Below are 144,179 nucleotides of genomic sequence, written 5' to 3'. Positions count from 1 at the left end.
AATACATATGCGACATAATCAAATAATAAAATCAAGTCACCGAAATTACAATTATCTAAATGTTATTCTAAACATTCTTACAACATACAAATGGCTAATGGCACTTTCGTGTTGAAACCTAAAGATTATTATTACAAGCATTTTAACTGGAAATTAAGTTTATTCTAAAAGCAAATGACATTCAAAGGCAAACGCCCCGCTGCAAAGTTCTAGATTTATAGTATTAAATAAATAATTAACGCATTACTACTCAAATCAAAGGGATCATTCCGACTTACAATATTATTTTAACATTATTTCAAGTCTCCAGTGATGTATTTGCAATCGCTTGCCGCACAGGGGCGAATCGAAAGCTCAAGAGCACCAGTATAAAAGCTCTCTAAAATTACACATAATTATAAAGGATCTCAAGGTCAGGTTAGACTAGTTCTATAAGAACTAGAGTTCTCGCGTTCACGCAAGCTATGTGAATGCTCAGGCAAAACAGCTGTTTTCTCTCTAGACGAGTAAATGTCATATGTCACTCCGGTACGCGCATACGCTGTATAATGTCATAAAAATTATTTATGACCACGAATTGAAACTGTAGAAGCTTGTGAATGGGTATTTGATAGCTTCGCGCTGGATTTATTTTTGGTGGTGCGAGTCTTGTTTATTTTATTGTGAAATTACTGCTGTACTATTTAGGTAGTTGATCCGTAATGTATGTAGGGTTTTGTTCAGTGCGTACGTTTTCAAATCGAGAACAAATAAAACGCATACTCATACGTGCACAATACTCATACTTTTTGTATTAAGAAATATAATCTAAACTTCTTCCTTCAAGCCTTCAAGAAAAGAGCGTACTCCCATCTAAGCCGGCAACGCACTTTCAACCCCTCTGGTGTTGCGGGTGTCCATGGGCGGCGGTAATTGCTTACCATTATTACCATACTACTGCTACCATGAAGTAACGTCACGTTCGAAACGTTCAAATTACATTGTTTGTTCATTGAACTCACCATTATGTCTAGCACATTAACCCCGTCTAAAATCTAGTTACTGTATTTACGTATTGATATTTAATACCATATTGTTCGAGTTCATGGCTCAAAATAACGTTAGACGGCAAAGCCCGTCAGATTGACAGTTTGACGCGAGGACAATAACCTGATTATTATTAAACATATTTCAAAAGATCGTCAATTATGTATATTCGTTGAACATTTCTCCGAAAATGGAAATGCTACTGGCAACAGAAGAACAGACTGTCGAAAACTTATAGTAAACTTAGCAATAGTTGCCGTTCAAGTCAAATGAAGTGTTGTCGTCTTATTATACAAATCACATAATTATTTTTAGACAGTCGATTAAGTGGTTACTTCGGCCTTCCGTTTAAAGTCACCTGCCTGAATGCCCTGAATCACTCTGCGGCTTCTTATGGCCGACATTGGCATTCGTGCAACTACGCAAACCCTCATACTCGTATCTAATTGTCTAAGACTACACTCGTGGATAGTTACTGCTTTTTTAAGGTTTTTGACGCCCATCAAATGACGCGAAACTCGAACGTTCATAATCAATAATCATATAGCCTCCTGCACATTCACACAATCATACAGCAACTGTCAAAAAATCATTCGCGAACCCTCCCTGCGTTCTAATTCGCGAAGAGATATCTGACTGACATGCAAATTTTCATGTCCCGAGCCCGAGTTATCTTGTCACTTTGCAGTCATCCAAAAAGAGCTTAGTTCGACCCGTTTGTGATTTTTCCGTACACACGAAACACATCAAAGCGTTTCCATGGACACACAGTACCATCGACTTGTTAAATGACATCATTTGAATCTTATTGCAAACACGTAAGGTCCACCGACGAACAGTTAGTGTTAGTACAGTGTCCACTCAAAGGCGTTAGACGTATAAACGAATAAATCAACCGGCTGACAGCACAGCACGACAGCTATGAGTGATGGAGCGTCGTTTGCGCGGGTTAGAGACAAACAACGTAGGACTATGTGAAAGGTTGCAACTGGATACTAAACTGTACCTATCGTTATCTGGAATGCATAGAGATAGACCATCTTTCGATTCAATTGAGTGATCGGGTTGTCGCCTTCTTGAATACCTATTACTTACTTATTTACTATTTATATTGTTACCTTAGTCGTAATTATGTTACTAAGTTAATTAGTATTTTAGATACTTCCACATTATCCTTATTAGGTATCATTTGTGTTCGCTTTGTTCACATATGTTTTGCGATAGTGCGTAACCTTAGTTTAGTATGTCACTGCCTGTGATGTCAGTTCCTATAATTGGCTTCCTGTATCTACTATATGTTTTATGTTAACAGCTGTTGGATCTCCAAAAAAATAAAATAAAAAATAAATTGCGCTGCCCTAGGCTGAGCGTCTAAAAAAGTGGCTGTGACATAATCGGACAGACAGACGGACATGACGAATCCATAAGGGTTCTATTTTTTGCCATTTGGCTACGGAACCCTAAAAATACTTTGTTTACAGCGTGCGTCTATCTATAAGATTTGCTTTTGAGCGTTTGTAGGCACACAACAACGCCCAATACAAATGCAATAAAAAACACTGATATTGATATCAAAGCTTTATCCTTTATCGTGCAGCTATTATAATTAACATCATGATAAAACCTGAAATACCACTTCACTAGTGCGAGTAGTAACTTCACCTTTTAATAAGGGCTCTGCACACTTTCCCTGCTTTTACTTTCCCTATATCGGGTTACTACACCCGACGCGGTCGCGACCCGAGCGGCTGACCATGTAGGCATTCCGACCGACATTGCTAACCGTGACAAAAAAGTCATGCTACAGGATCATTTTAATCGGATAATCGCTGCGTATTTGCGAAAGCAACTGATGGAATATAAAAAGGTTTCCTTTTCACAACGCCCCTTACACTTTGCTTAGCCACGGCATGATTGCGGCAACATTTTCTGGGAAGTACCGGCAGGAGAATGGGCAGGAGCAGAGTAACACTCGAGAAACCTTTCAAACCAAACGGCAAACGGCGAGCGTTCAAATTCGAATCCACCAAATTGTCTACTCACACTCACTCACTCCAAATCGGAAAATTACATTTTACCACGTAATATTCTCTCGTTTGTCGCTAAGTACTTCCCTTTCATTAGATTTACTATACATATTATGTTGTACAAATATCTTGTATGTGACGAACTGACGCTCCTGCCAAATTCTAAGTCATCCATCCCACCGCAAATGGGTCAGAATCAAGACTGCCCGGAAAAACATACGAGCGATGCTAGTTTGAAACATTGAAGGGATGTGGATTCAAATTCGTTCTGCCAGATTTCCTTACAGACTGACAGACGGAAGCAGAGTAATTGGAACTAGTAATATGAATTTCATTAGTGTTGTATTTAGAATTAGATAGAGCTGACAGCAGTTTAAAAATCATACTTTGTGATTCACAATTTTTTTTATATAATAAGCGGTCAATCGCTGACTATAGTTGCGAGTCATTATCCGACGTTTCAGTATTGTTACTGTCACATAGTAGTTTTTTTTTTCCTCTAAAAGACACTTACAAGACCGTGTCCTTAACATATGATACGATAGCGTATGGCGGTAAATGGGGACCACTCTGTGAAAAGGTCAACCAATTGGTCATCATGGTTCTTGAGTTTTGAGATACATCCGATGACAGAAGGACGAACCTTAAAAAGTAGTAGTAACATAAACTTGAAAGTACATTTATGGTTAAACGCGATTATCTCATTAAATTATACACACCAGCAAACATCAAAATTACTCCTGCTAATTCTGAACAACAGTTTCAAAACCTAGAATACCTTGTTTCATTTATCTTAATCACATAGCCATTTTACTACTTTTTTCAGATATAGGTTACCGATTCAAGAAAATATAAATCATTTGGAGAAATTATTTCTGGACACAAGTATATTTGGATACTGACAACCGAGAATATGTATATTTATAAATGCGTATAGAATGTGCGGAATGCGTCAATTTCAGATGAAGCTGCTCTATTTTGTTTATGTGTAGTTTGCTGAATAAAATTTTCGTTCACGAAGCGTCTACGTCGTGAAGTGTATCATTTGTATAGATAATCAATTCAACAAGGTTGCTAATTTCAATTGGTCCCTTATAATTGAAATAAGGTTTCGTCCTATATATACTTTTAGGAAACTCATTAGCTGCATTTGTTGTATAACTGGAATACTTATTTGGCTACATCAATAATTCTTCTTTAACAGGAGTTGTGGTTTACAGCACACATACCTGTAACAAAAATAATACCATATAAATATATAAAATAGGCGGACACACTCGCTACTCGCTACTTATGAAACGCGTTTTGTAACACTAGAGTATTCAAAATTTGAAAAATGGGTCACGTCACTGTCTCGCTCGCGGCGTTCCACGGACTATTCGAAATTGTATTATGCAGTTTCTGTGGCTTCTATATGACCATTTTCTTAAAAAGAGTACATGCAATGTACCTCTTAGTCTTAGTCATGTAATAATGAGGGCCCAGTTTCATAAGTTAGAATAATCTAAGACAAAAACGTACATCACGAAACTATTTAAAATGATACTTTGTTATTTTTTATTCAACTGTGTTAAGTATGCAATTCCAAACGATTGTAGATATTGTAAAACAAGAGCTGTTTGTGATCATCCACCCAAACTATCCGGAATATTTATAATTAGAATAATCAATACCAATCAACTTTTTAAGTTATGTGTTTACCCAACAAACTTCGATTAAAGGCCGCAACTGCCTCGTTTGTCTTCGATGTTTGAATACCTAATTAATTTGAATATACCAGTAACTGTTTACACATTTTATTTTGGCGTAGGTATTTCTATAATAAAATACGTCATTTATTACTGAAGCACTAGCTCAGCATCATCATCGCAAATATGTACATATATGACAATAAGGTCAAATGATTACCCAATCACATTAGTAAACAAACCGTTCAATATTTAGGTATATTCTATTTTAAATTATATTTAAAAGTACATCTACGCGTTAAAAAAGAATACAAAAACAAATATTATTTTTAAGGTGATATGTGCTGGGCCTCCTGGGGAACGATTTGACTATATTTATATCGTACTTTTTGTACTTATACGTTTGTTTAACCATAGCAATATAACTGGTTGGATAATTACATATATTCCCAATAATCAAAACGTTTGATGGTCTGATAGTGCAGAACCCTCCGTCCAATCACAGTCCGTACGTGAATCCGGCCAACACTTAGAGGGCCTGCAGCGAATATCGAAAAACGATATTTCGTAATTTGTCTCTCTATCGCTCGAATATTCAAGAGCGAAACGAGCGAACGTGGTTTTTCACGAGACGACAAAATAAGTATGTAATTAGTTCATAAGTTTTCTAACACAATATATTATTGTTAAAGAAAAAAATAATTGAAAGATTGAATAGGTCACAATATAATGTGGGGTTTCCTTTCTATTCTAGACGTCCGTAATCGACATCCCATTTGTAATGTTTTTATTTATCAGCCGATTTATTTCACGTTTACTGGCTCAGTTATGATTAATGATTTTGTTTTCCTTTCATCTAAATAAAAAGGTTTCCGCTCGTTCAAACGAAACAAACGGTAGGTCGGTAATTCACAAATTCAACAAACAAATTCTTATCAGTGTTTATTGATAATATGTATAGCCTAAGAAAAATCGTGGCCACGAAACATAGCCTATGTTTCGTGGTCACTGATATGTCAATCGTCAACTTTTGAAAACTTAAGGCGGGATTTGGAGGTCCGTAGCCACTCAGTGAGCCGGTGTCGGCAGGGAGCCGGTCTAATTCCTTGCCATCAGATATATTGAAGCGTTTTAAGCAATTTATATATTCTAAACAATTAATTATCAAGAAAAAAAAATTATGCGGCACAAGCATATTCAGTACATTGCCGCACACAGGTGGAATCCCACCTTAGGTTATCGCATAATGTTAATGTACACATCTAAGGTATAAAATGTTCCGTCCAATTTGGTTATAATTCTGAGGTCAAAATATAGTAGACGCCAGTTTTCAAGAGAGTATTAAATATTTTGTGAATGTAAAGCCACTTTTCTATTAACGTTCAATGAATTAGCGTTTAAATCATGTAATGTTTGTTTTATGGATACTTTGATGGATTTACTTTATACGGAGCATAATGTTTTGGTAAACAAGCCTGGTTTTGAGTTGAAAAAGATTTCAATTTCAATTACTTAAATGTACTGTTAAAAAAAATCGCAAAAAAACGTTATTTTGCCAAAGGCATCATTCACAAATCAAATATCGACGAAATTCAACTCGGCAAATCGAAAGGACACACACCTGCCCTACTACTTCAATTAAGTTAGGAGAATATTAATTAAAAATAAACAGTTACTTACATTTAGTCTCAATGTCCAATGAGCTTGTAGCCGGTGCGAGTGACGAAGTGATCATTAATAAAATAGACGAGCGAAACAATGACTTTAATCAAAATTAATGAGTCGTATTGTAAGATGAAAGGATTGCTACCGGAAAACCAAGGCAGAATAATTCTGACACTAATCTGTCAAAGGAAGACTTGAGGCTACGGACTGGGCTCACGCGGCGCGTGGGGCGACGGGCGGCGCGGCAAGCGGCCGCCACCACTGTCGTCCAAAACAGATTCATTCAATTCTATACATTTTAATCGTGCCGCGCGAATTACCGCTCGCGCCGCCCGGCTTCGAGCGGCGCCGCGTGCGTTTAGTCTGCGGGCTGACAACTTCGTATATACTTAGTATTTATCGCGGCTGGATATATACAAATTTCTGAAATGAATGTTTCCTAGGCTCGATTTTTTAGAAGTACTACTAAATCAAGTGAAAATTAATCCAAACTTACATGTACGAATTTCAACTTCACAGTACAATATACATACTTAAATAATCGATTTATTTTACTGCATTAATGGTGCGTGATTACCTTTAAGCATACGTTCTGCCACTCTTATACCATGCTCTATCACTGACCACTAAACCACTTAGAATTCGAAAGTAATCCATCGCTTAAATATTGCTCAAGAATTATAAACGATCCAGATATCGATAACTAAAAATACATCCTTTGTAGCTAAGCCATACCATTAATTATAAATATTATAAGATGTACCTTCGACGCTTGATGTAACACAGGCGCGTCTATATCGGTGGGATATTGCTTTTGGCGCGCGTTCGGATTGATACGCATAGCGGAGCCATAATCAATCGTCTGTTATGTGTAATTTAATGTTATTGCTGGATAAGAGATTGAAAGGTACCCATTTCAAAAGATAAACTGCGAAGGAATGTGGAGGATGTTTTATCGCTTAGGTCTAGCTGCCCGAAGCACAACAGGCGGACTATTTAGGTTTAATTCATATTCAATGTTTTATTGAACATAATGGGGAAGGCCGATAAAAACTGGCCAATTCCAACGTACACTGATATGATAATGACATCTAACTGATGTCATTCAGTTATCGTGCATTTCGCTCATACCTACTTGTCCGCAAATGTATTGGCGAGGGCGAGACGCATGACAACTAAATAACAAGGTTCAAATGTCATTCTGATGTCAGTGTACGTTTGGTTTGGCCAGTAAACGTAGGTGACGCTCCCAACGATGGTACACCAAGCTGTGCAAGTGCATGACCTCTTTATTATGAATAATTCCATTCATATCCATGCAATTTTGTAGCTCGCTGTACATTCTTTTACATAGAATTTGTCCGGTCAAAAGCCATTGAAGATGGCGCTTACAATAATTTACTTGTGGAATTCCACAATCAAATCAGTTTCCTTTTCAATTTGGTATTACTACTCCATAATCTACAAACGTGTAAGATACCAAATATCCATCAGTCAATAAAACTGGCACCATTTCTCACAACAAAGATTGTAATTATGTTACTGAAACGTGTAATCCGATTCTGAAAGAGCCACTAATATTTTCATAATACATTAAATCATTAATAATATTAGGCCGAGAGTTGTCGTTTTGTATTAATTGCCATGACAACGCGCTAATATGATTACTCCAATACCCATCGAACAATGAACTAGGGAGAATCAATATCCCATCAAAAACATAAATGTGAAATGAGAGCCCAGTTAAATCAATATTAGGAATATGATCCGTTGTTGACTTTACCGGCAAAAGAATTGAGATCTATATGACTGCCCAGTTCAAATTCACCTGGAATAGTTGGGATGTAATTAAAGTTTAGGATTTGATTTGACTTGGATTTGAATCCACGAATAAACATATACACGATACCTATTTAATTCTTGTTACTTGAAAAAGATCCCTAGAAATTGTACCAATCAAGATAATTATTATAATGAGCCAACTAGGAGTAACGGAGCTCCCGGAATTTATGAAACAAATAATTTTACAAATTTGGGGCACATTCGGGTTAATTAATTACAACAGGGCAAGTGTGAAGCAGTATCACAAGGGGCTTTAGGGAGCTTTCAGATATAAATTAAACGTAATATAAGATAAGTAGTCAAAAAAAACGCGTAGGTGTGACACCTACAGCATCTATTTTTACATATTATTTAAAAATAGATTATGTAAAAATAGATAATGATATTTCAGTTATTCCTACTGATATTCAAAAATATAAAAAATATATATTAATTTAGGCATATTTATATAAACAAATGATCGATGGAGCCACGTAAATAAATGTATTTGTAAGACAAACAGATTAAGATTTATAGTATAACGTGGGAATCTCATGAAATACATGCCAACAATTGTCATTTGACTTTCTTATTCCGGATACAATATACGTGATACGAGTAAAGTATACATACGTCATACCAGTTATACGAGTATAAGTATACGTGATAGTTTTAAGGACTTAAGGATTCCGTATCGTAAGCCGACAAACAGATCCCTATATCGACGCTTCTGCTGTCGTTGAGCAGCTGTATGTATCAGCGGTATGTTTGTCGAATTGTATTTCATGTTCATGAACCACAATAGGTAGACTCTTGAAATCAGAGTGTATTTCTGTTGCCACTATAACCAAAAATAAAAAATACGTGTGTCGCGGCACACTCGGTTAGTTTGGAACGTTAACGAAGGAAGTTGACACATACTGCTTCTCACATCACTTATGAGAAAATCATTTTCATGTTCATGTTCGTGGCCGTGTTCCTCATTCCCATTCTCAATCTCTCATTTTCGTTCTCAATCGTTGCAACGAAGTTAAGAAAAGGTCCTGACGGGCATTCGTGATTCACGAATAGTGACGGTTTTCGTCTAGCCCCCATCCGCCAAGTCTGTGCTGTCCGATAAGGAACTTCGTTCCAATAAGAGTATAATTAAATGAAAAACCCAAAAAAATCCCAGTGAGCTATCCTGTGAACCGAAAACCACTGCTTGCTTCCACAATTCCACTGAGACGCATTCCACAAATCGCAATAATTCCTCGCAATCTAAAGCTCTCAATGAAACTGAAAACCAGGCCAATGGGATCGTAACCCATTCGACGCCATTAAATTTATAATCAAACGTTTACGCATTGATAAATATTGATATTGAACGAGATTGCGTTTCATTATGATGATAACATAGTTGTTGCTTGCGAGATTGTTTAAGCGAGCGTATACGCTGGATTATAATTTAGAGCATCAAATAATACATGTTCCACATATAGGTGAATCTAATTAATAGCTAGGTGTAATTGCGTATATGGCACAACAATACATAGTTGTCAATTGTTCATGTTATAAAGGGTGAAATTACTATGGGTTAAATCCGCCAGCTATAACGTATTTTCACAATCTAAAGGGACTGTAATACTGTATAGCACATAAGATTTATTGAAAAAACGTTATTCTATCTATACACATATTTGACATATTATTTGTAATTAAAACGCAACACACATTACATATAGCATTACAACATTACTCTTTGCGAAACTAGATTTTGCTTGGTGCGCGGGGCCCGTGGGCCCCGCGGTGTGCATGGTGCTGTAGTTGGTATTGTTGTTTTTGTAGTTGGTGCTGTTGTTGATGTTGTTGTTGATGAGTTATTGTTGTAGGTGCCGTTGTTTGAGTGAAAAAGTTTGTTTTCCAAAGGGAAGAAGTGTTGCAGTTGTACTTTTGTTGCGCGTGCGAGCATGCACTCGGCCTTGCGTATGTTGTTATTAATATTGTTGTTTATGTGTTGTTGTTGTAGTGTTTGTTGTTGTTGCTGTTGTTTAGGTGTAAAAGTTTGTGTTTTCCAAAGGGAAAAGGTAAAGCAGTTGTACTTTTGCTTGCAAGGAATGGTCCGCGTGCGAGCACGCACTCCCGCAGCTCGGCCTTCGGCCTCGCGTGCTTGGGCGATCCAATGGGACGCTCCGGGCCTTCGGCCCTACGCGGAGCTCGGCCTTCGGCCTTCGCAATATAGTTACTTTGGGGGTTGAAGGGAAGTTGGAGCGTAAACACGACCCAATAGTAACAGTGTCTTGACAAGCTCACGTCGGGCCTACGGCCTTCGGCCTCCGGCCCGCCGTTTCGCTTGTCTAAGACACTTTTACTTACACTTTTTTCCCCGCTGGCGAGCTTCGAAGGGGACGCTTCGGGCCTTCGGCCCTACGCGGAGCTCGGCCTTCGGCCTTCGCTAGCCTCGACGCTTCGCCGTCGGGCCTTCGGCCCGCCGGCTCCGCTTATTAAGACAGTTGACTTGTTGCCGGTTCGCTTTATAACTTTTCCCGTTATTTTTGTTGTTATTAATATAAAGAAGATTTGTTTTCCAAAGGGGAAAGTTAATGCGGTTGTACTTCCGCTTTGGGCCGCACTCTCGCAGCTCGGCCTTCGGCCTCGCGTGCTTGGGCGATCCAATGGGACGCTCCGTGCCTTCGGCCCTACGCGGAGCTCGGCCTTCGGCCTTCGCTGGGTTTCGAAGCTCAGCGTCGGGCCTTCGGCCCGCCGCTTCGCTTATTAAAACAGTTAACTTGTAACCGGTTCGCTCTATAAGTGCATTTTTCCCGTTATTTTTAGTATAAAGAATATTTGTTTTCCAAAGGTGAAATGTAATGCGGTTGTACTTCCGCTTTGGGCCGCACTCTCGCAGCTCGGCCTTCGGCCTCGCGTGCTTGGCCGAACCCTACGCGGAGCTCGGCCTTCGGCCTTCGCTGGGTTTCGAAGCTCAGCGTCGGGCCTTTGGCCCGCCGCTTCGCTTATTAAGACACTCGGGGAGGGTTGGTTTCGCTTCGGGATTAGTGCGGGAAGTTGGAGCTTAAACACGACCCAATAGTAAAAGTGTCTTGACAAGCTCACGTCGGGCCTACGGCCTTTGGCCTTCGGCCCGCCGTTTCGCTTGTCTAAGGGTCTCCCCAAACCAGTCGACGCGGAGTCGGCTTTCGCCGAGTGTTTTACACCACACTATTCGCATTTAGCCGATCGACCGTCTCCGCGGTCGGACACCTGCGTTTAGCAGTCTCATCCTCCTTGCGGCCGTAGAGACGCCCGATCGCCTGCGACTTGCTATCGCAACAGTTGTAAAGCGACGGTCGGCTCTCCCGTGCTCCGTCCTGCCGTCGAGACGTCAGACAGCACACGTACAGCCGTTGAGTCCGACGAACAGATGTAGGACAGCGGGTGATCGGCAATCGTAAATCTCATTTTTGGAGACTGGTTGTTAGTAACAACCTGAGTTTGAAATTGAACAGACCTGTAAGATTATTTTCCTTGGTAATTGTTACATATTATATAATAACCTGTGATGATGGATATTTTACGTAGACGGGCATGGAAAAAAAGGCTTACCAGCATTTTTACCGTCATCGGCTCTGTTCGGCCGTCGTCAGCTATGTTCGGCCGTCGAAGACGCTGAACGGCTTCCGCCAGCTCTGACCGGTCCATATCGTAGGTACTCGGCCGTGATCGGAGCCGTTCAACTCTTTCCGGCACCGTACGGCGGTATAAGGAGATTTATGAATGCGAACGTGTGCGGTAGGCTGCAAACAGCGTCGTACGAATGCGAACAGCTTTACGGCAAAACGCCGTTTTCCCGTCGAAAGACGTCGTTTCGCGTGGGCCGAGCCGATTTACGACTTATTCGCTCTTATTGCGTTGACATAAAGCTTTTTCCGTACGCGATTTGCCGAAACGGCGTCGACTGGTTTGGGGAGACCCTAAGACACTTTTCCTATTGGGTCGTGTTTAAGCTCCAACTTCCCCCTCTCAGGTGACGCTTCGGGCCTTCGGCCCTACGCGGAGCTCGGCCTTCGGCCTTCGCTGGCCTCGACGCGTCGCCGTCGGGCCTTCGGCCCGCCGGCTCCGCTTATCAAGACAGTCGACTTGGTAGAACGCTTGGGAGCACCGTACGCACGCAGCTCGGCCTTCGGCCTCGCTTTTAGTTACTGGGGGTTGCACGCTTGGGGGTCGGGGTGAAGGCTCCGGGCCTTCGGCCCTCCGCCGGGGTCGGCCTTCGGCCTCCCAGCCTGAAGCTCGCCCTTCGGGCTCGCTTAACCTACTTGGAAATTTTACTTTGCCCCTGTCCACCGCCATTTTGGATTTTTCCAAAAAACTTTTTTTCATATGGTAATCTTGGCCCCCCAGGCTCGCCGCATGCAAAATCTCAGCGCGCTCGGACCAACATTAAAAAAAGAAAAAAAAAAAGTCGGCCATTTTGAATTTTTTTTTGATGCAGTTTTATTTGTCTCGGGGCCCTCTATGACATTTGGTCGAGCACCCCCCACCTATCACGCACCGTTTGAGAGTTGCCATACAAAAGTAAACTGGCCATTTTTCCGCCATCTTGGATTTTTTCCAAAATTTTTTTTTTCCGTACGAGTCATTGGGGCTCCGAGATACCGCTACCAAAATTTCAGAGCGCTCGGACCTTTTTGAAGTTTTAGAAAAAAAAAAAGTCGGCCATTTTGAATTTTTTTTTTCTTATTCAGATTCCACTCGGAGCCCTCTATGACATTTGGTCGAGCTCCCCCGACCTATCTCTCACCGTTTAGCATGTGGGGGATTCGAAAAAAAATCCCATACAAATTTTTTTTCGAGCTAAAAAAAAAAAAAGAAATTTTTTTCGAACGCGGGGGCCCATATGTACCCACATACCGGTTCTCGGCGCTCTCGGACCGTTTTGAAATTTCGGCGCCATTTTGAGTCGGCCATTTTGAATTTTTTTAAATGCCATTACATTCGTCTCGGGGCCCTCTATGACATTTGGTCGAGCACCCCCCACCTATCTGTCACCGTTTAAAAGTTGCCATACAAAATAAAATTGGCCATGGTGTCCGCCATCTTGGATTTTTTCCAAATTTTTTTTTCCATACCGATCTAGAGGGCCCCGAGATTCCGTGACCGAAATTTGAGCGCGCCGGGACCGACTTGAAAATCGGCCGCCATTTTGAATCCGCCATTTTGAAAAAAAAATGGCGGCCTCCGAAACTGCCCGGGGTCCTCTGTGACATTTGGTCGAGCACCCCCCCACTATCTCCCACCGTTTAGCCGGGCCGTCAAACATTTTTCTGTCCCGATCCGGTAGACCGGATGTCGGATTTTTCCGGAGGTCACCGGACCGCCCCCCGTACGACCGTACCAAACTCGAATCCCCCCCGCGCCTCCTTCCGGGAGAACAATTCGTGTCGATTAGTGTTCGGGCTGCAGCTTTATATAATATAGATATACAAAGGTTGAGGACAGAAGAAACTCTCGTTTTCGAAAATCAAAAGTCCGCAGCAAGCTCGGCCGAATGTCATTTTCCCATACAAGCGGAATTTCGTTCTTATTTTAAAAATACGCGTGGGTTTGTAATGAAATTTTGCACATACAGTGACATGAGGTATATCTATGCCTGTAATTAGTTTATAGCTCCAGCTGGTTATACAAACGATATAGAGAAAAACAAGTTTTGTATGAAAAACTGCTGTATTTTTTAATACCATAGTTTAGACCATGCCTGTAATTAGCCTTATTGTAATTATATAACTTATCCTATTATAAGTACAAAATTTCAGAGCAGTCTAGCTAGTCGTTTTAAAATGTCTCTTAAGGGTCTAATATTTTGCTAAAAATTAAAGACCAATTCGCATTATATTGCCTTGTGTTAAAACTATACCTATTTAATGTTCTCGTATCTTAAACTATATGGTACCTATATACATGCAAGACAAATTAGAACCTAAATTTGAAAATGACCCGTATAAATTTGCTGGAGTCGCCAATTTTAACATGCGATGTCGCACCGCTGTTAAATATGCCCGCCATTACTTAGGCTAGCTGTCACTATTTTAGGCTAATATGGAGATGTCATACTATATCATCGAGGAGGTTTTAGTAAGGAAATATTTGGCCTCATACTTGCCATCACTGAGGTTTATTACATTATAATAGACCGCCTATATTTACGCGCCAATCACCAAAACGATCGGTAAGGTCGTATCGTGGACATTTAACTATAAGTTGATTATCTAATTTATTTTAACTATACATAATGTGCACTAATATAAATATTTCTGATTATTCATCGTGTTATTATTATATTTTCTCTATTGACGTGTAAAATGGCTTTACAAATAAAATAAATGAGTTTGAGTATCAAAACCATACGCAGCTTGCGTATATAGCTCGAACAAAAACTAGGATTCTAATTTAACAACTTGTTATGCTTTTGAACTCGTTTTGTACGACTTTAACGATCGTCTAAGTGATTGGCGCGCATCGCACGCATGACCTTCACATCATTTCTCATGCAAATATCAGCGTGAGCGATCTCCAATGTCGTATCAAAATAAGATCAAAATCGTAACACATTATTAAATCTGAATGTCTCAAGATCTAGAATGTCTAGAGCCGTCGTCGCGCTTGATTTTGTCCTGCATATGCAAGCGGTGTGGCATCAGCCTTAACTCTTCCGTTTCTACATGCTATTAGCATTCAATCAGGTCTGAACAAACAGAATCTTCCTTACGCAATCGCCATAGCTTACTGAAAAAACACCCAAAAATAACAGAAAACCGTAAGCGTTAAAGTCACGGCCACATCCGATGCATAAACTACTACGCTGAAGTTCTACAAACATGACCGCCGCGCCGTGTAAACAGGGCTCTACTGTGATTGGTCGGGGTCTTGGGAGAACCAGTGGATTTTGAACTTCAACTTAGCCGACATGATAATCGTTGAGAGAAAATGCCTATCAAAACTTAAATAATGTATGGAAATAATCACGTGCTTTTTCGTAGCATCTGTCATCGTGATACATTAATTTCCTTTCGTTTGGAGATTGTACAATTCTCATTTTGACTAGGCCCCCTGAAGAGCTCATGGAATTTGCACGTATTACAGTATCGGTTGGAGGAGAAGATTTTGATTCCCAAGAATCATTGTCATTTTCTAACAACTGAACAAACTTGTTGATTACCACTTACGAGTAAAACCCGAGCAAGTGGAAGACTCCAAATCCAAAACTATTAAAAGATTCCCAAAAAGTCAAAATTAATGCTATTAAATATTTTATCATTCCATATCGTTTCGAAATCCATCCTGTCTGGTATCGTGAAGGAATAATGCCAGTTCAATGTATTATTTAAAAAGGCCTTTTGGAGCGGGTGTAGTGTAAACTATATTCCTTGAAAGTAGCTATCAAACAACTTGAAGTGACACAAAATAAACCTAACTTCAAGGGCATATTTCCGCTCCTTAAGACTTAAGTGATATGATGTATATTACCCACATGTATACGCCCCTTCGTTTGTTTTTTTTTTTCGACTTTTTAATTATTACAAAAGTTAGGAGCTTTTAAAATTTTGTATGAAACTTGTTTTCGCTTGGGAGGAAAATGGGGACAATGTTTGTATAGAGAAGAGGTTGTCCACTATCATTTTAAGTTATTGCACGCAAAACTATTATAAAACCATAAGGTCTTTCAAAAGATCTCGGTAATCAGAGTGGTACGAGTATGAACCAAATCGATCGACTCGCTCGCGTTTGGAATGACCCAGCATACATTCTGAATTATATTATGCTAAGCGACTGTCTATTGAGCGCGCTAAAAAGACAGATTTAAAGGGAAATTTTAAAGCAGTTAAGTCTTTTTGGCTCCGCGCGGCAAGCACAGCGCAGTGCAGCGGATCCGTTTAAATAAACGCTCGTATAGAATGTTGGTGTTACTCTATCGGTCTTTCCTCATCTTAGAAATACATATCGATATTGAACGCAGAATTCTACATATTTCGAGCGCTGTGTAAACGTAGTATTTCAAATTAGATTTTGCTAACGTCATTGTATACTGGCGTCTTCCAGGTCAGGTCAGGTTTTCGAATAAACACATATATACATGTATATTGGCCATGTTATACATTTTATCTAATTTGTATTAATATTTGCACAAGCCTTCGCAGAATATGGCTAAACGATGGAGGAAGGATGGATGGATGGATCCTTTAGTAGTCTTATATTCAGCAATTGGCATCTTTCAACTGAAATATTATGATAATAATGTTTTAATGACCTTCATGAGAGTTTTCAGAAAATAGTGTACCCAATAAGCGTGTGTTGTTGTAAGTTTTGTAACGACAACTAAGCATAAAAACTTTATGTAAATCACCTTTCTGCCTTTTTTTAAATTGTAATGTCGCTTAGTTTCAATTCAATGCTTAATTATCGTTACAAAACTGACAGCAATTAACTTTTCTTCACAACTCAACACTAATTGGGTTACACTATTTTCTGAAAACTCCCTCATACGTATGAATGAGAAAAGACAATTAACACCAATTTGGACATTGAATTTCATTTGTTTGACGGGAAAGATCACATAACAGTTATACCTAAACAATTAAGTTCAGGCAAAGCAAAGAATTGAAGTTGAATAATAACCAAAATTATAGGACAAAACTAATTTCATCAAGCAAATACGTCTGCGAGCGATAATACAAATTTATATAGTAAAAGAAAAAGGAAAAAAATTACAAGTAGTGAATTTTTACATTTTGCTGACAGAAGTTTCTGCATCTTAGTGCCCAAGGCTATTTGAGAGCAATTTAGTTACTGTGATGTATTTGAGCAATTCTTAACATGAAGCACTAGCTGGTATAATCTGTAAACACTAAACCACGGGTCAAGGATCGCTGAACAGTGATGTAACCATTATGCTGATATTTTATGGGTGACAGAATTGCCTGCATCTTAGTGCAAGGCTATTTGAGAGCATTTCAGTCACTGTTGTACTGTCTGTATTGAGGTTTGTAAAGTGTTATGAATAGGGGAGTCTTTCTGTCTATCGCTCAGAGAGGAAATTTAACGGTAATTTAATTTTCGATGTTCACGATACGACGATATCGATCGATACCATGCTTCGCAGTAACACTAACTAACACCCCTTATTAGGTAAATTATAGGGTAGCCTCGTTCCTAAGAAATCGAGGAATAATAACAGTTCCAAATCTCTCCACAGTGGCACTAGAGTAGCTATGAACTTAGTCGTTATTGACGGAGTGAAATGCACTGACAATTATTTGAATTTTTGTATCAAATATTCTAGGTATTGTGGCGCCACCTATTTAAGGTTTTTTGTCGGACACTTTATCATACACAGAGAGTATTCTCCTTACCTCTACCCTCCATACAATGGCAATAAATATAAAAAAGGTTTTCACACTGATGGGATTTCTGGATTTGGCGCTAGTGTGATTAGCGCTTTATCCACTAATTAACTATTGTTGTAAAGTACTAGCTTCTGCCCGCAAATTAATCTTCGTGGAATGATGATGAGTATGAATAATAAAAACTATCCTATGTCCTCCCACGGGTCTTACAACTATCTCCATACCAAATTTCATCTACTAGACTTAATTCGACCGGGATATGAACCGTGATTACCTTTTGAGCTCCCGATATTTCGACGCAGTTTACATGTATCTTGTTCACGGGTAACTGGAGATAGCGGGTGGATGTCAAAGTTGTGTAGACCGCGCTCGGTTTACCCTCATTCGTGCCCGTCGGCACACGTCGGTCGGTACGTTTGACACCCACACGCTATCTCCAATTTTTCGTGATCCCGTGAACAAGATGCATGTAACTGCGTCGAAATATCGGGAGCTAAAAACAATATAAAAGGTAATCACGGTGCATATCCCGGTAGAATTAAGTCCAGTGAAACTAACCGTGAATCATTAAATACTGTTAAATCTAAATCGGTTCATCTGAGCTAACAACATCATTTCAAAGTAAGCCAATATAGTCAAGCAAACTTATTTTACAACCACTTCATCTTTGAGCGTGTTGTCGGGGTAAATACTTTTTAAATATTCACTATTCAAATTCATAATTTCGTTAGTTGTTTCAGCTTATATTAAAATAGCTTATATTCTGCCCGCAACTTCGTCAGACTTGAAAACTATCTCCTTACCAAATTTAGATGACTAAATCAGTTCAGCGGTTACGCGTAAAGGGTTAAGACAGACAGACGGAGTAACTTTCACATTTATATTATTAGCAGGGATATTAGAGTTATGTAGAAAGCGCAGCTACTACAAAAATACAATATAGGCGTAAATGGTAAAAACGCCGACGCACTTTCTTCACCTCACTAGAAATTCTAACCTAATAATCAATATATTACATGAAAATGCCAAGAATATTTTCCTCGGAACACCTTAGTTCTTGTGTTCTCTAAAACAAAGACTATTTCCCGCGACTTTGCTCACGGAAACTGCGTTGTTTACCGCAATTTATCTCAAGAGAAATTCTAGGAAGTCTACAATAATATTATTCCGCTCTCGTGGACTAAAACGTTTCCAACTGGACTTTATTTATGCACTCGGTAAATTACAAAGTTGGACCAATTAGTTGTAAAATTATAGCCCCTTTGAAACTTGAAACTTGTTTTAGTGGTTGTTATAATAAACAATAAGAAAGTAGATAGTCAGCTGCTTTCAGTGCCAGCGATAAGCAAATGAGCATAATAACATTGGCTCCTGTTTTATTGCCACCTGACCATTGCTGGTCCGACAAGAAAAACAATGATGATGCACGATCGTTACTTACAAACCCAGCAATGTACAGGAAATCAGTGTAAGACGCCTGCTAGTAAGCTGATTCAGAAGTTGCCACTACTGTTCATTGTAAAGTAAACAGAAAGAAGTTAAGACAGAAGGCCATTCAAAGCATTGCCCATGAGCTTCATCATCCGGCCCATGGAGATGATCGGAAAAGCTCTTGAGTAGGCGAAAGGTCATTCTTAAGGTGGTCAAAAGCTTCACAAAAGATACCAATGGGTCGAAGTGTATCCGCAAGGGCTCCCGAAATAATAAGATAAGACAGCTTCAACGCTGGGTTATTTTCTGAGCATCAATTTTCCTACGTACATCGGTTTCCAAACTTTTAAAAATAACTAGTTAAATTTCGCTGTAATTAAATTTACTCATGTGTAGTAGTCTATTTATGTGCCACTCGTGCTTATCAAAGATATAATTAATATGAAAGCCCCTTGGGATCTCTTAATAGTCACTGTAACAAAGTGCAAAAGACACAGTAAATCAAATTTCTTTATGGTACGCCAATATAAGCGGCACTTGCACCATACTAAACCGGGGTTAAGCGGTTAAACCGTTAACCCAGTGTCAAATTGTACTGGTAACCATGGTAGCTCCAGGTTTAACCGGTTAACCCCAGGTTAGTGGGATGATTATGATGCAAGTGGCGCTAAGTGATATTTACATACATACATAAATACATATAATCACGCCTATTTCCCGGAGGGGTAGGCAGAGACCACGGATTTCCACTTGCTACGATCCTGACATACCTCTTTCGCTTCCTTCACTTTCATGACATTCCTCATACACGCTCGTCGGTTTAGGGTGCTCTTGACCTGGCCTTTCTTCAGGATTTCCCCGATTTGATCAGAGAAAGTCCGCCGACGTCTACCCCTTTTGTGATATTTAAAGACGAGTAAAGCCGATAAACTAAATGAAGTAATAAATATTCCATTCAAATTTTTTTGACAAGCTATCGAGTAATTTTTGTATATATAAAAATAGCGGAGACATAAAAAAGGTGTGTGACGAGATTCCCGACGTTCATCTGTCATGAGGTTTCCGAATGAGTCACCGACTCCCGTGCACCGCTCGACTCGCTCGTGCCAAAACTGCCAAAAGGCGTGTTCGCAGACCTGACGTCGGCATTTTTATAGTTCCACGACATTGTTATGTTAAACGTAAGTTAACCATAATTCCTGATTTGAAAAAATTTATTGAAATTCTCATTTTCTTTGACTAGCTATCGAGTGTTTGTGTATGAATAGCGGGGGAAAAAAAGTTGTAACGAGATTCCCGACATTCAGCTGTCATGAGTTTTCCGAGTGAGTCACCGACTCCCGCGCACCGCTCGTGCCAAAAGGCGTCGCAGACCCGACGTCAGCCTTTTTCATAGATTCGCGAAATAAAATAGTTGTTTTATTGGCTTATAGTTTTTTGACCAAACCTATTGGGCATTATATTTAGTTACTTCTAGGAACACGAGTGAATCTGTTTCCCGCGCAAGTTTTTCACGTCTGAGATGACTTCACAGTTTTACAGACTGTGACATACTACTCGTAAAACAGATTCAGATTTATTTATTACACGATATATGATTGCAATCGACGCTTGAATGTTGTTTAATTATATACGAAATAGTATATTGTTGATAATCGAAATAAATGTAGTAAATTTTGAAGACGTCAATGAGGGACAATGAAAGCTTTGTGTCTTAACTCAGTGCAATATAACTAAAATTACTGCTTCCTAAAATTGGTTTTAGAAAAAAAACCCGGTATACCACAGATTATATAATAAGCTAGATTGATGATCCTACACATATACGTATACGTTATACAAAATATACATACGAGTACAGACTTGTATATACCTGGTACCATCCTCATAGTGTTGTGTTCCTGCCGGTGAGTAAGGTTGCCAGAGCTCAACGAGGGTGGGAGGGGGTTAGGGTCGGCATCGGCAACGCGCATGTAACTCCTCTGGAGTTGCAGGCGTACATAGGCTACGGATACTGCTTACCATCAGGCAGGCCGTATGCTTGTTTGCCACCGACGTAGTATAAAAAAAACCTGGTGTGCATTATTAAGAGGACGATGAAGGAATCTTACACATATACGTAAGCTTGTGCAACATAGGTTTGAAAGTGGATCTGAAGTTGATCTGCGCTTGTCTGATAGAGTGAGAGAACGTTCATTAGCATTATTCTGATTGGAAACCCTTTTAAAAGTCATTGATTCGATTTCAATGCCGACGTTTTCGTAGAGCAACGCTCGTAAACAATCCCAGCGGGTTCCCGCTTTGTAGAGGAAAGCGCCTACTAACAAAGGCACTCAATGTGTTAATTGTATAAACGTAATAAATGTAATTACTTCCTTTTTCTTCCATTGGAATACACGGTCTGTACAAAGCTGTAAATGCCCTACACGCTCCCTACGCTCATCTGTCAAGAGTTTTCCGTATGAGTCACTTGCGCCAGCGCAATTCGCGTGCCAAGGGGCGTGTCTTCGTCTATTAATGCCATCGGCTCGGCCAATGGCTGCTGCTGACTGATACGCCTTTGTGTGATCGAGTACCTTCTTTTGGGGAAAAGGGAGTCCCGAAATTAGCTTGTATTTTTAATATATATGTGTGTGTGTGTGTGTGTCGGACAATAGATGCTAAAGTATCTTCTCTTTTTATGGAGCATGCATAAAATTTGAGAAATTTACTTCTAATCTACTTTAAAAGACCCTACTCCTACTTAATCTTTCTGGTTTAGCCCATTGGTTGACTGGTAGAGAATGCCTTAAGGCCGGAGCCTTTGGACTGCCCGCTTTTTTTTTGCAACAGAGTTGATTAAACTCTCGTGTAACTTGCTTGACATTACGCGTGCATAGACGTCGTTAAATAATATTAATAATAATATTTTTATAATAATAGTCGATAATTAGTAAGTATTACCATAGAGAAATAGGAAGTAAGCTCAAGTGCTCACTCCATACATCAGTTTTGGTATCAAATTGCTTATTATTTCCGCAGTCGACATCTAGCATCGAGTAGCGGAACGATCAGTACTGCTACTCGACAATAGATATCGCGGCAAATCCGCTAATATTATAACTAGAGTAACCGGAACTCTATTTTCAACTCCAATGCTTTCTCTGGTTATAATATATTTTATTCAAGTGTGAACTTTACCAAAAAATAATTATGTATTAACCTCTTATATGCTTACACGCGGATCCGTGTGTGGGAATTTAAATGTATTATTTTAATGTCAAGGTCACTTTTCCAATGATCAAATTTGACAGGCAGCTTACGAGGGGTTAAGACCCGAACCCCGTCGCACGGTCCCGCGACTCCCGAGTGATCTATCACCGATACTTGATCTCTCGCCGCCAATCGGACCGTTGCCTAAATGCTAAACATTCTTGTATAAAATTCAAATATGGAACAAAAATAAACAGACATGGTTATTGTTATAAGCATAAGGGAAACGGCCAGAACTGTAGACGTTTTTACATTATGATGTGTTAACGATAATAATGTACTCTGACCGTTTTGAAGCTATTTATGAACCCCTTTACAGCATACGAAGCCATATATGGCGGATCTGATATTCAACTCCATTAAGAGGCTGTCAACACCCAATGTCCTTGAAATTGATGTTACTTAAACAGTTTTTTAAGAAAGACTATTTGTTTTAGTTAAGTAAGAAAAATATATGTTCATATTAATTATATTTCAAAGACCGTGGTTGTACTCGATACATGATTGAACGAAATCGGCTCGATAGAAAATAATTGCAAAGATTGGTCTAAAATCACAATTAAACGGTTTTATGTCTTTATTGTTTTGACTTATGGGTCTGCAATTAAAATCACAATTTCAAAACATTTATATCTAAACCGCTGTTGTGTAAAATATTACACTAATAATCCACTTTTTTTTATTTAAATATTTTTCTTATTATTCCCTTGCCCAGGCCCAGTAACATGCGACAGTGCTATCTCATTTACTCCGATACAAATAGACAGTGTGCGCGCTTTAGGTATTGACAGCCTCTTAAAGTTCAAATTTTAACAAATATTTTTTATTACATGCGGTAAGGGGATAATGTGGGATGTAGAGATATCGACAATAATGATATTTCTTTTCCGTATATTCTTACGAGAGCTATTTATTCATACATATTTTCAATAACATACACATGATGACACTATTCTTCGTGACGAAGTGTATTGAAAAAACATATTGGCGTTCATTTGACGCCAAAATGAAACATGATGTAAATATTGTGAGAAGTAAAACATTTATAGAATGATGAGTTTTGAAAAACATGATCAATAAGTGATAGAAGTAATCCACTAACAACATATTTCCCAGTGATTTATAGCTGTTTATATATCTTGATCGAAACTAAATTTGATTGCTCAATTGGGAATATCTACATCTTCTATCTATGCCCATATACAGCTTTTTAATGGTACGACATTTGAAGTCACTGTAAATCTCTTGATATTTATTTATATGTCGTTTTGTGCATGCACGACTTTAGAAACATGTTGCCTTTTTAAAGGTTTAGTCCTTTTTTCTAGCCTTTGAGTCCCACTGCTGCGCAAAGGCCTCCCCCCTTGATTTCCACGACTCCCGATTGTTAGTCCTAGTGAAGAAAAACAGGATTGGTAGCAGTGGCGACGCATCAAAATTATTCGTAGACAAGCTATAGCTCATTTTACTATGATTTTCTTCACGAGCTCTAGGAAAAGCTATCAGGTCTTGTGGTTGTTTGAAACGAAACCAAATATTTCAAACCCATGCACTTTAACTACGAAATAATGGAGCGTCCATATAATTCTACACACAATTTGTAGGTAACTCTTTAATATCAGTTGCATAAACACAACTTCCAACTAACATTGTTCAGACCTGTTTCTCTAAATAAATTCCACATTTATCATATTCTTGGGAACATATTATAAATATCTACTATGACGTCCTCTTTCAACACCGATGTAACCACAAAATCTCGGGACGATATAAAAAGCCGACATCAAAACACCGTGTAGCTGTCAATCCGCCCGTTTGTTCCATTTGTTCCGTATATATCCAGCGTACACGTGACATATAAACATTTGCGAGAAACGTTACTAATCGGACGATTCGGACGCTATCCCATTCTGATTTCGCCTTCGTCGACCTTGTGTAAATGTGTATTCATTTATTTTCCTTTTATTTTTGGTATCAAGTTTTCCATAACGCAATGGTTGGTTCACGACTTTATTAAACTATTCTAAATGAATATGCCAAATGTGTGTTCAACTTCAAAAATATATGGACTCGATAACGCTCATTGCGTTTAATGTGCGAGTATATTATGAATGATAGTCGATGCCGTAAACTCAAGTCGCGCGTTTTAGATTTTCAACATGTTGGTGCCTTATTGCCACGAAAACTTAAACTCGAGGACGCGTGGGAGATACTTCATATTAAATATGTAATTTACCACACGTCGAGTAAAATAAAAACCCAATAATATAATAATATCCTTTAAACACTCATTGTTGTAAATTTACACGAAGAAAGTAGTATGCCGTTGTGTCACTGATTCTGATGTTATGAGGGTCCCAAGTAGCCCATAATACTATCACTACATTTTATAAAACATAGTCCCCCGCCGCGTCTGTATTTTCGCGATAAATTCAGAAACTACTGAACGGACTTTCATGCGGTTTTCACCTGTCAATAGACTGATTCTTGGGGAGGGTTAAAGTTTTTTTTTTTTTTGTTGGTTTTGTTTAACCCGTGCAAAGCAAGTACTAAATCATTAATGTGCGGAACATTTACTTGAAGAGCACTCTCTAAACCTTGTTCCATATCGCTTTTCCTCATGAATGACGGACCCGACCTCCCAACTCCATTGATCGGTAAAATATAATAATCATAGCCATGCCGTACCAGCGTGGGAGGAAGGTCTGCCAGATGTTTATTTTGCACAGTTTTTGTTAAGAACATCTGCTTTTGTTAAGTTTATTGATTTAGGTGTGAGGTCTTTCAGCTTTTACTCATTGAGGCAATTTGAGTTCGTTCGTTAAATACACATTTTAGGGAGCGTTAAGGAAACCAACTTCCTGTTAAACCAATAGTCCAGTCTATCATTGGTCAATTATGAAAATAACCGAGACGAATATAAATAGTTCATTAGTTAAAAAGCCCACATTATCGCTCACGGCCTCGCTTATATGTTATAATTCGATCCTTATTAAAATGAATATCGATTCTCCGACGGCAAACGCTACCCACACACAAGTATTCAAGTAAGACCACCCAAAATGACCCGTAGTGGGTGGAAACTACAAAATGTACAGTAATTTTTGGCGTATAGTAATGAATAAATTAGATTGCTACTTAATTTTCTAACCATTGACCTCATATATCATATTATATTGTGGTCTGATATTATTTTTGGCGTCACCATAAAAATCTTCTCCTGACGTATCTCATATGGGTTTTCCTTGCTCTATAAGCTAATAGGGAACGTGCATAAACTGTAGGGGGCAGCACAGGAGCCCCCTGTTTATTGGTGCAAAATTAAATGTCAAGTTTGAACTTCCAATGTAGCCCACAAGATGGCAGCAGCACCTAGTGCACCTACAATGCATAAGAAAACGTAAGTAACCTGTAGAGAGCAGCGTAGTAGCTTTGGCGTGAAGTGTCAATGTACAGTTTATGTTTCCGTATCAGGCCACAAGATGGCAGACCCTTCAACGCGCACGGTCCCTTTATAATTTTCTCTATGAAAAGTGAACGTAAAAACTAAATACATTTTATAGACAATTTTAATACTTATTCTACTTTCCTCTCAACCCGCAAGAACAGTTATTGCTAATGCGAGATTCTGTGCTTATCTGTATGAATAGTTTCATAAAATGCGTCATATATATCGCAAATATATAATATTTTACAGTACATATGGGGCTACTTTATAGCACTAGTGCGTGAAGTAGCATATTACGTTACTGTGTCGAACATTTAAAGGGCCATATGTACTGTAAAACGTTGTACGATACATGTGCGAATAGGTAATTCGCAACTCGTGTCGATTTAAAACACTCCCTTCGGTCGTGTTTTAATTTATCGCCACTCGTTTCGAATTTCCTATTTTTCGCACTTGTATCGTAATGTACTAATTGCTGTAAATCTCACAAACTTTGTAGTTTTACAAGAATCTGAATACAATAGTGGATCATCGCACTGCAATACAGTATAATAAAAGGATACAATATAAACACAATATTATTTTGTTAGTTCTACTGTACCTAATTTAATAACTAGACATTAGATTTACTTTTACATCAAATGTTTTTATAATTTTTTACATCTACCCGAAAGCCCATCAAAGAACTCATCTAAAATATGTTGAATAAAATATTCTTGCAAAATAACATGAAAGAAAAGTAAATAATATATTTATCTGCAAGATCTTATTTCGTATTTTTTCGACTAACTATAATTACCTACCTGAATCACAAAATAGTACATTACGATACAAGTGCGAAAAATAGGAAATTCGAAACGAGTGGCGATAAATTAAAACACGACCGAAGGGAGTGTTTTAAATCGACACGAGTTGCGAATTACCTATTCGCACATGTATCGTACAACGTTTTACAGTACATATGGCCCTTTAAATGTTCGACACAGTAACATAATATGCTACTTCTCGCACTAGTGCTATAAAGTAGCCCCATATGTACTGTAAAAATTATTAACGAACTGGCAAAACGACAGCAGCATGTATTACATGAAATTCTAGACGGTACACTAACCTTTTATTTTTATTATACTACGTCGGTGGCAAACAAGCATACGGCCCGCCTGATGGTAAGCAGTATCCGTAGCCTATGTACGCCTGCAACTCCAGAGGAGTTACATGCGCGTTGCCGACCCTAACCCCCTCCCGCCCTCGTTGAGCTCTGGCAACCTTACTCACCGGCAGGAACACAACACTATGAGTAGGGTCTAGTGTTATTTGGCTGCGGTTTTCTGTAAGGTGGAGGTACTTCCCCAGTTGGGCTCTGCTCTGGATCTGGAATGTCATCCGCTGTGCTGTGCCCTACCACACAAAGCGAGATGACATTCACAATGCCCATACCTTTCTTCCCCTATAATTATGCTTTCAGATTTAATAATATAATTCGTATAGTCAGCATCCCTACCCTGAACATTAGTGGCAACATTAGTTCAATGAAATTTCCACCAATTACGTACAAACCGTAATGCAAAATCGATCTCAAGTTTCAACTCATTGCGGTAACAGTTGTCTCGGCGAACGGAGAATTCTCAGTTCTCGTACATTCTCGTTGAATCGCTCCAATGATTAATGGATGGCTAGTCCAGAGTTTTGCTTCTTTGCGAGTAATTGTTGAATTTGACGAGCATCTGTTGGAAGGGTCTGAACGCAATTTGAAAGTGGTTTGGGGTATTGAAACTTATGATCATATTAATAGGCAGCGGCCAAGATTTATTTGACAGTTAAGGTATTTGATCGTGTCAAAAACATGTGTCAGATTATAGTTAAAGTTAAACCTTTATGACGGACCTTTATAAATTGATGAGTTTGATAACTCATTGAAAAGAGCGCAGAGACTATCAATTGAGAAAGGTTATTTAAACTTTTTTTATTAAAATATGTCCTAAAAGTTGAGTTATGCGAAATTTTAAGAGCATATGTAGACCACTGCGTATGCAGCACGGCTTTTTGCGCATTCATTAGTGCCGGGTACGCAACGCAAGGGATATGACATCTGACATATAATTCCATACACTACAAACAGCGAGTAAACACGCATTTCTACGCAAACAGCCGAGAACCTATCTTACTAGACTCTCTTGGCAAGATAAAAACAGTTCTAGATATTACATAATGCGGGGAACCTCAAAAGCATTAGATATTCATCTGAAAAATTCATTTTAAATTAAATAAAACATCAATCATTTCGAATTTGAATCAACAAATAGTTTCATGAACTATGAATGAAATGCATTTACATGACTTCAAATCGTCTTAAAGGAAAATTGTCACGTATGATAGGCAATAGACGAGACATAAGTCTTTCTTCTAAGAATGATCTGTTGAATCATGCTCGCCTACGTAAGTTGTGGATGAAACTATTTTATTTTCATATGTAAATCGCACTGATTAATAGTATTACACTTTGTTATGCTTCAGCATGATGGCATGACGAGATTATGCTCTTGAATACGTGTTTTTTTTAAGTCGTAAATCAAACGTCAAATGTTTTTAATAAAACGTGTAAGCGGATAAGTTTTTCGGAATGATCAAAACGCCACTTTATTGCTAAGAAAATAAGAGCGTGTGCAAGTCATTTTGAACACCTAGCCCGCTTATATACTTCTCCTGCCAACTTTACCTGATACCAGGCAATAGTGAAACCGAAACAGGTCCAATCTGAAAAAAGCAACCAACACTGGGAGTCCAGTAATTAATGAATAACCTTCTAACCACGGGCATCTTAGGCTGGTCCAGAAAATGCACTTATACACCGTGGGCTAGTAAAACCCGACAGATTTTAACCACGCATTCCTGAGGTCATGAGGAGCAAAAAATTTGATATAAGTTTTGGGAAAATTCGGCAAAAAAATTTTTTTGCTTTTTCTTTATACGACACGTTATTTCACCTTACATCTTGTCGAAAAAAAACTAATTAGTTACAACGAATAACTAAAGTTTTTTTTTTATTTACACTAAAAATTGCGAGTTTCTTATAAAACTTTTGTCTGCCAACAGGTATATCTAAACCAAGTCACATAGTGGCAGCGTTTGCTCAGCATGCGTTTTTCAGTAAGTTATTACGGAAACAATTTTTTACAAAAATTGTCATTATCTCTAAAACAAGACCGATTTCAGGAAACTTTGTATCACATTTTAGTCTCTAAATGCGGTCAAGAATACACCTTTAAAATTTGTCGGGTTTTATCAGCCCACGGTGTATATATAGTAAAAGTTTCGTGGTTTTCGACATAATCGAACTTTTTTTTGTAATTTTTTTAACTAACCTTTACCTCGCTTTAATCACATCTGTCATATCTTTGTTTCTAAAGATGAAAATAGTATGTGTTTACCATTTTAGAAATAAATAAACTATTTTGTTCGGAAGTTGGTCACTTTGTTCTCCATACAGTTTTCGTTCACCACAAGCGGTCAAACTTAGTAAAAATTTGATTGAAAACCACCATAAGACCAACACACGTCCATAAACACCAATATTCAGCAAAAAAACAGGACGTTAAATATCTTAATTTGTGGCCTGTCGTCGGCCATAAAGTCACGTTTTTTAAATCGCTTGTGGTGAATAAAAAGTAGTAAAGTAAGGTCGTTTATTAAACATGTCAGTGTCGCAATAATTTTCATTGTTTTTTTTTATAAATTCCGCAACAAGCCTCGTCAAACACATCTATAATCTAACGCCCATTCCCACTCTGCAAAAACAAGTCCGGCCCAAAAGTTCCCATTATGCCGACAGCATTCCCCCGCTGTATGGTGATGGAAACCTGTTGGGCCAGCCAAGACCCAGAGCGGGGATCATTACCCTTCTCCCGTAAACGCCTGCCCAACTCCCTAAAAAAACTCCAGAACCACATTACCCCAGGGTCCAGTAGTCTCCTCGGCGACCAGTACGAAGTCGTACGCCACTTCTAAGGTGGAGTACTTGGCGTGTTTGACCCTTGCAGGTGTTTCTGCCGCCGATCCCGCCAACTTCAGAGTGTGTCTCACTCAAATGAGATGCAGCATAGTCAAAGTCAAAGTCAATAAATATTCATTATTCAAATAGGCCTTAGCAACAAGTACTTTTAAATTGTCATGTTTTACAAATATCATCTTAATCTAAATATCAGAGCAATTTATTGATGCAGTTATTATTGTTCGTAAAAAACATTGAATTAGAAACATTATAGATATGTCAATGTCAAACTTAATAATAAAAATTTCACAAAAGGATCGTCAAACACCAAAATTGTAAAAATACTAGTCTTGAAACTTTCTAGAATAAAATCCAAATGTCAAAAATACGGAATATGCCTATTACCTATAATACCTATTAGTTTGTATACTGGCCTATTAGTATTAGACTTAGTATTTAATTTTGGAACATTTTCTTTTCACACTGCACCCACCTTAGCAAATTTCTGTTTGGCCCAGTGGTTGACTGGTAGAGAATGCCTCAAGGCATTAAGTCCGCCTACTGTACGTTATACTTGTATTTGTGCAATAAAGTTTAAAATAAATAAATATGCATATATTAATTTCATCACTCATCATTCGCTTGCCCTTATCCCATTCATTTGGGGTCGGCGCAGCATGTCTTTTCCTTCCATATCTTTCTGTCACCTGTCATCTCATCGTTCACTCGCGTTCGTTTCATGTCATCACTATTAACTTAATAATAAATTATTCATTATTTACAATCACACTTCGGGTTAAAGATATTTTTTTTTCACACTTAATCGTATGTAGTACTTACACATGTTGCATCTCACAAGAGACAGCGCCCCTTTCGCCAAGGAACCAACGTTAATCCGTCCGTATTCGTGCGTGACAAACCCGGTGACTCCAGAACGAATGGGACATTAGCCGATACCATGGCCCGATGTATTATGTCGTTAATGGAATGATGCCTCGGGTAATGTCTCGTTTCGTTGTTTTAAAGTTATATATTCGGTTTTACACCTTTCGCATGCTCACTAATTTCATAATCTTTACTGCATTTTTTGCGTCAGTTGAGTTGAGTTTGACTAATTCGACCCATTTATTTTTTCATGGGCGAAACACATGTTACTGACTCACATGTCTTAGATCAAAATAGACACCTAGCAACTACAGAACACGTATACAATTACATTGAATAATGAATTACCATTCATGTGATCCCTAGTCGTACTAATTATTCTAAACGACGTAATGTCATACCACAACCGACGGAGCCTACGCCATTTATCCTTTGACGTATGTATAAAATTATCTCTGACACAAATCAAGCGATAATAGACTTTCATATAAAGAAATAAAGTCCTGAATATGTGATAAACGTCACTGAATCTGAAATCAATTTGGCCGACACTTGTCCGATCATAAACAATCGGATTTTAAAGCGCGAGTTTTAAACATGTTTATTGTCTATGCTAAGCCCTCAGTTCGTTAGTGTTGCCATACTTTTGAATTTAGATGCATGATTCGCGGAATTTAAGATGGCTAAGCGATATACTTTATGTTTAAGAACAGATGAGTACATAATTAGGGTCAGGGTCACTACAGGATAAAAAATAATAAGATTAATTTAAGGCCAAATACGTTCACTTCAATTTTAGAAAAGTGTGAAAATGTGAGATGTCCATACGTGGTAAACTGTCAACTGGACACTTCGCTTTTTATATCCATAGAAAGTTACCCATTTTATTGCTATGTAGAGTAAGACGTATAAAAAAACAAATCATTTATAAATTTCCGGCTATTAGCATCTATACTATATTTTGAAACGGCAACCCCGGCAAGCCGAGCATAGACAACGATACATTAATTTTCACCAAGCTTTTCGGCCTCTTGCCTCGTCTAATCAAAGTCTACTTTATCCCGTTAACAACAGAGTCGATATTAATTTATTTCAAAAGGCGTTTGATGCGATGTAAATTATGCAGAGTGTTTTTAGACTTTTTAGTGTCAGCTTTTGATCGAAATTAATAGAGACAGCTGCTCGTCATGCGAGGGCCAAAATCGTCTCGTCTCGACTTCGGAAATAGTTTGTTCCATTAATTGCTATACGGCATTTGACATGCATGTTCTGGCGAAATTACATTACATTACTAAGCACGGTTTTGAGAAATACGAGGGCTGATCCGAAAGTTGTTAGTAGCTACGGCTCTACTCATGCGATTAAAATTTTATTTATACTATTGTGAGGGATTTTTCAGTACTTATTAAAGTGGTGTAAATACATTTTTAGAAAACGCTTATTTGTGTTTTTATTTTATTTCTACTTCAACGCGTCGAAGCCTAACCATCAGTCATGAAAATCGGTAATTGAGACTCCATATGTGCTGTCATTTTATAGACAGTTTTTGTAAAAAAAAAAGTTTTTTAGGTGCTACTAATGACGAATCTCGGCCGTTCTTTTACGTATGAATCGTTTTGATGGAGTAAATATTATTATGATTTAATAGGTGTCAACAATTGGTCCTTTCATTAAAAGTAAAAATTCTGATATTAAAAAAAATATATATATATATGCATATAAGATTATTTATTGATTTATACATTGGAAATAGCAGAAGGAAGATAATAATTAGTCCCGGGTAAATTTAAGTTCGATTTTCAAAGATTTCAATACGAAATTCATTTAATTGTGCCCAAAATTGCCGTTTTTTCTAAGCAATTCGTAACTCCATACAAAACAGCTTTCAGTTAAAAATATATAATAAAAAAGCGGCCAAGTGCGAGTCGGACTCGCGCATGAAGGGTTCCGTACCATTTATGACGTATTAAAAAAAAACTACTTACTAGATGTCGTTCAACATTTTACCACTTTGGACACACATTTTACCACTTTGGAAGTGTCTCTCGCGCAAACTATTCAGTTTAGAAAAAAATGATATTAGAAACCTTAATATCATTTTTGAAGACCTAGCCATAGATATCCCACACGTATGGGTTTGATGAAAAAAGATTTTTTGAGTTTCAGTTCTAAGTATGGAGAACCCCCAAAATTTATTGTTTTTATTCTATTTTTGTGTGAACATCTTAATGCGGTTCATAGAATACATCCACTTACTAAGTTTGAACAGTATAGCTCTTATAGTTTCGAAAAAAAGTGGCTGTGACATAATCGGACAGACAGACGGACATGACGAATCTATAAGGGTTCCGTTTTTTGCCATTTGGCTACGGAACCCTAAAAAACTATTTGCATTAATGAAAAAAAAATTGCTGGCCATAAGTAGCATTGAAATATCCCTCACAATAGTATAATTTTTTTTTTTATCGCATGAGTAGAGCCGGAGCAACTAACAACTTTCGGATCACTATTAATTGAATTGAAAGATGCATCATTTTATGGTCACTACTAATTTGAGTTTTGTCAAAATGGAATAAAAGAATTCGTACTTACAGCAACTATTACAATTTAGATACAATTATAATTTAGTTAATTCGATATTAAGTGGTAACCAAAACCAAAGAAAACACGAAGCGTAGTTCTTTTTTGTTTTGAATTTCCTACGAAGTAAAGCTAAAATGCGTGTAAATATCGGCCAGAAAAAAAGATTACCTACCTCGTTTTGTTAAATAACATCGCTCAGACTCGGCCGTATGTATATACGACAGCCAAATTGCCGATTATATGCGTAACTTCTAGCGTTACGCTCTTTCCAGATATGTTAAATATAGCTACGCCTTTTTTTATGTCTAACTAGGTTGTTCACATTTTTATGACTCATAAAATACGCGTAAATCACCGGACGCCGGCAGCCGAAGTGTTAAAGTGTTTTCAGTTTATTATTTGATGAAACCACTATTTAAGATTTGTTGTTAATCATCTTATTGAATTATACAAACTGAACTGTAAACGGTAGCAAACAAAAAGGTTTTATGATAAATGGACATTATCATAGGTTTTCGGCGCTAGCATACTTATCACTTGTCACATGTGCACTGCCGACCTAAACTAGTAGATATGTTGTATACTCGCTAAGGAATATACAGTGATTTTGTTTTGTCTGAAATGTGTTTTTTAAGGTAAGGTTTACCAGCAGCAAATCGTAACTAAATTAATTGTATTACAATTTTTAGCAACGAGAACTAGTATCAGACATATGTTACGTAAATTTTCATGTAATTTAAGGCTATCGCTTAAAAATTAGAGCGTTAGGGCCTCCGCAAATACATCGGCATGGAATCGGCAAAAGCCGATAGAATAAACCTTTGTCTGATAAGGGCGAAAAAGGCGCCGCGTCCGAAGGCGTCGGCCGATGCGAGCCGAGCCGAATGACGTCTTTTTCGCTCTTATTGCCCAGAAATAAAGGCTTTTGCCGATTCCGCACCGAAATATTTAGGGAGACCCTAACTTCGATGGTATGTGAGCGGCTGTTCGGCGGTAAGTTTAGAAATAAAAGGTCTCTTTATAAAATAATTACTTTCCGTATGTGTAAGTTAAATCTTTTGCATAAATCATGCCATAAAAGTATTAGTTTACTACCATTAGTTCCTCTAGTTCAGTAATAACGATCCGAGTATGTCCAGTATAGTTTTGCCGACAGACAAGTTATTAATATCTTCAAAGGGTCTGGCAACGAGTTCATTTGTCTCCGGCCATTTGTCTCGCTCTGCATAGACATTATATAGACTATATACTATCGGTTGCGGTAAGTTGCGTTTGTTTGTTGTATATTGTTCCATGTTTAAAACATACACATTCGTTACATGAGAATTCATAAAATAATGCTTATAATTTTGCTTAAAATCTCTAACAATTCGTACCAGTCAATTTCAACAACAAAATTAATTAACTAACCTAATTTCATTCCTGATTTTAACGAAATGAAATGTAAAAACCTAGGAAGTAACTGTTGTATATTCAAAAGTTGCTATGTTTTTTTATCATCCTTATAATATACATAATGTTGTCACTGTAAATATTTAATTGGATTGTGAAAGTCATTGATGCCTATGCTACGGAATCTATCGAAAATATGATGAAAAATTGGTTTAGGTTAGGACATAACTTAACGCACACTTTTACACCTTATACCGGGTTTTTCCTGTAACACGACCAAATAATTAAAACATAAACTATACTCCTCAAACGAAGACACTTTTTTTCAATAAATTTCCAAATTATGGCATCTTTAGATTTCCTATTTTTCATCGTTGTGATTGACGTTACTTATTGTCACGCTTTAAACATGACAAACTTCGCAATACATTGCGTCTTAGAATAAACTTTAAGTACGATAAAAATCAAAATATAAGTTATTTTAAAAGTCGCTGAATAAATGTTGGTCAGTTTGAGGAGTACAGCCTACAGTTTAATTTATTGCTCATGTTATAGGCAACACCCGGTATTTGCTTCGGTTATATTTACATATATGTATCAAATCAATTCTTGAGAGAATGGACGAAGATTGGAACGTAAAAAGAGCGTACCTGGGTCGCCTAGTAGGAGGACGTCCTATCGGACGCCCTAGCGATATGGTGGAGCGGATCTGCGCGAGCTTCGAGTCGAAAATTGGCGAGAGGTCTCACAGGACCGAGAAAAGTGGCGCTGTCTTGTGTCGGAGGCCAAGTCTCATTTTGAGTCGCTGAGCCAACGGAGTAGTAAGTATCAATATTCAACGCATATGCCCGGTTAGTCAAGCTACGAAGATTAATAACCCGACATGTAATATTTATAATATTATTAATAAATGACTACGACTATGACTAAACATCTGTCAATAACAATAGCATATTTTATTATTGTATTCTTATCATAACTCACCAGACATTTAATGTCAAATAAGGTTTTTTTAGGATACGTTATTTTCTTTTTTTCTTTACGAAGGGTAAAAGGACTCATTACGCTTTCAACTGTTTCAACTGAGACAGTTGAATCGCAATCATCTCGCGTGTTTTCCTTTTTTCAAATGACTCATTTTCATTTCAGACTTTTTTTTGAAAGTGAGCTTAGTTCCCTGAAGAATAAAGCCTGAATTTCAATGATAAAGTAATATTATAACAAAGCAAGTTGAAAAGATATCTAGGCAGGCGAGTGAACGTACCTATTCTTTATTTAAAGTACAGATAGCAATGATTGTGATACGTTTCCCATTTGAATAAATACTTTTGTAGGTATAACATTGTAAATAAATAATTAAACACCTACCATATGAACATGACATGGTTGACACGGAATGCTTTTCAGCGATAAAACTGCGTTATCAACCACAACGCTACGCGTTTTGTTTCACTAGCGATTGCAATAAAAAAAAACTTTTACATTGTACTTATTTAGATTAGTCTAGTTACCTACAACTACATTTTAGAAAACCCTGCATCCCTGTATTTTAAACGGGAACGAAACTCTGTCTGTCTGTGTTATTTTTCACGCTTAAACCGCTGGACCAATTTAGATGGAATTTGGTACGGACATACTTTTTAAATCTATGCGGGCATAGTTTTAAGTCCTGGGGAGTGAAGAACATATGGTTTTTTTTTTCACGCAAATCATTATAAAGTAGCGGGTAGAATGCTACATCTCGTGTTTCATAAAATCTGATTATGCGTTTTGTTTACTCGAGCCAACCTCGAACAATAAAAATTATGTATTATAGGTAATTAAATAACAAATACTTATAATTCAAGTTATTTAAGCTAAAGAAATGTTAGTAACATGAACCGCAGTCATGATTATGCAAACATGATAAACCGAAGTAAAATATATGCATTTTTTATCGTAAACAAGAGGTCATTGACTTTCAACTGGCTCCTTTGAGTTAATACGTGCTTAAGATCTCAATAGGCATTCATTATATTTTTTGCGAACAGGCATGTATTTTGGCCAGATGTTGGCCAGTGGTTTAGGTGTTAGTATAGTCGACATCAAATATATTGTGTTTAGGGTGACCAGATGTCCCGTATTTTACGGGCTGTCCAGTATTTCAGGCAAGAATTTTTCATTTTCCCGTAATTTGGCGAAACCAATATGGGACAGTACATTTTTTTTATTGTCCCGTAATTTTATGATTCAATTGCATTTAATGATAAAAATACCCATTCGAACAATATTTATTTTCTCGTACACAGCAGTGAACACTTGTGTGAATTAATATTTATTGTTTTAAGGGTATTTCATTGGGAAAGTCAGAATTTGTTTGTAGTGTATATGTTATTTAGTTGATAAATTCACATTTTCTTATCCAAACATGTAATTACAAATCAATTTTGTACAGGTAAATTTTACATATTTAACATTCATTGTTTTCTTAAGTCTTTCATTAAAAAAAATAGAATTTATGTAGGTTGATTGATGATGCCAAATTTTTGCAGTATAAAAATGAATGTTGATTTTTAATAAAAAACGGCCTGTCCCGTTTTTTAACCACGAATCCCGTATTTTCAATGCTGTTTTCGCGTAAAACCGGAAATCACATCTGGTCACCCTAACTGTATTGCACTGTTCTGAACTTCTGAGTATAGGTACTCAGAACTCAAAAATGTGGATAAACATGAAATCAACGCCGTGCGTTCCGTTAGGTTTTTCTGAGAATCTTGGCATCCATTAAGTACATATTTACCTATAATTGTAGGTATCATTTTCTTTGGTGTAATAAATAATAAATACGAGCACACAATACAATATAAATCCTCGTTATTGCACAACCTCGAAATAACATTTACAGAGAGACATAAATAATACATAAAGACAGAGGTGACAACAGCCGGTCTTATTGCTAAAGAGCGATCGCTTCCAGATAGGGTGACCAGATCTGATTTCTGTTTTTACGGGAAAACTGCATTGAAAATACGGGATTAGAGGTTAGAATACAGTGACAGGCCGTTTTTTTTTTTTAATCTGTATTCATTTTTTTATTCCTTTAATTTAGCATATAATCAATTAAATAACCTTTACAATTGCTACATTTCTTAATGAAAGACTTTAAGAAACAATATTCAATAGGTATTTTAATCAATAAATGCAATTTAATCATAAAATTACGGGACAATGTACTATCCCGTATTGATTTCGCCAAATCATGGGCCAATGAAAGATTCATGCCTGAAATACAGGACAACCCGTAAAATACGGGACATATGGTCACCTTACTTCCAGACAAACTTTAGTAAGTAAATATTCTTTAAAGTGCACCATACATTTAAAAATAGACAGAAAATGAAAAAACACGTAAAAGTTAGGTAACAACAGGCGGTCTTATCGCTAAGAAGCGATCTCTTCCAGACAACCTGAGGTTTTTTTAGGTAGTGGAGAAATGATAATATTAATGTTACTATTTAGGAGGTACTGAATTGGAAAGTACATAGCTCTAAAGAAAATACTTATAAATATAGAGCATAGATAGGTATTATAACATTTTTTTTTACAAGACATTATTTTGTGTAAGAAATTTCTCCCGTCCCTTCCCTCGGACGAAAATTAAGCACCTAGTCCTGAGTAGGTAGGTAGAAATATACCGCTTATTTAATAAATTATCAATATGAAAACGTATGGCGGATCCGGAACGAGAGACCTATCTATTACAAAGAGATATACTGATATACCTACATGCCTATATCTGAATAGGTTTTTATAATAAATAATAAAGGTAATAATAAATAAAGCCGGTTCAACACGGTGATGTGATCTAATCGCGTGCGGTGAATTTTTACTTTGAGCGGTGTGAAAAATTAAAATTCGCTAAAATAAAATTAAAATTCAATTGATGCTATAATATTCATCGCGCGTTTCTTGCATGGATTCATTAATACAATCGTGCGTTTGTTTTGATTTGTTGCAAATTGGTATAGCGATTGTCGCGAAGAGTCGCGTTGTATCGCTACAAAATACGGCGTCACTGACTGTAAATGTACCCTATAAACTGAGATAAAAACTTTGCCATGCCTTTACGTCTGATAAGATAAGAATCTTATCGGACAACAGAGACAAATTTTATTTCGGGCCTATTAAGCCGGGCGTTATCATAAATCAAAAATCAAATCAGATACTTTCTTAAGACATTTTCCGTTATGCCTAGCAACGCGAAACGTCAAGAAATAGCGGAAAATTACAAAAAAATAACAATGCCGATGTACCGCGCGATCCTAATGACCGAACCCTGTCAATCTTTTTAATTGACAGCAGCTCGGGACGGCTATTTTTATCCAAAGCAAAGAAAAAAAAACAGCTACGCTCACTAACGTGAAATCCAGACACCTCAGCCACCAAAATACAAATTTATAACTATAAACTTCCTACCGAAACCATCCCGAAATTCTCTAGCGTCAGACGTAACCTCAAATTTTAGAAAATCAACATAGAACATGCGTAGGACTGTTGTTAAACAAACTCAACCTTATAATAATCCGTGCAACCTAATCAACAGTTATCGATCTGCTTAGCAACGAAATACCAACGCTTTGCGATTTGATAATACAAAACATGAGACACGAAACGTAATGTTAACTCGGCCATTTTCAGCTAAACGTTACTGTGAACATTGATACCAGTGTGACAATCTCCCTTGTAGAAGCGAAACTCACCCTTTCCACGTCGAGGTCGGTTCCTGTACACAGTCTCTTGCCACCACTACCGTTGTAAGCCATCGTGCACCACAAAACAAAACACAAATCACACCGAAACGCGTTTTCGTACAACGGAAACGAGTAAACCACTGCTTCGAACGGCGGTCGCGGGCAGACTGATTGAACGAATGGAAATTCTGACCGAACGTCGCGAATGAACTGCCAACGGCGGCGGCGCGCTGCGAGACGAATGAGTCGTGGTTGCCATATGGATTATTTTTTCGTTAATGTTGGTTTTTCAGCTATTTTGGTTGTAATTTAGATAATAACTGTGAAGGAATGGATTATGTAGTACCATATCATTTCATGACTGCTTGTCTATTGATTGCTAATTTATTATGATTCGGAACGTTTTTTAATCGTTTTGTATGTAATTTATTAGCATAACGAAACGTAAAGGTCAATGAACTGACATCTAACTGTCATGGCCGTAATCAGCTGATCATTAAATTAGGTTTTCGTTTCCGTAAAATATTTGCTGAAATACTAACTACTAACAGCACAGTAATGGAAGACTACTTAGAAGAAGACGAAATCAAAATAGAATATTATGACGATTTCGAAACGGATCCTTTGTGTGAGAAATCAGGAAAAAACTCGATCAGGAGTAGCGACGCAGTGAATGACATTGTTTCATCAAGTACTGTACAGTGCGAGGTTTGTAAACATAAAGATCTGCTATATTATTTTAACTCAATTCATATCTCATTATAACATTAACAATATTTTCAGAGGCCCTTAATCAATGACGTACAATATGACTCCATTGATAATTCGTCACCAGAAATGACCATTTGTGAACTTGAACAAGATGTTGAAATTGATGTAAGTACTTTACATATTTCATCTCTTGACCATAGGGTCCCACATAGATAAGTACTGTTAAACCACCCAAACTACATGATAGTTCACATGTCCAATTCGTAATTAAGTGACAAATGTTATGTTTGGTTTTCTGGGTTATTTCTTCTATTTATACTAATATATTGCCACGAGTTTAAAATAATAGTCGCACCCAAATGAAGGTATTCAAGTGCATTTTTGGTCCATAGGTGGGACTATTAGTTGGGTGGTTTTACGTTATATTTAATTGTGTGTAATATAGGCAAATGAATGAAGAACCTGTTGGAGTTTACAACAATGATGTTGGCATGTGTTTTATATACAAGCATGGAGTTTGATTATGTACCAGTATAAACCCTGGTTGTATACAAATTAAGTTTTCTAGACAGATGTCACATTTGTAAATAAGTCACTCTCTCGTATTTGTTTGCTTGTACACCCAATATATTTTGGAATCTTTAATATGGTATTTTATTGAGTAGTCCACGGACTTCCATCAGAACCATCTTACTAAACTTCATTCAATTAACTTTTTTCTCATGTTTTCAGATGAATGCTGAACCAACAAACCATGTCAATTGGTATAGAGCTATTGATGAGACTGGCAAATTTGTGTGCCGCTTCTGTGACCTGACTTACTCCACCGTTCAAACGATTCGCCACCATGTCAAAACAAAACATCCTAATGAAGCAAATGCTTTAAGAAACACAATTAAAAACAACAAAAGAAACCCTAAAATTAAATGCCATATCTGTAACAAAAGATTCAAAGCTGTCAACAATCTAAAAGAGCATATTAAACAGCATCACTCTGGAAACATACAAAAATCCTGTCAAGTATGCTTCGCAGCTTTTAATAATGATCAAGAAATGACGGTACATCTGTATCAAAAGCATCAGAAACTAACCAACACCAAAATATATTCTTGTACTCTGTGTGGATATCAAACTCGAAAACTATCACATTTCAAGCAGCATAGAAATACACATTTACCAAATAAACAAATGAAATGTGACTTTTGTGATTATGCAACTAATTATTTGCCAAATTTGAAGATACATCAGAGAATTCATACAAATTTTAAGCCATATTTATGCACATTTTATAACTGTGGTTATCGCTGTAGTGCTAAGTCAGCATTGAGGAGCCATCAACTAAAGCACAATCCTGAAGAAAATATGCTTTACTGTGACAAATGCACTTATAAAACAGTATATAAGAGCTCTTTAAAAAAGCATATTGAAAGCCATAAGAGGAACAGTTTAAAATGTATGTAGAAACTTGTATCTACATAAAATTACATCATGGCTAACAAAGTATTTCTGTTATATCTGCAAAACATCACTTCGTTTGACACCTTCATTTTAGGAGGTCTGAAAGGCAAACTATTATAACAGATGCGTTTTTATAAGGTTCCTAAACAGATAAAAAAAGTAGACATTGGCTCAAAAAATTAAGACTGAATAAAAAGTATTTAAAACAATTAAAATCCTTTTATTTACTACCTTACTCTGTACAAGTCTACTTACATAATTATCAACAACAAAAGAACATCTTAAATTCCATGTAATTCTTTAAGATATTCACTGCAGTATGGGACCAAAGACCCCATGCCAAGTAGGTATGCTTAATTACGAGTTACAGTAATTGCCTCAGTGAAGGTGTTAAGCAACATAAATGACTTTGCCAAAGCACTTTTACAGAACGTAGTAAAAATACTTACCTGATATATTCTTTTGGATCTAATTCCATTGCAATTAATGGAAAATGTATATATAATGTTTGAAGTCTAAAGTACATAATACACGGTTTTTTTTAAAACTCCGTTAACTTCGGGGTATGGCTAAACAAGTACATTTAAGGAAAGTGAATGGCATAGTTTTTGATTATGATGACATTTCGTATATCGATCGTCCTAGATAGTACTTGGGTTTAGTAGCAAATGTATAAACTCATACTAATTAATATGTAAATGTAAACCGGCGCTAAGGCAAGTGTACAAGCTCATAGGGGTCTTTTCAGATAAAAATAAATCATTGATTATCCCTTACAGTACCGGTTTCTTTGAGGATGTTACTTATTTTTTAATACAGTTGCTCAATAAGTGCTACTCTACGTACGTAGCTGTTAAGCTGCGGAAAGTTGGTTTTCGCGAACTAGTGCTTTTCAATTTTTTTAATTTATACTTGTTCCAATTCATGACTAGTTAGTTTCCTTTAAACGTCGTAATTAACATAAAAACCTAAGTAAGAATAATAAAAATATACATATTTGACATTTTATAACTTACCTCTTCATAACAAGTTTTTAGGGTTCCGTAGCCAAATGGCATAAAACGGAACCCTTATAGTTTCGCCATGTCCGTCTGTCTGTCTGTCTGTCTGTCCGAGGCTTTGCTCCGTGGTCGTTAGTGCTAGAAAGCTGAAATTTGGCATGGATATATAAATCAATAAAGCCGACAAAGTCGTACAATAAAATCTAAAAATTTAATTTTTTTTAGGGTACCTCCCCTACACGTAAAGTGGGGGTGAATTTTTTTTTTCGTTTCAACCCTAGAGTGTGGGGTATCGTTGGAATGGTCTTTCAAAACTAATAGGGGTTTTCAAGAAACATTTTTTGATAAAGTGAATACATTCGGAGATAATCGCTCTGAAAGAAAAAAAAAATGTGGAAGTAGAGCTTAAGAAAGACATTAAATGAAAACTATAGCGGACATGATCAGTTTAGCTGTTTTTGAGTTATCGCAAAAAGTTTTCCCTTCATAGTAAAAAGACTTACTTTAATTAGGTACTGATTATGTAAATTTGCCTATTTGTTTAACTCGGGTGAAAGGTACCGTTTCATCCCTTGGTTAACAATTTACTATACTTTAAGCTCCAGTTTAGCTTATTGTGACGGAAGAGTAACTACGGAACCCTACACTGAGCGTGGCCCGACATGCTCTTGGCCGGTTTTTTAATATTGAATATTCAAAAACCGTTCTTAATAAGTTGTCTGAATGGAACGGAATAGCTGCCAAAACGAAGAAGAGCCGGTTTTTCTTACTGCAAGCATGTTTTAAGTTTCCAATGGCAATATTCGATATTGTTTTTATACAATTTAAATGCACAATATACACAAATAATCGCAAATAACGATACTTAGGTAATAATAATAATAGTAGAATGTTTTATATTTACAATTGTGTCAGTCTTATAGAACATGCATAAAAATATACTTGTTGTTTTTCTTATTTTTTCGCAACTGTATTAAAAAACGTCATTCGATACACGTGCGGAAATGTCATTTTTTCAAGAAGTAATGACATACTTTCCGCACTAGCATCGAAATGTACTATTAAGCTCAGGAATGCACCCTTGAAATTAACGGACTTTTCAAAAACACCGTGTGTGTATGAGTCGATTACAAATAGTACATAGACAACAAATTACAAGATCCAAAAATGTTGTTTTTTCTTACAATATGATATAACATATTTCTTATTTCAATGACGCACAAAAAGTAAGTAAGTACTTAATTATGAATGTGTCAAATAATTACTATTTCAACTATTTGTACTCAAAATATGTATAACTATGCTTATTTAATATTCGTTATGTGCATAACAGTGACTTCTGCCAGTGGCAAATTACTTATTTGACAGTTTGAAAGGTTTTCCTTGCCGTATATTGACATCACTAAAGAAAGTAACGACGCTACTCACTCACGAAGACTTTCGCACAATGGCCCACCTGGACTTATCTTTACCGCACGCGTCTAATTATTAAGAGATAGTGAATAGTGGCTTGGTCAAATACCGAATATTCGGCGGAGCCATCAGCCGAATAGCAGTATATTCGGCTAGAAGTTTTACCTAAAATGAAGTAAATTCAAAGTATTCAAACGCGCGCGTGCGTGCGCTGTACAAGTTGCAACTTATTTATCGCTGTAAGTTAGCAGTCTTTGATAGAAATTGCGCTTATTCTGCGCGCAGTGCGTATTGAATTGCGGACATTGCGATGCGTTAGATTTCGTCGTCTGTGTAAAAAAAATATTTTGTAATATTTTTCTCATGATTTTGTACTATCTATGAATATAAATAAAGGTAGTCTGAAAGATTTACCTATTGATTACTTGTAGTTTGTTACTTTTTTTACCCGTCGTTTGCCGGTATCTACGTGTTAACGTACTATTCGGTATTCGGCCGAATAGTGCATCGTACGTTCGTTGCATCTCTACTAATTACATCGCTGCCGCCCATAATGCCGGCAGGCGGCGCGTACGATAGAGAGATATTAGGACATCCGGGTCTATGTACAAAATTCTTCGTGCTTAGCATCCTTACTTTATCTAATCGAACTGTACACAAACTTAGCAGCACCAAAGTGTAGCAATGCAACTATAAACAACATGCTAAATATATTAAAAACGATTCACTCACTTATTTTAAATAAAAAATCGCTTGACATGTTTCACTCCGTACCGAATGGAATCATCGGGAGCTCGCGTTGGCTCCTCAGTGCGGACTTGCGGAGTCAAACATGTCGAGCGATTTTCGACTTAAACCTTTACCGCATATGAAGCCATATTAAGGCGGATATGATATTCAACTCTATTGACTATTTAAGTTCAAATTTAAACAAATATTTTTTGTTACATGCAGTAAGGGGTTAAAATACATGAGTGACCCGTTTTTAATATATTTAATATCTCTGTCTCACAAAAGTTTAGGAGTTTGATGTTTATGTTAGTGCTTCAACACTTTGTTGCTTGCCAGGTCGATGCAGTCAGCTAAGACGGACTCTATTAAATTCTGTACCTAAATTCTGTTCGCACATTGACTCAATGAGGTGTGGGCTTATGTCCGTCTACATAGAAGTTCCTTGTTGCTTTTGGTAGTTGTACTTCCATGCCTTCTAGGTCTTTGGTTAGTGTAATTTGACAACCTGGAAATGATAGATAATTATTTATTTTATTATACAATATTAAATGTGCCATTTTCAACCGAAAGGGTACTTATTGTTGGTTGTCAATAAGGCTCTATTTCGCTATATAGCTTCAATTTGAAATCAACCTTATTGGCAGCCGACAATGTGGTACCTTTTGGTTAGAAACATCACAAACATAGAACCTAGAACTACTAGAAATGTAGAACCTAAAACCTAACATCCAAGTAACCCACCTTGTTAGTATTTAAAGAACCTACAAGCTAGATGGTACTTTATGTTAGATTAGAAAAGTTATACTTTTTACACAAATATGATCTCATACTTAAGGATAGAGTTACTATAAAACCAATGGCTTTGCAGGAACAACCTAATCACACAACAAAGTAAATACCTTCTTTTATAAAATTAAATACTCATTTAATTCAGGCATAACCCATATAAATGTTAAACATGACTATCACAATTTTGTAGAGCCTACTACACAACATGTATACTTAGGGCTAGGACTATACAATACTGGGTGAGCAATACATACATTTTGATACACTAATATGGTTTTTTATTAAAATTACGTTTTGGACTAGCCTCAGGAAGTTAATTAAAACATAAAAACCAAATATATTCTAAATTCAAATTAAATTAAAAATTATTTATAAATTCAAATTAGTGATTATTTAATGTATTTTGAATAATTGTTAACTTCACATCTTGAATTATGAATTTATGATGATACAATGAACATAACCCGTACTAGTTGTTTAAGTACAGTACAATCCCATTGATCTGGCACTAACCCTCATACCCTATTAGTGAAAAATTGGGATTACTGGAAATTAGAGCAAATCTGCAGATATTTTGATATGTAAAAACATATCAAGTATGCCGTATAAATATACCATACTCAAAATAAATAATAAGATTTTTTTTTAAAGAGAATGCAGAGGGATAAATAGTAATCGGAGTTTTTATCGCATGGTAAGTAAGACTATAGCAATCTATGGAGTCGACATTAGCAATAAAATTCAACTCATATTCACACTCATACGCATTCACTTATTTAATTACTGATTTTAATTTTACAAGGATAAGAGTGTTTGTAAACAATCCTTTAATTTTGTCTTTCTGGACATAAATATTCCTAATAAAAAATAATGACCATTTTTGTGTATTGATTAATTTACATTCATATTATTTTTACCTCTTTTAATATATATATATTGTTTTTTTTAATGAAATTTCGTAATATAATCAATACAAAAAATAGTAATTATTCTTATTTGTAATATTTATATATTCAAAGACAAAATTAAAGTCTAGTATATAACTCGTCGCAGTTCTAGTTCTTGGTTATAAAATTAAAATCACTTATTAAATAGATGAATGAGTATGAGTATGAATATGAATTGAATTTTATTGCTAATATCGACTCCATAGCTCGCTATTAGCCTCACCATGCGATAAAAACTCCGATGCCTAGTGTAAATGCTTAATGCCGATAAATTATCACTGATAATATAAGTGTAGATAGTAAACTTGGACATAGAATGATCAATTTCATCTTTATTTTAGTGCCGGATTACTAGATGGATAATTGAAGTGCTGGATTATCAAGATTCCACTGTATTACAAAAAACAAAATTCCCACCATCTTATCTTATCTTATCTTCTAATTTCCGGGGGCCCTTGCGGATACACTTCGACCCATAGGGATCTTTTGTGTAGTTGCCCCCTAAGGAAAGACCCATTAGCTACTCAAGAGCCTTTTCGACCATTTCCATGTGTCGGATGATGGAGCTTATGGGTAGCCTTTTGAATTCCTTTGGTTCCAGATAGCCTGCTCCAAAGTCCTTCATTCTTTGTCTGGCGAGGGTGTGACATTCACACATTAGGTGTGTTACTGTCTCTCCCTCTTCACCACACATTCGACAATCGGTGTTGTCAGAGTGTCCCATCCTGGCCAAAACCCCTTTGACCCCATAATGGCCCGTAAACACCCCTGTTATAATTTGGAGTTGTCATTCCCACCATACTCACCTAATCTAGAATTCTCTTTCAAGAATGGCGCCATATCAAGTAAATCATCTTCCTTCTCTTCGGAAGGAGGTAGGTGGTCCAGATAGTTCTCATGGACATATACATGACAGGTTGTACATGCTAGTGATGCTTCACATGCACCTAGAAAGTGATATGAAACAAATCTGAAATTACATGATTGAGTATGTACTATTTGTTAGGTTTTCAACCAAAAGGTACCACATTGTTGGTTGTTGACAAGATTGATTTCAAATTGAAGCTAATAGTGATTATTGCGGCTTATTGTATATAAGCATAATAGCGCCTTATTGACAACCAAGAATAAGTACCAGTTTTGTTGAAAATGGCACATTTGTCTGTTGTTAATGCTTGTCTTTGCAATATTTACAAATTGTCAGTTACTGTAAAGTTTGAACCAGCTTTTCTCAGTGTGTGCTTCCATTTCCACCCTAACTTCTTCCATAAGTCAGCAATTATATGGAGAACAATGAGTCTACTGTCAAAGTTTGAGATTATATTTTTACTATTTTATTGCTGTCAAAACATATCTATATTTACCAAAATACTTGTTCGAAAGAAAGAGATGCACCCTTTCTTTAATATTGCAGACGACAGTGATGTGTTCATATTACAGCCAAGCGCAAATACAACAGCCAAGTGTGTTGCAAGCATTGAAAGGATTAATTCTTATGATATATTAGCATTATTTATCACCTTCCATTTCGATGCCATATCTATGAGCCAAATACAACACGTTGTCACCGACCTTGCCTCTAATTGGGTGTTTTTTGCCGTCCTTAGTTACATATACAATATTTACACTGGAAAAATAAACATTGCACATTACTAAATATTTAAACCACACAAGGCCTTGATTCATCATCTATTTTCATTACTTTAATATGTACGTATAGTGCTAATTTACATACATTGGCATGACAAGAACTAAAAAGTAGAGACCTTGCTCAAATAAAAGAATGGGCAAATAAGGTAAGATGAAGAGTAATAAATTGTACAATAATATCAATACTTACACCTCTTCCTCTGACTTAGGATCCTGCCACTCGTATTCACCGTGTTTTAAAGCTGAAATAGAATAACTATTTTTAGCATTTATTTACTTAATTACACGAATAATCTGAGTAATAATAGTCAACCTGGAGTAACATGAATTCTTCTTATAGTAGCAGAGCGGACTACTCTAAATGCTTTCAAATTTGACGGAAGTAAACAGCGCTTTAAAACTGCTTGAAACATTTTGTAGTTAAATGTTTCAGGACATTGAAAAACAACTAGTAAACAAATGTGGGGGTTAGAAAATTGTCATACAATCCCCCAAAGAGCATATAATCACTACGTTTTAAGAGACGGGACTTCCATACTAGCGAGGGAATCCGTTTGTTTCGCAAATCATTACCAAAATGTACGACAAAGAACTGTCAAAGAACCATAGTACCAACATAAGCAATTTAAATAGTGTAGTACGCTACACGCTTGCGTTTCTTATCGATATCGATAAAATGGGAAGGGTTGAAATATAGACTCTTGTCTACAAATTTTGTACTCGAAATCAAGTTAGGATCGAGTCCACATTTAAGTTGTATGTTATATAGTGGATAGGTCTATGAGTGGACTAATACGTGGTCGAGCTTAATGTGGTCCCGATTTTTTTTAGAACACCTTGTTGTTCTTCACCACTAGGAAGGATCAAAGTAGCACTTTTCTTCCCTACTAGGAGGGATCACTTTTTTCCCTCTTTTTGCATACTTCTTACTCTTAGGTTAAATTATTTAATTTAATTACCATTAATTAAATTTATTTATTTTTTATTTGTACCATAATAATTTCCTCATAGGTGATGTAAAAAGCAGTATGTAAATTTATCACGTGGTAACAAAAATATTTTCACCTTAGGGTGGTATTCCACCTATCCAATTTCTTGGTCCAATGTCATTGCGTCTCACTCTGTTATTAAGCAAAATGTGAGACGCAATACACATTGGATAAAGAAATTGCATAGGTGGAATACCATCCTTAGGCGTTAACACTTGAATCCCTCACTACGCTAGGATTCTATTTTAGAATACCTCGTTACACTCAGAATGTAATTATAAAATCCTTCTCAATTTTTTTTCTTATTTTTTTTTTATTAAAAGCACTATTTTCAAAATGATCGGCAGATACATGTTTCAATAAATGTAACTTTTCTATGGGAAGATGTATCAGGTCTTCGTTCCCAACAAATTTGACCCACTGCCTGCATCTGAAAACATACAGCCTTGGTTATGTACAGTTTATATTCCAAGTGTTTGCTAATGAGATGATCAACTATTATTTAGCGCTAATATGCATCTATAAACCATGTTTTTTTGGCGTCCAATTTATCAACAACCCTTTATCAATGCTCTAACTTTTTATGTATTTATATGTCTGTTAATCATGAGAACCGGTCTGGCATACTGGGCAGTAACCCTGCCTATGAAGCCGATGGTCCCAGGTTTAAATCCTGGTACGGGCATTTATTTATGTGATGACCATGCGTATTTGTTCCTGAGTCATGTGTGTTTTCTATGTATTTATATGTATATATCGTTGTCTAAGTACCCACAACACATGTCTTATTGACCTTCCTATGGGATTAAGTCAATTTGTGTAATAATGTCGTATAATATTTTTTATTGATCACAAAAAGAGAGATTAATTTACTTACATTTCAGATTAATATATTTAATAAGTAATTACTAGATTAAAAAAAATATGTTAAATAATGACCATTTCCACTGAAAATCTTCGACGAATTAATTTTGTGTCTAATCATATTGCATGCAAGTTCTCAGGTAATTTCACATATTTTATTTAATTACTTACACTGATATACAAATAAACATACAATTATCGATAGTTTTAGTACATCCCTAGTTCACAACTAAAAATAATATAAAATATCAAATTTTCGATGTGTTTAAAGCCTGCTGCACCAAAATAAGGTCAAAAGTATCTAAAGCAATACGTACCGGTCTTTATCCAAGTGAAATTTCGCCATAAAATCCCTTTTTTCGTGATTTTCTCGAGTGGCTCGCTTGCCACATATTTCACACTTAGTAAACCGTTTTCTCGGTGGCATTGTAACAAACTCGTTCTTTACTCTGATCACGGTTCACTATTTTCGATATTTTCACTAAATAATAAAGAAATTGCACGAAATGCCCAAACAAAACATTGAAGTCTTCACAACAAACAAAACAATTAGGCTGACAGTTGACTTAATGTAAACTTGACAGAATAAATAGCACTGACGTTTTATTTTTCTTCGTTGGCAAAGATTTGCGAAAGAAGTTCCATACAAAGCTTATTTTGTTTCTAGTTGCGTCAGCCTGCAATCCCCGTCCTTTTTTAGAAATTGACGTTTCAAAAGCGTTTTTTTCCACTGTAATTTCTTGTTAGAAGGAAATAAATCTGTGAAAAAAAGTTTTAACTGACGAAATAGACTTTATTTTGAAACTTTTAATTTAAATTATAGTGAATCATATACGTTATATGAGTAGATTAACAAATATTATAATATAAGCTCAACTCTTCACTCGCACTTTCGTTTAAAAATAGAATAAAACGCCTCTTCCAGATAATTCCGTGCTGCCATGCGTTTACATTTTCCCTTCTGAATGGTAAGTAACGTACAAAGTTAACAAAACCTCTAATTAATAAATGTATGCGACTTTACCGTCGCGACGCCATTTCGGCTACGGAAAAGTTTCGGTTTGGGTTGCCCAATATTGGTCAAGTTTTAGCTAAAAATCGGGTCCCTATTTACAGATTTATAATTATTTTATTCCAATAACACATATATAATTAGCACTAAAAATACAGCACCTAACTACTAAGGCAACAACCGAGGTGCCTTTGGTGCCTTAATTCATCGAATTTCCCACTTGTAATTGTAAAGCAGCAAAGCACGTCTCAGATATCATAAAACTAGACTGTTTCACAAGGGAGCAAAATGACATATTTATGGAGCGGGCGTACATTGAGTTCTAGACCGTAGTGAGGGATTCAAGTGTTAACGCCCAAGATGGAAATAATTTTGCTACCATGTGCCACAATAAACTGCTTTTCACATTGAGGAAAATATTTTTTTTAATAGTATGCACATAATCAATTACAAAAAAATTGTAATCCATTATGTGCATACTTTCTATTTTCATATTTCATTGTGTTAATATTTTATGGCTACTGGCAATAAAATATCCTAGAACAGAAAAGCACCACTTTGATCCCTCCTAGCAGGGTAAAAATAGTTATTTGTGTCCCAAAGGAGGAAAAGTAGGACATTCCATGCCATGTCTAAAATTGTCACCCGAGCTGAAGGCGAGGGTGGTAAACACGTGGGGTGGAATGTCCTACGATTCCTCCCGTGGTGCGCATACTATTTTTCTGCTCGACGAAAAGTGTCAACTTTGCTCCCGCTGCGCTAAACGAAGTTGCCGCTTCCGCCCGGAGGGCAGAAAAAGGACTTTTCCGAACAGGTGATGTGAAAAACATAAGTCTTAATAAAGGTCCTACCCTGACGGAAACGAGCCTAGGGTCAAGTGAAACATAGTAAAACATTTTTATGGAAACATTCACCGTTTTGGGCAAGATCGATGACCTTTCGGAACACCGGTCCCATACCGATCACTCCCAGACCCGTGTGAATATGTCCATTCCTTCCTTTTGTTTAGCTTACAATATATAAGAATATTCTGTCTAAACGGGTGTTTTTAGGATCATTATTCATTAACTTGTCTTTACGTACTTTCATGGACTAGTAACTAATTTAAAGGAACAAAAAACAGTAGTAAGTATGTTATTTTCGTCTTTTTAACTGGCCTTTTAATCCAGCCACCAAAATGGACTAAAATTTTATATGCCATTGTTGGTTGAAGTGGCCTATAACATAACATGAGTTAAATTTGGAACCCCAGGATTAATGATTTCATCACCTTTTCGTATAATCAACTTGACGCCAGCGCCATAATGTTTTCGGCGGGCTAAAACTTTTCAGACTTGTTTGATAGGTTCGCAGCCAATCGGAAAGAAATTTGATAAAATAAACCACCTGATCCGTGGCTCCAGTAAATTAATCTTCTAGCCTAACTTGCACCAGTGTGTGAATTGTACGTTTCTAAGCGAAGGGTACTTTTCAAATGGGACAATACATAATTCTACTGGCAACACTAACTTCTAAATGTCAAATTCTTAAAAACGTCAATAATCGCAAATAAGGCCATTTTGGCCAATTTTCGTAATGATTTATTTTATTATAAAGTTATTGATTTTTAGCACAAAGGTGTCGGGCAGCGGCACCTGGAGCATAGTTCATACTTATTAGTTATTACGTGTTATAATTTGTTATAGCGTTTTATTATACATATATCAAGAATATCGGAATAATTAAACTTTGTTTTCGTGGAACGAGGAATAAAAAGCGATAAGTGCGTTCTTATTGGTATGACGTGGTAGTATCAAGTTTTTATTTCACGCTTAATTTATCAAGCTGCTTTATCTTTTAAGTTCCTGGCGTTTAACATCAAAATACGATTAATTGAATTGTAAATTTGATCGGCTTCGTGTTGTTATTTTCCATACTTATCAAGTGCGATGTTGTGGTGTTGCATTCATTCAAAGATTGATGCAGTTATTTTCTAATAGGTCTGTGCTTTTGGTTTGCGTAGAAATTTGCATATTTCAATTAATTATGTTTAGTATAATTTTTATAGTTTTAAGATAAACTTTAGGATAAGTGCTTTAAGCAAAAAATAACACATTCATATGATGACCGGTCTGGCATAGAGGGTAGTGACCCTGCCTATGAAGCTAATGGCCCTGGGTTCAATTCCTGGTAAGGGCATAACACAAAAATAAATTGTGTATTCCTGATTATATTTAAAGGCTAAAATATCCTTTAAACTTTTCTGAATTTTGCTGTTTCAGAGTTAATGCCGATTGAAAAAAAGAAACTTGAGAAACATAATTTTATTGTTACTTAGTGCTAATTGTCTTTTTGATGGCGATGTTGCTACTATGGGATGTAGTCTAAATATCCTAATTGATACACGTAAAAAAGTGACAGAATAACACCTTGTAAAAACTAGGTTTTATGAAAAAAAAAGTAAATAGGCCAGTGTAGACATGAATCAGCCAAGGCACGTCTACACTGGCCGTTTTGTGCGTGAGAAAATTGCATGTAATAAAGATTGATTATGCCATATAAAGAGTTTATTATTTCTACAGACATAATTATATTTATTTTTGTTTCAGATAATAATTTTCATTGTAATCCACTTAATTAACTCCATAATGATGTCAATAAAACAAGAAAAAATAAAAACTGAAGATATTAAACCAGACCTAAGTAAAATAAAAATAGAACCCGAAGAAAGAAAAGATCCAACTTCTTATTTACCGGAAGAACCTATGGTTTATACATTAAAGAAGAAAAAGAAAAAAAAGAAGCATAGACAAGAGGACCCTTTCAAAGACATAGAGGATAAAAAACCAGTGGAGGTTATAAAGGATTATGAAATTGAGGTTGAGACTGTACCGAGTTTGGATCCTGAGATCAGTATTAAAGTAGAGAACATTGAAGTTGAACTGGATTTTCATGATGTGAGTATTGAAAGTAACTCCAACACTTTAGGTATAACTGGTATTCCTATTTCCTATGCAATGTATCAATGTATATATATGCAATAAACGACAAAATAATAAACAAATATATAATAGACAAGCAGCAAGCCCACTTCAAAGTTACAAGTCTTGATATATAACAAATTCCACTAAATATTCCATTTTAAAACACTCTTTATTATTATTGCCAACTGTACTTAGTCCTCCAAAAAATTTGGAGTTAAAAGCAACTCAATGGAAAAGCCAAAGCTGACAACTTAAATAACCCTTTAACTTTGACCGCCAGTTAGCCATAGGCAACAAAGGCTACATTACAAATGAACCTAAATATATCTGGTCAAACCAGTGTGTCAGTAGAAAAAGGCGCGAAATTCAAAGTTTCTATGAGACCATTACCTTTCGCGCCTACATTTTCTAAATTTACCGCTTTTTTCTACTGACGGAAATGGCTTGACAGACTATATATTTTAATTTATTTAAGCTTATCACATCTATCCGTCACCGGTTCCCGATCACTTTCTACTGAGACCCGACAGAGAAAGGTATAAGTTATGTCCCTGTAGCAGAAAGTGTCCGATGATGGGATAGATGTAAATGCCCTTATTTTAGTTGTGGCGGTAAAAAGGGAGCAAATAATGGTCAGCTGAATAAAGCTCGGTCCAATAACCAGCGTTACCGGCGTCCATTGTATTCGGATAATTGGGTCGTGCCTTATAGGGCTGAGCATTATCGTGCCAAACTTACCAAAGGCCCTACCGCGAAAAATATGTAAATCGAAATTATATCGCCTCTCTATCCCTCCAATATGCAAGAGCGATGGAGAGGCGGATAATGGATTTACGTTTTTCGCGGTGTAGGCCTAGGTTAAAAGAAGCTTGGTCCGGGGCAATAATCCGAAGCCACTGTTTGTATAAAGGGTGATAATTCTCGACCCGATAATCAGCGTCCATTTCCAAGCCAGTCCAAGCCATCCAAGGCCAGTTTGAATGAATGCACTATCTGTAGCGAACGATACGTGTCTCTATGGCACTAATATGGAAGATAGATAGAGATTACCGTATCGTTTGCTACTAGCATCTTGGCTAGGCACCCAGGTAATGCTCGGCCCAACAATCGAAAACTGGTATAGCATTTCATCAGAAGGTCTATTCCGAAAATCGCGTATCGGAATTCTGATATCTGCTTCTCTCTCGCTTGATTTTGCAAGAGTGATAAAGAGGCAGATAAAATTTAGATTTTCCTGGTAGGCCCTCAGGGACTATACTATACTTGGCGACTAATACTTAATTCGAAATAATTTAACCGCAACATCTAGAATTTTTAAGTCACTAAGAGCACTCTAGATGGCGCTTATAAATTAAGTACCTGGGCGACCGAGCTTTGCTCGGTTATAACTATTTATTGTAATATGGTGGTCTACAGGTGATAATCTTAACTACATTTTTTTACTAAATTAAACTTGTCTAAAACAATAAAAATTAAAAAATTATATATAAACTTGAACATATAAAAAAAAAAAACAAAAGTTAGTCACCGGGTGAGATTCGAACCCGTAACACTCGTTTAGCAGTCCGCGTCTTAACCCGCTGGACCAGACGGACAGCGGCCGGCAACACGAAAATAGCGACCATATTCTGCGTCGAAAGAAAAACGCATGAAAACTCGAAAACACGCGTTTTCCCAAACATAAGACTAATCTAGATCGATTGTATACCCCCAAAACCCCCCATATACCAAATTTCAGCGAAATCGTTAGAGTCGTTTCCGAGATCACAGAAATATATATATTTATATATATACAAGAATTGCTCGTTTAAAGGTATAAGATAAAATGCTCTTCTTATCTACAATTATTAGTACATAAAAATATGCAATTGTATGTTTAATTGTACTACATTACCCTACTAAATCTTATCAGGATCCGTGTCACTAACATAAGTACCTAGTTTGAAAATAAAGATCTCTTATATTATTTTACTTGTAAATGTGTAACACAATTATTATATACTTAAATGAGTATTTTTCAGAAAAAAACATTTGGACTTTTCAGTTTGCGGAAAATGGCGGACTAATGGTCGAAGGACCTCAAAGCGAAGACAGTCAGGAGCCGGAAATAAAAATCGAGCAACAGACCCACGAAGCGGCTATTCTTACGTTCGAGAGTATTATCAACGAAAAGACAGACAAGACTGTTTTAGGTTACAGTCAAGAGACCGGCTTAGAAGCCGCACCTAACTATGTCTGCAAAATATGCCATTTAATATTTCAATCTCAGAAAACTTTACGCATGCACCAAAAAAGAAAGCATAAAGTTTACAGAAAATCATTTAAACACATATGCGATTACTGTGGAATGTCATATGAGATGAAGAACAGTTTAGCTGCTCATATAAAAAGGAAACATGGCCCTAATTCATCCCCAGATGATAGAGAGGAGAGGACGTGTGAGATCTGTGCATTAGTGTTCAAAGGAATGACAAGATTAAGAATGCATATGAGAAGAAAGCATAATCTCTTTGAAGACTCTTTTCAATATGAATGTGAAGATTGCGGTCTGACATATGATAAATATAGGAGTTTAGTTGTTCATAGACAAAGGAAGCATACAAAAGTTACTAAACCAGAACCAACCCAATGGTTCAACTGTCCATTTTGTCCTAAAATCTTTACTAAACGAGAAACTTACGCCAGACATGTACAAAGAAAGCACAGGATTAATGAAGATGGTGCAGAGAATGATAATATATCGCAAGAGTTTCTAGAAAGCTGTGTCAATAAAGACACTGGGGAGATTTCTTGTAATGAATGCCCACTAGTCTTCTCCTCTTTAAATTTCCTCAAACTGCATATGAGACGAAAACATAATGCGTTAAAAGATGACTTTAGATTGAAATGTATGATTTGTAATTTATCATATGATAAGATTGAGAGTCTGAAACGGCATGTCAGAAGAAAACACGACAGTGGCGCCCATTGCGAAGTGTGCAATAAACAGTTTGACACTAGAGAACAGTATTTGAACCATTCCCATGTAAAAGTTATAAAAGAATGTCCAATATGTGGCTTAATATTTTCTTCACAAGGCGGTTTGGGAAAGCATTTACGGTGTACACATAAAATGGACACACCGAAGACTGTGTTCTGTAATGTTTGTAATGAAGGTTTCCATGATAAGAGACAGTTGAAACCGCATTTATTAAAAGTGCATTTAAATGTGTCATACACTTGTAGGTTTTGTATGAAAGTGTTCAAAGCTAAAGAGAGTTACAGGCGTCACATTTTATTTAAACATCCAGCGCCAAGTAATGATAATAATGAGCAACAGAAATGTGAGCAATGTGCTGAAACTTTTGCAGACGAATTTGAACTCAGTCGTCATGTACACACGGCCCATTCTAAGAAGTTAGAATCTGAGAACACATTAATTGAAATCAAGAAGGAAGAAGATATAAAAGAGTTATATCAATGCACAAAGTGCCCAGAAAACTATCCAACTTGGGAGCAACTTAGGTTACATTATGAACAGAACCACCAGTTAGTTCAAGACACGCAATGTCAAATATGCGGCCAAATCCTCCCTACGATCGAACTAGCCAAACATATAAAGCAGCTACATACAGAAGACACTGTCCTGGATTGTAAATATTGCAAGTTTAAAACAACCATTAAAGCAAGTATGACACAACATATGCTGAGACACAAAAATGCTACTACCATCCATTGTGAATATCCCGGTTGTAGATTCAAGTCATTCTATGAGGATGCAATGGTCAAACATAAGAAAAAACATGTTGATCAAGGTGTGAAACTACAATGTAGTAGATGTCCTTTCCAAACTATGAATAAGTACATTTTAAGGTATCATGAAGAAGCTCATGTAACTGGCAAGAAAAGATACACTTGTGACCAATGTGACTATGCTACTATACTACCTGCCAATTTGGTACAACATAAGTATAAGCATTCAACGGAAAAAAGGTTCAAATGCGAATATTGTCCGTTCGCTACTAAATATAATACATCGTTACGTTTTCATGTTAAGAAAAAGCACTGTGATCTCCCGTCTTTTGTTTGAATTGTGTTGTTAAGTTATTAAAATATTTGGTGTTATGTTTTGCTTTAAATTACTAGTTTAGCCCTGCATTATTAAGGTGCGTCTAGTTCGCTAGACCTAGATGGACGCACCTTTACATTTAATGGAATGTAGGAAAAAGGACAATGCGCTTAGGCGCTTAGGGTGGTATTCCACTTGTCCAATATCTAGGTCCAATATGTATTGCGTCTCACTTTGCGTTTAAGCAAAATTTGAGATGCAAATACACATTGGACCAAGATATTGTACAGATGGAATACCATCCTAACCGTGTAAAACAATGTATGCTCATTACTGACATTAGATTATCTGATCTAAAATGGTGTGCCTGTGCGGCAAACAATCAAGCGCTTTACCGTTTCGACGGGCACTGTCCTACAAATATCTGTTGCAATACTGGTTGCAATATATTTGTAACTGAAGCAGAAGCACAGCGTGACGTGAACCAGTTATATTTAAGGAAAGTGCCAAAATCAAAATAGGCATTTATTACTCATTCGGGCATGACAAATATTTTCTCTTATTGTCATACCCTTGATTTTTGGGTGCGGGAATGATTTCTTGTGTTTATATTATAACTAACTTTATTTTAAAATTGGCACCAAACTATGAAATAAAAAATAGTAAGCTCCAAACGGGCTTAGGAATGTCCAAAAAGTTTCTTTTTTTTTAGTTTATACCCATTTTTTGGCTAGTGTTAAACATTCCTGTGCCCAAAAATCAGGGGTATGTACATTAATTTTAGTGTCATATGATATCATATGGGCACTCTTTATTTTATTGTATATGCATAGTAGTTTTTTTTTATGTACACTACTACTAAGTGTACAGACTACAGAGTGTACTATAACCCTTGCTCTTTATTCTGTCTCTTTCACACCAATGGAAAATGAAGAAGTTACTAAATGACTGCAGGTATAAATAAAGTATATTAGTGCGATAGAGAGACAGATAGTGTTTCGTTGTCGTATCGTAAACGATTGGCATGTTGGTCACGCACTTGCTTAGTGCCTAGCCAAAATACCAATCGTTTGCGTATATTAGTGCGATAGAGAGAGAGTAGTGTTTCATTGTCGTATCGTAAACGATTGGCATGTTGGCTACGCACCCATGATACCTAGCCAAGAAGCCAATCGATTGCGCATATTAGTGCGATAGAGAGACAGATAGTGTTTCCTTGTCGTATCGTAAACGTTTGGCATGTTGGCTACGCACCCATGCTGCCCAGCCAAGATGCCAATCGTTTGTGCATATTAGTACGAGAGAGAGACAGATAGTGTTTCGTTGTCGTATCGATTGGCATGGTGGCTACGCACCCATGCTACGTAGTCAAGATGCCAATCGTTTGCGCACATTAGTGCTATAGAGTTTCAGTGTTATTTGAAATCACGTTAGGGTTTGTATTATTATTTTTGACCCGAATGAAGTCCATCCAGGTTCTTATGATGGAGTCAGGAGTTCGTCACCAGAACTCCTAATCTAATTATAATTCCATCGTGCTTGGGCTCAAAAGATTTGCCCTGACGAACACCATCGATCTAGATGAGGTCCAGGGTATCATGACGGAGTCAGGAGTTGGTCACCAGAACTCCCCAGAACTCCTAATCTACTCATCATAACTCCATCGAGTTTGGGCTCAATAGATTTACCCTGATGAGCACCATCAATCTAGATGAAGTCCAGGGTCTCATGATGGAGTCAGGAGTAGGTCACTAGAACTCCTAATCTACTCATTATAATTCCATCGTATTCGAGCTCAATAGATTTGCCCTGACGAGTACCATCGATCTAAATGAAGTCCAGGGTCTCATGATGGAGTCAGGAGTTGGTCACCAGAACTCCTAATCTACTCATTATAATTCCATCGTGTTTGGGCTCAAAAGATTTGCCCTGACGAGTACCATCGATCTAGATGAAGTCCAGGGTCTCATGATGGAGTCAGGAGTTGGTCACCATAATTCCTAATCTACTCATCATAACTCCATCGTGTTTGGGCTCAATAGATTTGCCCTCACGAGCACCATCAATCTAGATGATGTTCAGGGTCTCATGATGGAGTCAGGAGTTGGTCACTAGATCTCCTAATCTACTCATTATAATTCCATCGTGTTTGGGCTCAAAAGATTTGCCCTGACGAGTACCATCGATCTAGATGAAGTCCAGGGTCTCATGATGGAGTCAGGAGTTGGTCACCAGAACTCCTAATTTACTCATTATAATTCCATCGTGTTTGGGCTCAAAAGATTTGCCCTGACGAGTACCATCGATCTAGATGAAGTCCAGGGTCTCCTGATGGAGTCAGGAGTTGGTCACCATAATTCCTAATCTACTCATCATAACTCCATCGTGTTTGGGCTCAATAGATTTGCCCTCACGAGCACCATCAATCTAGATGATGTTCAGGGTCTCATGAAGGAGTCAGGAGTTGGTCACTAGAACTCCTAATCTACTCATTATAATTCCATCGTGTTTGGGCTCAAAAGATTTGCCCTGACGAGTACCATCGATCTAGATGAAGTCCAGGGTCTGATGATGGAGCCAGGAGTTGGTCACCAGAACTCGTAATCTATTTATCATAACTCCATCGTGTTTGGGCTCAATAGATTTACTCCGACAAGCACCATCAAATTACCATTATGATGAATAGATTAGGAGTTCTGGTGACCAACTACTGAGTCCATCATGAGACCCTCGACTTAATCTAGATCGATGGTACTCGTCAGGGCAAATCTTTTGAGCCCAAACACGATGGAGTTATGATGAATAGACTAGGAGTTCTGGTGATCAACTCCTGAGTCCATCATGAGACCCTGGACCTGATCTAGATTGATGGTGCTCGTCAGGGCAACTCTATTGAGCCCATACACGATGGAGTTATGATGAGTAGATTAGGAGTTCTGGTGACCAACTCCTGACTCCATCATGAGACCCTGGACCTCATCTAGATCGATGGTGCTCGTCAGGGCAAATCTTTTGAGCCCAAACACGTTGGAATTATAATGAGTAGATTAGGAGTTCTAGTGACCAACTCCTGACTCCATCATGAGACCCTGGACTTTATCTAGATTGATGATGCTCGTCAGGGCAAATCTATTGAGCCCGAACACGATGAGGTTATGATGAGTAGATTAGGAGTTCTGGTGACCAACTCCTGACTCCATCATGAGACCCTGGGCCTCATCTAGATCGATGGTGTTCATCAGGGCAAATCTATTGAGCCCAAACACGATGGAGTTATGATGAGTAGATTAGGAGTTCTGGTAACCAGCTCCTGACTCCATCATGAGACCCTGAACCTCATCTAGATTGATGGTGCTCGTCAGGGCAACTCTATTGAACCCAAACATGATGGAGTTATGATGAGTAGATTAGGAGTTCTGGTGACCAGCTCCTGACTCCATCATGAGACCCTGGACCTCATCTAGATTGAAGGTGCTCGTCAGGGCAACTCTATTGAGCCCAAACACGATGGAGTTATGATGAGTAGAGTAGGAGTTCTGGTGACCAACTCCTGACTCCATCATGAGACCCTGGACCTCATCTAGATCGATGGTGCTCATCAGGGCAAATCTTTTGAGCCCAAACACGATGAGGTTATGATGAGTAGTTTAGGAGTTCTGGTGACCAACTCCTGACTCCATCATGAGACCCTGGACTTTATCTAGATTGATGATGCTCGTCAGGGCAAATCTATTGAGCCCGAACACGATGAGGTTATGATGAGTAGTTTAGGAGTTCTGGTGACCAACTCCTGACTCCATCATGAGACCCTGGGCCTCATCTAGATCGATGGTGTTCATCAGGGAAAATCTATTGAGCCCAAACTCGATGGAGTTATGATGAGTAGATTAGGAGTTCTGGTGACCAGCTCCTGACTCCATCATGAGACCCTGGACCTCATCTAGATTGATGGTGCTCGTCAGGGCAACTCTATTGAACCCAAACACGATGGAGTTATGATGAGTAGATTAGGAGTTCTGGTGACCAGCTCCTGACTCCATCATGAGACCCTGGACCTCATCTAGATTGAAGGTGCTCATCAGGGCAACTCTGTTGAGCCCAAACACGATGGAATTATAATGAGTAGATTAGGAGTTCTAGTGACCAACTCCTGACTCCATCATGAGACCCTGGGCCTCATCTAGATCGATGGTGTTCATCAGGGCAAATCTTTTGAGCCCAAACACGATGGAGTTATGATGAGTAGATTAGGAGTTCTGGTGACCAGCTCCTGACTCCATCATGAGACCCTGGACCTCATCTAGATTGATGGTGCTCGTCAGGGCAACTCTATTGAACCCAAACACGATGGAGTTATGATGAGTAGATTAGGAGTTCTGGTGACCAGCTCCTGACTCCATCATGAGACCCTGGACCTCATCTAGATTGAAGGTGCTCATCAGGGCAACTCTGTTGAGCCCAAACACGATGGAATTATAATGAGTAGATTAGGAGTTCTAGTGACCAACTCCTGACTCCATCATGAGACCCTGGGCCTCATCTAGATCGATGGTGTTCGTCAGGGCAAAATTTTTTGAGCCCAAACACGATGCGATTATAATTAGTAGATTCGGAGTTCTGGTGACCAACTCCTGACTCCATCATGAGAACTTGGACTTCATCCGGGTCAAAAATAATAATGCAAACCCTAACGTAATTTCAAGTGAAAATGCGTTTTTCAGAAAATCGCAGCCAAATAACACTAGACCTTACTCATAGTGTTGTGTTCCTGCCGGTGAGTAAGGTTGCCAGAGCTCAACGAGGGGCGGGAGGGGGTTAGGGTCGGCAACGCGCATGTAACTCCTCTGGAGTTGCAGGCGTACATATGCGGGCCGTATGCTTGTTTGCCACCGACTTAGTATTTAAAAAAAAGTACCTAACACTGAAAATCCATCAATAAGCGAGTCTGTTAAGCATAGTGTAAAAAATGAACTTTTATTAAGATTTTCTAATCGCAGTATATAGCACTTCTCGGAACTCCGTAGCTGATTACGATCGCAACGAATGCCTGACAATCGAGCGCAGGTCCGTCCTCTAAGCGCGCTCCGCGCGGACTGAGAGCGGGGCGTCGCTGCTGCGTGATTTATACGTGTTTTAAAAAAATATAAATTTACGGCAATGTAGGTCCCATAGTTACGATTTTTTTTTTATAGGTTAACATAAAGTTACAGTTTGCTATAATATTATTTTTAAAGCAAAATATGCGTACAATTTGCGGAAATAAAATATAATAAAACCCTGTTTTCGCCAAAAAAATGAAGAAAACTCGGAAGGTATTTTATCAGTTTTTTCAAATGAATCTTCGATTGTTAATCATTCCAGCCCCTCGTACGAGATATGTTGAATCAAATTGTAGTCATTCATGTACCAAATGATTCTTGTTTATAGCAAAATTGAGAACCGAAACGCCACATCTCACTGCAAAATTTGGAAAAGACTCCCAAAAAACCTCATTAAAAAAGAGGTTTAAAAGAGAAAATGAAAATTTGAACTGTTGGAGCCCCTAGTTTAGGAAACGATTATTTAAGTACGTTATCAGTTTTTGAATAAATACTAATAGTTACGTCGTAATCTTGAATGAAAAAGGAAGCATTTTACAAAATACGCTCGTCTGTAGGAATAAGGACTCTTAAATAAATAAATATTATAGGACATTATTACACAAATTGACTAAATCCCACAGTAAGCTCAATAAGGCTTGTATTGAGGGTACTTAGACAGCGATATATATAATATATATAAATATTTATAAATACTTAAATACATAGAAAACACCCATGACTCAGGAACAAATATCCATGCTCATCACACGAATAAATGCCCTTACCAGGATTTGAACCCAGGACCATCGGCTTCATAGGCAGGGTCACTACCCACTAGGCCAGACTGGTCGTCAAAACCCTAAAAACCCTCAATAAATAAATAAAGATTTAAAAAAAAAGATTCCCGCCAGGGCAAGTTTCCCGGACTCCCCCTATACAGCCAATAATGCACAGCCGAAATAATGCTCGGCTCAATAATACTTCACACGATAATCAGCTTTCAGAGAGCAACAGCAGAGTGAGATAGCTTTGGAGGATACCTTTGTCTCTTTCTGAAAATGTCTATTCAGAAATGATTCAGAAAAAAGTAATAAGTACTTACATCTTTAAATTCAAGCGCCAATTACGTCCACACTTCCCGATTTCGGACCCGAAATCAGTCCCGATCTCGGGCCTGATAATCGTTTTCGTTTTACGGAATATCAGCACATCGTAAAAATTAGTTGAAATGTAAAAAATTCTTTGTCTTTAATAGCAAAAATTTTTAATTTTTGATATTTTTGCATATGAACCATTTTTTTACATTTCAAATATTGTAAACGATGAGCTGATATTTGGTGAAACGGAAATAATTTCCCCCACCACTCTTACTAATCTACTCGACTAAAGTGGTGTTCAGGCAGGTTTAGTAATTAAAATACTCGCTATTTGAATAAATTAACGTAGTTTGAACTGAACCAGGCTTTCATTTTAAAACACTGTCTACTCTTAACTCCCTCGTCTGTAGTGTGAACGATTTTTGGTCACTTGACCGATTTTAGTTTACTAAAATAGTCGTCACTTGAGTCGTCAGTGAGTATTATATTCTTTGTAAGCCTGACCAGTAATATATGATCACGCGCTATATTGCGGAATTTTAATGGAACAAAATTTTTCATACTAAACTGAACTGTCACCCTATACATGAGAATAACAGCGCCCTCTTGACAATGATCATATTATTATATTTCTGGTTGCTCATTAACGTAGTCCGAACTAGGCTTAAGTATATTTGTTTTGCACGCTAATTATTGGGTCGTGCATTATATGACCGTATATTAAGCGGTCTCAATATGTTAGACTGACACTTGACATTGACAGTACGTACGTAGCGTACGTAATGGTGGCTGCTTGCGTAAAGCGATCATTGCTGACAACTTTTGACAAAAATTTACGGAAAACCTATAGAAACTAACAAGGGAACCGGATAAATAATCAAGGTAATGCGTTTTCATATGTTATTGTTAAGTTTTTTAAACCGATGATTGATACTGAAAATTGCCTAGTTTGGCTAAACAAAATGGCGGAATGGCATCTGCCTCATACAAGAATTATCCGGAGCTTTATCAATGCTGGATGCATTGAAATTTATTTTTATTCCTATGGTGGCAATAGATTTAAATTCACCAAAAGTTTGTTTACAAAATATTACGATGCTGCTCTAGTAATTCGTTCATTTCAATCGATTTTGTTCTACATATTTAAGGCCTCTGGATCAAATAATTAATTAGTCCATTATATTTAAACAGCATGATTGTTTAAATTATAAGTATTATAATTGTATTACAACCATGGCCTGCTCTAAAGAACTTACTCTATTCAAAAATACATTGTTATGCAGTTGACCTAGATCTGTAATACCTTGAGGTATTAGCTATTTTTACATTGAATTGAAGTGCAATTTTAACGCTATTCTGTTCAATGCATGCATGCAAAGTATGCGGAATGTTGACATCATTCGGGATTTGTTTATCTCATCTCAGTCAAGACTAAGTATAGCTCTTATCTGGGTAGCAAATGTAACTTTCTGTGTTAACTGATAAACAACATTTTATTAAAATGTATACTGTGTCAATTCAATGCCTTTGAGACAGTAGAACAAGCTTTTGAGTACTGAGTTGAAAAGGGTTATTCCCACTACTTACCAACAAGTTGTTAACAGTGGTAACTACTGGGATTTTTTTCCTCCACCTTTTACCAGTGGTAACTACTGGTAAAAGGTAAAATCCCAGTAGTTACCATCAACTTGGTTTGGTGGTAACTATGGGGAGTCTTTTTACCAGTAGTTACCACCAAAATATTGTTAAACAGTACTGTAATTGCACCACCTAATAAATGCTAGTGCCATTGAGAATGGGGGACAATTACATAAAACATAAGATAGGTGTATCCATAAGGGCCCACAAACATACCTATGACTGATAAATCTACTCGGCTGTGCCTATGGCTGCCATCCGATCTGGTTTCCCCAGATAATTCAGTTTCAAGCCTGTTGGGATTATTCAGGCAAATATTTCTAATGGTTCAGATAAACTTGTGTTAGGACTTAGGAGTATGTACATCCAAGCTTTTATTTTACTTGCCGTATGTGTGAGTCAAATCTTGGAAGTTAAATGAAAACCAGTTTTTTATATTTGATTAGGCTCAAAGGTATCAATATGAAAAAAAATTGTGACCATGCATTATTGTGAATAACATTATGACAACATCAAGATATTATGATGGAGAGTTGAGACTGAAAGTGGCCATGGCCATATAGTCCTATATGGTATAGATGATAAAATCATCCCAACCTAATTGAGTTTTAGTTTCTTAGAATCATAACCATGACTGGTAGATAATAATACAGTCAGCTAGTAATATTTTATAATAATAATATGTCATCCCGCCTCAATTACACACCTCCTTAAAATCTCTGTCATTACCTCCATCATCTTACATTGTTATGCAGAAAGCTGTAATTCTGAATACTTGCCGAATCACCTGAAAATTTTTACAGAATGATATAGCCACACAGACCTAGACCAGAAACTACATTTTTTTTTTGTAATATGAAATGCACTTGGCCTTGGCCCGTGTACTTCATTACGCCAGTACTCTGTGTACTGAGATATTTAAAGAACCCGTAATAATAATAATAAAATACTTTATTGTGCACTACAAAGAAATACACATGTATAAATGAGGGGTATAGAATCAAAGTCAGCTAAATCCATATCAAATCAAACTATAAGTTATGAATGCCATTGTAATCATCGATCAAATTCGAAGTACAATTCCAAAGTTATTCAGCATCAAGCTTAACGAATTACTAAAAAATCTACTTCAAAATATTGTATTAGTATCAAAGACAGCTATATCCCGTATGGTTGGAAACGAAAACAGCTAAAATCGTGATCAGCCAATCACAGCGTCCTTTTTCTTAAAAATGGCGGTAACTTCAAAATGGCGACTTCTATAGTAAATAGCGTTTGCGTGTCTGCTGTTTTCGTTAAACTTTTATGGTAATTAAGCTGATTTGAAGTTAAAAAATCGTGATAAGTTAAAGTAAAAAATACAATGGAAGTGCCTGTGATGGAATCTTCGCAAGGGAAAGGGAGGAAACGCAAGAAAAATCCAGAAAATTGGAAGGCAAACAAAGCCAAAATTGATAGGTAAGTTTCAGACTAGTGATGTACTTACTATGAAATGATGGCTCATAATTTCGTTAAAAGTATGACGCGAAACGCTGCTTTCCGTTATAAATAAGAAGTCTGTGATAAAACTACTAATTAGTAAATATAAAAATTTCGTCTTTTTTTTTACAGATACTCAGCAAAGTCGTTGCCTGAACCAATTACATGTAATCATGATAGTAAAACATACGCATGTAAAAAATTAAAAGTACGCGATTTGCTAAACTTTCATCGTTCGTTTTACGCAAAACCGATAAAAAATAACCAAGATGCATTAATACTAAAATGTCCTAAGGTAAAAAAAAAAACCAACGAAAGCGACCTACTAAGAATACAAGAAAAAGTAGAGATTTTGCTATAAAATATAATATATATGTAAAAAAAGAATTGATTCCAGTTTGCCAGAAACTATTTTTGAGCACGCTTGCTACTTTGGGTTTTTGTTACTTCCCTGACATTCTTCTTTACGCACATCACTAGTCATAGTATGTCATCATTTTATTATTGGGATCAAATACAGCTATATCCATTCGTCTTAGAAACAAAGTCAGCTAAATCCAAAAGTTGGTATCAAAAGCAGCTAAATGAAATAAATTAAATTCAATTAAAAAATAATCGTAACTTTGATCAGTTAGTGTGTAGTTCCTGGAGATATCATTCTTAGCAAGGTTTTTGGAGTTTTCTTCATACAGCGATCCAAAAATAAAAAATAAAAATAAAAGTTTTATTCCTTTCATGAAAAATTTACCAAAATGGATTTAGCTGACTTTGATTCTATACCCCTCAAATATTGTTTGAAGAATTTAGTGAAAACTAAAACCTTATTTTCCAGGATGAGTGTGTCACGGGTGGCCAGCTGCTTCATATGCAGCACCAGCACGGGTGCCACAAACACCATCAGCCTCATACAAGACACGGTAAAAGTACTGCCCATCTATGGACACTTTGCACCATATAAAATAAATAATTACACAAATTGACTAAGTCCCACAGTAAGCTCAATAAGGCTTGTGTTGTGGGTACTTAGACAATGATATGTATTATATATAAATATTTATAAATACTTAAATACATATAAAACACCCATGACTCAGGAACAAATAACAGTGCTCATCACACAATCATATGTAAACAAGAATTCATTGTGTCAGTAATAAAAAAAAATAGCCTTTATTGACAGAACAAAGAACAGTTTGCACATTATCTCTCTATTATCTCCCATCTTTTGTATTCTTTATCTGCTTGCCCTTCGGCAAAGGCCTCCTCCAACCTTCTCCACTCTCTCCGTTCTATTGCCACTCTGCTCCAGGTACGGCCAGCTACCTGCGCGATGTCATCGTCCCATCTCATTAGAGGTCTCTTTGCCCCTCTCTCTCTACCATTGGGTGACTCGCTTGCTCCATTTGTCTGTGCATCGGATGATATGGCCAGCCCACTTCCGTTTAAGTCTTCTAATTTTTGTTGCAATGTCTTGTACTTTCGTCCTATTCCTAATTAGGGTGTTTCGTAGCCGGTCAGTCTTCCGTACACCTATCATGCTCCTTTCCATGGCGTGCTGGCAGCATGTTAGATGGGATGTAGTAGCTTTTGTCAGGGCCCAGGTTGGGCTACCATACATTAGGACAAGAAGAACACATGTGTTGAATAGTTTACCCTTGTGTCAGTGGTTTGAGGTAAGTATATCATTAAATTGTTCTGGTGTCATTGTGTATTATCGAAAAATATCGTGTTTATTTTTCTGCAAGCAACAGTGTAAAATTGCATATTATCTCATAACCCCAACTTTGATAACCAGTAAAGATCAAGTTTTTTTTTTTACCCTAACTCACATTTTGAAAAATCTCACATTAAATTTGGGGAAAGGGAGGTTTAAGCTAAATAGAGGGTTGGAATTGGTTAAAATCTAAAAAATAAATTATGAAAGCCCCTATTTTCTTTGTAACAACTACTAATAAACAATTATATTCTTTTTTTGGCAGAGTAATCTGCAATCCGGCAAGAAACTGCTGGACATTGTGAGTGAGATAGCGGAGAAACCATTGAAAGAAGAAGACATACATTCTACTGTCATATGCAAAAAATGCAGTCAGACCTGCAAGGAATATGACGACCTGCAAGTGCGGTAAATAACTTCTTTTTATTATAAGCTTTTAATTAACCTGCCAGAGGGTGTGGTAGAAAAACGAAATTTGAAGTTTAGTAGTCGCTGTTGCTTGAATGTGCAAGTAACACAGGCATGAAATAAACCTATTGAACAGATTATATCGCATATAATGAATTTAAAATATCAACGATTGACCACACGAACGCTGTAAAGGGACATCGGTTTTTTTTAAATTTGGTAATGAATTTAATAATAATCCAATAATAATCATATGATCCGTTCACTTTATACAAATATCGATTTCCAAAGTTCCAAGTAGGTAATCAGTATGTATGTGCAGCATTTGTTTGTCTATGATATAAATCTTGAAACTGAATTAGACCTCTTCCTGACGTTCAATAGGCGGGTCCACACAAAGCGAACATACGCGCGAGGCAATTTCCTCACCGCAACGCGCGTGTTTTCCTCGCCTGAGCGCGCCGCCTCGGCCGAGGCATGTCTACACTGGCCGGTTTGTTTCGTGAGGAAATTGCCTAGCGCGTATGCTCGCTCTGTGTGGACCCGCTTAATTGTGCTCAAATTTCGTATACCTAATATTTATCTACATCAATGACCTAATACAAGTACATGAAAGCTTGGGGACAAAGCAATATGTTACGATTATGTCATTGAGCTCTGATGATGGAGAGTGGAGACCGGTGATAAAACGGTGCAAACTAATTGAGATTACGTCTGTTAGAATTATCTCCATGAGTGGGAGATGATCTGTAAGAAAAGTACAGTTGGTGATAAAACCTTAAATTTTTGATTTAATATTTTTTTATAGTCTAAAAACAATCAAGTCGGAGCTCCACGGACAAATAAATAAGAACAGCGAGAGTCCCACCAAGCCTGACGTCAAGAAAGTTGTCCTGCCGGCGTCGAAGCTGCACCCGCTGCCGCCCGACTTCGTGCTCAACGTTGGTCGCCTCCCTGGGGTCACACAAAAGGTATGTTCTAACCAGGGACAGAAATGTACAAGGACCTTGAATGTACTTACAACGCCGCATCCGACATTGTTGTAGATGGCGCTATTAATGTGCATTTAAGGTTCGTGAATATGATAATCCTCCATCATCCTGTTTTTTTTTCTTCCAAACGCTAAATATAAAATTGTTAACCAATGTTACAAGCACAAAATTAAATTCTTAAATCCTACCCTCAAAGATTTCACTAGAATTCACTAGATGGCGGTTGTGGGATTATACATATGCCGACTCGTGCGTTTGCAGTGCATTTCATAATAGTTGCCCGGCAATGAAGGAAAAGAAAAAGTTTCAAACATTAATCTTTTTGCATACACTGTAAGATGCAGATCTAGACTAAGAATTTTGTTAAAAAATATCACAAATTAATTTTAACGTGAAATTATATTTAAAGAAACATTTTCTCGAAAGTCGTAAATTAACATGATTAAAGATTGACCGGATGTCTTATAGCTTAAGTCCGCTTTTTATACGATTGTTTTTAAGTGTATTAAAGATTAATGGCGTTATTCATAAACGCATTACAGGCCTGAATTAGGTATGAATCGTTTGTCTTTATCTGTTATTTTGACTTATGTGTTTACAAGAAAGGGATAAATCATAATGTAAGTAAATCAGGCTCGTAAAGTTTTATGAATAAGGGTTTAACCTTTTGAACACCACGCCTATAGGTCTTCGCACACTATACCAATTTCACACCAACTCAACTCACTTTTGGTTCACCTTAGTGGACGACGAGTGGACGACGCGTAGACCACCCGACAGTTACCTAATTTTAAACATTGTACTATAAGACATACAAGATAAGGCTTTAATTTCAATATTTAATTTTGAGTCGAGTGGCTGTTGAGTTGTAACAATGTACCTTATCGCACGCAGCGCGTAATCGTGAACCTTATCGGTACGCATGAAGGTTGATATTGGGCTGTAGCCGCGCGCGTCATATGACGTCTTTGGCGGTCAAAAGGTTAATAAATAAATACGCGCAGCGGTGGCAGCATGGTTCCATTTTTATCACTAGTCACTATACCCGTCACTTTCGCGCTTACATACTTGTTAGAACGTGACAGGCATGACGACAAATGATAAAAAACCGACCATTTCAGCCCTACAGGGCCAATTAACATGCTGCTTTATTTCTAGGCAATAACAACTATACCATCAAAACTAAGCCTCAAAGTGACCGTGGGCTCATCGGTCCTCACCCAAAGCATCAAGACCACCTCGGCGCTGGCCAAAAACATTGTCATACAGAAACCGGAAACTATCCAATCTCAACAACAAGATTTGGTATTTGAAGAGAGCAGTTTGCCGAAGGATTTTATATCTTCTGTGGTGCTGCAGAGGATAGGAGAAGATGGGAACAATGATGACCAGGCTATGGAAATTGATGAAGGTACAGAATGTATTTTACGACAAAGAAGATACTCTTTGTCGTAAAATACACATCCAAATTTTGTCCCTTTTTAACAATTTAACAATTTATATATTTTTAACCATTATATGTTTTATTTTGTTTGATGATATATTTATTAATATATATAGATGGCAGCATCAATTTCTCTCGCTATATCGTAACTACGCGAGAATTCGTATAGAAGGTATAAGCATGTTTGCTCGCCCTTAGACTTATTCAAAGATGCCTAAGACTAGGCATGAAGGCACTAAGATGGCAATTTTGCATTTGTTTAGATACCGAAAGTAATCTTAGATTTGACGAATGTTTGTAAATAATGATATTACATGATTACAATTATTAGAAAATACATAGTCACTTTAGTGGTGGTCAAGTGCGTCTAGCTCGTCTAGTAATTAAGAAATTGGAAGTTTTGACTTTTGATCAACTTAGGTTTCACCTATCTTACTCTTTTTCTTTCTTTGTCTTCGATTTCCCAAATGTTTCTGCATTCTTCATCTGTACATTACCAGAAATGAAATGCCTAATTTTTGCGAAACTTCCAAGTTATGTACGAACTTATAAAGTGTCCCTAATTCTATAATAATATTAATAATAGATGACAAAATGCTGTAGTCTCTTCTTATTATTTTTTAAAGCTTTTATTTAACTTGCCCTGTTAGTATGTGTATGCATTGTTTGTGTAGGCCAAATTTTGGAAGCTAATTTTGACTCACTTCCCGGTTTCCGAATGAGCTGAAATTTTTACATATGTAAGTTGGGTGATAATGCAATATTATGGTACAGTCAAAGAATTTAATTTCCTACCCATTTCGTACCTTGTCACAGTGACAATAGTATGAGGTCTCTAGCGAGTTTCATGTTGTTTGTCACTGTGACTAGGTACGAAATGGGTAGGAAATTAAATTCCTTGACCGTACCATCGAACTCATCTGATGGTGGAGACAGAAGGTGGCCATAGGAACTTTTGATAAAACAGAGCAGCCCAATTGTGTTTGGGGTTTTTAGAATTGTCTCGATGAGTATTAGTAAAATAAAATAAAAATACAGATCATTTATTTCAGAAAACACTGTTACACAGGGTCCATATGTTACAAAAATAAAACAAATACTAAAACTGTAACCTAAGCTTAGTTGCTTGTGGCAAGAAAAGTACAGTCATCGATAAAAGCTTGTACCAAAACTGATTTTTTTGTCAAAAACTTATATGTATGATTATTATTTTCAGATTGCTCGTACGCTATAGTGACTCAAGAGGATGGCACAAGTGAAGTAACTGAAAAGGTATTTTATCCATATACATAAAATAATCAAGAAACATAAAGGTACAATTTTAATTCTGACTGCATTCTAAATTAAAGCACAACGATTAAAGGTAAAGCGTGTGTGCTCCAGTGATAAATGTCCAAATTAACAAGTGCGAGTCGGACTCGCCCACCGAGGGTTCCGTTCTTTTTAGTATTTGTTGTTATAGCGGCAACAGAAATACATCATCTGTTTAAATTTCAACTGTCTAGCTATCACGGTTCATCAGATACAGCCTGGTGACAGACGGACGGACGGACAGCGGAGTCTTAGTAATAGGGTCCCGTTTTACCCTTTGGGTACGGAACCCTAAAAAGGCTTAAATTCTGAATGTAAAATTGGAACATTTATTACAAGCTTTTATTCAACTTGCAATATATACTAGTGCCTACGCCAATTCTCGGGATTAGTTGCCAAGCGGATCCCAGGCTCCCATAAGCCGTGGCAAAATGCCGGGACAACGCGAGGAAGAAGAAGATTCCACTTGCAATATATGTAAGAATGTATCTATGTTTGTACAGGTTAAATCTTGCAAGTTAAATTTGACCCAATTCCCGGTTTTCAATGAAGCTGAAAATTTGCATACATATGTAAGTTGGGTGACAATGCAATATTATGATACCATGGAGCTGATCTGATGATGGAGACAGGAGGTGGCCATAGGAACACTGTGATGAAACAACGCAACCCAATTGTGTTTGGAGTTTTTATAATTGTCTCGATGAGTATTACTCGGTAAAATTACAGTCAGCAATAACAGCTATAGTCTGTATCTTGAGGTATTTAAAAAAAGGTAAACAAACAATTTGTACATTTTCGGGTAGTTTTCATATTTATTGGTTAACCAACCAAATACAAAACCGCCTGGGTCTGTCACTGAACGACCTGACTTTAAACCTACATTATTTGATCATGTAATGTTTTCATCTACCCTCAGCTGCCTTAAGGAGCCATTTGAGGGTAGATTTTGTTTACCTTTTTTTAAATACCTAAAGATACAGACTATAGTACCAAAAACTTAATAGTACTTCTTACCTTATGTTGTGCTGTTTGCTTGTTGCTTTTTTCCATTGTTCGTCAATTATTATTATTATGTTAATAAATTCAACATGTATCAACAACCCTATACATTACAGAAATCAGACGAGCAGTCAATGTTCGACGTCAGCCTGTTATCTTCCCTTGAAGACAGCGGAGGTGAAAATGAAGCCGAAGCCAATACGGACCAGTATATCGTGGGGAAATTAGAGATACTGAGCGAGAGGGAAGACGAGGACGATGAGGAACGTACGTTAAAACAAATCAATATATAATACACGCGTCAAAATATGGTGTATTAAATAATAATCAATAAATATTATAGGGACATCCTTACACAAATGGTCTAAGTCCCACGGTAAGCCTAGAAAGCTTGTGTTATGGGTACTCAGACAATTATATAATCTATATTAATAATTCCGTCGAGGTTTACGGTAGACCCGAATGAAATTATACACACACGGGCTAATGTTTGGCTTCACTTTTGTCAATCTAACCCTAAGAATTAGCACGAATCAAAGGATAATATAGACCTTATGATAATACACTGTATGGCCCTATACATTAAAAATGCATTTATGGTGTATTCTGCTAATACTAAGTCATTTTAGTGTCGGATAATTCCGAAAATGTAATTATGGGCGATTTTAGAAGACGTTCAGCATGATTTGGAACTACTCGAATACAACTTACAGAAACTCAGCGCCACCTGTTTTACTTGTCGTTTACATTTTTATTTAGAAATTAAATAATAAAGCAATTAATAATTGGATGTTATATTTGTTACAGAAACAATAGTGATGTCGGACGAGAACTCCATATTCCGAGTGGTGTCGGGGCAGAAGCTCGTGTACAGCGAGGCCGGGCTCGAGCTGCTCAGCGAAGACGCGGACACGCAGGCCGACAGCCAAGGTTCAAAATAAACTATTGACCACTAACTTTTGTTACTTTTAATTCCAAAGATTCCAATTATATGCTCGTATTTATTTTTTCAATGTAGCTCGTTTCAATGTAGCGCTGGTGGCCTAGCGGTAAGAGCGCGCGACTTGCAATCCGGAGGTCGCGGGTTCAAACCCCGGCTCGTACCAATGAGTTTTTCGGAACTTATGTACGAAATATCATTTGATATTTACCAGTTGCTTTTCGGTGAAGGAAAACATCGTGAGGAAACCGGACTAATCCCAACAAGGCCTAGTTTACCCTCTGGGTTGGAAGGTCAGATGGCAGTCGCTTTCGTAAAAATTAGTGCCTACGCCAAATCTTGGGATTAGTTGTCAAGCGGACCCCAGGCTCCCATGAGCCGTGGCAAAATGCCGGGACAACGCGAGGAAGAAGATTTATTTTTTCAATGTTTTTTTTTAATGCTCGGATGTAAATATTAGCACGAAGAGTTTAACAACAAATTTACCCCTTTATAAAAGAAATAACTATTTTTTGTTTGTAGATGACGAAGATTCACAAATAGAGCTACAAGTATCCGGGGACGAGGAGACGGCTAATGCTATCATTGCTGCGGCTCGGGAGCAAGGTATGTACTATACAGGGTCCAACTATTTATTGGGACATTCAGGACAACTATGCAACTGAACTGCGGAACTACTCATACAATAAATAAATAAATATTGTAGGGTAATTTTACACCGATTGACCTAGTCCCACAGTAAGCTCAATAAGGCAATAATATTAATACTTATATACACATATAAAACATCCATAATAGGCCAAGCAATATGAAAGTATAGAGGGAAGCTTGGAACACATTTTTGACTCCGTAACTTTGCCCCCCTCCGGCTTATAATATGTTCACCTCCTAACTTTATCAAAATAAAATTAAAAATCGGCCAAGAGCATGTCAAGCCATGCTGAGTGTAGGGCGATTATCTCCGAATATATTCACTTTATCAAAAAATGTTTATTGCAGACCCCTATTTGTTTTGAAAGATCTTCCCAACAATACCCCACACTCTAGAGTTGAAGCAATAAAATTGACCCCCACTTTACAACCTTGAAATTTTAAAGACGATAGTGTGTATAATTTAATTTTTTTTGAAGGTGGTGCATTTATAAAAGTGCAGTCGGGAGAAATGTATCGTGTAAAATCAGTGCAGAGCAAACCCAAGGAAGATGAAGAAACGGATTTCACAGATCATGTATGTATTTCTGTAGACAAAATGTGTATATAACATGTGGACAAGTTGTATATTACATATTGATATGTTATGAGTAGGACTGTCATCTCGTATTTCTCAATAATTATAATTCAACAATAGACTTGTTTACAGTACATATGGTGCTACTTTACCGCAGTAGTGCGAAAATTAGCATATTACGTTACTGTGTCGAACATTTAAAGGGCCATATGTACTGTAAAACGTTGTACGATACATGTGCGAATAACTAATTCGCAACTCGTGTCGATATAAAACACTCCCTTCGGTCGTGTTTTAATTTATCGCCACTCGTTTCGAATTTCCTATTTTTCGCACTTGTATCGTAATGTACTATTACAGTACATATGGTGCTTCTTTACCGCACTAGTGCGAATATTAGCATATTACGTTACTGTGTCAAACATTTAAAGGGCCATTTGTACTGTAAAACGTTGTACGATACATGTGCGATTAGGTAATTCGCAATTCGTGTCGATTTAAAACACTCCCTTCGGTCGTGTTTTAATTTATCGCCACTCGTTTCCAATTACCTATTTTTCGCACTTGTTGCGGTAATGTTCTATTGTAGTAGTATAGCCCCTACATCAATAGTTACTAGGTTTTGCTCATACACACCTAAACATCCGACACAAGTGACATCCGGATAGCTCCAAATTATGATGATCTAGGGGAAATCGATTAACTGGTATAGAATGTCTATTAGCATTAAGGTCTCCTCTTGTACATTAAGTGTTTTGTGCAATAAAGTATAATTAAAGAAATATGTTCAGATTAATTAAAAAAAAAAAAATCAATTCACTATAGTGGAAAAGGTAACTTTTAGTCCATTTTGACGACAAATGATATAATATTATATTAAAAATATGCTCTTTAATGAGTTCTCCTCATTTTAGTACTTTCACGGTTGCAATATAGTACATTACGATACAAGTGCGAAAACGAATGTCGATAAATTAAAACACGACCGAAGGGAGTGTCTTAAATCGGCACGAGATGCGAATTACCTATTTGCACATGTATCAACGTTTTACAGTACATATGGCTCTTTAAAGTTTCGACTTATGCACGGAAAGTGCTAATTCCCGCACGGGTGTGGGAAAGTAGCACCATATGTACTGTAAAAGTTATTATTTATAATAATTTTGTTAAGCAGTTGCAGATTGTGGTGAAAGAAGATGGTGTTTTTAAATGTCTGCTGTGCAAGAAGAATAAAGCTAAAGGTTAGTTATTATTGTGTCAAGTACTATTGTTTGTATTCATTAGTCCATTTTAAATTTTAGTCAAGTTACTAGCGGGTGTAGTATTACAGGTTATTTGCCCATGAGATATAAGTATTATATTATTTTAATAAGCGAATTGGTTAACCTATGTGATTTTCATGAAACGGACAACTTTGTGATATTTTGAATTAAAAATTATGAACATAGAATTTTACAATTTGTATTGTGTACACTATGGTAATAATGGCAGGTATATATATATATATATATATATATATATATATATTATAAATATATTATAAATATAGTTACTATCTTAAGGCCCCGTAGGTTGGTGCTCTTCTCTCACTGAGCGCAAGCGAGTTGGTTGTGCGTGCTCGGGACCGCGGATATCGTGTTTTTAAATTTTTAATTTGTTGGAAGTTTTAACAAAAAAAAGGTCGATGAGTTACCTCAAAACTAAAATTGCGCATTTTTAGAAACAATTTTCCTATTTTTAGCTTTTGCGCATAAATTGTTACAAAATTTCAAAGTGACTTATGTTCGTGATTATTTTCTATGGAAGGTCAAAAACTCTGGATTCGAATCGATGAAGTCATTAGAGAAAATACTCAAGATTGCTAATTAAAAATTTGACAACCGTATTGTGAAATAAAAAAGCGGTAGGACTTTTCAAAAACTCCGCTGTTAACCTACGGCACATTAACACTTAAAATTGAGCCGTATATACTTAACATTCGGGTTCAAATCAGAATAAAGCGGAGTATGCTGCTACCGCTTGCAGGCGAAACTGATTAAACTCTGATAATGTCGTCCAGGATCCCGGACCGGTCGCTGCGCGGGCGACGCGGACTTCATAATGCGACACATGAGGACACAGCACGACGCGCGCGTCTACATCTGTCGCACGTGCGACAAGGTGCTGCGGCGGAGGGACCACTACATCGCACACGTCGGTTAGTATCACTATTGTGTTAAAAGGTTTACCAAATATCACGCTAGATGGCGCTGTAGCGGGAGCGGCGATTTCTACATCGCGGTGATTATTTTTTATTAGGAATGTATATAAGGGTATGAGGCCGTGCGTGTTGGAGGGTCTGCTATCTTGTGGCCTGGAGGCCTACCGCGAAAATCGAAGTTCGTCAATTGCGGGCATTTTTCTCTGTCACTCTAATTACGTCTTAGTGAGAGTAAAAGAGAAAGATCCCCGCAATTTGCGAATTTCGATTTTCCCGGTAGGCCCCCTGAATCGGAGACATAAATTATACATTGACACTTCACGCCAAAGCAAGTGTTGCCGGAGAGAATTTGTAATAGAAGTGGATTGTCCAAGAAAACTTAGTAGCCACAGTAAATTTACTGCCATCTTTCGACACATGATTGAAACTTTTAGAACGCCATTTGACTTAGATCCTTATTATTTTACTGATATGTGTTAAATTTGTTAAACATCAAAAAGTGGCGCCATCCTAGGTAGGCATTAAGTTTGCCATTTGTACTTTATTTGTGCGATAAAGTGTTAATAAATAAATACATGTTTATTGCAGCTCAACATGCGACAGAAAATTCGAGTCAAGACAAAAGCAAATTCCATGAGTGCGACGTCTGCCATAAGAAATACAGGTACCTAAGTATTTTCTTTATTTGTGACGTTTTCAACCAAAAGGTACCCCATTGTCGGTTGTCGATAGGCGGGTCCACACAGAGCGAACATACGCGCGAGGTAATTTCCTCGCGCACCAAACGGCCAATGTAGACGTGCGTCGGCCGTTTTGTGCGCGAGGAAATTGCCTCGCGCGTATGCTCGCTCTGTGTAGACCCGCCTAACGAGGTTGATTTAACAATAAGTACGGTTTTAGTTGAAAATGGCACATTTAAACAGTAAACATTTTTTTAATTCTGTGGGCCTTTCTACTTTTCGTTGTACATACGTTTTAGACATTTTCTCGTGTGTATATTTTAGAATACTTAGTCATTACATATATTTGTTTTGTGATGAAGAAAAAGGCCTAATTAGACTATCAATCCCGATAGTTTTGTTCAATAAATAACTAGTGTAAATATTCGCAATCACAGTAACTGACGACCGGTTTGGCCTAGTGGGTAGTGACCCTGCCTACGAAGCTGATGGTCCCGGGTTCAAATCCTGGTAAGGGCATTTATTCGTGTGATGAGCATGGATATTTGTTCCTGAGTCATGGGTGTTTTCTATGTATTTAAGTATTTATAAATATTTATATAGTATATATATCGTTGTCTAAGTACCCTCAACACAAGCCTTATTGAGCTTACTGTGGGACTTAGTCAATTTGTGTAATAATGTCCTATAAAAAAAAACTCAGTGGTCCTTGATTGTGAACCAATGTCAGACATTTACCACTGTGTTACCATCTTTTTACATTAATCAATATAAGTTCATATGGCCGGTGGCAAGTTTAGTTTAATGTTTTATTCTCTAGCCTCGATTTGATTGTGTTCTTTATGTTAGTATATTATTGGATTGTCATCGGAATCAAGTACTCCAAAATTCAGCACAAGCAGAATCTGATACCAGGAAGAGGTTCACATTTAAGTTATAAGATTTGACCCAAAGAAATAAATAAACAGGGCAATCCAAGTTAAACTGTGTCAAAAATATGCATTCTTTTAGCAAATTAACTGTAGTTCATTCTCGTTTATAATTCAGTAAAATCATTATTGTCCACCGGCCTAGCCATGCCCGTAACCAATCAACTGGTTTCTAATTCAAAAGTCAAGTTCATGATGATTTTACTGCATTCGTAACGCGAACGATCTATACATATTTTAATCATTAGCCTTTATTTGGAGAGTCCTATAAATTCATCCATGAACGCTTTTAAAACATTATTAATCTATGTACTGCTGTTTTTTTTTTACTTCATTCTTAACGCGAACGATCTATACATATTTTAATGATTAGCTTTTATTTGGAGAGTCCTATAAATTCATCCATGAACGCTTTTAAAACATTATTAATCCATGTACTGCTGTTTTTTTTTTTACTTTCTTTCTTAATGCGAACGAACTATACATATTTTAATGATTAGCCTTTATTTGGAGAGTCCTATAAATTCATCCATGAACGCTTTTAAAACATTATTAATCTATGTACTGCTGTTTTTTTTTTACTTCATTCTTAACGCGAACGAACTATACATATTTTAATGATTAGCCTTTATTTGGAGAGTTCTATAAATTCATGCATGAACGCTTTTAAAACATTATTTATATATGTATTGCTGTTTTTTTTTTAGTTCGAAAACCCTACTAATGGAACATATGAACTTGCACAACGGGCAGCGACCATACACATGCCGTATATGCCACAAGAGCTTCGCTTCCAAATACACACACCAGTCTCATCTCAAGACGCATTTGGTAAGTTTTTTTTTACATCATTATTGCTTGACTTGTTTAAGTATTTAATTTGTTTTATGAATTACAAAACAACTATACCTCTCGCGTCGAATGTCGGTCCCTATGGCAGTTCCTTCAAGCAAAGAGAATTTGAAATAGAGGTGGATTGTATGAGTAAATTTTGTAGCCACAGTAAATTTACTGCCATCTTTCGACACACGATTACAACTTTTAGAACGCCATTTGACTTTGATCCTTATTATTTCACTGGTATGTGTTAAAAAAAAGTGGCGCCATCTACTAGATCATAGGTCAAAGGTATGGTGGCATATTTTCGAATGTATCTAGCAAATGTAACACGTGTATAATATTTACTTCCACGGAGCAATGTATAAAGTTACTCTTTTATTAGGCGTTCCTGGCGTTGAAAAAGTGGTATGTCGTTTGCAGGACCGACCGCGACCGTTCAAATGCGAGTCCTGCGGGAAATGTTTCTTCACGCTGCAGAACCTCAACCAGCATCACAAGACGCACTCGGGGATCAAAGAGTTCGAGTGCAACATTTGTGGTTAGTTCACAATACACCTGTTCTCCATCAATCAGTTTTATTTAAATAATTGCAGAAATCAATAGTAATTAAAACATAAAATATTACTTTGCTAATCCGCGAAAAGATAACGTGCTAGCCAATTAGTGCTAATCTGTTCTACTTACTTGCAATTAACGCCCATCCTCCCAGCGGAAAAATAAATACGCAAATAAACATAACAACCCACCATCAAAAGTATTAAATTCGACATGTGTTTCGCCTCTCTACCAGGCATCCTCAGGAGATGCTGGAGATGTTGACGGTCTGACGCCCGACTACTGATACCAACAGATCGTATAACGGGTTGGCACTGATTGACTAGCACGTAATCTTTTCGTGGATTAGCAAAGTAATATTTTTGTTTTAATTTGGAATGTTAGTATGTATGTCACACCTTACAAGCTTGACCCATTCAATTGATAAGTGTTGGAATTATATCCCCCCACCTGTGCGCGATGCTAAGAGTATCCAAAAGTTGAAATTTAGGCTTAAAAAGTTGTATATTAATCATCAAAAGGAATTTCAGGATATACTCGTGACCAGCCCGGTGAGGAATGCGTTCATAAAGTTAAATGCTAACTTCATGAAACACATACTTCATAATATTTATTATTCTGTTCCAGTTTTGATTACCCCGTGAAAACTATTGTTACCTACTAAATGTTTTCTTTTTTAGGGTTCCGTACCTCGAAAGGAAACAACGGAACCCTTATAGGATCACTTTGTTCGTTCGTCTGTCTGTCTGTCTGTCAAGACCCTTTTTCTGAGGCACGCGTGGAGGAATCAAGCTGGAATTTATATCAAATACTCAAGTATACTGTCCCCCCAACTTCTAAGCCAACGCAATCAAAAGATACAGCCGTTTATGCCGCAAATTTTCGACACTCGCAAGGGAATCAAAAAAAGTATCAAAAGCAACAGGGTACTCCCGTGAACTCAGATTCTTGAAATTTGGTATGAAGCAACGTTTTATAGCACAGAAAAATTGCGAAAACCGTTCATTTTGTACGGAACCCTCGGTGCGCGAGTCCGACTCGCACTTGGTCGGTTCTTTTTATGTCAATTGCATAATTCGTTAAATATGTAATACCTATTTGCCCCGTAGCGCACGAAACTCTAATGTCTCTTTGTGATAGAGAGACATTAGCGTCTCGTTCGCTACGGCGTAAAGGATTGGAGAAGGCCATAGGAGCTATAGCCTGAACGATTAAATCTTGTATTAAAAATGAAATTTTGACAAAAAAAAATGTGAATTGAGTTGTTCCTAGACGTTTTAATAAAATAAAATAAAAATAAAAAATAAAAATTATTTATTCTCAGACAGTTAATACAGTCCATATTTGTTAGTATCAACTTACAACCTATGTTATGTTACCTTCCGCACAATAATTTACAGAAATTAAATTAGGTAACTTTAGATTGCTGGTTATCTTGGCCGATTTACCGAACTGCACGTTTGTGAACATGCAATTCGATAAATCGTCCCAAAATACCGGAATCTAACCGCTCGGCTATCATTTTCAGGATCCCGTTGGTGCTCCCGCGTATACGGTGTTCGCATAATAGCATAAAAATCATCTACATGTGCGTCCGCAAACATGCCAGAAGCACTACAGTATCGCGGAAGCCTCAACAGGGCCCTGAAAACGTTGTTATACTGGACCCTTAGAGAGTCAAAGGATTTCTGCTTAAAATTAGCCCACAGGCCACTGGTATAAAAACATTTAATGTGTACGTTCCCCAGGTAAAGCGTTCGGCACGCAGCACAACCTGGAGATGCACGGCGTGGTGCACTCGGGCCAGAAGCCCTTCGTGTGCGGCGTGTGCGGGAAGGGCTTCGCGCGCCGCGCAGAGGTCAAGGACCACATGCGCATCCACACCGGTAATATGTGCTCCCGGTTTATTGATCATATTCCTCTGACCGAGTTCGGCCCCAGCGACTGTGTGCTCTGGAGTAGGCAATATTTAGTTCGCGTTATTGGAGTGTAGCTGATCCACTCTCTGGTGCGCGTAGCTCACGTATTAACAAAATATTGATTGATATTTATTATATTTTTCACCACACCAACTGGTGAAGGCCCCCTTGATTGTTCAAAAACGAATGAGAAAGTTGCATTTTATCCACATGTGGGGCAAAGTAATCAGATGCAAATTTTAAGTTGTTTCCTTATGTTAGCTAGTAGAATTGACTTTTAAATGATTATTTTGAATGACAATTTTTTTATTACGATCATTTGTATTTGATTACATTTAATTTTTTTTTTGGTATTTCATAGGTAGTAGTTTCCTCGTGTTGGTGTGGTGAAAAATTTTGTGTTTCACTCGGAGGCAAAGTTTGTTTAACCCTCGCAACGCTCAAGATTCCACTTCTCGAACCACTCACTCACGGTCGTGGTTCAATTTTGGAATCTTTCGCTTGCTCGGGTATCAGTATTAGCATGAGCTGTTAAACAACAACTCTGCCCCCTTGTAAAACAAATAAATATTTATCTTCTGCTTCAAAACAAGTAAAAGAATAGATGGTTTCTCGTTTTTGATGTTTCGCCGATGAGTTCTAATTAATAAATAAATATTATAGGACATTATTACACAAAGTGACTAAGTCCCACAGTAAGCTCAATAAGGCTTGTGTTGAGGGTACTTAGACAACGATATATATAATATATAAATATTTATAAATACTTAAATAGATAGAAATCACCCATGAACTCAGGAACAAATATCCATGCTCATCACACGAATAAATGCCCTTACCAGGATTTGAACCCGGGACCATCAGCTTCGTAGGCAGGGTCACTACCCACTAGGCCAAACCGGTCGTCAAATTCTAACCTAGCTTTACCACGTACACTACCTAACGGGATTCTGCATAAAACCGTACCCGCAAAAACGGGAAGTTGCCATGGGTAAGAGTAAAAATAAGCAATATACCTATTCCAGGCGAGCGTCCGTTCGCGTGCGACGTGTGCGGCGCCACGTTCTCGCAGCGCTCCAACCTGCACTCGCACAAGCGCGCCACGCACTACGACGACAAGCGCTACAAGTGCGACCAGTGCCCCAAACGGTTCAAGAGGCGCAGGTGTGTACATGTACTACAGCTCACACCACAGTATATATACAGGAGACAAACGACCGGACGGATCACCTGATTATATATTTTTTTATTTTATTTATTTATTATTAACATAAAATCATACATCTCAAACAGGTACGGAGTCCCACAAAACAGTTTACACGGTTTGACTGTGGGATCGTGCAGTCTCTACTCTCTTATATTTATATTACAATGAGATTCGTTTCTATATGCTTAATAATTATTTTATGCAGTTTACAAGGTAACTACGCAGCTTTTTACCAAACTTAACTTTATTGGCTTCCTGTCTGATGTCAGAGGGCAGGCTGTTAAATATATAGGGTAGGCGTTTATGGAGGCACCTATCGCCGTTATAATTAGAGACCCTCGGTACGACAAACTTGATGGTCAGCGATTACCGCCGCCCATGGACACCTGCAACACCAGAGGGATTGTTGGTGCGTTGCCGGCCTTTAAGATGGGAGTACACTAATCTCACTCAAGATTCCGTGAATAAATTTGACCGGTTCCTTAATAGCTTCGTAAGTATGACCATATCTCATCTTTCCGTAGAAAACTTAATTGGCTCCCTATTCAAGAGCGTAGGTCCCTTCGTATTCTATGTACTCTCTATTCAATCTTGTTTGACCCGTGCGCCCCAGATTATCTCCGTTCGAAATTTAAATTTGGTACCCCACGTCCAGGCACATCTGTCAGGCTTCGCTCTTCCCGTAGTTTTAAGCTCATTGTCCCCCAACACCGAACGGGTTTCATATCCAATTCTTTCACTTTCCAGACAATCAGACTTTGGAACGTTCTCCCACTCTCTATCAGACAAGCGCAGACCAAATTCACATTCAAGCGCATGTTGCGCAAGTATTTCCTTGACAAACTTTCTTGTATTGTGCAATAAAGATTAAATAAATAAATACACTCTTTTTTTTTTTTTTTACGGGATTTAATCGCGATCAAGATTGCTATTAATCTTAGAATAAATTTAAAAGTGGAAAAAGTACTGTTTTGGGTGAGACTTGAACTCACGGCCTCTGGATCGATACTCCACCCCTCTGCCATCTGAGCCACCGAGACCTCTTCCATAGGCAGCAAATTTTCCCACCATATGGGTCTGGGGGACCCTAGCGACGTCTACCGCTTAATAGCATCGTTCGCAGACGTTTCCGCTTGTTAAAAAATAATTTAAGATTGCTATTGTTTAACAAGTTGATAAACAAGACAAAGTCCGGGTAGTTCGAAAAAAACTTGAGGGGGGAGGGGTTGATTGAATGACGCATAGCGGTTAATAATACAAAAACACGGAAAAGGGGTTGACGGCGTTTCTCGCTATGTCGTATAATCGAATAATTTCTGACAAATGTATACCACTTAGAACAACAAAACCCTTCATAAAATAAATGCTCCATACTATCTTTATTATCTGATATGGGCGTCTGGCTATTCATTGATGGAAGTCAAAGTGACGGTGCAGAAAAGAGATTTAAATTCATTAAAAAAACTTCAATATTTGTGGAATCTGCTAGCAATTATATGGTCTCTAACAATAACCTGTCTTACCCCCTTATTCATAAACGTCTTCTAAAGTTGACAAGCCGCTATATATAATCGTTTGTACCTTTCCATAATACCAATACGTCGGAAAGGGACAAGCGATTATTAGCGACTTGTCAACTTTAGTAGACGTTTACGAATAAGGGGGTTATTTTTTAACCCTCGATACAAACAGAGAGGTGTTATAAGTTTGTCGCCAATGTCTGTCTGTGACATCATAGCTCTCAGACGAACGGACCGACTTCGATGCGTTTTTTTACGTGAACGAGTTTCCTTTTCGGTGGTTTCTTAAATATGCTTTATAAAAAAATGCGTATGAGATTCTTAATTTTAATTTAATTTTATTCTTACATTGCATGCATTAGTTATTTATAATCGTTTATGAATTTTATTTCCAGGTTATTAGACTACCACATCAAGGCGTCTCACACGGGCGAACGACCTCTGAAGTGCGAAGTATGTAAAGCTACCTTCGTGTATCCGGAGCATTATAAGAAGCATGCCAGAATACATAGCGGGGAGAAACCCTACGTCTGCGAGGTATGTAATAATATAGACAAGTATTTTTTTCAGGTTAATAGACTTTATTAAGGCATTTCAAACGGGCGAGGGACCTCTAAATTGCGAAGTATGTAAAGCTAGCTTCATGTACCCAGAGTCAGTGGCGGGGCAAGACCAAAATTTGGTGTGGGCAAGATACATATAGCGAGGCCCTCTGGTGGCGCAAGAAAAGACGAATACGTTGCGTCCGAGTTTATGTATTTGAGGCGAGAGGTCCCTCGGGCCGCATATGCCCGGAGTATAGGCTAGATGACAATTTTTTATTAATGGTATCAATCGTTCAGGTTCGTTTGTAGAATTAAATTCAACATGTGTCATCATTTCTATTAAATGACACATATCAGAATACACAGTGGGGAGAAACTCTGCATCTGCGAGGTATGTAGTAAAGAGAAAAAGTACGTTTTTCAGGGTATTTGACCATTACATTTATCTGCACACTCTAACATTGACAATATCGTTTTATGTTTTTGAAGCTAGAGCAATGATTTCAACATAAATTATTGTTAAGGTCCGACCGAGAACGCTTTTTCTGTCTCGGCCGAGAACGAGACCGAGACCGAGATTCAATGGTATTCTCGGCCGAGACCGAGACCGAGACCGAGAATTTATAAAATAGAAGAAAAAAACACGTTTTTTGCAATCAAAATGTTTTAATAGTCGAAATTCGATGATTTATCAGAAAAAGGTTTCATGGCCACTTCGTAGCGCTATTAAATAAATAGTAGTTTTAGGGTTCCGTAGCCAAAATGGCAAAAACCCTTATAGTTTCGCCATTGCCGTCTGTCTGTGTCTGTCCGTATGTCACAACTATTTTACTCGAAAACTAAACGATATATTTTATAACGATATATGGAATGAAGGTGTATTATGTAATGTAAGTCGCATCTTAGTAAGGTAAATAATTAAGCTGTAATAAATACTTTTTCAGGAAAATGATTTTGAATATCTTCTTATTAAAATGAAGGAAGTGCCACGAACATTCGCTCTTTTGCTTGTCTGGCTTTTTGTATTGTATGAAGGTACGGAACCCTCCATTATGCGTTGCCCGACACTTGGCCGGTTTTTCTACTACGGATGTGCACAAAAAGAGGTACAGTAACAATAATCAGAATTAAAAAAGTTATATATTGTTACCCAAAAAACGTAATTTTTCAGCGTTATGGTCCGTTAAATTGTGACAATGCTCGTCGTTTAACTGGTCAGTTAGGGACCTGCTACTAAGCTAAGCCATATTAAATGAAAATCAACTTATGTCTGAAAAACCACACCGCGAGTTTCGTCAAAATTGCATAGAAGCATCCGCAAAGTTAGCATGAAATTATGTCCAATATTCCACAACAGTAATCCGCCACAGGTATTGTTTTGTACTTAGCTACTGCTTTACCTTTTCCCGTAAACAAAAATATATTCAGTATCAAAATATCCAGTGTCATCTTACACCCACATCAAGTTAATTTAAGTTACATGTCAATAACAATATACACTCATTTATTAACTCTTCCGCAATTACAACGACCACAAAACGAAAAGAACCAAAGAACAAGTCATTACTGGCAACCGAGCCTATCCGATCCCAACGCCGTATTTGATAAGTAATTGGCTTAAAATGTGGGTACGAAACCAATCAAAATCACAAAAACGTCACACCAAGCGGGCGAAGCAACCAACGGGTGGCTTTGAAACGGGCGCTCGTGCGCGGTAAATTAAAAATCCACCAATGATAACATACTGCCTAGTCTCGGTCTCGGCGAGAATCTCGGCCCATTTTGGCCGAGAGCCGAGACCGAGATCTCGGCCCGATTTTTGGCCGAGAATGCCGAGACCGAGACCGAGACCGAGATCTCGGTCGGACCTTAATTATTGTTATTGATGTCTGTGTCGGACTGTCTCGCCTTTTTTTATATTTTGGTTTCTTAAGGTGCTAGTGCACTTCAAATATTCATAAAAACGGCCTAATTTACTAGGCCGCAAAGAGAAGGATGGTATTCAACAAAACTGATATCAATTAATCTAAAAAGCAAAACAGTCCGACACAGATAATTTCATTACCATTTAGATCTCAAAATTTCGTTAAATTTTGGAGGAGGAAACAGCTGCGTACGTAACATCGTTTTTTGAGATTTTTACGCAGGATTTATCGCCTAACCTGGCGTTGTCGGATATATTCACCTAAAATATTTAAATCTCAGCTCCCGTATCCTCTTAATATGTTATCAGTTTAAAATAAATAAATAAAAAAGTGTACAAGTCTCTGGCAGCGCAGGTGTAAAGGGGTGTAAGTTCCACGTAACACTTATGCCCTTATACACCTAAACTGCCAGAGACTTGTACCCTTTTTCACTAGGGCCACAGTTGTTCCGCTGACAACGTGTATCTGTATGTGGCAGGTGTGCGGCAAGTCGTTCAACTCGCGCGACAACCGCAACACGCACCGCTTCGTGCACAGCGACAAGAAGCCCTACGAGTGCCTGGTGTGCGGCGCCGGCTACATGAGGAAACGTCTGCTCTATTCACATATGAACTCGCAGGTTTGTGCCCAAATATTTATCACTTCTTAATATGGTTAGGTTTTTTTTTTTTTTTTTATACTATGTCGGTGGCAAACAAGCATACGGCCTGCCTGATGGTAAGCAGTCTCCGTAGCCTATGTACACCTGCAACTCCAGAGGAGTTACATGCGCGTTGCCGACCCTAACCCCACCCCCCTCGTTGAGCTCTGGCAACCTTACTCACCGGCAGGAACACAACACTATGAGTAGGGTCAAGTGATATTTGGCTGCGGTTTTCTGTAAGGTGGAGGTACTTCCCCAGTTGGGCTCTGCTCTAGATCTGGATCTAGGTTTGGATAGTACATGATGTGCCCAACTAATCATTTCATGAAACGATTGCCGCATCATGAAATGATTAATTCGAAGTTCAGGTCACAACGTGTTTGTTTGTTATGTTAATATTGTATTGTTTTGTTATTCCAGGGTCACTTGGCGGAGTCCATAGTGGTGAACCAGCCGCGGGTCACCATACAGCGGGTCGCGGACCTCGCGTCGGTAGACAACGTGAGTTTTTTAAATATTGAACCTTTAAAATTTCGTACACGGTTAAGACATACATGACCTTTGACACCCTTTATGAATTTCCTGAGCTAATCTTAAAATAACTGTTTGATCAATTTATACACGGTGTATCACGAGGAACCCGAAAGATTTGAACTACGCATTTGTGAGGCCAAAAAAAAGAAAAAAAAATGTTATATGAGTTTAGGTCAATTTCGCCGAAAAATACTTTTTTTTTGTTTGATTTTTAATTAATGAAAAAAAGACAGCAATCAAATGTTATTAGTAAACCTGTCACATAAAATGAATTTTTACTTTTTTTTTCGTAAAACCTAGTTTTTGCAGTGTTATATTATATGTCACTTTATTACATAGTCTATTAATGTGGATATTTAGACTACGCCCCATAGTATCAACATCGCCATCAAAAAGGCGTTTAGCACTAAACAACAATGGGAATATGTTGTTTTTTCGATTGCCATAACTCTGAAACTAGACGAAATCCAGAAAAGTTTATAAGACATTTTAGTATTTAAATGTGATAATCTTTCGGGCTCCGCGTGAAACACCATGTATACACATAGAGATATTTATTTGCATCCAAGTACACTTGGGCACATAGATCCTGGTGGTGAAAAATGTGACGTTTCACAGTAAAGGTACCACGCAATCATCCTGCTCTTAGTGCCCTTGTACAGTCGCCATCAGATATATCGGAGCGACTGAAGTGCTCAAAATTATTTAACCACGCACTCCTCCTTCCTTGCCAATAGAGGCGTGTTCAGATATTTGTGAGCGCCTTAGTGGCGCCGATATATCTGATGACGACTGTACCAATTTTCTGGTAAAATGACAAATAAATTCGGGCAATAGACATGTATTGTCTGTAAAATGTAAATAATGTTATGTTTATATTGTCAGGTATACGAGTCCACGGAAGAGCTAGAATTAGAAAGCGAAGGAACGGCGGAAGCTAGTGGTAATGATGAGTTTTTTTTAAATCATATGTAGTAGTAAATATTAAATCTTCTCTAATTTGTAAATTGAATATAACAGAGGAGCATAATTTTTATGGTTAATATTATATTAAATTTGTAGACAATTAAGTTCGTTTTTTTTTTGGCATTACAAAGAAGGTAAACAATCTATACGTAACTTACTTCTATCTATGACTTATTTTTCAAAAGTTAATTTAATAAAAAGACACTTGAAAATCACTTGCCCTCTTTATAACGCTAAAGAAAAATAAAGAAAAGTACAGTCAGCGAAAAAGCTTGTACCAAAAATGAAAATTTATCCAATAACTTTTTTGTTTATATTATTTTAAGATTCGACTAATGCAGGGTTTCCCAATCTTTTTCAACCTGCGGCGCAGTTACAAGTGTAGTATTTTGCAACGGCGCCCTTGTAAATTTAAAATCACGGTCGAAAAAGAGTGACACGACGCTATATTATTTACCGATGCGAGCGCTCAAATACTCAAATAGGTACCCGCGAATATTTGTGGTTTCGGATAATGATAGAACTCACGGCGCCCCTCTTTACTTTCTACGGCGCACCAGGGCGCCGCGGCGCACACTTTGGGAACCCCTGGACTAATGGAATATATTTTATTAATATTTCGAGCGTGAACTTCTTAAAAATAATTATTACTTATTGGTTCATTGCACAATAGGAAATATTACTGTAATGTTCTGCCGCCAGAGTGCAGCACTAGCACACCTTTCGTAAAACATAGAGTAACTTATACGTACTGTGCCTTAAACTGTTTTTTGACAAGTTTTCACAGATAATAAAATATGACATTGATGCATCAAGGCGGTTTGTTTACAAAGGGCCTACCGAGAAACGCGAAAATCGAAATTTAGTTACCTGCCTCTTCATCGCTCGAATATGCAAGAGTGATAGAGAGGCTAGATAACGAAATTTCGATTTTCTTGTTTCACGCTAAACCCTCAGATTGTGAGGGATTGTGGTAGTGGCGCCCCCTACGCAGAGTTTCGCGTAATATTCCCTATTCACCAGCATTTAGAACGTGCCTCAGTAACAATAATAATTTCAGGAAGCCGAGACGCGGTGTACATAGGCGACAAGAAATACAAATACGTCCTCGAGGAGGGGAAGACTTCGCTCAACCTAGTGCCAGACACTGAAGACATTCTTACTTGTAAGTAATTGTTTTTATTAGAAACATTGTGTACATTTTAAGCCACATTTATTATGAAAACGTAGTAGGGGTATCCGGCCGAATAGTGCTCAATAATTGACAAACGTGCCTTGTATTGTATTGTCACGTTATTAAAGGTTAGAGTTGACAAATCTGCGTGTCATCGGGGATGACATGTACTATAAAGATGTTTTCATCACACTTGCTCGAAAAAAATCTTATTTCATGCAGGTGTACTGAAGGACAAAGGCCTATATTGTTCCCGCGGGAGTTATTTATTGTGAAAAAAAGCTGTACTCCCTAGGGAGTTATAGCTTTTTCTTTTAATTTTGTCACTAATTCATACGAACCATAGTTTTAAAATATTTTTACATAATTTCCAATCGTGGCTGAATGCCGAATAGGTCTGTGCCTTCGATACCTAACCTGTCTAGAAAATACATAATTTTTAAGAAAAAAAAAACCGACTTCAATGAGGGAGACCGGTGAAAGAACTATTATTGTTGATTTAAGATTTCATACAATGAAATTAAAAAGACAGCGTCCTACGCCTAATTATGTAGAAAAGGAACTAACATGTTTTTTTTTTGCCACTGCACCCACCTTGACACATTTCAGATTTGCCCTATGGTTGACTGGTACGATACCCGCAATAGGGTATTCGACTAAATTTAAGATAAATTATTTCACACCATGCATGAAATAAAGCACCAGATAATTATTAAAAAAACTAAATAGGATAGAAATATAAAAATGTGCCCTGAAAACCTAACTGCTTGGCAAAGAGAACAAATTGCCAAACGTGAACTATGCATCATCGAAGAGTTCCGTTCTGTTCATCATCAGCAGTTCCACTTCATCAAATGTCACTTCTACAAATGTAAATACTTGATTTGATAATGAAAATACTAAGATCACTATATATATTCCTTTAACATTTGAGGAGTTCCCTCGAGTCCTCATGGACCCCATCGTCAGAACTCAAACTTGACAAAAGTTTGTCTTGAAAATCTAATTTACTTCACAAACACAGCGAAGAGGAGAAATCGCTAAACGTGTACTATGCGTCGTTGAAAAGTTCCATTCTGATCATCATCAGCAGTTCCACTTCATCAAATGTCACTTTTTTAAATGTAAATGCTTGATTTGTTAAAGAAAATACAAAAATCACTATATGCATGCCTTTCATATTTGAAGAGTTCCCTCGATTCCTCATGGACCCCATCGTCAGAACTCGAACTTCACAAAAATTTGTATTGAAAATTTAATTTACTTAACAAACACAGCGAAGAGGAGAAATCGCCAAACGTGTACTATGCGTCGTTGAAGAGTTCCATTCTGATCATCATCAGCAGTTCCACTTCATCAAATGTCACTTTTTTAAATGTAAATACTTGATTTGATAATGAAAATACTAAGATCACTATATATATTCCTTTAACATTTGAGGAGTTCCCTCGAGTCCTCATGGACCCCATCGTCAGAACTCAAACTTGACAAAAGTTTGTCTTGAAAATCTAATTTACTTCACAAACACAGCGAAGAGGAGAAATCGCTAAACGTGTACTATGCGTCGTTGAAAAGTTCCATTCTGATCATCATCAGCAGTTCCACTTCATCAAATGTCACTTTTTTAAATGTAAATGCTTGATTTGTTAAAGAAAATACAAAAATCACTATATGCATGCCTTTCATATTTGAAGAGTTCCCTCGATTCCTCATGGACCCCATCGTCAGAACTCGAACTTGACAAAAATTTGTATTGAAAATTTAATTTACTTAACAAACACAGCGAAGAGGAGAAATCGCCAAACGTGTGCTATGCGTCGTTGAAGAGTTCCATTCTGATCATCATCAGCAGTTCCACTTCATCAAATGTCACTTTTTTAAATGTAAATGCTTGATTTGTTACAGAAAATACAAAAATCATTATATGTATGCCTTTCACATTTGAAGAGTACCTTCGATTCCTCATGGATCTCATCATCAGAACTGAGTTTTGACAAAAACGGGACCAATCTGTATATATATAAATTCAAACAAAAATAAAATTTTCAAAATCGGTTCAGAAATTACGGAGTTATTGAGTAACAAACATTAAAAAAAAAAAAACAACCGAATTGATAACCTCTTCTTTTATTACTTGTGAACTGGACTGTACCGTTAGGGCATAGATTGAATATTCATTATTGATATTTCTATTTGAATTTTTTGACATCTTTATGATTATTTCAGATAATTTGGAGGGAGCTTTGAAGACTGACTCGAATTTCCTCGAGGCCGTCACTGCTGAGCAGTTGGGAGACGAATCGCAGGTATAATAATACATACATACACATATACATACATATATATACGCCTATTTCCCGGAGGGGTAGGCAGAGACCACGGATTTCCACTTGCTACGATCCTGACATACCTCTTTCGCTTCCTTCACTTTCATAACACTCCTCATACACGCTCGTCGGTTTAGGGTGCTTTTGACCTGGCCTTTCTTCAGGATTTCCCCGATTTGATCAAAGAAAGTCCGCCGAGGTCTACGCCTTCCAGCTCCCTCTTCTACTTCTCCCTTATACACTCTTTGTTAACCTTCTTTCACTCATTCTTTCCACGTGCAAATAAAGTTACTTCATTACCCTCTAGCGGCCAACCGTCCGCGTACAAGAAAAAATGGCAGTAAAATTTGAATCAATGGTACCTATTAGTAAATAAAAGTGATTTTTTTTTGTTTTAAATTCGAACGTAACAAAACAAGCGACTCGATTTAATAATGATTCAAATTTTTTTGGATTTAGTTAGTACTATTGTAGGAACTACTTATATGACTTTTGTAATCTTGTACAAAATGGTGTCATATTGAAGTCCCATCTAGACGGATCAAGAACTCGCCTGCGACCTTCGTTACATAGCGGCATTTGGTCGACGACTGAATTTATTCAACTCTGTAGTTAGCAACGTGTCGAACGTTGCATGCGAATTCTAACACCGTGCGAATGGGGTTTAATACGACTCAAGTTTTTTCTTTATATGCAAACTTCAGTTGAATAGTAGTTTTGTGTTCACGGTAGCATAACTTTAGTATTGTGTCCAGATGGCGGAGGGCGGCTGCGTGCGCGTGGTGCAGGTCGCGCTGCCCGGCGGCCGCCAGGGCTGGGTGGCCGTCAACCCCTGAGGGGGGGGACCTTCCTGACGTGCGCCCCGATGTCCAAATTGCGCAATTCCACCACCAAACACGTTAAAAAAACATTAAGGGTCGACCTAACCCGATGGCTTCTACGCCTTTTTCAACAGCTTAGAAAAATTGATGATTTATGAAAAGCGTTGGTTTTGATTTTTTGAATTTTGACCTGTGTAAGAAGAAATAAGAATTGAACCAAAAATAAGTTGAGGATTTTATAAAATGTGTCTTGGTTTTTTTTTTTACTGTATTTTTTTTTTTTTACAAATTGATTCGCGAAAGCTGGCGGGAATTTTATACAATTCAATACAAATCTCGTGCCAGTTCTTACGAATTAACCTATATGCTGCTATTTACCAAAAGCATCATGTAACATTGTAAGTAATTAATAAATCATATAGTAAGTTTGGTCTGTATACGCACAAAGTATTGAAACATATTTCAAATAAAAAGCTTTCGCATGAATAAAAAAAATACAGCATAGCGAGATTAATTTGTCTGAAATATTTTTTATTGGTAAAGGCAGCTATCCGACCACAGATATAATATTCCTAAAGATGAAGTCTGAGCCACCTGTCACCGTAGCTACACACACACAGCAACATTTTTATTTATAGGGACCGTGCGCGTTGGAGGGTCTGCCATCTTGTGGCCTGAATCGGAACCATAAACATGCACATTTACACGTCACGTGTTTTCTTGTGCATAGTAGAATCTGCCATCTTGTGGGCTACATCGGAACAAAAAACATCACATTTACGCCTCGCGCCAAAAATCTGACGGCTCCTGTGCTGCCTCCTACAGTTCATGCACGCTCCCTATGTTTAACAAGAACCCTGTGGCCATGTCGATAAAGTCGTATCGATAAACTATCGGCATTTTTTTATTTATTTTAATTTTACTAGAATGTATTTAAGAATTACCTTAAATGAACAGGCAACCACACAACTTTATATATTCTTATCAACCAGTATGTTTTTGTTTAATTCAAACGTGGCTTTCCAAAGTGTATCACGACTGGTATGTTTGCTGCAGTTGCTGGGGAAGCACACATGTCAACAATAAAGTGAACTGCAATAGAAATTGTGCATAGTACTTTACTTAATATTTTACTTTCATAAATTCGTAATCTAGCACTTTTTAAGAACAACCATGAAATTATCAACAGGTTATGTTATATACTTTAATATTTTAATTATATCAGTTTTTATATAAAGCCTGACCAGTAATGATCATGATCACGCGCCATGTTGTGGGATTTCACTGGAACTAATTTATTCATACTAAACTGAACTGTCACCCTGTACATGAGAATAACAGCGCCCTCTTGAGAATGATTGTATATTACTGGTCAGGCTATAAAATATATGTTAATTATTAATATTTCAGAGAAAACGACCTTTGTAAAAATGTTATGTTCTATGCTAACAAAATCTGACATATTTGCTTACATTATTTGCAATTTCTATTGAAGTCTACTTTAAACACATATATTAGGTATGCATTTTTATTGTGTTAATCAAAACCATTTTATCTTACCCAACTGTTTTGTACATTGCAAATTTTATTTGTACATAGATGTACGATATATCTGTAAATAAAAATGATAATTGCAAGTTGATGTTTTATTTATTTTACACACGGATAATACATTAATAAGAATCTGAATGTATTTGGGTTCTGTTTTCTAATTATTGTGTATGTCATACTAAAGAAGAACACAAATCAACATATTTAACCTGTCTGTGACAAGGATCCTGACCATAGATGATAGGATGTGCAATACGCGCCATAGAGAAACAATTTGACAGAGGCCGCGCAACTGACGACCTATGGAAGGTGGAGGTATCTTAAATCCACACTCCATATGACGACCAGCTGTGACACTGCAACTGCAATGGTGGAATGATTTCATGTGTGCGTGTCACGCATGTATACCTAGGCGTTGAGTACATTTTCTCTAGTTTGGTACGAACACCTTTATAGCTCTGGGATAAGGTTTAATTTAGTATGGCAAAAAAGTGAGAGCGCCCTCCACTTTAGGTACAACTTCATGGATTAATATCGTATTTTACGAAAGATAATGTGACAATTGATTAACTTATGTATAAAAATTTATCCTGCCTCTTTTTTTCTTTCGAACGGTATAATTTTTGCAACATTCGACCACGCATGCTGGCGTATTTAATTTTTTTCTTCGAACAATTTATGCACTGACGGTAGATTGGTGGATGAGGCCATAGAGATAACTGTCAATGTGAGTGTTAGGGATTGCAATCCGGTCCGGCGGATCCGGTAATCCGGCCGGATCCGGCACTTTTCAGGACCTACCGGATCCGGTAAAAATCACCGGATCCGGACCGGATCCGGTAAAATTAAAATAATGCCTAAATACAGCACACGCTGCGCGTTTTCGAAGAAGAAAAGGTGACGGATGAGAGGTATGAAGTTGAACAGAACAGAAAACGAATGAAAAAGTGTAAATTTAGTGAGATAAAAATAAATTTATTATGACGATGACTGGGAACAGGAGAGGATTTCTTCTTCTTTCATATTGGTGGCACGATATGACGATTACATAAATACTGTAATAGAAGGAAAAATTAAAGGATGGAGATGCCATGGAAGGCATCTTTAATTTATGCTAAAGAGAAGGTTAATGTTAAAAAGGTTATCTCTTGTCTTTACAATTTCATCCAATCCTATGCAGTTTCCTTCATCTCCTGGTACGTGCTACTCTACGTCTAGCCAATTCTTTATTTGATCCATGTAACTTTTCTTAGGAAGTCCCTTTCCGCGATGGTTTTTAATCCTACACTCTATTATTTTTCGCATGAGATCGTCGTGTCGTGTTTAGTTCCCTACAATTTGACCAATATACTTTTCTGTATTTTTTTTATCATACAGTTTACTACTTTCTTGGACAAAAAATTAGAACAAGGTAATATTGGAGAGCATTAAAAGTAAAATATCTTCTTTTATTACTAGAATAGATGTCAACGTTCCAAAGAATTCAATCAGAGAACAGTTACGAAAACTTGTCCTTTCAAGAAGTTTCATTTCCCAATCCACATCCCATCATCAGGCTTTAGAAACTATTCAAATTTATAATTGTAAATGAAAATTTGAGCACTTGCAAATAGTTAAATATAATAAATAATCGACTTCAAATTTTGTTTTTAAAGTAATATTCACATTGTAACACTTTTTACTCCTAAGTTATATTTTATTGTTAAGAAGTTATTTATTAAATTCTAATTATAGATTTAGGAATACGTATTACGCAAAAAACTATAAAAATATTTTATTTAATTAACTTAAATATTCCTATACCAATCCGGATCCGGTCCGGCCGGATCCGGCCGGATCAGGGCCAAAATCCGGCCGGATCCGGCCGGATTGAAAATCAATCCGGTTTGCAATCCCTAGTGAGTGTGTCACGCGTAAATACTACAAAATTGGTGGATGATGGAATCCTATTTCTGTTTTAGCGAAACTAAGTCCTTAGTATTCTAGGTCCATGCGCGCAGCGCCCGTGAGAACATACGCAATGCGACAAAATTAAAAACACGTTTTAACATTCCTGACAACATACCAAAAACAACCAACGTAATTTGGTCGGGATATTTGTTGGCCATAAACCATACTAAATTTACGGTGGGGAATAAAAAAAAATGTGATACTGTGATTTTTGACTACCACATCGTCAGACAACCAAAACTCACTACCAAGCTAAGTTGGCAGCGATTTTGATAGCCCAGACGGTGAAAGTGTTAAGTAAACGTCATAATTTCATAGACGTTTGACGTTTAAAATAACACTTGCACCGTCTGGGCTATCAAAATCGCTGCCAACTTATCTTGGTCTGACTCTGATTGCATAACCTAATTTTATTACTAGAGTCTGTGCGGAAAGAGAAGAGTCCTGGAATGTATGGCGCCCAATACATTCCACGACACTTCTCTTTCCGAACAGACTTTAGTACGGTTAATTATAGTTTTTTTATTGTTATTTAATACTGGGTTTTTCACCGGACAAAGGTATAGTTCGTGTCATTCACGATGACGCGCAGATTTGTCAAATCTAAACTTTAATAACATGACATTACCAGTCAAGCCACGCGTCTTCATGAATGACACGATCTATAATTTGATTTGTTTCCTAGTTTGTAGTTTTCATATTTTTGTTTGCGGAGGCACGGAAGTGTAAATAAAACGGCAAATTTTAAATTAAAATATTTTATCTACAACATGGTATATAATTTAAATTGCCAAAACATGAACTTGATCGATTGTGAGTAAAACTAAATTGCACTGATTTTTATATAAAAAAGAGTACGAAGCGATATCTGAAACAAAGAAAAAAACCGTTTAATATTTGAAAAAGGGTTATAAAGATGTAGTCTGTTTTAATATGTCTTTTCTGTTTCCGAGAGATGTATCATGTTCTATTTTATATTCCTATGATAGTTCAACTTTACACGGATTAGCTGTCGCGTTCGTTTATTTCGAAATGTAGAATAATAAAAATACAGTAAAAAACAAAGATATTTTTATACTTGCCGCAAAACTAACTGGCCACTGAGATCATAATGCTATCTCCTTTACCCTTGTTAAGACCAACCAAGAGTGAAAGAGATGGCATTATGACCTGACTCGCCACTTAGCTTTGCGCCAAGTATAGTATAGAAGCGTATTGTCAAAGTAAATTTTGTAGTCAACGAAATTTACTGCTATCTTTTGACACAAGACAAACTCTTAGAATGACAATGATGTCACGTCAAGAACATATTATATGGCTATCTGACTCATGTTTTTTCACTGGTATGTGTTAAATGTCAAACGGTGTCGCCATCTACCCGAGTATAGGCCAAAGATATATCGCCATAAAATGCCTTTATTGCAGACTACAGTTTGGGTCCATATTTTGTTAGTATACAATTTTAATTTTTTTTAACTTACAACTAACGTTAACTTGATTAAACTATCTTAGCACCTAAAATTAAGTGTAGATGAGACCTAATAATCGTTTGTCGTGTGGTATGATGGAAAGGGACAAACGATTATTAGTGGCATCGTAACTTTAGTAGACGTTTATGAATAAGGGGGTTAGTGTTTTTTTGGGTCCCGTACCCAAAGGGTCAAACGGGCTTATTACTGAGACTCCGCTGTCCGTCCGTTCGTCCGTTCGTCTGTCACCAGGCTGTATCTCATGAACCGTGATAGTTAGCCAGTTGAAATTTGTACAGATTATGTATTTCTGTTGCCGCTATAACAACAAATACTAATAACAGAATAAAATAAATATTTCTTTCCAATCTCGAGGTTCTCATCCAATCACCGAAGTTAAACAACGTCGGGCGGGGTCAGTACTTGGATGGGTGACCGTTTTTATAGATAATGGTACGGAATCCTGTGCGAGTCCGACTCGCACTTGGCCGATTTTTTTTAAACTATGAAATAAATAGACTCGGTGGTATTTCGTGAATGTGACAAACATAATCTAATATCACCTAACCTAAAAGCTCACCCGGAATCACCAGAAGGGCTCCTCGTCGGGACAGGTGAGGCCGAGGCACTCGGCGCAGTAGTACTTGCACGGCCGGTCGGCTACCTTCAGCGGCTCCGCCTTCGGGCAGAACTGGATCACCCTGTTACACAACATTATTTACAGTACATATGGTGCTACTTTACCGCACTAGTGCGAAAATTAGCATATTACGTCACTGTTTCGAACATTTAAAGGGCCATATGTACTGTAAAACGTTGTACGATACATGTGCGAATAGGTAATTCGCAACTCGTGTCGATTTAAAACACTCCCTTCGGTCGTGTTTTAATTTAGCGCCACTCCTTTCGAATTTCCTATTTTTCGCACTTGTATCGTAATGTACTATTTTATAGCTTCCTATAGCCTAATAGGCGGGTCCACACAGATCTAGCAGCTTCGCGAGGAAATTTCCTCGCGCGGCAAACGCTCGACCGTGTGCTCGTGTAACTTTTGCCTCAGCACGTTTGCCTCACGCGAGCCAGTTTGCTCGGAAAGATGGCGTCACTCCGTCAGCTGTTCAAAAATGGCGCCGCACGTAATGACTGCAGTGGCTTGCGTTCCTTTTATTTTGCTATTTAAAGCAATTCAAACAGAAGGAAACAAAAAGAAGGACACGACAATTTGCGACACTCGTTACGATTATCAATTTCCAACGTTGTCATGTTTTGACAACTTTTAACGTTAGTACGAATAACATAACCACGCGCCATAAACAAACATATCTACACTGGCGCGCGGCAAACGTCTGAGACGCCTTACAGCATGCCGAAAAACCGACACCGGTCGGCCAAGGTCGCGCTCGGCCGAGGCACGTCTATACTGGCCGTTTTGTGCGCGAGGAAATTGCCTCGTGCGTATTCCCGCTCTGTGTGGACCCGCCTAATAGCGTGGATTTTTAATCTTTTCCTGCTAGACCTGTTACAATTTACTCGCCTCCCTTCACTCCCTTGTCCTCATCCTCAATTTCCATCTAGCGCGATCTTACGCTGTCTTTATTGAAATAAGACGTACATTTTTAGTAACACACATGAAAGTGAAATAATTTGGGTCTGTACCCTTATAAAAAAAAGTCATTTATAACAATAATTGTCGCAAAACAAACAAAAAAGACACATAATATATATATATATATATTACATCGTGCATGGTTAGCACAAAATTGACTGATAATAAAAAGGATGAACATTACACGTACATTAATAAACTATAGTACAGGAACACACAAATACACAAAGATGTCAATATAGAGCTGAGAGCTGTACCTAAGAAAGGTACATTACATTATGTTAGTAGTGACCGACCCCAATCTCTCCCGGGACCAGTCTGAAAATCAGCGCAGAGCCCTCTGGCACTGCACATGCTGAGATTGGCACCCTTTGCCACATTATAGATTTAAGTTGTAATTATTGTGTTAATTTAAGTTAATTAGTTTAAGTTATTTTGTATTTTTTAGCTATTTTCACAGAAATTGTAAATTTTGTTGTGTGGCAATAAAGATTTTTTTATTATTATTATTATTATGAACCTGACGTAGTTGCTAATCGTTTTGACTGTTCTAAGAGAGAAAAGTTGATTTGACTTAACAGTCAACCACCCTATAAGCATTAATTAGAGCACAGTGGCAACAGTAGTAGTAGTAGCAGTTATTCTCTTCTCTTGTATATAAAGAATACATATTTGATTCTCACCCGTAGTCCCCAGTCTGCATCCACTTAGGATCCACCTTGAAGAGTTGTTCCGATCTGCCTTTCTTCAAGCCGCAGATCAGATCGCACTTGACCGTGCGACACGCGATCAAAGGTGCCGGTTGGAAACCTGAATAGAACAAGCATTCATTATTGTTTATCAATATAATAAATAAAGACAAAACACACAATGCGCCTAGGAAGGCTTTACTAAGGTAAGTATTATAATACTACTTAAAAAAAAACTACTACCACTGCCACCTAAACCATTTTTCCATAAGATAAGATACCATACTGCCACATCAGATAACATAAGATTCCTTGCAGAGCTTGTAACAGCGGTGTAATGAGCGGCACATTTTTGTCACCCAGCAGTTTTATATACGAGTAGTATAGGTCGCCTTTAAACATACCTGCCACGCAAGATAAGATACCTTGCAGAGCTTGTAACAGGCGGCACATTCTTCTCACCCAACAGTTTTATACAGTTTAGGTTGGCTTTAAACATAACTGTTACGTAATATAACATATAATACCTTACGTAGTAGTAAGGTAAAATAGAATACCTTACAGAGCTTGTAATAGGCGTCACATTTTTCTCAACCAGCAGTTTTCAATAGTTTGGGTCACCTTTATACTCATACATAACTGCCACGTAAGATAACATAAAATACCTTACTGCCACGTAAGATAAGGTAAGATACCTTGCAGAGCTTGTAACTTGTAACAGGCGGCACATTCTTCTCACCCGTCAGTTTTCTATAGTTTAGTCACCTTTAAAACATAACTGCCACGTAAGATACTTAAATTCCACGTAAGATAAGATAAGATACCTTGCAGAGCTTGTAACAGTGGTGTAATGGGCGGCACATTTCTCTCGCCCAGTAGTTTTCTATAGTTCAGGTCTCCCTTGAAGAGGACTGCCACAGCGTATTGCAGCTTGCGGTACAACCAGTAGTCGTACTTCTTCATGTCTTTGAATACGTGGGGAGATGTCCAGAAGTCTTCGCACTGGAAAATATTATTTATGTATGGTTTGTAGATAAGAATTTTAACTGTTGAAACTGCATATAATCTCTCTGCTTAGCCTTAAGGTTGACTGGTAGAGAATGCCTCGTGGCATTAAGTCCGCCTTTTGCACTGTAAGATTTTTTTCTTTTGTGCAATAAAGATTAAATAAATAAATATACCTATACTCTGTATCTTTAGGTATTTAAATAAGAGTAAACAAACAATTCGTACATTTTCGGGTAGTTATAACATTTATTAGTTAACCAACCAAATACAAAACCGCCTGGATCTGTCAACTGAACGACCTGACTTTAACCTACATTATTTGGTCATGTAACGTATTCATCTACCCTCAGTACTGGTTTAAGGAGCCATTTGAGGGTTGATTTTTTCGACTTTTATTTAAATACCGAAATATAAAGTTACAGAGTATACGTATAGTTTAATGAGGTCAGCACACTTTTTAGAAGAGCCATAAATACTCGTATCGCCAGTTTTTGGTACCGCTACTAATGTTGGTTTTAATGGGCTAAGAACTTGCGTTAAGAGAGTGTTAATATACAGTTTAAGTTTTAAATTATGAGTGAACATCGTGTTAGTTTAAATCAACATAAGAAGCTAAGTGTTTAAAATTTAACCGGTATTCCAGCCAAGAAAATAATTAAAAATAATTTAATAATTTTATTAAATTTAATAATTCAATTTCCAGTGTATTTTGATGTGGGCAGTTCCGAAATCATCTGCCACTGCGAATTTTGAACTTAAACCTCCTCTTAAACTTAAAATGTAATCTTAATCTTTTTAATCATCATCATCTTCCTTGCGTTGTCCCGGCATTTTGCCACGGCTCATGGGAGCCTGGGGTCCGCTTGGCAACTAATCCCAAGAATTGATATTTCGTACATAAGTTCCGAAATACTCATTGGTACGAGTCGGGGTTTGAACCCGCGACCTCCGGATTGCAAGACGCACGCTCTTGCCCCTAGGCCACCAGCGCTTAAATGCTTTTTTTTAATAGAACATTTTTTTAAATACTACGTCGGTGCCGTCGGTGGCAAACAAGCATACGGCCCGCCTGATGGTAAGCAGTCGCCGTAGCCTATGTACGCCTGTAACTCCAGAGGAGTGACATGCGCGTTGCCGACCCTAACATTCCGCACCCCGTTGAGCTCTGGCAACCTTACTCGCCGGCAGGAACACAACACTATGAGTAGGGTCACTCCTCTGGAGGAGGTTTAAGGAGATACTCGGGTCCAATTTTTTTACAATGTATGCCGGTTTATATTGAATAATTTGATTTGATACTCTCTGATGAAATTTCGGCAAATAACTCACCGACACAACGAATACCCCGTCGTCGTAGTACCGCTGGAACTTCTTGCCGAGGCCCTGCAGCTCGGCCGACGTGACGCTCGTGCCCGGCGGGGGCGCCTCGCCTTCGGCCACTGTGATACAATATGTACAAATACATCAATAATAATTTTTTTTGGCCATAACGTTGTCGACCCATAGTCATTATATTCTTCGCTTCAAGAATAATCCTTCGGATACGATCACCTTGTATAGGGTATGGAAGCCGTTCTTTCGGTAGCCAACCGCACTGCATAATATGTGTTTGCATTTTTTTTTTTTTTTTTTTTTTTTTTTTTTTTTTTTTTTTTTTTTTTTTTTTTTTTTTTTTTTCGGAAAACCAACAGCTTAAGTAAACTAAAACTAGGTTAACATAAATATGTATCAGGGAAGCCAATTACAGGTTTTGGTACAAGCTTTTATCGCTGACTGTACTTTTCTTTCCGCAGGCAACTAATACTCATCGAGACAATTCAAAAAACCCCGAACACAATTAGGTTGCGTTGTTTTATCACTGAATTCCTATGGCCACCTCCTGTCTCCATCATCAGATCAGCTCGATGGTACCATAATATTGCACTGTCACCCGACTTACATATGTATAAAATTTTTCACCTTCACTGAAAATCGGGAAGTGGGTCAAATAGAACTTGCAAGATTTGACCCGTACAAACATACTATGTTTATCTATTAGATTTGCATTTGATTTCGGCATTTGAGGCATTAAATGTTAAATAAAAGATTGTAAAATAACACCGGATTTGTTTAAAAGATAGCGTAGCCCGCGTAGCCAACATACCAATCGTTAACGCTCCGTAGCAAACGTAACGTCACTGTCACATTAATATACCTATAATATTTATTTATTTATTTAATTATAGTTTCCGAACGAACAAACGTCAGTTAGTGTACTAATATTGCCACTTGGTGTCGCTACTGTCAATGCGAAACTGAAAATTGCACACATCATTGTTGTAAAATTTATATCTTACATTAAAACTGTTATTTAACCAATTCTATTCGGCGTATTATTTCCTCAAGTCTGAACTGTAGAATGTCAATACTAACGTGGCTTTTTAAGCTCGGGCGGAGGCGCCTGCCGGCTGTATTGTGTATTGCAGCACATCTGGATCAACTCTCTGCAATGAAATACATCACTTTTGTATTTAGACTATTCGATTAGTGTCCTAAAATGCAAATATAACTTTAAATTTAAAAGACCCGTAAAATTTTAACTTAATTTTAAACACTTTTTGTTTATTACGTTTTTTGCTTGATTAGTTTATTTTAATGAACATTTATACCGGGTGTCGCCTGTAACACGAGGAAATTAATTAAAACATAGATTGTACTCCTCAAACGGTGTCAATTTTGTTCAACAACTTTTAAAAATTATGAAGTTTTTAGTCTTCCTATTTTACATACAAATTAAATATTATTTTCAATGTACGCCATTATCGTTTTAATTGACGTTGCTTATCACGCCTTAAAAATAAATAAAAAATCGCAATACATTGAGCCTTAAAATAAACTTCAAAGTGTACTAAAAATAAAAACCATAAGTTATTTTTAAAAGTTGCTAAACAAATGTTGGCCAGTTTGAGGAGTACAGTCTACCATTATTTTTTTTGCTCCTGTTACAGTCACTGCACTAAATACAGTGCATTCTAAAAATAAAACACTAGATATAAATGGTCTTACGTAAAGTCTTTCGGCGTAACGTCCGAGACGAACCACGGTATTTTCTTCACGTAGAATCGTACCTGAAATACAAGTATTTAAAATATTCAAATAGGTATTAACTAAAAAAAATGGAAAACGTCTTTTGATTTGTGGCTTCATAAAGGCATCAACAGCTCAAAAGAATTTAGTGTTAAACGTTACCTTTTGTACAATCTTCTGTTCAACCAACCAGGTCGCTAGACACAAGTCAGCGAAAAGCTCGAAACCTGCATTGTCGCACACGATATCTGCAAATATCATAACAAATCAGAAAATTGGTGAGTGTCGTGGAACACTCGCTTGGAACGAAATTAAAGTTCCTCCTCCCGCAAAATACCGTAAAACTAAGTTACTCTGAACCATTTTTTTATATTAAATATGACAATTTTTGAGGAGAAAAAAATATATAACAATCTACAAGATATGAGCAATGATGTAGTTTTTCTGGGAATTTATTTTAATTTAAATAAGTGAAGAAAAAAAATTCTTGAAGTCACTCCTATTTATTTCAGTTGTATCCTTATTACTACTGCAACTTTTATAGAAAATTTATGAAACTTAACAATCTGTCACACAAATCACTATAAAATGATTAGGTTTTCTTTCTTTTTGCAAATTCATACTGTGCTCAATTCCTAAAAAATAAGCCTTAATCCCGCCTAGGTTCATACCATTACCCCGCTCTCGTCCGTATAGTCAGTGCGGGGCAAGTCGTGTTGCGAGACGGACCTGTGCTGCGTTGCGCGCGCAAGCAAGCGAAATTCTATTTCAAACGCATAGTTCTACGCGCTCGATCTTTTGCAGCGGGTGCGGTGAGGGGTATCAGCTCTGCCGACACGCGCGAGGACGAACGAACGAGTTTTAAGTGGAACGGAGTGAAACATGTCGAGCGTTTTCGACTTAAAATACGTGAGTGACCCGTTTTAACATATTTTACAGTACATATGGTGCTACTTTACCGCACTAGTGCGATAATCAGCACATTACGTAACTATGTCGAAAATTTTAAGGGTCATATGTACTGTAAAACGTTGTACGATACATGTGCGAATAGGTAATTCGCAACTCGTGTCGATTTAAAACACTCACTTCGGTCGTGTTTTAATTTATCGCCACTCGTTACGAATTTCCTATTTTTCGCATTTGTATCGTAAATAACTATAATATGCCTGTGTCTGACGGAAGTTCGGTTGAAATTTGAAATATATTTAATTTTGTAGAAATAGCGCGAAATTTGGCGGAGGCTTTTCCTTTCCCTTTGCCTTTATCCGCCTTTTATACGGACAAAGTTACGGACCGATGATAATAAAACCACAGTTTGTTATCTATGTACTATGTATCTAACAAGGATAGGTAGCCAACTGTCAGGCTCCAAGTTGATTTATTTTTATATATGTTATAGAGTAGTCTAAAATAACAGACACGTATTTTTATTAGGAGAAATTGTCCTCCAAACTATTGAAAAGTAGGCAAACCCTCTAATTTTTGTAGAGACGAGAGAGTTTTGTTCAAGCAAATCGCTAGTTAATTACTGGATGTTTGAGAATATGTTTCGTTATAAAAAAAAAAACTGCAAAGTTTCATAGTGTCACTCACTTCACTTCGGCCAGTTCATATTAATGATTAATATAAATTTATATAGTAATATTATGTTTACCTAGGGGGCGTTCGCGACATGGTGGAGGTGCTGGGATTCAAACCAATCGTTCTCTGTAAGCTTGTCTTCAAATATGAATGAACTAGATAATTACCGAACTGCACGGCGCTGGGGACTAGAACTTTAGCTGGGCACGGTACAGGCGGCGGCGGCTCGGCCTGCTCGGCCTCCGCCGGCTCCGGGGGCGGCGGCGGCGCGCCCTTGCCTTTGCCCTTGTTGGCTTTATCGGCTGCCGCTTGGGCTAGAGCCTCTTTTTGTGCCTAAAACAGTATAAGAATCTTAAGAGCCCACCGCAAGCTCGGCCGAATTTCATCTTCTCATACAAACGGAGTAGAGTAACCAGGATAAGTTGGCAGCGATTTTGATAGACCATACAGTGCATGTGTTATTATAAGCGTCAAACATCAATGAAATGATGATGTTCACTTAACACTCGCACAGGCTGGGCTATCAAAATCGCTGCCAACTTAGCTTGGTCTGATTCTATCGTTCGCATTTTAAAATTATGTGTTGGATTGTAATGAAACTTATTTGCACAAACAATGGGATAAGCCGATAAGGTATATCTATAGAATTAGTTTGTATAGCTCCAGCTTATAAAACAAATCAAATAGAGCAAAAACAAGTTTTATATGAAAAACTTACAACTCGCTGTATTCTTTTAACTATGGTATCTGAAGCTACATAAACTACTTACAGGCATAGATATAAGTACTAACAGACGTTCCGATTTGGCTGGTGCCGACAACCCGACCACGACCAAAACGGAAAGTGTATAGGATGGTCAGTCCGACATAATTATTATTAATACTGATTGGACGTGGTCGGCTCGCCGGCGCATCCCACAAGCCGACCGTCCAACCAAATTGGTAGGTCTGGAAGCTTCGTTCCGACCGAATGCGGCTCAGTCGCGTTCGCAAGAGCAAGCGGCATGACGTCCGTTCACTACTTCAGAGCAAAGTCAACTGACGGCTGGATAGTCAACCGTCGGAACGTCTGTAGCAATGTTGGAATGGTTGCTACATCGGCTCCAAGATGGCTGGCGCCAGCCAAATCGGAGCGTCTGTTAGTAATTTAACCTTATCTTATTGTAAGTACAAAGTTTCAGAGCAATCTAGATAGTCCTTTTAAAATGAGAGGGTAACTACGTTTGTATGGAGAACAGAGCTTGCTACGGACTATTAAAACTTTAAATAATTACACTCCGCCTTTAAAAAAAAACTGAGAGTACACTGCAACGCACTTTCTGCTAACTCTAAATTGAATTGTACTGATAAGCGTTAATGGTTCAATTTGAAGTGTATGATGAAGAAGGAGGATAAAAGTAATACTTCCCTTTCTTTCGCATAATAATCGAAAGTCATAATGTAATGATAGTCATATTATCATTAGTCACAACTCTGAAACCGTTAACTTTTCAGGAATTTCCTTAGGTTATCCTATAGATAGCTTAGGTTAGGTTTGTTTTATGGCAATCCTGAAAAGTTACGCGTATCTGAGAAAAACTAAATTATGGCTAACGAAAATGCGGACAAACAATAATACATAATGACTTAAAACTTTATGGGAAACAATAGAGACCCGAATACTTCTTAATTCTCTTTAAATTGAGCCTTTCACGTATACTGTTACGGTTCAAATTAGAGTGCGGCGATACATGCGGCTCGCGGTCGGAGTTGGAACTAATAAATCTAAAAGTTATTTAGGAATAAATATAGTCTATCAAGCCATTTCTGTCAGTTGAAAAAGCAGCAAATTTAAAAAATGTAGGTGCGAGGCGCTACCGGCCCGTAGAAAATTTGAATTTTGCGCTTTATTCTACTCACAAAGTTTTTTGACCGGTTACCAAGTATACAAATACAAACAAAATAAGACGATCCTACCCTACAGTTATTTATACTTTGTTATTATAACGACTACAAAATTAGCAAAAACTGAATTCAAAATGACTATAGTACTGAATACCTTCTACATGACTAACTTTCGACTAAGTATACCTTTAACATCTTTCTAAGTATAACAATTGAATGGATCAACTGTTTTCTATTTGTTGCTTATGTCCTACAAAGTTCTGTTTACGAAAAGTAACTTAGAGGATGTAGGTAACCATGGCAACGACTGAAAAAAGTTGATCCACTTCTAATAAGAAATAATGTTAAACCTCGTCCATGCAAATTCGTGTTCCGCCAAGCTTGGCCAATCTGTGACAACTGCACTTGGCTTTGAACACGGTGTTCTGAAATATTAACATTGTGTTTTCAAGGCCGAACTTGCTATACTATGTAGGTAGCATAGTATCCATCGCACCGCTCTTGAAGCCTTTTTGAAGGTTGTTAGGTTGGCCTAATCTTTTTTAGATGAAAAGTAAGTATAATAGTTATTTACGATACAAGTGCAGAAAATAGGAAATTCGGAACGAGTGGTGATACTGGTGATACATTAAAACACGACCGAAGGGAGTGTTTTAAATCGACACGATTTGCGAATTACCTATTCGCACGAGTATCGTACAACGTTTTACAGTAAATATATGGCCCTTTAAATGTTTGACATAGTTACGTAATATGCTAATTTTCACACTAGTGCGGTAAAGTAGCACCATATGTACTGTAAAAAGTATTTGAAGCATATATAGTCGCCCCATCTTAGATTCATCTTCACAAACTTCGGAACCTGATGGTTTTAAGATTACCAATATTTGAATAGAAATGCGACATAGGTTTTTAACCTTTTCGACGCCGTATCAAACACAAAAGCTGTCACTCAGACGCCACGTCACCGAAATGTCAAAACTGAAATTGAACTTTATGTATATGCACGTAAGTTGATCTGGCTGTGGTCTGTGACGGATTAATCCGTTTTTGGCGTTGGACCTACGGTGTGGATATATCCGTCATTGGCGTCCAAAAGGTTAAACTTTGTTACCTCTAACTTTTCTTTCTTTGTTTTTGGGGCTTTTAACTTTTTATTTTCTACCCTTCTTATTAATAAAACTTAGCACATCTCTGTTAAATTTTGTCTATTTGATGAAATGACCGATGGGGACAAATTATAAATTATGCACGGTATGTTATATTTGCATCTGGCATAAAAAAAGGCGCTGGTGGCCTAGCGGTAAGAGCGTGCGACTTGCAATCCAGAGGTCGCGGGTTCAAACCCCGGCTCGTACCAATGAGTTTTTCGGAACTTATGTACGAAATATCATTTGATATTTACCAGTCACTATTCGTCGAAGTAAAACTTCGTGAGGAAATCGGACTAAACCCGATAAGGCTTATTATAGTTTACCCTCTGGGTTGGAAGGTCAGATGGCAATCGCATTCATAAAAACTAGTGCCTACGCCAGATTCTCGGGATTAGTTGCCAAGCGGACCCAAGGCTCCCATGAGCCGTGAAAATTCCGGAACAACGCGAGGAAGAATAAGAAGAAGCACGGCATATTATATTTGCAAAAGGGCTAGAAGGAAAGGGAGATTTTGCAAGAGGTACATAAAGTGTTTATTCTTATGTTATTTTCGAATACGTACGTTAGCTATCGCTTTCTCGATGGCCTCTGCTTTGGCCACCACCTGGTCAGCTATTTTGGCCGTGTCGTCCGCTAGCAACTAAAAAATAGTACTTTACGATACAAGTGCGAAAAATAGGAAATCCGAAACGAGTGGCGATAAATTAAAACACGACCGAAGGGAGTGTTTTAAATTGACACGAGTTGCGAATTACCTATTCGCAAATGTATCGTACAACGTTTTACAGTACATATGGCCCTTTGAATGTTCGACACAGTAACGTAATATGCTAATTTTCGCACTAGTGCTATAAAGTAGCACCATATGTACTGTAAAGGATATTAAGTATTTAGTGATCGTAAGAGTACGATCGCTGCATCAAAGTATGGGTTGCCAGGCAACCGACATTGTTTTAGGCGACGAGCGACCTGGTGTGATTGCACCATAATTAACGTGCAGTTTCCATAGTCTATGGACCATAGACAAACCAGTCAATAACTCTTAATGTTAAATTAAATAAGCATTGCCAGTATAGTAGGACTACTATACAATAAATAAAATCATCAAGAACAGGTAAAAATACGCTAGATAAACTACTAGCTTTATATGGTTAAATTCTCCACGTCATTTTGCCCACTAGATCTCTTTTTATGTTAGCTTTGCCCATTACAAATACATCAAAACCCTGCTAAATTTAAGATTGGTTCACTTATACAATAAAAAAAATCTGCCTATTAACTATTACCATACCTTATCTTAAAAGTTAAGAAATTAATAAGAAAAATTTGGCAAGGGTCTACAGAAGACATTTGAGAATAAACCGACAGTAAAGACACGCGCTCGCCGACTGACAGTGAGGTGTCACACAACTTTGTTTGTTTCACACAACTTTGCCCAAAAAAGATAAAATTCTAGTGGCTTTGCCCATCATAATTAATCACAAATATATCGTAATCAGCTTCGGCCTTGCTAAATTTAGGTGTAGACCACCTTATGTAAGATTATCTCCAAAAATACAATCAATTATAAAACAGGTTAAGAGCATGTGTACTGTACCTTATCTTTAAAATCGAGGACCATTTGGAAGGGGTCTACAGCGGGCATTTGAGACGGGTCTTTTCCCTTTTCGCCAGACACCAAAGACACAGGCTCACCAACGGATAGTGAAAGATCACATTTATTGGACCAGAGGCAGATCTGCGAACAAAATGTATGTTTGTAAAAATCATAGCAAGAAATTAAATATGTACTTAATCAAATTCAATGCCACGCAAGACTACTATAGATTGGTTTAAGTATCGTCACTAGGGATTGCAAACCGGATTGATTTTCAATCCGGCCGGATCCGGCCGGATTTTGGCCATGATCCGGCCGGATCCGGCCGGACCGGATCCGGATTGGTATAGGGATATTAAAGTTAATTAAGTGACATATTTTTCTAGTTTTTTGCGTAATACGTATTCCTAAATCTATAATTTGAAGTTAATAAATAACTTCTTAAAAATAAAATAGAACTTAGTAGTAAAAAGTGTTACAATGTCAATATCACTTTAAAAACAAAATATGAAATCGGTTTTTATTATATTTAACCATTCACAAGTACTCAAATTTTCGATAATATTTATGAATTTGAGTAGTTTACAAAGCCTGATGATGGGATTTGGGGTGGGAGATGGAAGTCCTTGAAAGGACAAGTCATCGTAACTGTTCTTTGATTGAATTCTTTGTAACGTTGACATCCATTCTAGTAACAAAAGAAGATATATATTTTACTTTTAACCAAAGTGATATTAAATGCGCTACAATATTATCTTGCTCTCATTTTTTTGTGCGTGAAAGTAGTAGAATGTATGATTTAAAAAATGTTGTTTAGGGATAGAAGGGCAAATTATAGGGAACGAAATACGACACATCGATCTCGTGCAAAAATAATAGAGTGTAGGATTAAAACCATCGCGGAAAGGGACTCCCTACGAAAAGTTACATGGATCAAGTAAAGAATTGGCTAGACGTAGAGTAGCACGTACGTACGAAGATGTAGGAAATTGCATAAAATTGGATGAAATTGTGAAGACAAAAGATTCTTTCTTAAATTTGAATAGAAAAGAATCTAGATCTGCTAAAGATTATCAATATACATATATATGATGAGATCAACTCAAGTCGGTTGAGTACCGCCGACTTAATCCTGTTCATTTGTTTAGTTTTAATCTTCTATCACAACATTATGACATAACATTAACCTTCTCTCTAGCATAAATTACAAATGCCTTCCATGGCATCTCCATCCTTTAATTTTTCCTTCTATTACAGTATTTATGTAATCGTCATATCATGCCACCAACATGAAAGAAGAAGAAATTCTCTCCTGTTCCCAGTTATCGACATAATAAATATATTTTTATCTCACTATATTTAAACTTCTTCACTAGTTTTTTGTTCTATCCAACTTTATATCTCTCATCCGTCGCTTTTTCCTCACCTAAAACGCACAGTGCGTGCTGTATTTAGGCGTCTTTTTTATTTTACCGGATCCGGTCCGGATCCGGTAGCTCCTGAAAAGTGCCGGATCCGGCCGGATTACCGGATCCGCCGGACCGGATTGCAATCCCTAATCGTCACCAAATTGCCACCCCAAACACACTCTCCGGTGACTTTGCCCACTCAAGGATGACTTTGCTCACTTACTGACAACATTGGCCACTAACAGGCAACTTTACCTCATCTACATTATGCGTATAAGTTTGCCTACATAAAAAAAATTACCTACCTTCAGTATAGTCATGAAGTCCTGTTTCCGTTTGTCCTTATCACTGGGAGACAACAAGGGCATCAACTGCGTCGCGACCATGCACATAGCCTCTTTTCCATCCTCGAACGCTTGTTTCTTCTGGTCGCCGAAGGGATCGAAGTCTTTTAGACTTGGGCTGTAACAAGTAACAAGGGTAACATTTAATTTATTTAATTTACTCAAGAAATAATAATAACTTCAGTCCAGAAACATCCAATTTATCTTCCTTTGTATCAGTAGTAAACTAGAGTAATTATAACGAATTACTTTGTACAAAAATTTCCATACAAAAATGAAGTGACAACGAACAACAAGATACCAATGAAGGACACTCAAGAGCAATTTAAATGGGTCCCTTTTTATGCATATTTCCTGACTTTGTATTGACGTGATGTCATTCAAGGCCGAATGCCGCTTCAGGTGAGTTTCAAAATTTCACTTTCTAATTACATAAGTTCGCAGCCCTCTCTCAATCTCCTGTACACGTAGCACTCGGCGAAAACCCATACGTCTGTGAAATATGTATTCGCCTCACGCGAGTCGAGCCACTCGTTCCATTGCCCGGCCTCAGCTGTGTCCACCTGGAAAGAAAACAGTTTAAGCCCGCGGACCTACCGCATCTGTTTTCATCTCGTGAGATGAGATACTCTACCCGAGCCTTTTCAATTAATACAGTTGGGTAAAAGGTTGGCCTAAGAGAAGATGGAGGGACGACCTGGACGCATTTCTCAGCAACTAGGTCGATACTGCTCTTAATCGGGAAGATTGGAAATCTAAGGGGGTAGGCCTTGCCCAGCAGCAGTGGAACACTTTATAGGATTAAATAAAGGTGGGTTGTACTAGTCTACCTACATATATCTCGCACGCGAAATACTGTCTCTGCGCTCTCTTGCTAAGCCTACCGAATATTTCATGGCAGTGTTAAACTGTCATAGTAACTATTTGAACCCTCAAGAAAGCCCACTAGATGGCGCTGTACGCTCTTCGCTTCATCACAAGTCAAAAGTATACACCAGGCTGACGCAACTAGGAACAAAATAAGTTTTGTATGGAACTTGTTTCGCAAATCTTTGCCAACGAAGAAAAATAAAACGTCAGTGCTATTTATTCTGTCAAGTTTACATCAAGTCAACTGTCAGCCTAATTGTTTTGTTTATTATGAAGGCTTCAATGTTTTGTTCGGGTATTTCGTGCAATTTCTTTATTATTTAGTGAAAATATCGAAAATAGTGAACCGTGATTAGAGTAAAGAACGAGTTTGTTACAATGCCACCGAGAAAACGGTTTACTAAGTGTGAAATATGTGGCAAGCGAGCCACTCGAGAAAATCTCGAAAAAAGGGATTTTATGGCGGAATTTCCCTTGGATAAAGACCGGTACGTATTGCTTTAGATACTTTTGACCTTATTTTGGTGCAGCAGGCTTTAAACACATCGAAAATTTGATATTTTATATTATTTTTAGTTGTGAACTAGGGATGTACTAAAACTACCGATAATTGTATGTTTATTTGTATATCAGTGTAAGTAATTAAATAAAATATGTGAAATTTCCTGAGAACTTGCATGCAATATAACACAAGATTAATTCGTGGAAGATTTTCAGTGGAAAATTATCTATCATCTATGCATTAATGGTCATTATTTAACATTTTTTTTAAATCTAGTAATTATTTAATATATTAATCTGAAATGTAAGTAAACTAATCTCTCTTTTTGTGATCAATAAAAAATATTATAAGACATTATTACACAAATTGACTTAATCCCATAGGAAGCTCAATAAGACATGTGTTGTGGGTACTTAGACAACGATATGTGGGTACTTATACATATAAATACATAGAAAACACACATGACTCAGGAACAAATATGCATGGTCATCACATAAATAAATGCCCGTACCAGGATTTGAACCTGGGACCATCGGCTTCATAGGCAGGGTTACTGCCCAGTAGGACCATGACCGGTTCTCATGATTAACAGACATATAAATACATAAAAAGTTAGAGCATTGATAAAGGGTTGTTGATAATTGGATGCCAAAAAAACATGATTTATAGATGCATATTAGCGCTAAATAATCAGTTGATCATCTCATTAGCAAACACTTGGAATATAAACTGTACATAACGAAGGCTGTATGTTTTCAGATGCAGGCAGTGGGTTAAATTTGTTGGGAACGAAGACCTGATACTCGTACATCTTCCCATAGAAAAGTTACATTTTATTGAAACATGTATCTGCAGATCATTTTGAAAATAGAGCTTTTAATTAAAAAAAAATTAAGAAAAAAAATTTGGCGAGGGAGGCACGTACGTACTGTACCTGTAAAATTAGCAAGACCACAGACCGAGATGCACAAAAAGCACGAGGATGGGGAATTCTGCACAGCTACAATCAGGTCCTTGCAATCTCTCGCGTGGCTTCTGGGACCAGGGCAAGGGTTCGTTCCCTCTCAGGATGATACAATTAAGGAACCCTTTTTGTCTGCACTCCGGATAATGATATAAGAGACAACTTTACATTATAATAATTAGGTTTAATTAGAAATTAAGGAAACTTTTTTCTATCAGTTTTTTGATTTCATTTACCGAATAAAAAAAATCTCTAAAAATAATCATCATATGCATTTAACTGACAAGAAGGCAACACTCTCTGTCATGTCAAACTATGTTTATCTGAAATGTCATTATCACGTGTCATTTGATTTATTAACGTGAAGTGGCGTTTTTACGTAGCCAATTTGTTTTCCAATTTAAATATAAAATTATTTCGTGCTAAAAAAGCTCCTGGTAAAAAAGGAGAGATTTGTGCTTTTCAGCTGATAGACATTCTATTTACTCGAACGAACGAAGTTTTGTATCTAATAATTTTATTTATTGTTTATTTATTGTTTATTTATTTATTAACTAACTTACACTAACAGATATACCAAGCATGTAAGTTACTATACACTGAACTTAGTCGCGAGTTTTTAGTAGTGTTCTTGGTCGGGTTCTGCTAGAGGGGCAGGTACAAAAATATCTATTAAAATCTTCCAAGAAGTCCTCGTTTTTTTTTAATTGTCCACGACTGGGATCAAGATTGTGTTATTGCACTCTGCGGAAATTTGGTGTCATGATGGTTGCGCGACGTGTCACTACGATTATTATTTGCCGGACGAATGTGACGTTGTGTCATCAGGTAAGTGTAGAGAGATTTGTAGACAAGAGTCTATATTTCAACCCTCCCCATTTTATCGATATCGATAAGAAACGCAAGCGTGTAGCGTACTACACTATTTAAATTGCTTATGTTGGTACTATGGTTCTTTGACAGTTCTTTGTCGTACATTTTGGTAATGATTTGCGAAACAAAGGGATTCCACTCGCTAGTATGGAAGTCCCGTCTCTTAAAACGTAGTGATTATATGCTCTTTGGTATACACCTCGAAATTGGCTGAATCCACCTTGCAAAACTTAGAATTTATTTTAGATTTCAAGATTTTTATTATTGTATGTATGTTACTTTGTAGGGTATGTATATAGGCCTTAGTTGCCTGAAAATAAATGACATTTAATTAATTGTCTTTTAATTTTTAAATTAGCGAGGGAGGAGTAAATAAATAAATATAAATGAATAAATATTATAGGACATTATTACACAAATTGACTAAGTCCCACAGTAAGCTCAATAAGGCTTGTGTTGAGGGTACTTAGACAAGGATATATATAATGTATAAATATTTATAAATACTTAAATACATAGAAAACACCCATGACTTAGGAACAAATATCCATGCTCATCACACGAATAAATGCCCTTACCAGGATTTGAACCCATCAGCTTCGTAGGCAGTGTCACTACCCACTAGGCCAAACCGGTCGTAAAAACTATAAAAACAAAATGTAGTCATTCATTCATAATTTTTGTAGCGCCATCTACAATAATGAAGAATGACGAGGCACGCAGCGTTGTTTAACAAATTGAAGATTTATAATTACCTCGAATTTGGAATATTTCTTGTTGGTAACTATTTCGTTTTTGAGCCTGGCTACATATTCTATTAGTTTTCTCGAGTCTGGGTCACCCTGAAAAAACATCAACAATATTAGGATAAAATTGTGCTAGATAAAAAAAATTATAAAATGAGCACTATACAGTTATAACTTAAAATGGAATAATTTTTCATTTTTTTTTGACATATTAGAAATATACAAATACAAAGGAGACATGTAAATTGATGAAATAATAAACAAATTAATAATTATTCAGAAATTTACATATCTCCTATAAAATTAATTATAACAAAAATATAAATAAAATAAAAACTTACCCTTTTTGATAAACCATCTATAACTTTGGTCAGAATTACTGGAATTCTCTCTTTCATAGAATAATATGCAAAACTCCTGTAACAAAAAAAATACTATTAAAATATAAATATAATATATTTAAATAACATCAGCAATTTTTCAAAAAGTAACAAACCTGAAATATAATAATAGCTAAATAAAGTAAAAAAAAAAACAAAATTAAAAAAGCAGCCGCCCGAACAGGGACTTGAACCCTGGACCCTTGGATTAAAAGTCCAATGCTCTACCGACTGAGCTATCCGGGCTCTGGCGATGACGACGAAATTACCGTTGACGTTACGTAATTGACTTAGCTGCGTATCATCGGAAAACATTGATAAGCTAATGTGTACTTTGTGAAGTTTATAATAAAGTCGAAGTTTATTTAGCATCAGCACGTCAGCATGGTACGGGCGTGATGTTTGAATAACGGAATGGAATGTTACAGACAAACATTGAACCATTCTAATTTTTTATAGCGATTTTAGTGGCTCTATTTTGTAGTTTTCTTTGAGTAAAACTTATTTATATATAAACCAACTGTTCAATAGCGAGAGAGTGGACTGTAATTCGAAAAAGGGGGGCGATAGGGAATGAAATTTAGGGGCCGGTTGAGCAAGAAAGTTGTGAGATATTAAGATTAGAATATTAAATTAAAACTAAAATGTGAAATAGTGTAGGGCGAAGTTACCTTTCAGTCCGGGAGTTGTGGGGCTGAATCGTTGGTCGCCGTTGAAGACCGCTGGTGGTGATTCTGGCTGTCCTTGTCGCCAGCTAGAAGTAAGCTCAGAACCGTTACCTTGAGTCGTCCAACTTAGACCTCGGATTTTCCACTTCGGATGTGCCTGGTGCCCTTCGTCCACACAACACTGAGCCTAAATGCTAGAGACGTGATTGGCAGTAGTGCTTTCAATAAGTTGCGAACATTAGCGAGAACGATGAAATACGATGTTAACTAGTGGTAGGTTGATGACACACTGACTCTGACGTGTCTATGACAGAGCAATATTCAAATTTCAACTGTGAGCTGGTGTTGCCACAGTAAATACGAAAAAATCTTGTAGAATACAAGGCCAAAGCTGAACATTCCGCCCACCAAAATGCATTTGTATTTTGACTAAGCGAAAAGAACAATAAAAGTGAAACAAGTGCGATAATATTAAAGCTAAACGAAGAATGGACAACACAAATGTAGCGCATTAAAGCGACTACGCAGGTAGTGGACACAGCTTGACCACAGGCCGTTTGTACAACCCTGTGGCAGTGCGCACAGTAACCACACGACAGATCCCGTCAGATCCGGAGTGTGTGTCGATAATGCGACCCAGGGGCCACTTCATTGGGCTCGTCTGCTCGTTCACGACGAGCACAAGTGTGCCAACTTGGACGTTAGGATGTCTGTCGTGCCACTTCATCCGCTGCTGGAGAGTATGCATATACTCCTTCGACCATTTGTTCCAGAAGTCCTGGTGCATCTTCTGAAGCAACTTCCAGCTTTGGAGAGGGCTAACCCGAACGTCTGAGAAGTCTTCCTCAGGTACGACCGATAGGGGTTCCGTGGTGAGGAAATGACCCGGTGTCAAGGCCGACAGGTCGTTGGGGTCAGTGCTGAGAGGAGTTAGTGGCCTTGAGTTGAGTAAAGCCTCGACTTGGGCCAAGATCGTCGAGAACTCCTCGTATGTCAACCTTTGGTTCCCGACGACACGCGACAAGTGTGTTTTAACGGCCTTAATTCCAGCTTCAGCGAGTCCTGAAAAGTGTGGGCTACCCGGCGGGTTGAACTCGAAGTTGATTGTATGGTGTGCGGCAGCATCCTTCACTAAGCGTTGCAGGATGTTGTTCGCACCGACAAAATTTTTACCTTGGTCAGACACTAACCGGCTGCACCGACCACGACGAGCGACGAAACGCCGAAGTGCGGCGAGAAAAGCATCCGAGGACAACTCGGTGACGAGCTCGGTATGAATGGCCTTTGTTGCGGTACAGACAAAGACGCAAATATACCCTTTGTACGTCTTGTTACCACGTCCGCGACCGAGAGCGATGTCGAAAGGCCCACCAAAGTCAACCGCTGCGCTCGAGAAAGCCTTCAGCTGGGATATTCGATACGATGGTAAGTCGCCCATGAATGGCGCAGGAGCACCCGGTGGCCGCACCCGAAAGCACTTCATGCACTTCGATACGACTGCATAAATAGCCCGTTTCGGACACATAATCCAGAAATGTTGCGCTAGCAAGTTATGAAGTGTTTGGATGCCTGGATGCATGAACCGCTTATGATAATCATCGATAAGAAGGAAGGTCAGCCGATTGTCGCGAGGTAGAAGCAAAGGATGCTTTACATCGAAGTCGAGAGAAGCTCGCGACAGGCGACCGCCCACCCTCAAGAGACCCGCGTCATCCATGAATGGGGGCAGTTTTCTGAACGCTTTTGGGAGAGAGTTCGAATGATTGTTCAAAATGATTTCGATTTCCTGAGCGAAGCTGCGCTGCTGCACGAAACGTACAAGAATCATGAGTGCCTGCTTTATTTCGAAAGATGTTAAAGGACCGTGTAACAACTTCCCGGACGTTTTTCGGTTCTTCGTGTTGTTCGCGAAGCGGCAACAATACGCTAAAACACGTTGAAGTGTTCTTAACGACGAAAACTTCTCCACTAGGTTGTCGATTAATGCATTGTCATTGGACACTACGAGGACTGTAATATTTTGCTCATCATGGAGAACGTCCCTATCTGGCATCAGCACTGACTTAGGCCAGCTCTCAGTGGGGTGCCTGAGCCAATCAGGCCCGTTCCACCAGCAAGTTTGGTTGACTAAATCTTGGGGAAGCAAACCACGCGATCCGCAGTCGGCTGGATTGTCAGTGGTTCTGACATGATGCCAAGAATCGGGAGGAATAACGTCTTGGATATGACTCACACGGTTGGCCACGAACGTTTTCCACCTGGACGGACACGACTTAATCCAGGTCAACGTCACACTTGAGTCCGACCATGCAAAGATTCTGTCTACCGAGTGGAAAGGCTTCAAAGCCTCCACGACCGAAGCCATCAAGTCAGACAGCAGAACCGCTGCGAGCAATTCGAGACGCGGCACCGACAATTTACGCAATGGCGCGACCTTGGACTTAGCACACACCAGCTGGACGTCGACGTCACCCTCCTCAGTTACTGAACGGCAATAGATTACGGCACAGAAGCCACGTTCTGACGCGTCACAAAATCCGTGGAGATGTAGCACGTCGAATTTCCCGACTAAGCGGCGTGGCACAGCTACAGCACTCAGCGACGAGAGTTGAGTTTTGAATTCCTGCCATTCCAGCCTGATGCTTTCCGGGACATCTCCATCCCAGGAAACGCCCGAAACCCAAAGCAATTGCATCAGATACTTGGCGAGAAATGTTACAGGCGAGAGGAAACCTAATGGGTCGAAGATTCTAGCTATCTCCGACAGAATGGTGCGCTTGGTGCACCGACCGTTAGGAGCAGTGGCGACACGAAACCGGAAAGAATCTGATTGAGGTTGCCATAGCAAACCCAATATCTTTAGAGAAATGTCAGTCATTTCTTCGAAGTGTTTAAAGTCTTCCGAGTACAGATCAGAAGACGGAAGACTCTCCAAGAACTCACTACTATTGGAGGTCCACTTCCTGAGGTGGAAACCCCCCGACGACAATATTTTCGTAAGGTCCGCCTGAAGCGAACGCGCCTGCTCGACAGAATCCGCTCCGGTGACGACGTCGTCGACGTAGATGTCACGAGCGAGAACAGTTGAACCACTTGGGTATGCGGCTGCAGAATCACTGGCAAGTTGAGCCATTGTACGAAGAGCTTGGAATGGCGCAGCAGAAACCCCGTAGGTTACCGTTTTAAGACGGTAGTCGCGCACAGGACCGACAGCAGAAGGGCGCCACAAAATGCGCTGAAATTCAGCGTCTTCATCAGAGACCAGGATCTGCCTGTACATCTGTTTCACGTCACCTGTGAAGACGACGGCATGCCAGCGAAAACGTGTGAGCAGATCGAAGATGTTGGTCTGAAGCTTGGGCCCAGCGAGAAGAGTAGCGTTCAATGACACCTCGTTGGCGTCCTTAGCGCTTGCGTCGAAAACCACGCGAAGAGGAGTGGTGACGGAATCGCGCAGAATTCCATGGTGAGGTATGTAATAGAAGTGGCCTTCACTTGTGGAAGGAGGTTCCACTTCTTCCAAGTGACCACGAGCCTCATAGTCATCCATAAATTCCACATACGCCCTTTTGAACTCGGGGTTGGAGTTCAACTTGCGTTCCAACGACGTGAACCGCTTGAGAGCAATTTCACGCGAATTGAGGAAGGTAGGTTTGTTCGCGGGATCGACAAATGGTAGTGGAACTACGAACCTGCCTTCTTCATTGCGATAGTATTTTTCAAGAAAATAGTCCTCACAGCGTTGGTCCTCCTCAGATACGAAAGGTTTAGTCGGAGAACTAACGTTTTCTAATTCCCAAATTTTTTTTATAGAATCATCAAGCGACAAAATCTGCGAAGGACTCGACACGAAAAAACAATGATTTTTATTGTTACGATACGATACGAGAGCGCTTGTTGTGAGCTGACTCCCGTCACACTCACCCATAACGACCCATCCATAGATGGTTTTCAACAGAGTAGGCTGTCCAGGCTCCCCGCGCCGTATACCGGGCAACAACGACGAAACGAAGACCTGTGCGTTAAGTAACAGGTCCACCGGCGCCGGACGGGCGAAACCAGGATCAGCCAGCGATAAATTCCTGATGTGCGACCACCCCGACGAATCGACAGGTTGAGGAGGTTGGTCGGCACATACCGGCGACAAAACGAAAGCTTCGAGTTTAGTACTCAGTGAAGAGGGTTCATTTCCCATTGGCTTGACCTCACATGATAGTGCGCCAAATGTTTGATATGGCGAATTGCCAATGCCAAACACGGTGTGTTGGCCAGAAGTTTCAAACCCTAGCATTTCTGCACAGGATTTCGACATAAAATTGCATGCACTAGCACCATCCAAGAGCGCCCGCACTGGGCGGAAGACACCAGAACTGTCCCGAATTAACACCTGGGCAGTAGCGAAGAAGATTGTGTTATCTCCCGCCATGGCAGCTAAAACCGTGTTATTACTACTACTACTCATGCCATTGCTAGACGGTGCAGTGGCAATCTCTGTGCCCGTGGGTGCTTCCATACTCTTTGTGAAATGCAATAAGTTGTGGTGCGAGCGATTACACACACTACAGCGAGAAGCTTGACAAGTTTTCACCCTATGTGCATTTGAGAAACATAAAATACACAAACCCTTCTCCTTAACAAAATTAAACCGGCCATCATTATTGAGATTTATAAACTTGTTACATTTATCGAGACTATGTTGACCCGAACAAAAAACACAACTCTGTGTTGATGTAGTCGAAACGACAAGGGCCGTTTTGTTTTTGGTTAACGGTTTAACATTCTGAACTTGAGGCCTAACACTAACACTGGAGTTTTCCAAAGCCCTGCTCCGCTTTTCAATAAAGTTTTTTAATTCCTCAAACTTTGGAACTTCAGTATTGGAAGCGAGTTGTAACTCAAATGCTTCTCGGGTAGCGACATCTAACTTTGCCCAAAGCAAATAATATAACATAAAATTCTTGTCGGGGAGGTTAAATTTTGACAAAATAGTTAAATTCTCATTAAAAGTTCTAAAAACCCTTTCCAAATCTATTTTGGTTTTGACTGGCTCACAATTTAGCAGTTTTTCATAGTACATGACAGCAATTTGCCTCTTCCTATCATAATAGTTGGACAGTGTTTCATATGCACTGCTGTAATTGTCACCTGACAAAGGAAAACTTTTTATTAAATCATGTGCGGAACCCTGAACGCTTGATAGAAGGTAGTGCAATTTCTCCACATTACTAATATTGCTCCGACTATGTATAAGGGAATCAAAAAGCTCCTTAAAAGACACCCAACTTTCCAGTTTCCCATCAAAAGGCGTAATCGATATTTTTGGAAGCTTAGCTAAATTATTCTCAAGCGTTAAAGATTTCACATCAGGCTTATCACTTATTTCACTTCTAGCCATTTGTCTCAACCTACATTTTACGGATTTAAGCTTACTTTCAAATTCCTTGGTGACTTCATACTCCTCCACACGTTTTTCAGGTTTCAGTGGACGTAAAATCCGTAGTTGTGCTTTGTGAAAGTCCTTTTCTATATCCTTGATGTCTGATTCATCATACCCTTTCAAATCGGAACCCTCAATATTTTCTAACCGAAAAATAGCGTAACCTCGCGCGACATGGAACATGTCTACTGTCGCGGGATCCGTGTCACTATCACCATGTACACTCATATTGTTTTAAGTGCAATTAAAAACACTAAAACGGCGAAAAACTCAAACTTAATTGCAAAATTAATTCAATAACAACGAAGTACTGCTGACTGATACTAGTGACATTGACAGTTGACGTTAACCCTTGACAACTATGAGAATGTTGCCAGCAATATTAACCACGAGTGAACGAATGATTTACTAAAAGCACTACTACACGGCCACCAACTTTCTTGCTTACCCTCGACTTTTTTATAAGTGTACCCTAAATTTTGAATTAAACAAATGATATGACCAAACAAATTTGAATAAGCAACAAACAACGAGAAACGAAAAACCAAAGGTCACTTTTCAAATTATGCGGATCGAAGGCCAAAATGTTCAATAGCGAGAGAGTGGACTGTAATTCGAAAAAGGGGGGCGATAGGGAATGAAATTTAGGGGCCGGTTGAGCAAGAAAGTTGTGAGATATTAAGATTAGAATATTAAATTAAAACTAAAATGTGAAATAGTGTAGGGCGAAGTTACCTTTCAGTCCGGGAGTTGTGGGGCTGAATCGTTGGTCGCCGTTGAAGACCGCTGGTGGTGATTCTGGCTGTCCTTGTCGCCAGCTAGAAGTAAGCTCAGAACCGTTACCTTGAGTCGTCCAACTTAGACCTCGGATTTTCCACTTCGGATGTGCCTGGTGCCCTTCGTCCACACAACACTGAGCCTAAATGCTAGAGACGTGATTGGCAGTAGTGCTTTCAATAAGTTGCGAACATTAGCGAGAACGATGAAATACGATGTTAACTAGTGGTAGGTTGATGACACACTGACTCTGACGTGTCTATGACAGAGCAATATTCAAATTTCAACTGTGAGCTGGTGTTGCCACAGTAAATACGAAAAAATCTTGTAGAATACAAGGCCAAAGCTGAACACCAACTATCATAGAAATGAGGTTATTGGTTTTTAAAGTATAACCAACTTTTAAATGGTGAACTTATTTTTATGAGTCTTTAGGTGCAGTTACCATACTCAAGAGTTGCTCCTTTAAAGTACCTTAAGGTCATCTTTGCTTTCATAAATTAAAAATGTACGGGAGGTCTCCCCTAATATTTTTTAATTATGACAATCAGCTTTTACTTATTTTTGAAAAAAAAATACAGTCACCAAGAAAAATGTTATTTCTGAGAAATCTTTTTTACAAACAAATTCCGTTTATATCCTTTATATGACATTTGCTTGTATCTCTATACAAATAACCTGTCAAAACATCTTTATGACAAGAGACAAAGTGGTATCTTTTGCTTTAGTTAAGGCGAAGGGTAGGGCAAGCTCTTTCCATACAATCTTTCTGCGCGTTTTTCTTCGTTTGTGTTTGTGCTACAGTTATTATTTTTTTAATTTTAACTTTTTTGGATTTGTGTATTTTTTTTAATAAAGAAAAATTTCTGCTTCAAGTTCTGCGTATATCCAATATATACAAGCAAAAAATGAAATTAAATGCTATAGTGCCAAAACTAACGAATAAAACTTGCACAAGGTTTGTATGGAGAATGCCTCGCCCTACCCTGCGCCTTAATAGCAATGCACGGATTATAGAAAAATCCTGCTGGACACATAATTTTTTCAATTTTTTCCTTTATAAAAAATTACAAAAAGATGATGTCATCAAGTGGTAATTTTTGCTACATAATATCTAAGTGTACCCAATAAAGGGTTAAATCCATTTGTTTCAGTAGGTTAGGTTGTCTATCATTCTTAAAACATATTACTGTATAGAAACGTCACAATTGCATTAGATAATTAATAGAAAATGCTATAAATTAATCAAGACTCTTGATTAATATGTGAATGGAAACATATGTAAATATGACACTCTTGATGACAACCAAGATTACATGTAATTGTATCATTAAACTAATAACAAAGATAATGGAATTAATACAGGCTGACTTAACTGATATTACACGGTACCAAGCGATCATATTTTATTACATGCAGTGCAGTCAATTGTTTTCTAATATAAAGTATGCTATCTAGAGCATGGAATTTTTTCTGTCCACAGCCGTGTTTGGATTGGGAGGGAAAAGATTTTACCATTAACATTGTCTCTCTCTCCTTAGCCCATCTCTATACAAATATATATATATATCTTAGGGTGTAGGCCTCCTTCATTTTATGCCACTTGTCACGACTCTGCAACCTGGAGCCATTTCTTCCCTGCAGTCCTTTTGATGTTGTCATCCCAACACATCTGGGGTTTAGTTTGAGGATGTTCCTACATAGTTGTTTACTCCGCAAATGGTAAACAACAATTATTATTATCAACTATAAACCCTACTGAGAATTAAAAACCCTATTGAGAAGGCAGTAAAGTAAGAAATGTCACAGTTCACACGTAACAATTGTCAGCCAAGGTTCACAAACATGAGATCTGAGGCTATCATATTAACTGTTCTAGGTTTTTTATGCTTGGCAAAGCTGGAAAGCAGAAACCTTGTTTAGCACAGCAGACCGAAAGTTGGAGCTCGCCGGAGTGCAGAAAAATACACATTTGTTCTTTGTCAACAGATGAACTTTCTTATAAAATGATTAAATATTTTTTTTAAAGCATAGATACAAAAGACAACAACAGTAAATATTTTTCCTATTTTTAAACTTGGTGATAACCAGGCTATTTCTGCAAAGTATATTAATGAATCAAACCACCAAAAAAAATTGGCTTGTATCAAAAGTGTACATAAATTATTTGGAATAGGGCAGCAGAAATATGTTTAAATAAGGTTTAAAGGCGTTGAAAATTAAGCACAGGCTTCCAATAAGAATTTGATGTTTTCTAATAAGATTATTACAAAACCATGATATGATAGGGGACCGATAAAATATAAAATAAGAAATTTTTTAAAGAGATTACTGAAAATACTAACTGTTTAAAAGTGGCCTGTAACTCCAGGTTTATTGGTGTTATCGAATCGATAAAAGGCTCCGGCCTTTTAACTTGGATGAACGGCCCTCCGTAGATGAAGACTGGGTCTTGGCACGTCTCATAGTAATTATCAACATAGGGTTCGGCGAAGTTACTTCGAGATGTGTTCACACTTTGACTCGAGGATTTTCCAGTAGACTTCACGGATGATTTGGAGGTTTTATCGGCGGACTTCAAGCTTGTGGTAGATGTTTTTGAGGTTTTATCGGGTGTACTCATTTTTAATTTTTACGCTTAATTTACGTCATAACCAAATAGATGTGCACTGCAATTGAATTTTGTTTTGTGATTGAGGGAATCAGTGTGAATTTTGTAGTGACATTTACGTTTTGTTGACAATTTTGACATTGACGTGACATTCAATCGAATAAGCGTTTACGGAGATGGATAGCGACCATAGTTCAATGATTAGCAACGTGAAACACACTTTTTGATATTTAACAAATTTAACATATAAGTGAAAAAATAAGGATCAAAGTCAAATGGCGTTCTAAAAGTTTTAATCATGTGTCGAATGATGGCAGTAAATTTACTGCTTTAGCTACAATTTTTTCTTTGACAATCCACCTCTATTTCAAATTCTCTTTGGTTGGGGTACGTTTGTCAAATACGTGTAGCGGGCCAAACCGGACACGGATCAACTTTGGTTACGGTGATACCTAGTACCTACCGGTTCCGATAGCAGTTTTTTTTTTTGTATTGAATTGAAACATTTATTCCTTTCTAAGTTGATGTATGCGTATGAGAGAGAGAGAGAGCCGCCTGCAAGCTATAGATCTGGATATAATAAGAACTTCACTTACATGCCATATATCCCGGACATATCAACACATCTAGGCGTCACAATCTTCATTACAGGCAAATTCACCGTGTCCACCGGCCAATCATAGGCCGCCATTTTGCAAAAAGAACCAAATAAACTTTCTAAATTAACGTCCGTGTTATGCCGAAGAAAATAAACATGTGAACGTGAATCCGTTTTGACCGTGAGCTGAGACTAAAAATAGGGATTTGGCCTCATTTTCTCTTCCGATTTGTAACCGGTCAATTAATAGAATTGTTTTGATTTATTTGTATGAAATAATGCCAAAGCTTTACCTGTAAACTACTATTATGCTATTTTGAAGAACACGTGGCATGGCAATGCTCGGTAATAAATACGAGTAAGTATTCATAGTATACGTAGCAAATTCTTACTCTCGTCACCTCTCGTATATGTACGAGTAGAATATTTATTTATTTTAAACTTTATTGCACATAAAACACGCACAAATGGCGGACTTAATGCCTCGTGGCATTTTCTACCAGTCAACCATAGGGCCAAACAGAAAAATGTCAAGGTGGGTGCAGTGAAGTGTTTAGAAGCAATCGAGTAATACATAATACTATATCTTATGTACATATTTCGTAATATGTGTTAGGTATGTAAAATTATTCTGGGGTAGTAGATGCGTTCATAGGAGAACTGTGCTATTTAAGGGTCCCTTACATCCTGAACGCTTTATTGCAATTGAAGCAAGTTACTTGGAAAGATCGCGTTTATGTCCAGGAAAGATATATAATGTGACCACCTTTGAGTGTTCAAGGGCTTCGGTGCCCGCTTGTCAAGAGTACTTATGCTTGTTTACCATCATTGTTGTATAAAAGAACATTAACTGCACTATGTTTCTTTAGGCATTTAAATAAAGTAAACCAATTTGTATATTTTTGGGTAATTATAATCATTTATTGGTTAACCGACCAAATAAAAAACCGCCTGGATCTGTCACTGAAGAGCCTGACTTTAAACCTATATTATTTGATTATGTAATGTTTCAATCTACCCTCAACTGGGTTGAGGAGTCGTTTGAGAGTAGATTTTGTTTACTTTTATTAGAATACCTGAAGATACAGAGTATAGTATATTTTAAGCAAGTGCGAAAGGGACGAATGCTTGTTAGGACATTAAAAGCTATTTTTATAGCATAATTACCTAATACGTGAAATAAAAATAAAAGCGTTCGTTTTAATAAATATATTTAAAAAAATCATGACGTGCTGTTACTACCATAAATAAACAAACACATATAAAATTGTACACAATGTACTTTTAAATTAATCAAAGGCATCAAATCAAGGTTCTAATATTAAGATTAGTTAATTAAGTTGCCGTAAAACATAAAATTAAGTGCATTTTTTGGTAGAAGCAAAGAGAGGTAAATGATAAAATCTGTTAGTCTCCATTAAAAATGTTGTAGAAGAACAGCTCACCCGTTTTTAATTCATGCAGTAGTCCAGTAGATGGCGTTAGTGTACCTAAATGAAAATGGATTGAAAAGCGAAGTGTTTAACTAAGTACTAATAAATTTATTTATCAAAATCATTTTTGGATTTTACAGTGGAGTTCTAAGTAATTTATAAAAAAAACTGAGATGCATGGTGGCGCCATCTACAACAATAACGAAGAACGCAACTTCTAATGGAGATTGGCAGATTATATTTTTTACCTACCTTTTCTAACATAGGGTTATTAACACCCAGGTTCATCCAAAACCATAGCGAATTAATTGCAACACATTTTAATTCGTTAATATATACTATACGGCCAATAAAATTGACAAATTAGTTCCTACACCAATCAAGTGAAGTCAAGTACTGAATGGTGAAGAAATCTCAAGCAATAATCTTACAAAAAAACATAAATCATAACTAAAAACATCTCTATTCGAGTATTCATTGGAATTAACTTCAAATCAACCTTAAACCTAAGCATATATAATCTTACAATAATTGTTAGAAATTATTTCATTAGAATGATGTCCAGAATTTTAAATATTTCATTAATAATCATGCATAATGTGTTAATGTTTAGTTTTATGCAACACAGGTAGTGTTAATATTCCAATCATAAAGTTATGTTCATGGATATACAAAGCAAAGTAGATAATTTAGGTGTCAAATTTTCGGCACCAATAATTTGCAGTACTTTACATGTCTTAGTATATTTCTTTATCTATGGTTTGTTTACATTTGAACCTAACAAATTATATTGTAAGAATGTGAGAACACCTACATTCCATAATCTATTAAATAATGAAATATCCAGAGAGAAAATCAAAGAAAGACTGTACGTACTATAAATACACAATCAACAATATTCAAATAAAAAAATACGATTACGATAATGGTTTTGTCGTAAGTATATCTATACTGTTTGATATTTAAACAGCAAAATATTGATTACTACAATCAAAGATCAATTGATTGTGTAAGATAAGTATAAGTCAAATTTGTACCTCAAATTTGACAAGCGATGTAGAAGGCGCTGTGTGGCTCCATACATTATGAAGTACAGATGTAGTGAATAATCCTTGCCCATCGTATTTTCACGGAAACGCACGAACGTGTTATGCTATTTCAGTCAGTCCCAGTACAAAAAGTACTGAGGTTGACTGAAGTAGCAGGACAAATACGAACATTTCCGAGAAAATACGATGGGAAAGGATTGTTCACTACATCTGTAACTCTGGTTGACAAGAGTTGATGTTTGATATTTTAGTGACCAAAAAAACATAAGGCGCAGTACAGCGCCATCTGGCTCGGCTGACAAACTATGTGGTACGTTTATATATTAGACTTTACCTAGATTTCTATCAGTTACTGTTTGCTACAATAAAATAAAATCAATAATTATATCCAAAAATGTCAGACAAATATTTTAGTAGTCAAAATTACGATAATTCAATTGCATACAGCTGTCAAAAAAGTAAAATAGTGCAAGGTAAAAAGTAAAATAGTCCAAGGTAAAAGTAAAACAGTGCAAGGTAAAAGTGATCTCTAAAAAGGCATGATTTACAAATCTTCGTCAAAAAGGCACATATTACAGGAGTCAAAAAGTCACATTGAAAATAATTATAGGGACATAAAAATAAAAAAGTCAATGATAATAAAATGGGTATATCAATATCATGATTACTCTTATTTATGTATTTAGGTTTTGCAATAGTCAGAAATAAAGTGTAATGATTTTTACGTAATGTTTGTCAATATCAAAATGCAAGAATACCCGCGTCCGCGTTAGTCAAAAAGTTAAAAATTGTCGATAAGTAAATAAAAAAGATAAAAAGTTATTACAAATCAGTCAAGATTATAAATCATGTTAGAAAGCTCGTACCAAAAAATATGCAAACTCTTCAAAAGCTTGAAATGACTTAAAAACTAAATCTAGTTATTTTCGTCACAAGAAAGTCAGAAAATTAAAAATGTAATTTAGATTCCTTTTTTGTGACGGAAATCAGGAGATTTATATTTACTTATAATACCATTTAAAAAAATCAAAGTACTTAACATAATCATATGCTTTTTTGTAGTCAGTACAAACTTTATATTATGATTTTCTTTTGTTAGTGCAACATCGAGCATTAGTAAACCATTATATAAGTGGATAAGGTCAATGTGAAGAAGACAGAAGATATAAAAAATATTGATGTTATTCCACCTGTCCAATTTCTTGGTCCAATGTGTATTTGCATCTCACATTTTGCTTAATGAGAGAGTGAGACGCAATGCACATTGGACAAAGAAATTGGACAGGTGGAATACCATCCTTACTGTCAGAACTCTTCCTTCAGTAAATAGGCTCATAGGGCAACTCCTTATTTCATAAGTCGCTCAGACACGCTCAAAGAGGAAGAGCACACTTTCTCCTCTACCAACCAACTGTAAGTGGAGTATGTTTACAAACGCATGAGCATAGAGAAATAAGGAAAGAGTTCTCACTCCATACATCAGTTTTCTTACCAAAACGCTCATTATTTTCGTAGTCGACATCTAGCGTCAAGTAGCGGATTTATCAGTACCGCTACTGATGTATGGCTATGGAGTGAACACTCTATGCTTATTTATTTCTCTATGGAGTCTATGGCATGGGTTAAAAGCGACGAAAGAGCTTGTAGACGGTCTTCGACACATTGACCTTAGTGTTGACACTATACCGTGGGATTATACAACATTCAAAAGCAGTAAAAAAATAAGAAAAACTTTGAAAATTGCACCCAAATATACATATAACTATAAAAACCTGTGCACACCGGGTGCGTGAGCGTAGACTTGGACGTTGTAATATACAGATCCTTATGAGAGACGGCACATTGCTTGCGTGATGTGTGCGTACGCGGTTCAAACATTTTAGCGCACGTGCATGTCTCCGAACATGCAGCCGGTGAGCTCTGGCCTTAACGATTAGTAGACCTTATTCCTTTATGTTAAGGTTTATATTATGTAGTGTTAGTAGCGTCTCCTACCGTTGCTCTTGATGCGAGTGTTCTTGAGGGTGATGGTGGTGGACTTCAGAGGCACGCCGTTGTTGGTGCTGCGGAGTACTGGGCAGTAGGTGCTGGAAACATACAATTCAATGAGTTTAAAAACTGCCAGTTGCTTACTGCTAGATTGAATTTCTAATTTATAGATTTCTTGGGTTTGAATTTAAAATTTAAACGCTTCACAAGCCGAAGTAATAGCCGCGTCCCTGTCGTCAGTTGCACCAAACCGTCTGTCACCATTAAAACATTGCCTAAATTTGATTGTAGGGTTTGCGTGACATTGATCAGTCTGTTAACTGTGGTTTTGCAACTGGCCCTTAGTGAATTAAAGTTAGTGTGTGTAGCACTTTATGGATTATCTTTTCCACTTTGCGTCGCAGCGCCATCTGCCTTGAGCTTTGCGAATTTATCCTGAATATTAAAAAATTACATACATACATAGGCGACGGCGACTGCTTACCATCAGGCAGGCTGTATGGTTGTTTGCCACCAACATAATATTTAAAAAAAACTAGCCTATTCAACCTCACCACTGATTCTAATCTTGCCAGAATTTGATCAAAATAAACTACCAAATGTTGTAATTTAAAAGTTAATTATAAACTTACATGGTATGAGCATTGTCCCCAGATACTCCACAGGTGGAGCACACATGAGACCTCAATATCGGACATGTGACTATATTCATGTTGCCTCTCTTCTCTTTGACACAGTGCGTCATGTACACCAGCGGCGTCTCTCCGTTCTTCCGGCAGAAGGAACACATTTTCTGTGCCACCTGGAAATAGAGAAAAATATTTAAAACTATATCAACACCAGAAATCCTTCCACAGTTGTAGGGCTCATCCCAAGTAACCTTCATGTCTAAATATTTCATATGTAGTTGCTAACTTCACCAACTTGTACTAATTTTTGAATAAGACATATAGCAGTCAAAAATTATGTATCAAGATGGTGGTACAGAATAAAGCCTGCCATTGCAAATTGGCATACTGTTACAAACTGTGTGCCGTGTGACACTTGTGTACCGTCGATTTATATGGCATCAATTACGTAATGAAATGACATACTTCTGGGAATCGTGATGTGCTCGCCCCTATATTCATATTAGTTGGTGTTGGAGAATTCGCCAAATTCAACCTTGGGTATGTAAACATATTGAAGTTCGATGGAGAATTCTGAGACATAGATGATGCTGGTGATATATTTGAATATGCCAAAGGTGAAGTTTTCACTGGTGTCTTGAACTCAAAACCTCTGTTGTCTCCGGGGAACAACTCGTAGAAACTCTTGGTACAGTTTTGTTGCTCAATAGCAGTAGTTCTAGGTGGAGTTTGCTCCCTCCAATGACTTATTGGAGATCGCTCAAGACTAAATCTCTCTTCATAGCTTGATCTTTCTATAGGCTTCTGCTCAGAGTTCCCTAAAATCTTCCGGCCAACTATAGGTCTTTTTGCTATAGCAAAGGGTGTTTCAGATCTGTACGCTGGAGGACGGAATGATAGCTCCGGAAAGGACTCTGGAGAGTATGAGTCTGTTGAGCTTGAGGAGTAGTTTGGTGTGGACTGTCCGAATTGTGATTGGAATGTTGTTGTTGGTGTATGCATTTCTGAAATAAGAAAGTAAATGTATATTTAAAAGACAACAATAACAAATGTTCACCATGCTGCAGGCAAATAAGCATACAACTTGGCAAAGAGAAATGAGATGTTTTAGCCTTTGGGGTCCTGGTAGCCTGGCCATTTTTAAGCCATGCTATTGCCATAGTTTCATGGTCATTGGCATTGCAATGGCATGGCTTAAGCCAAGCCAGGACTGCTACATCTGGTGCTGAACGGTTCTGTGCGGTCAATGCCAGTACAAAGACGAGAGTACCTCCCCTATAGCAAGACTACAAAGAAGTGAGTGCCACACCCTAGTCATCAATACACTGTATAATCACATGAAACATTAATCAAGGTCAAAAATGCATTGACACTTAGAACTCTGTCTATGCTTTTCTTCCGATTAGTTGATGACGTACGTGCACATAAAATCGAGTTGGATGCTAGTACTTTAGCACTCTTATTGGAAACCAACTAGTAACTAAGAATAATGAAAAAATTGGGTCAACAAATATTTGTTATTTGATTCTGAGCTCTACGACACTGAGATAAGTTACAATTGCGTAAATAATAGTCTAGACTCTAGAGTATAGCTTTTTATTTCATTCAATTCAATATATTGTTTTATTAACCATCCAAATTAAATGTGAAAGGTACTTTAAATTAAAGGCACAAAATACTAAATTATAAAAAGTAGAAAAAACATTGCTTACCATTTTCAGCAGTCTTTGGGAATAATCTATTTAATTCCATCATATAATCCATCATGCTTTTAGATGGCTGCATTTTGCTGCGAAATCACAAATAATCCATTTCATAACACAAAAATTACACAATATTTATCACACTTCAATTCATCATGTCAAAATACGCGATTGAAAATGCGTACGAGTCGAAGTTAGTACCTATTTCGGAATTCCTCGAAAAGTTTCGACGACCGGAAATCCAAGGACAATGAAAACACTTCCATTTAAATTGCAAAACAAGCGTAATGCTCTTTTAATACAATTTTAAGCAATAAATAATCCTGTGTTCTATTAATCATCGAGTATGATTTGAATATCAATTGCAAAAAAAAACAAAGAAAAGAAATCGAACATGTGAATTTCGTGAATTTGGATAGCTCGTACCTATGGTTGTGCGGGAAATTCGAAATAAAAGCTTATTTGATAATAAGAGCAAAAGCTTTCTGTTATAAAATTGATAAAAGATTTCACTACTCCTAAAAGATATATCCATATAAAGATAATGATGGGATGTGTGTATTTCAAATTCCCGCGTGAATATTAAGGGCCACAAGAGCTATGTACATGGGGTAGAAATGTACTGTTGTAAAATGTACATAATTAATATGTATTATATTTCAGAGTTTAATAAAACAACACTTACCAACAATTAAATAAACACAAACTCAAGACTTCAAACCTTAAATATTTCCAACAGGTTCCTTATATGATCTTCACCTGACGACGAATCCGCGGCGAATGAAGAAATTTTGGTAAATTCGATACCTTGAAAAGGAGTCGGTGAATTTTGTTAAAGGAAGCCGACTTTAGCGGCACAAGTACAAAGGATGCCGACACAGGTGCCGGCACGTGACAAAAACCAGTATATCTTAAGATGGAAACCCATACTACCTAAGCGTGTTTACGGTTCAAGACAGTTTGGATTTTAGTGCGGCTTAGAACCGCTATTCGACAACAGAGGGCGGGCGCTAACCAACAAAAGAAGACAGTAAAATAATTACATTATTTTAATCTAAAAAGGGTAGTTGTTGTTATCGTTAATTTATTTAAGTAAACGACAGTTGGTTAATTTCAAAAGCATGTTACAATTTAAAGTATTGATCATTGATCCAAACAGCGGCCTTCTGTGTTAGTTAAGAGAAAAGGGGACGGCCTTCTCCATATAAATAAACGTAGTCCCCATTTTCCTCTCTGGATATTGACATTATGGAAAATATTTTTAAATAATTTGATGTATATTAACTATAACTATGCCCCAATGTTTGTAAAAATTAAGAGCCATAAATAATTTTCATACAAATTTTTAAATGCTCCTAAATCTTATAATAATTAAAATTTCGAGTAATATCAAATGTAGGGGCGTAGCTGTGGTAGGTAATAGGTATACAACAAGTGGATATCCAGAGAGGAAAATGGGACTACGTTTGTATGAAAAGGCGATTTCACGCGGGTCCTCCACTTTCGTCTTAACTAAAACTATTGTTAACTTCGTCTATTCGATACTAGATGGCCTAAATCTCAAAATTCTAAAGTTAACATTTTACCGATCTTATAGTCGTGTCATCCACGATGACGCGTAGATTTGTCAAATCTAACCTTTAATAATATGACAATACGAGTGAAGGCCCGCGTCGTCGTGAATGACACGATCTATCTATATTGGTTGATTTGATTCGTACGTAGGTATTTGTAGTCACTGTTTGTACTAAGAGATGAGCTTTATGACTTTTATTATAAGTTACAGCAGTGTTTTACACACACGAATTCGAGCCAATCGTGCACTCTAAAGCCACAATGCCATTGGTTGATGAGTTCGCATCACGCGCGCGATTGGTTGCAACTAGTTGCGTTAATGCACGATTGCACGCTAATGCACCATGCGATGGTTGAGAGCACCCACTATGGAACGGGCTAGGTACGTGAAGATGCGTACGTAAGTGCGTACGTATTACGCACCATCGATCGCAGGCCTATTACCTACCTTTGATGTGCGAACCAAAAACCGACAGCGTGTGGCCATCTCCTCGCCATTCCGCCGCGCCCCGACACCACACTAGCCTCTCTACACGCTGGCCTATCTTAGTGGGCCAGTATGATGGCCCATAATACCTACTTTGACCCAGCCCACACAACAATAGTGGTAAGTTCGTGGTAGCCGCGTCGCCAAAGATAAAAGTGCAGGAAGCTCCATACATTTTTGGAAATATTAACCATAACATAACACTATCGTGTTTCAGGACCAGAAACCTCACCTGTAGTCAGGCTATTGATCCTATATCCTATTCTATTCAATAATCAATTTCATAATACATACTTAGGTATCAATTCAAACTTACCAAAAAGGGTCTAAACATCTGGCCGCGAAGCCAACGTTACAATCGTTAACGCTCCGTAGCGTGGCGTAGTCATCTCGCTCTTTCACTCTTCCATATTAGTGCGACTGTGACAGTTGCGTTTCGTTCGCCACGGAGCGTGAACGATAATAGAAATAGGCACGTTGGCTATGGCTACGCGGGCTGTTGCTTCTATCGGCGCTTATGTCCTATTCAAGAAGAATACAGATAGTTGACAGTTACTCTACATATCAGGACTGATGGATCTGACCTTGCAACCTGTAAGACAAACAATATTGCCTAACATATACAATGCCAATTATTTGCATTTTGGACCGCCCATCGGCCTTAGTGTTCTAATCGCTTAGCTAGCAATCGCCTCAGCCGAGCCGACGAACTAGGACAATAGGGGTAACTACACGAACCTGGGGGCCTACCGCGAAAATCGAAGTTCGTCAATTGCGGGCATTTTTCTCTTTCACTCTAGTGAAGTCTTAGTGAAAGTAAAAGGGGATGATCCCCGCAATTTGCGAATTTCTATTTTCGCTGTAGGCCCCCTGCTACCAAAGCCGCGCATCGAATAGAAGTTACGCCCTCGTTTTTTTTTACTCCTACTACTTCGGTGGCAAACAAGCATACGGCCCGCCTGATGGTAAGCAGTCTCCGTAGCCTATGTACACCTGCAACTCCAGAGGAGTTACATGCGCGTTGCCGACCCTAACAACCCTCCCCTCGTTGAGCTTTGGCAACCTTACTCACCAGCAGTAACACAATACTATGAGTAGGTTCTAGTGTTATTTGGCTCCGGTTTTCTGTATAAGTGCAGGTACTTCCCTAGTTGGGCTCTGCTCTAGATCTGGAATGTCATCCGCTGTGCTGCATGTGCCCTACCACACTAAGCGAGATGACATTCACAATACCCATACCTCTTTTGTGGACGTAGTTTAAGGACGTACCCGGGTCCAAAATTTTAAAACGACATGCAAAATAAGAAATATGAAGCAATGCAGGCCAAAACAATACATACATACGAGTACCTACTAGTCAATTATCAATAAATAAATCAAAACAAAAACAAATCCAAGGTACAGTATGACGATGATTGGTGATCAGGTGATCACGTGATGGTTCTTATAGAAAACGAAGTGTCGATGTCGATGTCGGACGTTTTGGCCCGCCTACCGCGAACACAGAAGTAATCGTAATTAGGGTGAAAGAGAATGATACTCGCAATTTGTGAACTTCGGTGTTCACGGTAGGCTTTCTGGACCCGGATGGGACTAGTGTGAGCATATCATTTTATACTGGCTGTTCTAAGCCAAATGCTCTTTAAAGGCACGGGAATAATACAATGGTGAAAAGGCAGAATATATTAATGGGGATGCGGCACTTAGGTCGTTTCGTATTTGAGTTATTTATAGGTATATGTCGGTATCTGATATATGTAAAAACAATAAGTCTTTTGTTTGTATGTTATGATGGGTGGTGCAAGTTAAATAACCTGTTTGGTTCAATCTGTCTTTTTGCAAGTCTGTAACTTAACTAAATTTATTTTATACCTACTTGTTTTTTTTTTATCTTTAGATCTTAGAGCTGAGACTTTTTGGTTATTTTAATATTGAATATGTTTTCGTTGCTTTTTCAAATTATTGTAAAATATAAGGAACTTCGGTTAAGGAAAGTTAAAAAAAGTGATTGTGCCAGGTAGTGCGCAATTAAGTACAGGCCAAGTTTAAAAATGCGCGTTAACATTTCCTGCCTCACATTCATATTGTTACCAAATATATTTTATACTAATTTTATAGAAATAGACGCTTTAAGATTACTAACAACCTTTGTTCATTTGTTTAGCAATTTATAGGAGGAGGAAATGTAAAATAAAACAACGCAACCCTCATTGAGCCTGGGCACGGCGCTTAACCTGTCTTTTTGCAATTGACAGTCGTCGTCGTTAAAATCAAGTACCGAGAATCTTGGGTCACACAAAATGTTACACACCTAATGATAATTGTTGTATGTCAAAAGTTCGAAATACCTCCTACCACTATTTTAAGAGGATAATATACCAGACCGAATTTATAAACATATTTCACATCAAAAATTATTAAGAAAAGTTAAAAAAGGTAGTGCCCCTAACAAATTTGGAAACCACGGTGGCCTGTGTCTTGCGCCGCGCAGAAGATCCATACAATCGGATTATAATTGCGGCGACCTTGCTCTACATCTTGGACTTGCCATAGATGGGGCCATAGATTAAGCTCGGTATGTGTATCGAAGTTTTTCTTATAATAGGGACTTGCTTGATTATATTTTTTAACAATAGTTTGTTGACTAGCCCAATCAATAATCTTTTATCTCTACAACAACTGGATTTATCTCATTAATATTAAATTCAGACGTAATAATAGAGGATAGGATATTAAATTGTGGATCTGTAATGTAACAATTCAATTATTTATCGCACAGTACAAAATATTACAGAATACAGCTGGTGGAGGACGCTTTGCTTAAATATATTTACAAATTTAATTTCATTTTTTCATTGTTTTTGATTTTGACGTATAAATAAATATATTACCATTTTATTTTGAAATATTTCAGTTATGGTCGTATTTTATGAATTAGTGATATTTTTTTTATTTCATTAAGGCTACATGAAAGTTTTTCTCGTGATTAAAAAGAAAATATAAACGCGAGCTGTTCACGTCTGATGACTTCACTCAAAACTGACGTGTTCACCAAGCTTCAGTGTTCGGTAATGACATCAACGTCGCTTCTATTATATTTTTCAATTCTCTCGACTAATCCAAAGTTGTATCTGATTGCATGATCGTAAGCTTCAGGCAACGGAAAAGGCATAATAACAAATAACAAAGAAAAAGAATCTCCTCTAATTGCTCTGTGACCGCCCACATTTTGTTATCGTTGGTTCTTGACCCTGGCTTATATGGAATGATCAAAAAAATTATAAATCATCGTAAAGAGTTGTTGTTCTTGGTCAGGATTTAGAGCTGAGAGCCATCTGAAAACAAAGAAAGACTAGTTTAATAAGTACCAAACCAATATTATTAGTTAAGAATTGCAAGCATGTTCGCTCATGTTTTTTTTTTAGCGATATACCTAATTATAAGTATTAGGTACCTACAGTGCGAAAAAGATAAAAAAAATGATCTGCACAATATCTCACCGCATATGTAAGCTGTCATCGTAGCCCTATGGGCGTTATTGTCTGCCGATCCATTAAAAACCTGGCATAGGACTCCAAGATATTTTTATGAATATTTGTCGAGCATTAGATAACTATATGTAACAAATTGAACTATGTTGTCATGAACGTTTCATTTTAAATCACTAACCATGTTTTCCAAAACATGGTGGCTCCATAGAGAATCTTATAAGTGATAATCGGCTGATATAACCTGTAGTTTATTTCAATTGATCATTAGAATGCCCTTATAACGTAGGTTACGTAGGCGTGTGTATGTCAGTCGAGTGTTTACTTGTTATGATTATGACACTTCGAGGATATTCTCAATGTCTATAGTGACTTATTCCTTGCATCAACAGCACCTACACAATACAAAATAGTAAATTTATCAATACAGAAATAGAAATAGTTACCTCGACTAGCTGTAGTAAGTATAATTTAAAATTTCAAGTCTATGGATGACTTCAATAACTTTGATATTTGGCTCAATAACATAATACTTATATTGAATAATGTATAACACTTCTTTGATTTCTGGGTTAAAAATTAATATTTTTTTACAGTTTAATAGCGCAGAGCTCTCTAATATCCTGCCAGCTCATATATCTTTTTTTTATGCGATTAAAGAAAAACAACGTGAATTAGAGACTCCTAAATGATATCATGCTTAATATGCGCAACAATTAGCGCTTAATCCCGTCTCATGTTAAATAAAATGGGATATTTCTGATCAGATATTTCCGTTGCAAAAGAAACAGGTACCTATTAGTAAATTAAAAAAAAAACCGTAGGCACGAAATATTGATTGTGTGGACGTTTTCGCTGTTAGGTTGATTCCCTATAGAAATTAATTACTACTACATATGCAAATTTCCTAATCCCTTATTCATATAAGTTCTCAAGATAAATCTTATAAAAGAATTTCTTATTGTTTTCCTTCACATGGATTGCGAGTAGTGGAAAACTTGTGGGAATAAAAATGTGTTCATCGTTTAGAAATAATTCTATAAAAAAATAAGAGCCAAGTTTTTTCAAATGTCTCACATAACTATTTTCTATATATTTTGATTTCTTTTATTGAATCTTGAACGCCTACCTACAGATATGACATAAATTTATTCATTTTTGTTAACTAAAGGTTGTCTAGAAGAGATCGCTTTTTAGCGGTAAGATTAGTAGTCTAGGCACTTGAGTTGCTGTATGTTATTTTATTGTATTGAGGTCTGCAATAAACAATTTTGTATTGCTTGTTTAATGGTGATAATTTTGAAAAAAGAAATCACACTCTAACTTGTAGAGTCCGTTAAAGAAACTAACATTAGCAATTTAACTAGATTAAGTTAGCATCCGCTGCCTGTCAATTAAAACTCGTTGACGTGTATTCACGCATAAAAAAACATTACAGTGCTAAATCCAAAAACTATATGTATGCAATTTAACTTAGTCATTAATTCGTTAAAGCACTTTTTAATAAAAATAATAATTTACGATTGATTATTAGTTGATGAAATAGATTGCTTTTAAAGTAAATGATTAGTTTACTATACATTTATTTAACTTGCGTTTAGTAGCAAATGTATGAATGAACTCTTACTAAAAATCAATATGTAAACAGGCTCTAAGGAAAGTGTACACGCTCGTAGGGGCCTCATCAGATAATATCCAAAATGGAGTTATTAGAACAGCGGTTTCTTACTTACCTATTAATCTTATAATTTAGACTCAGGAATGTACCCTTGAAATTATCGGACCTTAAAAAAACCGAGTATCTTGTTATTGTTATTGCATATTGTTCCCAGATAAATACTGCATTTGTAAAAAAAACATACAATAAACGGCGGTGGGTAAGAAGTAGCATTTTTTTTTATCTAAGATGGTCGTATCACGCAATAGGTTGAAAATCACTGATGTTTCAGAACTTGGCTAGAGCTCTCTCATGCTCACATTTTGCGGAGGTTAGTGAATTTCCTCACTCTTTCACGGGAGATGCAGCCACACAGTTATAATTAAATTCACTTACTACTTACTGTATTTCCATTGTACATACATACTACAGATTTTTAGAAATGATGATATAAAATTATTCTACGATGATCTTTATGAATTTATACTATGATCGATAGAAGGATTACTTTACTAATTTTACTATTACATTTATATTAATAAACATAATAGTTAATTGGCAACATAATTCAATGAATATCAAAAAGTGCGTACACATTAATAAAAATACATAAAAATGATTTATTTCAGATCCATAGAAGTGTTAGTTAAAAAATAAGTTAGTAAATACTTACTTCAAATAATGCTAAGTACTTCAAATAACTATCATCCAAATGAAGTATCTAATCTACTTACAGATGTAACTCACCGCTGTTTTCACCGTTTAATGTGCATCTATGACAATATTGTGCTGTCTTAACAGTTATACAATATACGGCTGTAAATAAGCACACGTATCGGCTACAACAATGGTGAACCAGTAACAGATGTACATCTTCATTATGCAACTAATTTGCATTTAGTTAACGTTATCTACTCTGGATCTAAGAAAAATCACACAGCACAGATACATCTCGCCGCACAGATACTGGCAATAGGGGCGGGCAATGCAGGCTGTTGCAAAACGAACGCGTTGCTTCTTACAAATTAAAATCGGTTACCTCAAAAGTTTGAAAAATTTACGAAGCAAATAATTAGAGTCGGAACAAGCTAAGCTGCATAGCATTTGCAATAACAAATTATGGTTATGTCATCAATGTCATCATTAATGTCAAATCTCTATATAAATAGGACATTTATAATGACACTCCTTCACTTTCTTCTGTTAAAGTCGGTGCGACGTTACCTTAGACAGACTTTTAAACGATGTTTTGAAATATTTAATGAGATAAAACTACATATTTACTATTGACATTTTTTTATTTATTTAGTTGACTGGTAGAGAATGCATTTAGGCATTAAGTCCGCCATTTGTACTTTCATGTATAGTGTTATAATGTTTAAATAAATAAATTAATATTTATACATGTGTGCATTGTGTG

The 144,179-nt window shown here is 37.4% G+C and overlaps 7 protein-coding genes and 1 non-coding gene across 22 annotated transcripts in view; 3 read left to right on the top strand and 5 right to left on the bottom strand.

Annotated features, from left to right (window-relative positions):
* The window catches only part of LOC133530999 (heterogeneous nuclear ribonucleoprotein L), a 695,759-nt gene extending 656,250 nt beyond the window's left edge, over window positions 1–39,509 (bottom strand). For all 3 annotated transcript variants that reach the window (XR_009801425.1, XR_009801426.1, XM_061869074.1), the window contains exon 1: window positions 39,323–39,509. Coding sequence is in view for 1 of the 3 variants with exons in the window: in XM_061869074.1 (XP_061725058.1) it covers window positions 39,323–39,385 (63 nt within the window). In the remaining 2 variants the exon portion in view is untranslated. The remainder of the gene's footprint in view (window positions 1–39,322) is intronic.
* Window positions 39,510–39,653: 144 nt separating this feature from the next.
* On the top strand, window positions 39,654–41,673 carry LOC133531000 (B-cell lymphoma 6 protein-like). Its single transcript, XM_061869075.1, has 3 exons — window positions 39,654–40,021; window positions 40,097–40,189; window positions 40,757–41,673. Exons 1-3 carry the CDS (start codon window positions 39,872–39,874, stop codon window positions 41,483–41,485), a joined length of 972 nt encoding a protein of 323 aa, XP_061725059.1. The 5' UTR covers window positions 39,654–39,871; the 3' UTR covers window positions 41,486–41,673.
* LOC133531001 (adrenodoxin-like protein 1, mitochondrial) lies at window positions 41,673–48,500 on the bottom strand. Its single transcript, XM_061869077.1, has 5 exons — window positions 48,328–48,500; window positions 48,205–48,256; window positions 47,885–47,991; window positions 47,171–47,311; window positions 41,673–45,133 (listed from the first exon to the last, which is right to left on the bottom strand). Exons 1-5 carry the CDS (start codon window positions 48,425–48,427, stop codon window positions 45,030–45,032), a joined length of 504 nt encoding a protein of 167 aa, XP_061725061.1. The 5' UTR covers window positions 48,428–48,500; the 3' UTR covers window positions 41,673–45,029.
* A 3,897-nt stretch (window positions 48,501–52,397) lies between these two features.
* On the top strand, window positions 52,398–57,946 carry LOC133530901 (zinc finger protein 91-like). 5 transcript variants are annotated; one of them, XM_061868973.1, is made up of 3 exons: window positions 52,398–52,641; window positions 53,468–53,815; window positions 55,887–57,946. In XM_061868973.1, exons 2-3 carry the CDS (start codon window positions 53,507–53,509, stop codon window positions 57,909–57,911), a joined length of 2,334 nt encoding a protein of 777 aa, XP_061724957.1. In that variant the 5' UTR covers window positions 52,398–52,641; window positions 53,468–53,506; the 3' UTR covers window positions 57,912–57,946. The 5 variants fall into 5 exon arrangements, with proteins under 5 accessions (XP_061724957.1, XP_061724956.1, XP_061724958.1 ...); XM_061868972.1 differs by having other exon boundaries at window positions 52,398–52,655; XM_061868974.1 differs by having other exon boundaries at window positions 52,398–52,662.
* Window positions 57,947–64,803: 6,857 nt separating this feature from the next.
* LOC133530894 (zinc finger protein 497-like) lies at window positions 64,804–96,646 on the top strand. Of its 5 annotated transcripts, none has more exons than XM_061868955.1 (24): window positions 64,804–64,950; window positions 68,018–68,102; window positions 69,165–69,307; window positions 70,116–70,278; window positions 71,458–71,710; window positions 72,960–73,015; window positions 74,173–74,323; window positions 74,864–74,986; window positions 75,519–75,602; window positions 76,127–76,224; window positions 77,405–77,465; window positions 78,284–78,421; window positions 79,013–79,088; window positions 80,741–80,864; window positions 81,294–81,411; window positions 83,177–83,314; window positions 84,373–84,511; window positions 86,470–86,611; window positions 89,023–89,163; window positions 89,608–89,688; window positions 90,607–90,664; window positions 91,748–91,852; window positions 94,088–94,167; window positions 94,944–96,646. In XM_061868955.1, exons 2-24 carry the CDS (start codon window positions 68,019–68,021, stop codon window positions 95,022–95,024), a joined length of 2,637 nt encoding a protein of 878 aa, XP_061724939.1. In that variant the 5' UTR covers window positions 64,804–64,950; window position 68,018; the 3' UTR covers window positions 95,025–96,646. The 5 variants fall into 5 exon arrangements, with proteins under 5 accessions (XP_061724939.1, XP_061724938.1, XP_061724935.1 ...); XM_061868954.1 differs by having other exon boundaries at window positions 77,399–77,465; XM_061868951.1 differs by having other exon boundaries at window positions 77,396–77,465.
* Window positions 96,647–99,252: 2,606 nt separating this feature from the next.
* On the bottom strand, window positions 99,253–128,877 carry LOC133530998 (damage-control phosphatase ARMT1-like). Of its 4 annotated transcripts, none has more exons than XM_061869073.1 (17): window positions 128,748–128,877; window positions 118,620–118,695; window positions 118,288–118,374; window positions 114,753–114,883; window positions 114,282–114,438; window positions 112,568–112,708; window positions 111,533–111,610; window positions 110,167–110,241; window positions 108,100–108,265; window positions 106,511–106,596; window positions 106,328–106,389; window positions 105,695–105,765; window positions 104,612–104,721; window positions 103,099–103,276; window positions 102,269–102,395; window positions 100,560–100,680; window positions 99,253–99,378 (listed from the first exon to the last, which is right to left on the bottom strand). In XM_061869073.1, the coding sequence occupies exons 1-16, from the start codon at window positions 128,840–128,842 to the stop codon at window positions 100,566–100,568; spliced, it is 1,755 nt and encodes a 584-aa protein (XP_061725057.1). In that variant the 5' UTR covers window positions 128,843–128,877; the 3' UTR covers window positions 99,253–99,378; window positions 100,560–100,565. The 4 variants fall into 4 exon arrangements, with proteins under 4 accessions (XP_061725057.1, XP_061725055.1, XP_061725054.1 ...); XM_061869071.1 differs by lacking the exon at window positions 128,748–128,877 and adding an exon at window positions 127,886–128,304 and having other exon boundaries at window positions 100,548–100,680; XM_061869070.1 differs by lacking the exon at window positions 128,748–128,877 and adding an exon at window positions 127,886–128,304.
* Window positions 118,832–118,904, bottom strand: Trnak-uuu (transfer RNA lysine (anticodon UUU)). The gene has a single exon. It is a non-coding gene; the product is annotated as a tRNA-Lys (tRNA).
* Window positions 128,878–132,361: 3,484 nt separating the features above from the next.
* Window positions 132,362–138,105, bottom strand: LOC133531191 (uncharacterized). 2 transcript variants are annotated; one of them, XM_061869325.1, is made up of 5 exons: window positions 137,931–138,105; window positions 135,562–135,638; window positions 134,315–134,853; window positions 133,853–134,022; window positions 132,362–133,318 (listed from the first exon to the last, which is right to left on the bottom strand). In XM_061869325.1, exons 2-5 carry the CDS (start codon window positions 135,632–135,634, stop codon window positions 133,210–133,212), a joined length of 891 nt encoding a protein of 296 aa, XP_061725309.1. In that variant the 5' UTR covers window positions 135,635–135,638; window positions 137,931–138,105; the 3' UTR covers window positions 132,362–133,209. The 2 variants fall into 2 exon arrangements, with proteins under 2 accessions (XP_061725309.1, XP_061725308.1); XM_061869324.1 differs by lacking the exon at window positions 137,931–138,105 and adding an exon at window positions 136,238–136,877.
* Between the last annotated feature and the right edge of the window lie 6,074 nt (window positions 138,106–144,179).

This window comes from Cydia pomonella, chromosome 24 (genome assembly GCF_033807575.1).
Source record: "Cydia pomonella isolate Wapato2018A chromosome 24, ilCydPomo1, whole genome shotgun sequence".
Lineage (NCBI taxonomy): Eukaryota > Metazoa > Arthropoda > Insecta > Lepidoptera > Tortricidae > Cydia > Cydia pomonella.
The sequence above is the reverse complement of the archived record's forward strand: the minus strand, read 5'-3'. Positions and strand labels throughout refer to the sequence as shown.

Coding starts and splice junctions, on each gene's coding strand:
- LOC133531000 (XM_061869075.1), top strand. CDS start 39,872: ATGGAAGACTACTTAGAAGAAGACGAAATCAAAATAGAATATTATGAC. Junction 40,022..40,096: donor CAAGTACTGTACAGTGCGAG/GTTTGTAAACAT, acceptor CAATATTTTCAG/AGGCCCTTAATCAATGACGT. Junction 40,190..40,756: donor AACAAGATGTTGAAATTGAT/GTAAGTACTTTA, acceptor TCATGTTTTCAG/ATGAATGCTGAACCAACAAA.
- LOC133531001 (XM_061869077.1), bottom strand. CDS start 48,427: ATGTTTCAAGCAGTTTTAAAGCGCTGTTTACTTCCGTCAAATTTGAAA. Junction 48,257..48,327: donor AAGAATTCATGTTACTCCAG/GTTGACTATTAT, acceptor ATTCTATTTCAG/CTTTAAAACACGGTGAATAC. Junction 47,312..47,884: donor ATATGGCATCGAAATGGAAG/GTGATAAATAAT, acceptor ATCACTTTCTAG/GTGCATGTGAAGCATCACTA.
- LOC133530901 (XM_061868973.1), top strand. CDS start 53,507: ATGATGTCAATAAAACAAGAAAAAATAAAAACTGAAGATATTAAACCA. Junction 53,816..55,886: donor TTGAACTGGATTTTCATGAT/GTGAGTATTGAA, acceptor TGGACTTTTCAG/TTTGCGGAAAATGGCGGACT.
- LOC133530894 (XM_061868951.1), top strand. CDS start 68,019: ATGAGTGTGTCACGGGTGGCCAGCTGCTTCATATGCAGCACCAGCACG. Junction 70,279..71,457: donor TCCCTGGGGTCACACAAAAG/GTATGTTCTAAC, acceptor CTTTATTTCTAG/GCAATAACAACTATACCATC. Junction 83,315..84,372: donor CCACATGCGCATCCACACCG/GTAATATGTGCT, acceptor TACCTATTCCAG/GCGAGCGTCCGTTCGCGTGC.
- LOC133530998 (XM_061869071.1), bottom strand. CDS start 128,163: ATGAGTACACCCGATAAAACCTCAAAAACATCTACCACAAGCTTGAAG. Junction 111,611..112,567: donor TCCTCGATTTTAAAGATAAG/GTACAGTACACA, acceptor ACTATTTTTTAG/TTGCTAGCGGACGACACGGC. Junction 105,766..106,327: donor GTTACGCCGAAAGACTTTAC/GTAAGACCATTT, acceptor ATTTCATTGCAG/AGAGTTGATCCAGATGTGCT.
- LOC133531191 (XM_061869325.1), bottom strand. CDS start 135,634: ATGCAGCCATCTAAAAGCATGATGGATTATATGATGGAATTAAATAGA. Junction 134,854..135,561: donor CCCAAAGACTGCTGAAAATG/GTAAGCAATGTT, acceptor TTCTTATTTCAG/AAATGCATACACCAACAACA. Junction 134,023..134,314: donor GCACATCACGATTCCCAGAA/GTATGTCATTTC, acceptor CTCTATTTCCAG/GTGGCACAGAAAATGTGTTC.